Source organism: Budorcas taxicolor, chromosome 20, assembly GCF_023091745.1.
Source record: "Budorcas taxicolor isolate Tak-1 chromosome 20, Takin1.1, whole genome shotgun sequence".
Lineage (NCBI taxonomy): Eukaryota > Metazoa > Chordata > Mammalia > Artiodactyla > Bovidae > Budorcas > Budorcas taxicolor.
In genome coordinates, this window is record NC_068929.1 from 74,572,386 (window position 1) to 74,713,643 (window position 141,258).

The 141,258-nt window shown below is 55.6% G+C and overlaps 3 protein-coding genes across 6 annotated transcripts in view; all 3 read right to left on the minus strand.

Moving 5' to 3' along the window:
• Nucleotides 1-363: 363 nt before the first annotated feature.
• Nucleotides 364-29,703, minus strand: EXOC3 (exocyst complex component 3). Of its 3 annotated transcripts, XM_052659089.1 has the most exons (14): nucleotides 29,647-29,703; nucleotides 29,243-29,413; nucleotides 27,014-27,216; nucleotides 24,385-24,604; nucleotides 14,722-15,403; nucleotides 11,980-12,097; nucleotides 11,551-11,676; nucleotides 8,994-9,094; nucleotides 7,054-7,164; nucleotides 6,825-6,975; nucleotides 5,645-5,767; nucleotides 3,502-3,663; nucleotides 3,162-3,289; nucleotides 364-2,820 (listed from the first exon to the last, which is right to left on the minus strand). In XM_052659089.1, the coding sequence occupies exons 3-14, from the start codon at nucleotides 27,155-27,157 to the stop codon at nucleotides 2,649-2,651; spliced, it is 2,238 nt and encodes a 745-aa protein (XP_052515049.1). In that variant the 5' UTR covers nucleotides 27,158-27,216; nucleotides 29,243-29,413; nucleotides 29,647-29,703; the 3' UTR covers nucleotides 364-2,648. The 3 variants fall into 3 exon arrangements, with proteins under 3 accessions (XP_052515049.1, XP_052515047.1, XP_052515048.1); XM_052659087.1 differs by lacking the exons at nucleotides 29,243-29,413; nucleotides 29,647-29,703 and adding an exon at nucleotides 28,315-28,339; XM_052659088.1 differs by lacking the exons at nucleotides 29,243-29,413; nucleotides 29,647-29,703 and adding an exon at nucleotides 28,007-28,162.
• Nucleotides 29,704-35,910: 6,207 nt separating this feature from the next.
• AHRR (aryl hydrocarbon receptor repressor) lies at nucleotides 35,911-118,226 on the minus strand. The gene is made up of 11 exons (XM_052659281.1): nucleotides 118,136-118,226; nucleotides 108,756-108,828; nucleotides 98,687-98,868; nucleotides 78,690-78,805; nucleotides 57,443-57,532; nucleotides 47,926-48,055; nucleotides 46,981-47,117; nucleotides 42,283-42,482; nucleotides 37,568-37,629; nucleotides 37,257-37,398; nucleotides 35,911-36,886 (listed from the first exon to the last, which is right to left on the minus strand). Exons 1-11 carry the CDS (start codon nucleotides 118,224-118,226, stop codon nucleotides 35,911-35,913), a joined length of 2,199 nt encoding a protein of 732 aa, XP_052515241.1.
• Nucleotides 118,227-132,441: 14,215 nt separating this feature from the next.
• The window catches only part of PDCD6 (programmed cell death 6), a 15,689-nt gene continuing 6,872 nt past the window's right edge, over nucleotides 132,442-141,258 (minus strand). Inside the window, exons 4-6 of one of the 2 annotated variants that reach the window (XM_052659047.1) lie at nucleotides 140,365-140,517; nucleotides 136,121-136,230; nucleotides 132,442-133,103 (exon numbers count right to left, since the gene is read on the minus strand). In XM_052659047.1, the coding sequence (XP_052515007.1) occupies nucleotides 133,005-133,103; nucleotides 136,121-136,230; nucleotides 140,365-140,517 (362 nt within the window). In that variant the 3' untranslated portion in view covers nucleotides 132,442-133,004. Of the gene's footprint in view, nucleotides 133,104-136,120; nucleotides 136,231-140,358; nucleotides 140,518-141,258 lie in introns of both variants that reach the window. The other variant, XM_052659046.1, reaches the window with a different exon arrangement.

A 141,258-nucleotide genomic window follows, 5' to 3' on the forward strand; every position in this document is an offset into this window, starting at 1 on the left:
ATCCGGTTTGAACATCTGGGAGTTAATGGTTCATGTATTGTTGAAGCCTGGCTTGGAGAATTTTGAGCATTACTTTACTAGCGTGCAATTGTGCGGTGGTTTGAGCATTCTTTGGCATTGCCTTTCTTTGGGATTGGAATGAAAACTGACTTTTCCAGTGTTGTGGCCACTGTGGGTAGACCTGGCCCTAAATGTCCCAGTGGATCCCAGCCCCCAGGTGGAGCCGCCCGGGGCTGGCAGTCTTCTCCTGTGGGTCACCCTCCAGGCCTCCCTGTCAGAGACACACCTTTTAATAGTTGAATTTTCTAACATTATTTTAATTGTTTATTTTCTCCTGCATTGAGTCCCAGTTATGGCACACAGGATCTTTTGCTGCTGCGAAGCCTTAGCTGCTCTGTCACTTCCTACCCTGACCAGGGACTGAACCCACATCCCCCGCATTGGAAGGTGGATCCCTAACCACAGGACCACCAGGAAGTCCACTGAAATCTTACCGTATAAAGAAGCTAGCGATGTGCTGCACGGCTCAGGAAACTCAAACAGGGGCTCTGTATCAGCCTAGAGGGATGAGTCGGGGGAAGGAGATGGGAGGGAGTTTCAAAAGGGAGGGGATATACATGTAACTAAGGCTGATTCATGTTGAGGTTTGACAGAAAACAGCAAAATTCTGTAAAGCAATTATCCTTCAATAAAAAAGAAATTAATTAAAAAAAAACGCTATAGCAAGTCAAAATCTAGGCCATAGACATTCTAAGAGAACTCAGTAACTACAGCCCTTTCCATGTTGATGGAAAGCATAGTCTCCAGCAAGCAGGGGGCTTTTTCCTGCAGCTGACCCCCACCCCAAAACACAACACTTATTGCTGGAGTTGGCAATCAGGGCAGGGGGGCCAGGGCTGCGCCCCCTAAGCCCTGTAGGTGAGTCCTCCGGCCTCTGCAGCCTCTGGTGGTCCTAGGCTGGCAGAAGCCTCACCACGACCGTCTTCACTGGGAGTCACCTTGTCAGAACAGTCATGTCTGCTTAGGGACTCACAGCCTCTTCCCATGCAGGAGGGCCTCAGGGCAGCTGGACACCCGTGCTGCCCACTAGCCCTGACTGAGGTCCTCAGCAGAGGAAGAAACCCAGCCCCGTTTCCAGGGTCTGCCTCCGTGTCCTCGTTACGGGAGCGCAGATTGCGTGAGGCAGGTGCACGGGACAGCACCTCAGGCAGTGTGGCGAGCACGTGCGGTCAGGACCCTTCTCCCCGGTGTCTTGGAAACCTGCTAAATAAACCTGAGTCTGAAATTTCCCGACTTGAAAGATGTGCTTCCACTGAACAGCAGTGTTTCTACAAACAATGCCAAGACTCGATGTGTCTGTGAAGTCAGCTCCCACCGTGAGCCCAAGCTGCCCACCGTTGAACCCACTTCCTTCAGCAGGCACATGGGGCCTGAGCAAGGGGCAGATGCTGGCCTTCAGCACAGGTGCCCGCGGGCCTTGCACTGAGTGACCTGGATACGCCCCTTCCCTGGGCGTCAGTGTGGACACCATATCCGCCCACCAGGAGCGGCCCTCCACAGTGGCCCCCACCACGCCACCCAGCACATCGGGATGCCCTCGGAATGTGGTGGTGTCCAGCATTCAGCTCAGGACCCACCATGGTGCAGGCGTGTGGTGGCCACCACAGGGCCGGTCACCTGGGTCAGCCGCCACAATCTGCAGTCACCGTGGGTATTTACTCAAGAAGTAACTCAGAGTGAAAATTCTCCCATTAAGTGGAAAAACAAACGTATTTTCATTATCACGAGGAGCAACCACTAATGACTGCTAACACTCAACTTCACTAACCCAGAACCCTTGCACGACTGAATCCTAGACTCTCAGTCTGATTGAGAAGGAGCTGGACTGGACTGACGTGCTAGCAGAGAGCAGCTGGCAGGAAGCCTGGGAGACAGCCAGGCCTCTCCTGTGCCAGGGTCAGCTGTGAGAACCGCCTCTCACGTCTCCATCTAGGCTGCGAGTCCTCCAGAGAGACAGTCCTCCCACCAGGATCGGCTGTGGGAACCGCCTCTCCCATCTCCAAGGTTGTGTGTAACTCCTCTGAGCAGAGAGCCCTCCATGCGAATTTTCTGCCTCTCCTGAGGAGGAAACAGCATGGCATGCGCTCTGGTTCTAGACGGGTGAGGAAGGACAGGGTCCTCAGAGCCGCCCAGCACCCACACACTGTCTGTGAGGAGGAGCGGGGCGAGTGCCGGAGCCATCCCGCAGCTCCCTCGGAGTGCGGGCCAAGAGCCGTGTCCAGCAGGGCGGCGTCAGAGGCAAGACTTCACCCAGGGCTCCCTGTTCCTTCAGGTGCAGGCCTGTAATCCGCTGGGTGTGCCTCCTGGCATCGTCCACCTGCCTGCGGGTTCACCTACCACACCCACCGCATTGCCTGCTGGCAGGTCTGCTTCCGCCTGACCTTGACCTCAGGCATCTGAAACCCCAAAGTGGCTTCTGGGCGGGTCTGCAAGGTCATCACTGGTGAGGTGGTGGCAAAAAGCTGTCAGTCCCTGATAGCAGTTCAGCGTTTTTGTCCAGTAATAGTTTGGAAGTGTGCACACAGGGTTGGGGGTGGGGAGGGGAGTGCTTTCTGACGCGCGGCAGTCTGAGGCCAGGGTCACACCGGCTACTTGAGGAGCTTGGCCACGTTGAGGCTGGGAACCACGATATCCTTGAAAATGGGCACGTAGTCGGGGCTGGCCTGGGCCGGCCCCTGCTCCAATGTCTCGATGATGGTCTGCTTCATGTCCCGGCTGGCGTCCCCCCGCATGGCCAGCAGTGCCCCGATGTGGTCGTCCCTGGGGGCGAGAGGGCATCAGGGTGCAGCCGCAGGGCAGCCCCTACCTCCCTCCCCCGCTAGCACAGAGGAGGGCCCGGAGATAGCACAGGATGAGATCCAGAAAGCTGTCTGCTTGGCTACCTTCCCCTGGCACACCACCCCCAGGGACGCCCAGCACGGTGACTCGAGCGCCTCACTACCGTCTCTGAAGCACACTCTGCCCACGTTGCCATCTGCAGGCCTCAGGGTCCTCACAGAGGCCCAGAGCCGCTGCACTCCCCCCACCGCGGGGGCTCCCACCTAACGAACGTCTGGGACCCTCGCCCTCCCCAGCGACTTCAGGAGAGACTCTGCTGGCACCTGATGTCCGGGTACTTGCTGACCAGAGTCGAGACCTCCAGGTAGAGCAGAGAGGGGTCCGTGAGCTTGATGACCTCCGCGACAGCGATGATGGTGTCACAGTAGCTGTCCATCTCCTCGCCAAAGCCCTGCGGGACGGCAGGGCGCTGAGTGGCGCGTGTGCCCGGGGCTCTGCCCAGCACCCGCCTCTTTCACGGCAACCCCTCAGGACTTGCTCCCCAGAGAGGGCTCAGGAAGGGGTAGCGGGGCAGCCCGAGCCCTCTGACGGACGGGGACACTAAGCACCCGCCCCCCGCCCCCAGGCCTGGCAGGTCCCAGCCGGAAGAGGCGGAGCACTCACGGAAGCCAGCTTGCGGAAGAGGAAGCGCAGCTGCTCGGCCTCGCGCACCATGCGCTCCGCGCCGTCCTTGCGCTCCTCGGCGCCGCGGAAGGAGATGCGCTTCTGCATGACGGCCCGCAGGTACTCCTGCACCGCGCGCCGATGCGCCTCAGCGATCATCCGCTGCGGACGGGGCGCGGTCAGCCTTCCCGTCTCAGTGACACAATTTCAGTGTCTACAAACTGAGCTCTTCTGAGGCTTTCTTACGAACTTGCATTTAGCAGGGCAGCAAGCTCACCTTGTTTCACGTCTGGGAAAAGGGCAGGCGCAGCAGCCACGGGGCCGAAGCCAGAAGCTGGCGCCGCCGGGCGCCCTGCGGCTCAGGCCTGTCCTAGAATAAAGCGCCCGCGGGGGCACCTGCCTGCAGCCTCGCCCGACATGTTCTGGGCACAAACCCGCTGCCGAGTGCTTCCTGCGGGGGCAAGGCGGTGGGCGGCAGCTGGGCCTGCCAGACTGAGACCCCTTCATGGGCTCGCAGGCCGCCCGGGGGCACTGGGGCTGGTCTCCTTGCCCTGCCGGGCCTGCACACACCTCTGAGCGTCTCAGCTCAGGGGGAGTGTGGAGCTGATGGGAGGACTGGGCTCTGGCCAGGCCCCTGCTCTGCCCCTCCCACCTCACGCCCCTGCTCTGCCCCTCCCACCTCACACCCCTGCTCAGAGGGCTCCTCAACACCGGTCTCTGCAGACAGTACGACTCTGGGAGCATTTTGGAGAAGGCTGTGGTTCTCTGCGGAGCCCACCCTCAGTGACACAAAGACCTCAGGCAAGTCACCTGTGGACATGTGAGCACAAAAGTGCTGACACGACACAGCATCAGGGCCCCGAGACATGAGAAGCCCCTTCTACCAGGGACGCCGGGAAGCCCCTGCCCCGCACGGACGCGAGGGGGACCCCAAGGGCCCCAAACAAGACAAAGTAAGACGGCGCCCAGCCCCTCAGGGACCCGGGTGAGGCCAGGCTCTCGGCAGAGCAGACGATCCCATAGAGAGGGCGAGCCACAAGCCCAGGCTGAGCACGTTACACGTCACTGTCAGATCAAAGCACAGAAGGTTCAAAAAAACAAAAGGTGGAACCAAAAACTACAAGCAACAAGAAATCCAAAACTGAACGAAATGGTCCCACCTCGAACCACCAGAAGCTCCCGACACTGAGACGGGACTGTCAGGGTACGGACTCCTCTAGAGGTCCGGTGGTTAAGACTCCTTGCGCCCAGCGCAGGGGCCCTGGGTTAGACTCCTGGCTGGGGAACTAAGATCCCACATGTTGCGGCTAAACACAGGCAACTACTGAGTCTGCACGTTCTAGAGCCCTCGAGCCACAGTGAGGACCCCAGGGCAGCCTAAATAAACACAAAAAACCAAAACACCAGATACTCCCTGCATTACTCTGATGGCAGACTTGGAATTTAAACTTTCAAATTCAAAACTTTCAGAATTTAAACTTTCAAGGGGCAAAGATGCCCCTCCCTAGGGGTCCCAGCCAGGGCAGCAAGACGAGAAGATACGAAGACACGAGGACCAGACAGGAAACCGCAGGGCGACGCTGTTCACAGACGTGACGAGCATCTCCACGGGGCCCTGAGGGGGCCTGGAGACCGCCTCTGAGTGTCTGGGCCTGAGCTCCCTGTATCGAAGCACTCGTGCTTCCGCAAGGCAGAAATGGAAACCCTGATTTTAAAGCAACAACGGCAAAAACCACCCCAGGCCCTGAAGATTATCCCTGAGCTTCCCCAGCGGCTGCCTGACCCCTGAATGGGGACGGGGGAGTCTCATGGGGCCCGGAGGGACCGGTGAGCCCTGTGCTGATCGCTGCCCGCCGGGCCCAGAGCACAGACGTGCAGCGGCTCCCGGCCTCTCATCAGAGCCGTGGCCGGTACCCCACCCTCGCTCGGGCCCACTGCCACAGGGCTCTGGGCCTGCAGCTGTGCGGTGTAGCCCTGGGCAGCACGGTGGACGCCCCATTGCCTCTGCCTTGAGACACCAGTGTCTCCAACCTGCTTGGGGCACAAAACACCCTTGAGTTCTCACCCTGAGAGTTAATGACACCAGATTCTACAGGAGATGCCTGGGGACTGAGACCACATGGGGCCCCTTGATCTTTCTTACCTTTCTATACGGCTTCTTAATTTTGGCAAAATCATTGAAATAGTCTTCCACAGTGACACAGATGATGTCTACAGCGTTCGACCCTAACAGCCACTTCTTTGTCATCAGTTCATTGAGATGTTGCTGGAAGCAGAAACCACAGGTCACACCCTTGCGCTGGCCCATCATGGGGAGAGGGGAAGGGGAGCCAGGAGTCCACCTTCGCACACCTGCCTGAGGCTGTGATCATGACCGCCACACTCGTGCAGAAACTCTACATACACACACGACCCACACGAGACTTACCCTACACCCGAAGGAGGCGTGTGTGTGAATGTTTCACCTGAACTGACTCCATCTATTTACTGTGCGTATGCTCTGTAACTCATGTGCTCAATTCTGACAGACATTTAAAATGTCTCATTTTTCAATTACAAAGAAGGCTCCCGTGAATGTATTTTTTTTTTTTTGAATCTGTATGTTTCTGCAGGTGAAATCCCCAAACCAGAACTGCTCAGTCAAAAGGTAGCAAATTACAACCCTCATGACTGCTGCCTCCAACACTTATACCAACTGCTCCCCAAACCACAGCAGTTCACAGTGCTACAAAGAATACAAGAGTCTTTTTTTTCCTCAAGCCCTATCACTGTGCGGTACAAATGTTCTTAATCCACGCCATCCCCGTAAGCAACACAAACATCGTCTTAATCTACTTTTCTTAGAAGATCGGCAAGACTGGGCGTCCTGTCTCCTACTCAGGACGTAGGTCACTCCCTTTCCTGTGGCATGTTCCTCGTGTCCTTTGTCTCTCTCTCTACTATGTTGTCTTTTAAACGGTTCGTTTGTTTTCTAACCATTTTTGAGACAGACCTCACGAAACATGCCGCCCATAACCCCACGAGCTCCTCCCTGCAGGACCCAAGGCATCATGACTCTTGCTTTCCAGGACATCCTCGTTCCTGCCATCCCTGTATAACATGAGCCATTTCCATGTAAACTCACGTGCTCGTCACACTCCACGCCTCTCAGGTGACCTGCCTGGGCCTCACTCCTGACTATGCGCCGTGCTCGGCTCAGTCCAGTACTTGCCAGTGACCACCACCAGCTCCCACCCCGAAACCGACGGGACACTTCCTGGAAGCGTGTCTATGCGACATCGTGTCGGGAGGGCCCAGCGCGGGGCGGGGGAGAGGGTGCCCACCTCTAGGTCCAGGAAGACTTCCTCCAGCAGGCTGCTGCAGCCCTCTTTGGCAATGGCATCCAAAACCCCATCCATGCTCGGCTGGCTCAGAGACACGCCTTCTTCCGCTTCGTGCTTCAGATACTTCTTTTTTAAGCTGACTATGGACTCTCTGCAGGAGACAGACAGGGTGCCGTGAGGCGCGCGCCCGCCGCCCCCGCCTGCACACCCGCCCGCGCCCGCGGCTCACTTGAAGGTCTGGCAGTTGTTGACGACGGCCACCATGTACTGCACGTAGCAGTGCGGGCGCTGCCGGTCCCGCAGATGCTCGTCCCTGTACAGCTGCGCCTCCTCCTTGTACCTGCGGAACCGGGCGGTCAGCACGGCCCGGCGCGGCCGGCACCACGCCCAGCAGACAGGCCCACCCCTGGCACCTCAGCGGGGGCTCAGACTGAAAGACTGCGGGGCTGGGGGTGAGGGAGCGACCTATGCCAACAGCAGCTCATCAATTAAAACAGATTATTACAAATTTCATATCAGGCCTTGAACTATGGCTCCATATTCTGATTATACAAATATTCTGAAACGTTTGTAACTGGGAAAGTATTATTTTACCTGACATGTAACTCGCCTAGAAACTCATACAGTAGTGTTGGGAATATGATCCAATGTTAGATAAAACGTCCTTTTCTGAAACTTTCCCCAAAGAAGTCAAACTAAAAATACATCAGACTTTAAGATGTCAGGAGCAGAAACTGAGATGGTGGCACACTTCACTTCTGAACATTTTCTGGAGATTCTCAAGACACAGTAGCAGAAGACCACAGCACACCTGCGTATCTGTGATGCTTCCAGAGGCTCTTCAGGAAGGAGCAAACGGAAAAGGTGACTAAAGGGGAGTAATTAAGCATTAACTCCACGGTTCTGCCCAAAGCACGGCTCAGTTAACCACACAGCTGAGGCTCACGAGCAGAGTGTCAGCTTCACAGAAGAATCCCAACAAGACGCCCAACTCAGGGCACAACTCTTGCGGGTGGAGGCCGACGGGGACGCGTGCAGGGCCGGGCTGTCGGCACCTGAGCCACCAGGGCAGGAGTGCGGAGGACATGGGCCTGCTGCGTTCCGGCCCAGCAGTGAGGAGACACAGAGGGGCCTCAGCCTTTGGAGTCAGTGCCTGGCCCGGGGCAGACAGCAGCCTGAGGCCTGGTGGGAGGGCCCTGGGAGCGGACAGGAGGGCGTGTGGTCTCTACGGGCCAGGGGCCCAGGGGGCAGGCCGTCCACTGACCCAGCCTGGATATACACCTGTGAGCAGGCAGGTCCAACACCAGTGGGGACCCCAAACGTAGCGCGGCGCCGCGGGCGGCCAGCGGCCGCTCGTGGCTGTTGTGTGCGAGTGAACAGCACTGAGGTCAGGGCAGGCAAGCAGGTGAGCCAGGCCACAGGGTCTGGCATCCGCAGTCAAGCACGGCTGACCCCTGAACAACGTGGGTTTGAACTGCACAGGTTCACAGCCACGTGCATTTTTTTTCAGTCGCCATGCCCGCTGCACAACGGGAGCTGAGGCTGGCTGAAGCTGCGGACTCGGGACCACGGGCAGGACGGCCGCTTGGGAGGTGCCCTGTGCACCTGTAGCTGCAGTGGGGTCCGCCCTCCAGGGCCCACATCTTCCTCCGAGTTAAGTGTGCTTCAGCACAATGAGGGGAGAGAACCAGGTGAGGCCCAGAGTGGCTTTAAACGGACGGCTCTGGAGCTGGACAGTGGGTGGAGCAGCCGTTGTGTCACGCTGCTTCTGTCTGTGTCTGAAAATCTCCTTCATGAACAGTTCAGAGGTGCAGGCATCCCTGTGAGGTACTGGTCTTTGAGTACCTTCCTTCCTTCTGAGGGCAGCCCCCCAGGAAATCAGACACCAGGAAGGCAGTCTGGAGGAGACCCCCGCTCCACCCTGGCAGGACCTCCAGCCCCCCTCCCCACGCTCAGCACCCCCCCACCGGGACCCCAGGGGGTGCACCCACAAAAAAGGCAGATAGAAAGGCAGGGTGTGAGTTCTAAATAGCAGAAGAAGCTGACTATGATGAGTGCAGCCTTAAATTCTTTTCAATACTAGCCAGACTAAGATCAACACAGTTTAGCTTTTCATTAAAAGAAAAAAAAAATACACTTTATAATTAGCACACTGGTAAGAATACATACCTACTTAAGAAAGAATTCATTTGCTGAAGACACAAAACTAGTACCTTTGTTTTCAAATCTTCACTTATCTGAGCAGCAACTTGAAGGTTCTGCTCGAACATCTAAAAATTGAAGAACTTATGAACTTTGATATAAAGTCACGAGGATACAAGTTTCCCATATCAGTCCCCAAGAAGTTAACTGGTAGTTAGGACAATCGAAATTCAGAGAAAAAAACGAAGCCACTTGAAAAATAACAAAGTTAATCCAACAAACACACAAAACTTTCTAAGCAGGTTGAAAAAAGAAGCCCAGTGAACCATTTCCTGATCACCTATAGACAAGCTGGCCTCCCCCAGGGGAAACACACATTCTCACAGGAGATGGGGGCCAGGGTAGCTGAGGTCACACGGGGACTGGTCCTGGCACATGGGTTCCTTACGAAGAACTGGGAGAATACACCCTGAAGCTGGGAGAATATACCCTGGAGCGGGGGCGCCAGATGAGGACAGGTGGGGAAGGACCGGAAGGCAGAGCCTGCCCCCCGTCATCACAGGACATCAGTCTCCAAATAAGGAGAGGGTGGGCCTAACACGCCCGGGACCAACAAGGCCACGCAGGGCCCAGCTCCGTGTTTCAGCAGGAGCATGTGTGAACAAGGCCAGCAACTTCTGAAAGGAGACTGGACAGGCCAGGAGGGGGCAGGCAAGCACACTCGAGACACAGCAGGCGTCAAAGTCCAGACTGATCATAAGAGCGCATGATCACCCTAGACCCACAGGACTCCGCCAGAGTACATCACGTGAGAGTCGCCCAGGCCAGTCACCTCGGGAAGTAAGCGCCAGACAGACAGCGCAACTGATGGGCCGGCCACAGCAACTGTCTGCTTTTCCATAAGACGGCTCTAGGAGCACTTGCCTGCCTCTAATTTCACTCAAGCAATCCTGTTAGGCTGCATCCAGACAGCTTCACATCAGCGCGCGCGTCTTCCTTCTTTAATAATCGGTGAATTTTTGTGAAGCCATTTTAACGGTGAAAATGGAAGAGAAAAGTAATTTTTTGGCATATTATGTTTTACTACTTCAAAAGAAGTAAAACCACAACTGAACGGCAGAAAGACTTATGCAGATGTATGGCAAAGGTGCTGTGACTGATGGAATGGGAAGTGGTTTGCGAAGTTTCGTGCTGGAGATTTCTCGCTCCACAGGGGGGCAGACTGGCTGAAGTTAACAGCAGTCATATCAAGACATTAATTGTGTGAACAGTCAATGTTCCACCACATGGGAGACAGCCAACATACTCAAAATATCCAAATCAAGCGCTGAAAATCATTTGCCCCAGACTGGTTATGTTCATCACTTCAATGTTTGGGTGCCATGTAATTTAACTGAAAAAAACCTTCTTGACTATATATCCACATACTACATAACAAAAACGTTTCATTGTTGAAACAAACTGTGGCAGATGGTGAAAAGTGGGTCCTATACGATAACATGCAACAGATGAGAGCCTGTGGCAAAAGCGAAATGAACCACCACCAACCATACCAAAGGCTGGTCTTCATCCAAAGAAGGCAATGTTGTGTATATGGTGGGACTGGAAGGGAGTCTTCTACTATGAGCTCCTTCTGGAAACCAAACAATTCCAACAAGTACTGCTCCCAGTTACACCAACTGAAAGCAACACTCGATGAAAAGTGTCTGGAATTAGTCAACAGAAAATGCGTCATCTTCCACCAGCATGACATAAACCTACATGTTTCTCTGATGATCAGGCAAAAAGAGTTACAGCCTAGATGAGAAGTTCTGATTCATCTGCTGTGTTCACCAGACAATGCACCTTCAGACTGCCATTTATTTCAGTCTGTATAAAACTCTTTTAATGGAAACAATTTCAGTTCTCTGGAAGACTATAAAAGGAACTGGAACAGCTCTTTGCTCAAAAAGATAAAAACTTTTGGGAAGATGGGATTATGAACTTGCCTGGATATATGGCAGAAGGTAGTGGAACAGTGAATATGTTGATTAATAAAGTTCTTGGTGAAAATGAAAAATGTGTCTTTTATTTAAAAGTTGAAGCACTTTTTGGCCAACCCAATCGCTTCGAGTTTGAAATAAAAAACCACTAGGAACACAGAAGACGTAAGGTTTTGTGACCAAGGGCAAAACTACTTGGCGAGCCTGACCCCTGGCTCCCCAGCTCTGGAGAGAAAAAGGCTCTCCCTGAGGCCAGCATGCAGCTGTGTATGTGTGAAGCCCCCGCGGGGGGCGGGGGTAATGTGTGTGTGTGTGTGTGTGTGCGTCTGCGTGTGAGAGGCCCCTAGAAGCCCCATGGGGTTGGGGAGTGGTGTGGTTTGTGTATGAGAGAGACCCCTAGAAACCCCATGCGGGGTGTGGGTGTGTGTGTGGGGGGGGGGGTGTGTGTGTGTGTGTGTGTGTGTCTGTGTGTGTGTGGTGTGTCTGTGTGTGTGTGTGTGAGGCCCTTAGAGGCCCCACGGGGGGCTGGAGGTGGTGTGGGGTGGGTGTGTGTGGGGTGTGGGTGTGGGTGTGGGTGTGTGTGAGGCCCCTTGGCCCCGCACCTGGAACACGATGGCAGGCAGCGTCGTCTGATAGTAGCCGTCCTGGTCGGCCTCGGGCTCTGTCTCCTTCATCCAGTCCTTCCTGTCGGTCTCCAGGGCCTTCCGCAGCCAGGCAATGATGTTGGACTGAGCCGCAGGGAGAACAGGGACGGCCGTGGAGTCGACGCCCCATCTCGGGGGAGCAGCTTCAGAGCAGCCTGCCCGCTGCCCCTCTCCCTGGGCCCTGAGGGCTCAGGAGGTGCCCTGCCCCGCCCGCCCACCCGCCCCTCCGCTCAGCGCTGGAGGCGGGCAGGCCCCCTGCGCGTCCAGGCAGCTGGTCTCAGCCCAGGGGACAGGCAGGTCCATCCTCCAGCGGAGCAGGTTCCGCCCAATCCAGAAGGGGCCGCCCTCCCTCCGCCCCAGCCCCATGTGGGACCAACCGTGACTCACGGTCAGCGTGGACATGTAGGTGTCGAGCAGCGCAGAGACCACGTCTGCAGAGAGCAAAGGCTCCAGGAGGGCCACGTCCACCTCGGGGGCCAGCTCCGCGTTCCCCATCATCTCCACGCTGTGGCAAAGTGGGGCAAGACAGACAGACTGACCACCCAGCAGGCGGGAGAGACAGACAGACGGACTGACCACCAGGGAGGCGGGAGAGACAGACAGACGGACTGACCACCAGGGAGGCAGGAGGATGAGACAGACAGATGGACTGACCACCAGGGAGGCGGGAGGATGAGACAGACAGACGGACTGACCACCAGGGAGGCGGGAGAGACAGACAGACGGACTGACCACCAGGGAGGCAGGAGGATGAGACAGACAGACGGACTGACCACCAGGGAGGCGGGAGGATGAGACAGACAGACGGACTGACCACCAGGGAGGCGGGAGGATGAGACAGACTGACCACCAGGGAGGCGGGAACCCCTCGGCAGGGCTGCTCCTGGGCTGGGGCTCACTCAGCTCCAGGTCTGGAGCGAGGCAGCCCCCTCCCGCCGCCCTATCTGCCCGGAGGCTGGAGGGGAGGTCCGTGTGCCCCTCGTGGCAGCCTGGGGACGCGCAGGGCCCAGCAGGCAGGAGGCCCCGGGAGCTGGGAAATGAGCCCTGGGTTTAGACACGAGGTGCAGGTGCTAACCCTGACGTCTGTACCCGGCCCGGGGGGCCCAGGAGGCTGGAGTGCGGACCGAGTGCTGGGAAAGAGCTTTCACAAAAAAACATGAAAGCGAGGTACAAGGCTGGGTTCCCAGAAGGCCAGGGCTGACTGTTCCGATGACTCCTTAAGCATGGGTCCAGAATGACAGCCCTAGGCATGAACAGCATCCAACACCCGTAAGGAACCCCAGGTCTTCCTGCGTGAAGAAGTACCTCATGACACTCTGCAAACACCCAAAGACCATCTACAGTCTAGACTATTTCTGCCCCAAGAACCTCAATTCTGCAGGAACATGTTTCCAGTGTGGAAACAGCCCAATGTTTCCCCTGAGAAAGTCCAACACAACAGACCACGATGAGCAATAGGAGGCTGTCAAAGAACCGCCACCGACAGGACGGTGCTCACCGCATGGTGCGTGAGAAACAATGCCTGGACCACGCTGGCCACACAGTGCACACACCACAGCTTGGTGGCTCGAGCACGGCGGAGGCCCGGACCCCAGACTCAAGTCCTGCTCCCCACCGGCTGGCCGACTGACGCTAGGCACAGTCCCCCCAGGCCTCAGAGCGAAGGGGACGGTGAGAGGCCTTCCTTGGGGGTGACCCACAGGGCCTGCGCACTGGGGATGGCTGTGGTGGGCGGCTGGCACACAGGGAGCTCGGAGGCCCCAGTCCCGCCCAGCCACTACAAGTACGTCAGCCGCAACCAACAGACGTTTTCTTTCTCTTCACCCTTTCCTGTACTGAAATGTACACACGTACACGTTCTTTACTATAAGCAGCTACCAAACAACAAGCAAAACACAAAGCAAAGAATCCCCAAACCAGGCCTCCATGGTGGCTAAGAATCTCCCGCGCAACGCACGGGACACTGGCTCAACCCCTGATCTGGGAAGATGCCATATGCCGTGGAACAACTAAGTCTGCCCGCCACACCTGCTGAAGTCCGCACCCCTAGACTCCGTGCTCCACAACCGCAGGAGCCGCCACGGTGAGAAGCCTGCTCGCCAGAACTCAAAGGGGCCCCACCCTCTGCACCTGGAGAAAGCTCACACACAGCGAAGACCCAGCACAGTCAAACAAGCAAATGAATAAAAGCAATTAGAATTTAATTTAAAAGGAAATAAATTTTAATAAAATTAAAATGTATCAATTAAAAAATACTTTAAAAAAATCCCCAAACCTTACTACTAAAACAAGAGATTCAATTTCTACACATTAGTGACAAGACAGGCTAGGATAAACTGTGCCTCCCTTTCACTGCTGCTGCTGCTGCTGCTGCTAAGGCGCTTCAGTCTTGTCCGACTCTGTGTGACCCCACAGACTCCCCCGTCCCTGGGATTCTCCAGGCAAGAGCACTGGAGTGGGTTGCCATTTCCTTCTGTAATGCATGAAAGTGAAAAGTGAAAGTGAAGTCGCTCAGTCGTGTCCGACTCTTAGCGACCCCATGGACTGTGGCCCACCAGGCTCCTCTGTCCATGAGATTTTCCAGGCAAGAGTGCTGGAGTGGGCTGCCACTGCCTTTTCCGTCCCTCTCACTAGCTAACCTTACAGACTTTGAGAACACCCCACCACCACCTTGTTCTTCAAGTCCAACCTCAAAGTAATGCTGGCACAAAGGTCATGACCCCTTCATGGAGTGACACAACCTCAAGGCCAAAGAGCAAAAGCATGACCGATTCTCTGCGCACGTAGCGGAGAAGAAATGAGACTCGGGTTGTCGGAAGCCCACGAGAGCGACTGGGGCCCCTTCAGCAGCCACGCTGGGTTAGACGGCCAACACCTCCTGCTCCTGGGGTCACCGCGGGGCACACGCAATGCTGAGCTGCTCACCACTGTCCAGGCACAGGAGCCCCTCAAGCACAGGAGCCTTTGCACAACCCAACCCCGGGTCACAGGCAGCCCAGGAAGGAGACGCGTCCGCCAGAGGCAATGCCTGTGGGTGCCAGGTGCCTGCCCTCGGTCAAGGACCCAGCAGCTGTGCAGACTGCCAGCGGCCTATGGAACAGGAGACGCTGGGTGTGAAGGGGGAGTTACCTGGTGTAAGTGTTCAAAACCCAGGTCAGCAGGCTGACGATCTCATTTGCTTCCAGGTCCTCTGCTGCAAGGTCCTGCATGCGCGCGCTCAGGGCCTGGTGGTAGGTGCGCAGCAGGCTCCGGAAGATCTCATAGTGCGGCGGGAAGCACTGCGCCAGCAGGTTCTTGGCAACAGTGAGGTCGTCCAGCACGTACTTCCGTATGATCTCCAGGTGGCGCACGAGCCACATCCTGTCCGACTCCCTGGTGTCCGCCTGCGTGCCCTCGATCCTGGTGGTAACTGTTCTGTCCAGGATGGTGAACATCTTCTCCTTCCAGTTCTTGGGTCTCCCGGGAGGCACGAAGCCAGTCTGCCTTTTCCGGTCGAGTGTGCGCCGGTCAATCTTCTCTTCCCTCTCGATGATCCTGACGACAGAGACGAGCAAGGTGGGGTCGCGGCGCACGGTGACCAGTGACCTCTGCAGCACCATCCACAGCTGCTTGGCCAACTCGTCGGACAGCACCTGCGTGCTCCCAAAGTAGCTGTGGATGAGGGCCATGTCACGCGTGTTCCCGCTGTCCATGCGGTACTGCTCATACATCAGCCCGTCCCGGGAGCACTCCAGGTCCATCAGCTTCCGGTGGGCCTGCAGCAGCTCCCCGTGCTCGATGAGGTCCTGCGTCTCCCTCACGATCTCGGGCACTGGGGGGAAGGCAAAGACGGCACCGTGAAACGCCCACGCGGGACAGCATGGGGTGCCAGGACGGCGGCAGGCAAGGACAGCCAGGAACCCGCCCCCACTGGACAACCACCACACGCAGAGGACTCGGGTGAGGGGCCACACTGCGGGGCTGTGGAGGCCACTGAAGGCTCCCACCTTCCAGGGAAAGGCATGAGCAGTGTTTCAGCTGTCAGCACAGTCCGAAAGTAGGAGCTGACTGCAAATGACCAGGAGAGGCACAGGCTCAGAAAGACCTGAGAAGACTACGTTTACACGCCAGCCTGGTCCTCAAAAGAGAGCTAGCCTAAGCCAGTCAAAACAGCAAGAATACTGAATAAAATCAGCACACCCTGGCAAAGAGGGGCATCTGACTTCCAGAGCTACGCGCTAATTAGAGTCAAATGCCCACTGCTCCACAACAGCACAAGGCAAACAAAGTCGCAGGAGAGAAGAGGGAGTCAAAAAAACAAACAAACAAGCCATCCCTGAGGACTAGACAGTGGACCAGACAAGGGCCCTAAGACAAGCTCTGCAACACGCTCAAAGGACCGCAGGCAGACGTGGGCAGAAGGGAAGCTGAACGAGAAATCCACTTCAGGCTCTCAAAACAGACTTGAGGGAGCAGAAGAATGAATCAGCAAACTTGAAGATAGGACAAAGAAAATTATCAGTCATGAGGCTCAAAAGGAAAAAAACACTAGAGAACAGGGGACAGAGCCTCCAGGGCTTGTGTTTCTCCGCTGGGCTGACCCGAGGGCACACGCGGGAGCCGAGGCGGCGAGCGGCGGGCACACTTGCCTCCCGGGGGCCGTGTGTCCACCAGCTGGAGGTCTGCAGCGATCCTGCATCAAGCAAGCGTACTGGCGCCACTTTCCCAACGCCATTTGCTCACTTCACGTCTCTGTGTCACATTTTATTCTTTTACTATCTTAAAACATTTCACATTCACAGTGCATTCCATCTGAGCGCAGAACACGCCCTCCTCTCACATGCACACAGGACGCTCTCCAGGACAGGTCACACGTGCCGGCGAAGCCCCCGCATCCATGCCCACTCTCTGTGACCCTATGGCCTGCAGCCCGCCAGGTCCTCCGTCCACGAGATTCTCCAGGCAAGAACACTGGAGTGGGTTGCCATGCCCTCCTCCAGGGGAGCTTCCCGACCAGGGGTCAAGTCTGCACTGGTGGGCGGGTTCTTTACCACTAGTGCCACCTAGTGGGTCACGAACCAAGCCCTGGTGAATTTAAGAAAACTGAAATAGTACCAAGTATCTTTTCTGACCAGAAGGTTATAGATTAGAAATAAATCACAGAAAAAACTGCAAACAACATAAACACATGGTGGCTAAACAACATGTTACTAAATAACTGAGAAATCACTGAGGAAATTAAAAAACACACAGAAACAGATAAAGACAAAAACACAGCCACCCAAACCTAAGGGATGCGGCAAGAGCAGAGCAGTTCTAAGAGGAAGTTTGTAGAAATTCAGCCCTATCTCAGGAGTCAAGAAAAGTCTTAAACAAACAACCTAACCTCACACCGAAAGCAACTGGAGAAAGAATAAACAAAACCCAAAGTTACTAGAGAAAAGAAATTATAAAAATCAAAGAAATAAATGAAATGAAGAAAATAATAGCAAAACTCAATGAAACTAAAAGCTAATTCTTTGAGAAGACAAACAAAATTGATAAACCTTCAGCCAGGCTCATCACGGAAAAAAGGGAGAGGATTCAAATAAAAGAATTAGAAATGAAAATGGAGAAATGATTAATACAACTGACGATGCAGAAATACAAAGATCATGAGACTACTGTCACCAACTATACGTCAATAAAATGCAAAATCTAGAAGTGAACAAATTCTTAGAAAGGTGTAACCTTCTAACACTGAGCCAAGAAGAAGCAAACAATATAACAAACCAGTCATAAGTGATGAAATTGAAACTATAATTAAAAATCTTTCAACAAACAGAAGTCCAGAACCAGATAGCCTCTCAGGCAAATTCTACCAAACATTTAGAGAAGAGCTAACACTCATCCTTCTCAAACCCTTTCAAATAATTGCAGAGGGAGGAACACTTTCAAATTCATTCTACGAAGCCATCATCACCCTGATACCAAAATCAAAGTTTAATAAAAAAAATTACAGACCAATATCACTTATAAACATAGATGCAAAAATCCTTAACAAAATACTAGCAAACAGAATCCCACAATGCATTAGAAGCATCATTCACCATGACCAAGTTGGAGTTATCTCTGGGATGCAAAGATTCTTCATATATGCAAATCAATTAATGTCATGCACCATATTAACAAATTAAAGAATAAAATTCGTATGATCCTCTCAATAGATGCAGAAAAAGGTTCTGATAAAATTCAAAACCCATTTAAGATAAAAACTCTCCAGAAGGCGGGCAAAGAGGGAACCTACCTCAACATGGTACAGGCCACATACAGCACACCCGCAGCAACCCACATTCTCAAAGGTGGAGAAACCGAAAGCATTTCCTCTAGGAACAAGACAAGGGTGCCCACTCTCACCACTATTATTCAACTCAATTTGCAAAGTCCTAGCCAGGGCAATCAGAGAAGAAAAAGAAATAAAAAGAATCCAAATTGGAAAAGAAGATGTAAAACCGTCACTGTCTGCAGATGACATAACACTATTATATTCACAGAAAGTCCTGAAGATGCCATCAATTAGAGCTAATCAATGAATTTGGTAAAGTTGCAGGATACAAAATTAATGACAGAAATCTCTTGAATTATTAAGGAAACAATCTCATTTATCATTTTATCCAAAGAACAAAATACATACGAATAAATCAATCGAAGGAGACAAAAAAAAGAACTGCAACAAGGCAAAGTGGTTGTCTGAGGAGGCCTTACAAATAGCTGAGATGAGAAGAGAAGTGAATGGCAAAGGAGAAATGGAAAGATATACGCAACGGAATGCAGAGTTCCCAAGAAGAGCCAGGAGACAGGAGAAAGCCTTAAGTGAACAATGCAAAAAAAAACAGAAGAAAACAATAGAATGGGATTTAGTAATCTCTTCACAAAAACTGGAGATACCAAGGGAACACTTCATGCAAAGATGGGTACGACAAAGGGCAGAAACAGCAAGCACCTACAGAAGCAAACTAGACTAAGAAGAGGTGGCAAGAATACAAAGAACTGTACAAAAAAGGTCTTAATGACCTGGATAACAACGATGGTGTGGTCACTCACCTAGAGCCAGACATCCTGGAATGTGGAGTCAAATGGGCCTTAGGAAGCATCACTACAAACAAAGCTAGTGGAGGTGATGGAATTCCAGCTGAGCTACTGAAAATCCTAAAAGATGATGCTGTGAAAGTGCTGTCCTCCATATGCCAGCAAATTTGGAAAACTCAGCAGTGGCCACAGGACTGGAAAAGGTCAGTGTTCATTCCAATTCTAAAGGGCAATGCCAAAGAATGTTCAAAATATGAAATAATTGCACTCATTTCACATGCTAGTAAAATAACGCTCAAAATCCTTCAAGCTAGGCTTCAGTAGTACGTAAACCAAGAACTTCCAGATGTTCAAGCTGGATTTAGAAAAGGCAGAGGAACCAGAGATCAAATTGCCAACATTTGTTGGACCACAGAGAAAGCAAGAGAGTTCCAAAAGAACATCTACTTCTTCTCTATGCCAAAGACTTCTGACTGTGGAGCACAACAAACTGTGGAAAATCCTTCAAGAAATGGAAATACCAGAACTCCTTTCCTGTCTCCTGAGAAACCAGTGTGCAGGTCACGAAGCAACAGCTAGAACCAGACATGGAACATCCATCAGTCTAGTTCAAAATTGGGAAAGGAGCACATCGAGGCTGCATATTGTCACCCTGCTTATTTAGCTTCTATGCAGAGTATATCATGCAAAATGCCAGTCTGGATGAAGCACAAGCTGGAATCAAGATTGCCAGGAGAAATATCAATAACCTCAGATATGCAGATGACACCACCCTTATGGCAGAAAGTGAAAAGGAACTGAGAAGCCTCTTGATGAAAGCGAAAGAGGAGAGAGAAAAAGCTGGCTTAAAATGCAACATTCAAAAGACTAAGTTCATAGCACCTGGTCCCATCACTTCATGGCAAATAGATGGGGAAACAGTACAAACAGTGACAAATTTTTTATTTTTCTGGGCTCCAAAATCAAGGCAGATGGTGACTGCAGCCACGAAATTAAAAGACACTTGCTCCTTGGAAGAAAAGCTATGACAAACCTAAACAGCGTATTAAAAAGCAGAGACATCACTTTGCCAACAAAGGTCGTCTAGTCAAAGCTGTGGTTTTCCAGAAGTCACGTGTATGGATGTGAGGGCTGGGCCATAAAGAAGACTGATGCCAGAGAGCTGAGGCTTTCGAACTGTACTGGAAAAGACTCTTGAGCGACCCCTGGAGTGCACGGGGGCTTTCCTGCTGGCTCAGATGGTAAAGCAACTGCAATGCAAGAGACCCAGGTTCGATCCCTGGGCCAGAAAGATCCTCGGGAGGAGGAAATGGCAACCCATTCCAGTATTCTTGGCTGGGAGATTCCATGGACAGAGGAGCCTGGTGGGCTACAGTCCAGGGAGGTCACAAAAAGTTGAACAAGACTGAGTGACTAGTCACGGTGGGTGGACTGCAAGGAGATTGAACCAGTCAATTCTAAAGGAAATCACACGGGGATGGTCCAGAGAGATGATACGGGGTGGGAGGTGGGAGGGGGGTTCAGGATTGGGAACTCATGTACACCTGTGGCAGATTCATGTCAGTGTCTGGCAAAACCAATACAGTATTGAAAAGTAAACTATAGTAAAAATAAAAAATAAAATAAAATAAAGGAAATCAGCTCAGACTATTCACTGGAAGGACTGATGCTAAAGCTCCAATGCTTTGGCCACCTGACAGGAAGAGCCAGCTCACTGGAAAAGACCCTGATTCCAGGAAAAACTGAGGCAGGAGGGGAAGGGGGTGACAGAGGAGATGGCTGGATAGCATGGCTGACTCAGCGGACACGCGTTCGAGCAAACTCCAGAGACAGTGAAGGCCAGGGAAGCCGGCGCGCTCCAATCCAGGGGTGCAAAGAGTCGGACACCACTCACCAACTGAGCAAGGGTGCCAGTAAGGAGACAAACACTCTACGCAGAACACTGTTAAGGCAGTGAGGAAAGACATCAAAGACGACACAGATGTCGAGATGCACCGTGCTCTTGGATAGGAAGAATCAATATTGTGAAAATGACTATACTACCAAGAGCAATGTACAGAGTCAATGCAATCCTATCACGTTACCTGGCACTTTTCACAGAATTACAACAAAAAATTTTGCAGTCTTTATGCAAACACAATAGTGGTACAGAACCCACCTGCCAATGCAGGTTAAATGTAAGAGACACAGGTTCAATACCTGGGCCTGGAAGATGGAAATTACAGCTATATTGGCAAATTACAGCTATAAACACTTACATTAAAAAGGAAGAAAGATTTCATATCAACACCCTAACTTCACAACCTAAGGAACCAGAAAAAGAATAAGGTAAACCCTCACCTATAATAGAAAAGAATACGAAAAAGAACAGAATACACATACGTATATGTGTGTAACTAAACCACTTTGCTGTGTACCAGAAACTAACACAACATGGTAAGTCAGCTATACTTAGCTTTTTTTTTAATATTCTCCCAATCCCAAAGAAAAGCAATGCCAAAGAATGTTCAAACTACCACACAACTGCACTCACCTCACACACTAGCAAAGTAACGCTCAAAATTCTCTAAGCCACACCTCAACAGTATGTGAACCGAGAACTTCCAGATGTTCAAGCTGGATTTAGAAAAGGCAGAGGAACCAGAGATCAAATTGCCAACATCCGCTGGATCACTGAAAATGCAGGAGAGTTCTAGAAAAACATCTACTTCTGCTTTACTGACTACGCCAAAGCCTTTGACTGTGTGGATCACAACAAACGGTGGAAAATTCCAAAAGAGATGGGAATACCAGACCACCTGACCTGCCTCCTGAGAAATCTGTATGCAGGTCAGGAAGCAACAGTTAGAACTGGACATGGAACAACAGACTGGTTCCAAATCGGGAAAGGAGTGCGTCAAGGCTGTATATTGTCACCCTGCTTATTTAACTAATATGCAGAGTACATCATGAGAAACGCTGGGCTGGAAGAAGCACAAGCTGGAATCAAGATTGCTGGGAGAAATATCAATAACCTCAGATAGGCAGATGACACCACACTTATGGCAGAAAGCAAAGAAGAACTAAAGACCCTCTTGATGAAAGTGAAAGAGGAGACTGAAAAAGTTGGCTTAAAACTCAACATTCAAAAAACAGAGATCATGGCATCTGGTCCCATCACTTCATGGGAAATAGATGGGGAAACAATGAAAACAGTGACAGACCTTATTTTCTTGGGCTCCAAAATCACTGCAGATGGTGACTGTAGCCATGAAATTAAAAGACACTTGCTCCTTGGAAGAAACGCTATGACCGACCTAGAGAGCATATTCAAAAGCAGAGACATTACTTTGCAAAGGCCTGTCTAGTCAAGGCTCTGGTTTTCCCAGTGGTCACGTATGGGTGTGAGAGTTAGACCATAAAGCTGAGCACCGAAGAACTGACGCTTCTGAGCTGTGGTTTCGGAGAAGACTCTTAAGAGTCCCTTGGACTGCAAGGAGACCAAACCAGTTAAACCAAAAGGAAATCAGTCCTGAATACTCATTGGAAGGACTGATGCTAAAGCTGAAACTCCAATACTTTGGCCACCTGATGCAAAGAACTAACTCACTGGAAAAGACCCTGATGCTGGGAAAGATTGAAGACAGGAGGACAAGAGAACAACAGAGGATGAGAGGGCTGGCTGGCATCACTGACTCGATGGACGTGAGTCTGAGTGAACTCCGGGAGTTGGTGATGGACAGGGAGGCCTGGAGCGCTGCAGTCCATGGGGTTGCAAAGAGTCGGACACGACTGGGCGACTGAAGTGAACTGAAAGGAAAGAAAGCTAAACCTAAAGCTATCAAAAGAAATGAAATAAGACTAGAGCAGAGATAAACAGATAATTTAAACACAAAACAGAAAAATCAAGAAAAGCAAAGGTGGTTCTTTGAGAAGATTAACAACTGACAAACCCTACCCAGATGAACTAAGGGGAAAAGACGACTCGGGGACTCAACAGTTAAAGCGAGGACACTACGGCCGACTCTACGGGAAAAAAGGGTTAGGAGAGAGCACTGTGAGCGAACGCAACCCAGCTGGGCAACCGGATGAAGCGCACGTCCCGAGAGACACAAAGCCCAAACCACCAAGAAACAGGAAGTCTAAATAACCAGCAAGGGCTTGGCGGAGGGGCCATGGGGAGTATCATTAACGGCTGCAGACTTTCAGGCGTTTTCTTTCAGTTTTACTGAGACATATTTCACACACAGCTCTGTGCAGAGTTCCAGTTGTCAACATGAAGACAGTCCCTGAGATGGACTGTGACGATGCCTTCACAACGATATGAAAGTATCTCATACTACAGAACTGTACACTTAAAAATGATCAAGATGATAGATTTTATATTGTGCATACTTTATAGTTTTTAAGAATGGAAAAGAAGAAAAAACAGGCTTTGTTCATAACACTACAGAATTACAGGCAATGATAAAAGTCTGAAGGAAGACAAGCAAGCACAACATTTTCTCAGTAAAAACACGCTCCTAACAAAAACCACGTCTACATCACAGCCTCGCTTTTCATCAAAAGAAGAACGTTATTTTCAACCTCTGTGGATGAACTGGTAGTTTTTTTGGTCACTTGGGTTATGTGGATCCAAATGCCATGTGGATGAAAAGTTAACTTTTTAGTCTTCTGGTGTTCATTTTATAAAACCAGAAGAAAATGACAGTCAACAAGAAATTGTAAGACGGAAATCAACTAAGAAGGCTCTAAACGTCATGAAGGAGATCCTGGCAGGGGGGCCGGTCCGATTCCAGGCTGCCAAAGGTCACCAGGAGGGACTGCTGCCAGGGGCCAGCAGAGCGGGCAGTGCTGGGCCACTCACAGGGGCAGAGCAGAGCCCTAGGTGTCAGGCCCAGGGTGGCGAGAACGCACAGAGGGACGGCCGAGTACTCAACAACGCTGCCACCAGACACATGCGCCCAGAGGAACAGGGCCACCCGTGCCGTGGTTCACAGCGGTGGGAGGAGGGGAAGAACCGCACCAGGTTACACGCAGGCGCCAAGCAGCATGAACACGCAGAGACCAGATGCCACAGGAGGGACGGGAAGGGGCCAGACCACCCCGAGGTTTCTGGCTGGGATGCTGATGGCTGTGACAAAGGCGCGGGGGGAGGGGGACTCGGACGGGGGTACTTGGGGAGGGACGAGCTCCCGGGGGCAGAGCCCAAGGAGGCTGGCTGGACACAGCAGAGCCCCTGCCCTGGTGACGGCTGGCAGGGCCTGACTGGGCTACGGGGTGCTCTCCTTCATGCCCACGAGGTGCCGGGCAGGGCTCGGAAAGGGCCACTCCTACCTCCGCCACCCCCTCGCCGCCCCAATCGGCCCCAAGGACTCCTGCAGGCCTGACCTCCGTCGGGGCTGCGTCTCCAGGGTGTGCCCACCCCCAGCCTCCGGCCTGTGCACAAGGCCTCCTGTCTGGGAGCTGCTGCTCACGGACCTCTCCCGCGCGCCACACTGTGGCGGAGGGAGAGCGCGCATCTCTCCCCGTGCACGCGTGTTCAGCTCTCCATCTGTCCCTCGGTCCCCACAGACTCAGAACCACACTCTACCAGCCCTCATCCACTCAGCAGACCACCCATCCGCGTTGAAACAAGACCCTGACTATGCAGGCGGAACCACACCTCTCACCCACTCTGGGCGGGCCCACAAAACACGCCGCCCAGGACAGCTGAAAACCCCTGCAACACAAGGAGGCCGAAGACACGCGTCCGCCGGCGGCTACCTGAGAAGATGTTCTTCAGGTTCTCCACGGCGGCAGCGAGCTGGCTGTGCCGCACAACCGCGTCCTTCACGTCCTTGAGGCTCTCGATGGTGTTGATGCTCTGCCTCCAGTCCTTGCTGACATCCGCCAGGGACTGCTGGATGTCCTTGACGTCGTTCAGCGCGTTATGGAGCTGGCTCAGGCCCGTGCGCACGCCATCCAACTGTGACTGGATTGCAGCCTAGGGAAGACACCGGGGTGAGCAGAGCCAGGCCGGACCTGGAGGCTCAGAGAGGAGAAGAGAGGTGCTGCAGGAACAGAGGACAGTCAATGAACAGAACAGTAATGCTTTTAAGCTTTGTTGAGAAAACCTCCCAACACTCCTCATGCAGCCCTTGGCCTGAAAACGCTGGACTCCACTGTGGGAATGCCCTGGGTCCCATGGCCCCCCTTAAATGGTCGCCTAGGACTCTGCACACCATCTCGCAGGCATCCTCAGCTTCCTAACAGGCCTGATCTCAATGGAGAAACAGGCAGGACTCGTCATTAACTTAAGTGAAGAAGGCTTTCCTGCCACTCAGGCAGAACCAGACTCCGCCCCAGGATGGCGGGCCCCAGACACAGAGCTGGCCCATCTGAGGTTCAGACTCACTCTGGGAGCCCGTGGAAGTGCCACCCAGGGAGCTGCACAGTCAGTCAGAGGGAGAGAGCATGAAGGAGCAGCAGCAGGGAGGTGCGGACAGGAAGGGAAGGACAGGGCAGCAAGACGGGAGTCAGGGATACCGTTCACCTATGAGTCGTAAGTAGCACTTGGAAATAACGAATGATTTCAACAGACCACACAACTGTTAGTTTATCCATGAGTTTCCAGAAGAGATTAAAATTCCGGATAAAAATGCAGCAGGTCTAAACTATTTTTTAAATTGATACAAAACTGCTTCAAGTTAGTCCAACAGGTCTTTGGCTGCTTTGCTATTGCAAATGAATGACCCACATCCTGTCTCATCAAACTCGCCATAACCTGGGCACCAATGTTTTAACTGGACAGGCAACCTCACTACCGTATCAGTCCAAGAATTCAGTTCAGTCGCTCAGTCATGTCCAACCCTTTGCGACCCCATGAACCGCAGCACGCCAGGCCTCCGACCATCACCAACTCCCAGAGTTCACCCAAACCCATGTCCATCGAGTCGGTGATGCCATCCAGCCATCTCATCCTCGGTCGTCCCCTTCTCCTCCTGCCCCCAATCCCTCCCAGCATCAGAGTCTTTTCCAATGAGTCAGTTCTTCGCATCAGGTGGCCAAAGGATTGGAGTTTCGGCTTCAACATCCGTCCTTCCAATGAACACCCAGGACTGGTCTCCTTTAGGATGGACTGGTTGGATCTCCTTGCAGTCCAAGGGACTCGCTAGAGTCTTCTCCAACACCACAGTTCAAAAGCATCAATTCTTCATTGCTCAGCTTTCTTCACAGTCCAACTCTCACACCATACATGACACCATAGTCTTGACTAGAAGGACCTTTGTTGACAAAGTAACATCTCTGCTTTTTAATATGCTGTCTAGGTTGGTCATAACTTTCCTTCCAAGGGTCAGCGTCTTTTAATTTCATGGCCGCAGTCACCATCTGCAGTGATTTTGGAGCCCAGAAAAATAAAGTCAGCCACTGTTTCCCCATCTATTTGCCATGAAGTGATGGGACTGGATGCCATGATCTTAGTTTTCTGAATGTTGAGCTTTAAGCCAACTTTGTCACTCTCCTTTTTCACTTGCATCAAGAAGCTCTTTAGTTCTTCACTTTCTGCCATAAGGGTGGTGTCATCTGCATATCTGAGGTTATTGACATTTTTCCTGGCAATCTTGATTCCAGCTTGTGTTTCATCCAGTCTGACATTCTGAATGATGTACTCTGCATGTAAGTTAAATAAGCAGGGTGACACTATACAGCCTTGACGTACTCCTTTTCCTATTTGGAATCAGTCTGCTGTTCCATGTCCATGCGAGAATTAACCTTCCTCAAATGCACTCTCTTAAATCCTCAAGACTGTTGCGCTGCCAGTCAGCAGGCCATGGTCTTAACGTTTTTATAGCTATACCAGGCATGCATTGTTTTAATAAAACCCAATTTCTCCATGTGAATTGTGTTGAAAGCCAATCCAAATCATAAAAGATTGACTTCTTTCTTGTCTCATTTTCACACACACTAATAAATGTGTAGTGTTCTCTTCCTTCCTGCCCACAAGGCCAACAGAATACCTGGTACAGTCAGCATACTACAGCGTGTGCTAGAAGGACCCAAACAAAATGCTCTCCGGACACACTCGGTGGAAGAGCATTTGCTAAAGAAGAAAAACCGTTATTCTGCTAGTATTTTTTAAAAAGGTAAATGGACACTTTTGGATGCTTAAAGGGGTTGTTCCTTTGGTGTTTTCAACATCCCCCTGTCTACTTTGTCAATTTACTAACTGGCAATACATTATTGGAAAAAATGTGCTAAATCAAGGTAATGTTCATGTCTGCCTTCTTCCACATCCTCACAATGTCCAATCTGGCAAAATTATAACTTTGTTAAATGAACCTGAAACTCAAGATAAAAGGCCCTGTCCCGCTGGGGAGTGCAGCGGGTGCTGGTGGCCACTCTGACCTCGTACCTTTAATCTGGCCTCCACAGAGGCCTTCTTCCGGGCCTCTCTTCTGCGATACTGCTCCACTTTGTCCAGCTGGTCAGGGCGCTGCAGCATTCCAGCAACCCTCTGGACCGCTGTTGCGACAGCCTCCCGGTCAGTCTCCTTCATGGTTACAAAGCAGGGAGGATGTCTGCACCTGTCATACTAGAGGCATCCTTTGTCCACAGCTAGATGGGGAACAGGGAGGGGGGATTCGTTAGAAAGGTAGAAATGTTAGTGACAAAACTTACCCCCTCCACCAACAGTCAGCTGTCCACAGCAGAGCTATAAGAAGAGCATCTGAGACCATTAACCCAGCAACCCTGAAATCACAACTAGGGTTATGAGCTCCTCCATAAGAAATAGACACTGTCAGAATTCAATCTTACCTTACAGTGGAGCAGGGGCAATTACAGGCACAAGATATTAGCACATGGAGGAGGCCAGATTACTCACATCAGACGTCAGTCTCCAGGGCACTTCTCTCCCCCAGACAGGTCCCCTTTCCCATTTCAGAGCCTTCACACCGGCTCTGAACTCCCTGGAGAGGCGGCTGTGCCAGGAAGCCCCGGGGAAGATGCGGAGACACAGGGCCAGTACACACCTCACCATCCCCGCGAAAGTTTCAGCACCCACAGTACGATTCCCCTCAAAAATCACTACCTGTAGAGTCTCAAATCCCACGTCTTACTATTTAACAGCCTTAGTAAACAGGTGAGCGGGCAAACGACGCTCTCCTCAGGACAACGCACTCCTGCCTTCGTGCCGGCTCCACCAACATCCAAGCTGGGGAGCTCGGGAGCGTCCGGCACAGGAGGGCGCGGACATCTGCCGTTAGCCGCCCGTTTCCACGCATGTTTTCAGTGCACCAATCTCCAGGACGCCCCCCATTCCCTCCGCAAACGCTCTCGGAGCAACACTCAAGTCCCCGCAGACCCTGAGGGGCGGGACCCGAGTGCGTCTGGCGCCCTCACGGACCTGGGCTGGGGCGCCGTGTCTCCTCGCCCCATTTCCGGGCCCTGGGCTGCGCCGGGGCCGGGGCGCCCGCGGGTCTCCCGGCCGCCGCCCGCGCGCTCAGGTCCGCAACGCCTCCCTCCTCCGGGCCTGACGCGGAGTCGGCCCCGTCAAGGACGCGAGCCTCTTGACGGGACTCAGACGCCCCCGGGACACCCCCCGGCCGCCCGCACCGCCGCCTGGCCGCGCCCGCCCCCGCCGGAGCCGGGGAAAGGGACGGCGGGTGCGGCCCGCCCCCGCCGCGCAGCTGCCACAGCTCGCCGCAGCCTCACCTCGCGGGTCGCCCCCGCCGCCTCCGCTGCCCGGAAGTGAGCGCTCCGCGGGCACTTCCGCTTCCGGCCTCGAGACTGGGAGGGCGGGGCCTGGCGGCTCGGACGCGGGGCCGGGGCCGCGCGGGCTCAGTGACCGTGAAGGCCGGCTGCCGATGGGGCCACGGCACCTAGAGCGGGGCTGCGGCGCGCACACACACCCCCCACACACGTAAACACACACATAGACAGACACACAAACACACCCCAGACACATATCACATACAGACATGCCACACACTCCGCACAGAAATGCAGGCACCGCACCACATGCACACACCGCACACACACAGACTTCCATACCCACACATGCACCATAGACACCACACACGCCCGCGTCAGCATCTGCGTGCAAACGCCTGGGCTCACAGAGGCAGGGGCAGGGAGGAGGAGGTGTGCGAGCCCCCTACCTGTGGCCATGCCAACCAGAACCTACAGTCAGCTGATGGCAGATCACTCAGCAAGGGCCAGGACTTCAGCGCCTGACTGGCCCTGAGGGCTGATCCCTCTGTTATTTCATCTGTCCCTAATAATCTGTGAAAATATAGCACCATGCTGGGTCAGGCAGATCCCCTGGAGAAAGAAATGGCAACCCACTCCAGTATTCCTGCCTGGAGAATCCCCATGGGCAGAGGAGCCCGGCTGGCTACAGCCCATGGGGTCGCAAAGAGTCGGACCGGAGGAGTGACCGAACACTAGAGAAACGAAGAATGTAAACAGATTATAATTGTGTTTGAAATTCTGACTGTGCAGGCATTTTGAAACATCTTCAGTGCACGAGTGGACCAGGGAAAGCAAACAACAGAACCCCAAAAAGCAATGTCTCCCAGGTGCTGGGGTGCCCGGGTCAGGAGAGGATCTCAAGAAGACAGAGCTGGGGGCCTGTGCCTACCTGGGTTTGGTGCCCTCCTCAGTGGAAAAGCTCTCTCTGAAAGTCAGCCCTCAGCAGAAGACACCAGGAGCAGTTCTTGAGAGGCTCTGACCCGGCGGACCAAAGAAGGGAGAGAGGTACATCTCTGAAGCGTCCTGAGAGAGCGGAGATCTTGTTACGCTGTAGCTTACACTGTTAAATATGAGGAGAAAGTGCAAGCAATGCCATAGTGATACTAGGAAAAGCAAAGCAAAGGAGCGTCGGTAGCTGATACACAGAAGGAGGAGTGGAGACATGCTCACATAGACCAATCGTCAGAGCACAAGTTTAAAGCAGCTAGCTACCGTAAGAAAGATACGAGAAACGTGAAGAAACAGGACGGTTAAGTTTGGAGGAGGTTTGTGTTAGGTAAAAAAAAAACCGACCAGGGCACCAAAAGGGTGTCTAACGGCCTTTTTAATGGCGAAGCGCTCCCGGGCGGGGTTCCCGGACCGGAGCGAGGCAGGTCGAGGAAGTCCGCGCCCGGACCGCGTAGCGGTGGCTTATATACGTTCCTTGCGAGGGATGGTCCGGTTAATGAACGGGGGTTCCGATAGGTCGCCAGGCCGAGGCGTCGCGAGCTGATAGGTCCTTCTACGTGGCTGGGGTGGGGCGGCTTTAGCCGGTGAAGTGTGCTGTCATTGGTCCCCGGGATCTGGGAGGCGCCTTCCGTTAGGGACTTCCCCCGCCGGCGGGGGAGAGGAGGGGCGGCCCATAGTGGCCCCGGGGTCCGGCCTTACAGTTTGCACACCAGTCTGGGCCTGAGAAAGCGACTGTGGTGATGTTAATACCAGACAAATGGGCTTTATGTCAGAGGCACTGCCAGAAAGAGTTATTTTAAGATGCAAACACATAAACCACCAGGAAGAAGATAGTTTTCTGTGCCAGGATTTTAAACTCTTGTGTCTATTTTAGTCCTTAAATGAAAAGACAAGCCATAGATTGAGAGAGAAACTTTTAACTGACAAAGCGCAGCTATCCTGAATTTTAAAATAATGCCCACGGTTCAACTAAAAACAGCAAACAAGTGCAGGACAGACAGCAGAGGACCTTCCACCTCGCTGGGGAAGAAATCATGATGAGGGTGCCTCGCGGCACCAGCATGGTCTCTGTGGAGGCTGGGGGCCCTCACCTTCCAACAGGCTATCTGGCCTTCAAACCACTGCCCGGGGGCATTTTCACTGCAGGCCCTCTGGTGGCCCCCTCACCCAGACCTGCCTGTGACCTGCCACTCCTGCCTGGCCTCTTCCCCGCTCTCTCCTCACCCTCCCACTCCAGCTTCCTCCATGCACAATCTGGACGGTTCCTGTCAAGTCTTGGCTTGAGGCCGCCTCGCCCACAAAACCACCACCTGGGTCACCAGACCCCAGCTGACCCGCCTGAGCAGCACCCAGCCCCTCCCCACGCATCACAGAACCTACACAGTACTTTGGCCACTTGTCGGTCCCTGTCCCCTGGACATGTGCACAGGGCCCTCGGCTTCAGCAACCCGACTCTGCGTCTCTTCTTCCCCAGCGCGTCCCCAGCACCAGCACTGCTGCTGCTGCTGAGTCGCTTCAGTCGTGTCCGACTCTGTGTGACCCCATAGATGGCAGCCCACCAGGCTCCTCCGTCCACAGGGTTCTCTAGGCAAGAACACTGGAGTGGTTTGCCATTTCCTTCTCCACATTGCCATCCCAGGACCTGGCATTCAGCAGGGACTCAACAAGCAGCTGAGTGAAGAAAGGAGATGCGCATGAAACAGGTGAGTGCCCCCTCACGCCTCAGAGAGACCCAGCGACCTGGAAGCCGGCCTTCAGCAGACCCTGGCGCCACCCAGGTCTCAGACTCCTAGCCTCCGAAATCGGGAGAAAGAAATGCTTGTTGTCTATAAGCCACCCCGCCTCTGGCGTCTTCATTCCACAGCCTGGAATGGGCTCTGCGGATGCTGCGGCAGGGTCCCTTGGGTGCCGAGGAGGACTCCTGAGCAGTGCCTGGTGAGGGGAGTGCCATCAGCACCTCAGGGGGCATCCTCAGTCCCACGGAAGCACACAGAGGGAGCGGGGCGGCTGCTGGACGAGTGGAAGTCTGGAGACAACCCACACGTCCGCTGGTGGCAGGCTGGGTGGTGGGAGAGTCATGCGACGGGGTGACGCCCGCCTCCACGTCTCCCCATGATGAGACTGAAGAATACAGGGAGACGAGGTGGGTGTGGGGATGGCAGGCTGGGCCGCTGGCCCCCAGGGCCGGGGAGCGGCTGGCTGGGACCCAGCAGGCAGGGGCAGGCTGGCCTGGTCTCCCCAGGACGGACACGGAGCCACGGAGAAGGGACGGGGTGTGGCCTGTAGGGTGCAGGAAGGGGCCGGGCCGGGATGGGCTGGCACCGGGGCAGCTCCGAGTGCCATATGGGGCGCTGGGCGCTCGTTTGGTTTGGAGGTGCTGTGCAACTGAACGAAGGGAATGAAAACACGGCTCCCTTGACCCTGGCGGGGGGGTCTCTGCCTGGGCCCAGATGACCTCCTGGCCCTTCCCACACACTGGGCCCCGGGTCCTGGGCAGAGCAGGGCTCGTGACATTGGGCCAGGCGCCTACTCCTCACAGCGCAGTTTGAGTCTGGGGAGTCCCCCAGCCCTCGGTGCTGGGCAGGAGGTCTGGCAGGGAAGGAGGCGGGCTGACAGCACAGCCGTGCCATGCTCCTCCTGCGACCCCAAGCCCACTCTCGTCGCCCCCGAGCCTGGCGACAAAGGACGGTCTTAGAGTGCAAATTAGCCTGCACACACTTGAAAGGAAATAAGGTATTTCATTTGGAAAATTAAGAAGATGTTTCCATTTACAGTAAACACGTACAACATATGATTTATTTTACGTCAATATCATAAATTTAATACAAACCACAGTATCAGAAATTGAAAGCTCTTTCTAAAGGCACTGAGGAAATAGTACGAAAGGTTGCATTATAGTGCGTCTGTGTTTAAAAATTCAACAAGTCTGTCCAGATATTAAAAACTTTTTTCATCCAATAGAAACTACAAAAATATAAACAATAAGTTGTGTTTATCTCCTCCTTTCCGTCCCATTCTTACATCATCTTTGATTTTAATATTTTTCAGCTATATAGGCAAAAGCTACCAGCAACAGAAAATATAGGCCTGAAATCGGTGCTGTCCCTGACACTTTAAAGCAGGGACGGCCACATCTGCAGAAATGGCCCCATCTGGCATTCCACGTTCCATCATCACCTTCCGCACAGTTTCTCGAGGGGGGGGCGGGGGGCGGGGCAGGACTGTAGAACGACAAAGTGCTGATGGAGGCAGGTTCTGTTGCCACTGTCCCAGCGCGCCAGGACCTGGGCCTCCAGCGTGACAGCGGCTCTGCAGCGTGAGACTGGAGCGCCGATGTCCAGGTGCTGGACTCTGCATCAACAAAGCATGAGTCGCCACACGCCACGCGCCAGCTGGGGCCGACCTGGCACGTGCAGTCCAGGGAGTGGGTGCGTCCGGGCGCTCGGGCCCCATGGCCCTGGGGGCAGACCGCCGCGCCTCCTCACGCTGCAGCTGCCCTTCGCTGGGCTCCAGCTACAGTGTGCAAACACGCAGTGACGCCTCTCCACTCCATCTTTCCGGTCCAGGGTTGCACATGTGCAGGCCGCCGGCTACTGTGCCGAGACAGGAGGGGGTGCCCCCGTGCGGAGGGTGCGCTTGAGGACCCTCGCTTCGCAGAGGGAGCTCCAGAGAGGCTGACAGTCACCTCTGAGAGATGGCACAGTGCTTCTGTGAGGAGCTGGGCACTTGGCGTGAAGAGCAAGGAAGGAGGCAGTTTCTGAAATTCCACGCTGTGTCTTAGGGATGAAATCTGCACAGTGGGCTGGGCTCAGCATGAGAACCAAGCAGAGAGGAGTGCTGAGCCAGCGGGGGTGGGGAGCAGGTGGTCCTGACGGGCAGCTGAGCTGCCATCGGAACGGGGAGGGGGAAACTCCGGCAAAGGCGGGGCAGCACGGCACCATCACTTTCCGCAAGGGCCCTGCAGGGGGTAGGCAGGGAAGAGAAGGCTGCTGGGGATCCCATGAGGCCGTGAACTGACAACGCCCAACCCAGGCTCGTGAACCGTGAACTCCCTGATGTTCAAGCTGGTTTTAGAAAAGGCAGAGGAACCAGAGATCAAATTGCCAACATCCGCTGGATCACGGAAAAAGCAAGAGAGTTCCAGAAAAACATCTATTTCTGCTTTATTGACTATGCCAAAGCCTTTGACTGTGTGGATCACAATAAACTGTGGAAAGAGATGGGAATACCAGACCACCTAACCTGCCTCTTGAGAAATCTGTATGCAGGTCAGGAAGCAACAGTTAGAACTGGACTTGGAACAACAGACTGGTTCCAAATAGGAAAAGGAGTACGTCAAGGCTGTATATTGTCACCCTGCTTATTTAACTTATATGCAGAGTCCATCATGAGAAACGCTGAGCTGGAAGAAACACAAGCTGGAATCAAGATTGCCGGGAGAAATATCAATAACCTCAGATAGGCAGATGACACCACCCTTATGGCAGAAAGTGAAGAGGAACTAAAAAGCCTCTTGATGAAAGTGAAAGAGGAGAGTGAAAAAGTTGGCTTAAAGCTCAACATGCAGAAAACGAAGATCATGGCATCTGGTCCCATCACTTCATGGGAAATAGATGGGGAAACAGTGGAAACACTGTCAGACTTTATTTTCTTGGGCTCCAAAATCACTGCAGATGGTGACTGCAGCCATGAAATTAAAGGACGCTTACTCCTTGGAAGAAAAGTTATGAGCAACCTGGATAGTATAGTCAAAAGCAGAGACATTACTTTGCCGACTAAGGTCCGTCTAGTCAAGGCTATGGTTTTTCCTGTGGTCGTGTATGGATGTGAGAGTTGGACTGTGAAGAAGGCTGAGCTCCGAAGAATTGATGCTTTTGAACTGTGGAGTTGGAGAAGACTCTTGAGAGTCCCTTGGACTGCAAGGAGATCCAACCAGTCCATTCTGAAGGAGATCAACCCTGGGATTTCTTTGGAAGGAATGATGCTAAAGCTGAAACTCCAGTACTTTGGCCACCTCATGGGAAGAGTTGACTCATTGGAAAAGACGCTGATGCTGGGAGAGATTGGGGGCAGGAGGAGAAGGGGACGACCCACGATGAGATGGCTGGATGGCATCATGGACTCGATGGACGTGGGTCTGGGTGAACTCCGGGAGATGGTGATGGACAGGGAGGCCTGGCGTGCTGCGATTCATGGGGTCGCAAAGAGTCGGACACGACTGAGCGACTGAACGGAACTGAACTGAACTGAACCCAGGCTCTGACGGGTAACTTCTGTTACCCCGGGAAGAAACCTTCAACCCGCACCACGCCGCTGGGGAAGCCCTTCCAGGAAGCAGGCCGCTGAGGGTTAGGGCACCCCCAGGTGCGCCTGAGTCCAGCAGACCCAGTCCTGCTGGCCCTGTCCTGAGCTCGACAAGGTGAATGAAGCAAACAGCTTCACCCCCAACTCAGGAGCTGAACGCTGACACCCCGAAGCCACAGATGACAGACAGAAAGACCCCTCGCTGAATCGGTGGGGCTGCAAGTCCCCGCTGGGGCCCCGGCACGTCCTGAGGCTCTTGGGGCCGGGGGTGACTGAGGACAGACGCTCGTGCTGTAAAGAGGAAGGGCCCCCAGCCAGCTTCCTCCTGCCCCGCGGTGGCCCTGTCCCCTGGTGTCACCCCCTGCCCAGACTGCACCTGTGGGGTGAGGTCGCCCGGAAGGTGTGGTGACCTTTGCCCTCAGCCATGAGCTCTCCATGGTGACTGCGGGTGGCCTCCGCTTTCTGATTGCTTCTTTTGCACTTAAATTCCCTACGTTCAGAATGTGTTCCCTTCACGATTTTTTTCTTTTTTTCTGGCCGCACCCTGCGGCTTGTGGAATCTTAGTTCCCTGACCAGGGATCGAACCCACACCCCCTGCAGGCATTTAACCGCAGAACCACAGGGGATGTCCCTACAATTTTTGCCTTTTTATAAAATGCTGCCTGTCTGTCTTGTCTCGACTAGTTCCTTCTGTGATGATGATCAGAGTCATCTGAAGGCCTGCAGTCAGCAAAGCAGCCTGACACCTGGACCAACTCCTTCCTTCCCCTCGTGCTGTGCTTCTGGGCTCCACCCTGTGCACCAGGTGACGTGATGCAGCGGGGTCAGATGAGCAGGTACCCCCGTTGGAGGCCGCTGCAACCCCAGAGAGACTGCAGCAAGAACTGCACAAGACCTGGCCAATCCCCGATCCGGGCCGGCCTCGGCCTAGGCCAGTGTTTGGAGCACACGCTGCACGTTGGAGTGGAGGGCGGCCCGGTGCCATCAGCCTCTTCTGGCTGAAGTTCTAGATTCCTCCCAGGCACCAGCATGTGGCCACCTGCCATTCAGTGAGCCTTACTTCTAGTTAGCTGTCTCGGCAGTGGGCCACCAGGGTGCGGCTGTTCCCCGAGGTCTGCTCCCTGCGAGGCGCTGGGGAGATGACCTGGGGTGGGGTGGGGAGCCATGCTCTTCAGAGGAGAACCCTGCCACTCTTGAGCAGCTGACGACCACCCGGCACTTAGGACCTTTGGTGAACTTGCCATTGCACGTGCTTCCCTTGGGGAAGGCTTGGGCCAGAGAGCTGTCCGTGGGGCCCGGCAGCTCTAGGGCAGGAAGGCGCACTGCGTGTCCCTGGGGGGCATCCCTGCGGCCGGGGCGCTCTTGGAGAACAGCCCAGGTGGCCCGCCCTGGCCGTGAGCTGCCCACAGGGGCGAGTCCAGGGGCTCGAGCTTGACTGTAGGAGCTGGCCCGGGAGCCCGGCAGTTGCAGCCCAGGTTGGGGGGCTGGTGGCTCCGCACACAGAGGCGGGGTGGGGGCGGGGGCTCCAGGCAGGCACAGGACACGGGGTGCAGCGGGGCCAGCCCCCTGCCGGGTCTGGGCGGGGCACCCAGCAGGCCAGGGCCTGGGGGTGGGCTGTACAGGGGCTGCCTGGCGCCTGGCTCCGTCTTCAGGTGCATCTTGGTTGGGAAGGTGGCCAGCTGTCTCTTGGCCGGGTTGCTGGCCCCCAGCCACACCTGGGCTGGGGACACGCAGTAGCCATCCGCTGCATCCTCGGACCCCGAGTCACTCTCCATCTTGATGGGCACGTCGAGTGACAACGTGGGGTGACTCGGGGCTCCCGGGGGCATCAGAAGGCCTCGCAGCTTGTCCTCAGCAGGGTAGCTGCCCACCGGGAGACGCTGGACTGCCGGCAGAGGGACCCTGCTGTCCAGGCCCCCCTGGGGGAAGGGGCCGGGGGTGGGGGGCGGCACTGGGCCCTGGTGCCCGTCCCGCAGGGCTCTGCTGGTCCGGCCGGCGCAGGCCCCCAGGGGCGGCCTGGGCGGGTGCGAGCTGGGTGCACTCTGGAGGGAGTGGACGGCGCCCTGCGCACCCGGGTAGGGCAGGCAGGCGCCACGGGCCGGGGCGGCGGGCAACGGGTCGGCCTTGCCGGGCTCCAGCTTCCGCTTGGTGCTGCCGCTGCCCTGACTGTGCCTCCCAGCCGCCCAGTCTGGGTGCTTCACAGGGCCCAGGGGCTCTAGGCGGCAGCTGTACGGGGGCGCATCCCGCAGGAGCCCCCCGAGCTCCTCTCCTTCCCCGGCCCTGCGGGAAGGGACGCCCGTCAGACAGGACAGGCCGCAAGGGCAACCCTGCATCGGGTGGGTGCCACCTGCAGCCCCGGGACCCCAGGCCAGCCCCGTCCCTCCCCGAGGGGCCCCTCCCACAGTCCCCCAGCCCCCTCCCTCCCCGAAGGGAGGAGCACCTGGTGGTGGGGCGGGGGGCCTGGGTTGGGAGCGAGGGGAGAGGGTGTCTGAGCGAAGGTGAGGACAGAGGCTGGGGAGCCAGTGTCCCCGGCCAGTCCCCACGCAGCGAGGACGACCTCCAGGGCAAGGAGCGGCTGTGGGTGCCCTCTGTGAACCCCGGCCCACCCAGGGAGGCTGAGGGCTGCGGGCCCCGTGACTCAGTCACTTACCCTGCGGTGCCCTCGAGGTCAAGGATGAGGTCAGGGCCTCCCCGGAGGCATAGGCAGGGGCCCCGGGCTGTGAGCCGGCCCCAGCGGCAGGCGTCCTCTGGCGCCCTGAACAAGGAGAGGCCGTTTTCTCCATTGCTTCTCCCTGTCAGGATTCGGAAAAGCGAGGCTGAGCAGAGCCTGGAGCGGGTAGACACTCACCTTCCGCAAGGTGACCGACCCTGAGAGCCGGCTCTGCCCGCCCGCCCCGTGCTCCAGACAGCATCGGGCCCCCACGCGCTTGAAAAGGTGGTCAAGAGAATTGTGAGGAGTACCTGCTGAGTAATTGGGGTTTCCGAGCAATTCTGATTCGCAGAGATGTGAGGCAGCTTTTGCTCTGCAAAGGACAGACAAGACCAAAGCAACAAGCAGATTAAACGTGTGTCGAGGGTAGAAATTACACACGCCGGGCGTTGCTGCCACCCAAGAGCGTAAGAAACAGTGACTCCCCGTGCGAAAGTCTGTGGAGACTGGAAAGCCTTCTCTCAGTTACAGGGCTGCTGGAAATCCCAGTTCACATCACTTTTCCGGCCAGTGAAGCACTGATGGGTTTGCCTCAGAAAGCAGACACGTGTGGCTGCCAGATGGGCGTCGGCACGCTTGCCTTCTTCTGGGTGGTCAGAATGAAGACACAGACCCCTGTGACCTGCGCTAGTTACCTGCAGCGGCTCACAAAGGCACTGTGGGCACTGAGTTAGGGATACTGAACACTCACTGCCCAGGGCCGCGTGTACACACACACAGGCCTGTGTCTCATACGACTTACAATCACAGACCCTGAGGCAACTTGCAACTTACCCCACAGATCGTATTCTGCTCATATTTCCAAAGAAAAAGACGAGGCTCTGAAGTGCTAAATGACTTGCCTGAAGCTGCCCCCACAGCAGGTGCAGGAGTGGGATTCAAACCCTGGCCACCTGGCCGCACAGCCAGAGCTTCCTGCCCTGCAGCGGCCCTGACTCTCCATCTGCAGGAGCAGAGACAGGGCAGAGGTGGAGATGGAGACGCGGGAGACTCGGAGACGGGCCCCGAGGCACAGCCGAGACGGGGCAGAGGGGCAGAGCTCGCGGCTGGCACACAGGACCCACGAACATTCAGGAGCGAGGCTCTTCACAAAGGCCCCTTTCAGGAAGAATCGTAAAGGCGCCGAACTGGGTCCAGCGAGCACGATGCTCCATCCAGAGCCAGCCTCCTGGGCCTCAAACTCCCCGGGTTCACTCCTCACGGTCTGTGAGCTCAGAGGGGAGTGGACGGGAGGAGGTGCTCCAGGAAGGAGTTCAGCTCAGGGCAGAATTCGGCTCCAGAAAACCCAGAAGGCGACACAAGCTTCTTTTCCAAAATGTTGGCGGGCTCTTCCTCTCTTCCAGTTTTTTTCTTTATTTTTAAAATTTTTACAGTGTTGGCTTCTGCCACACAACACTGTGAATCGGCCCTAATTATACATCTATCCCCTCCGCTCCCCCCCGCCGAACCTAGAGCTTGCTGCACAGTGAAGTGAGTCGGACCGAGGAAAACGAATGTCATATACTCGCGCGTGTATGGGGAGTCTAGTGCAACGGCACTGAGGGCCCTACCTGCAGGGCAGGCGTGCAGACGCAGACGCAGTGAGTGCACTTCTGGACACCGTGGGGGAGGGAGGGCGCCCGACGGAGAGGACTGCGTCCACATACATGCACCGCCCCGTGTGGAACCGGGAGCGACGGGGAGCTGCCGTGTTAACACAGGGCGCCCAGCCTGGCACTCTGACAACCTCCCTGAGTTTTAACGATGTTTACAACGTGTGTCTAGTATTCGCTCCACAGTCCCCCTCTGTACAGCATCCTAGCCTCACCGTGAAGACCCTCGCCAGCCCTCCCAGGGACGTCCAGGCGTCCACGCCACCCGGGGCAGCGGCAGGAGGTCCAGGAGTCCACAGCCGCCGCGGAGTCTGGCCCACCTGCGCTTCCCCGCGTGGCCGCCAGGGGACAGCACGCCTCCTGGAGAAGCGATCAGGCAGTTCAGTTCCGTTCAGTCGCTCAGTCCTGTCCGACAGACTCTTTGCAACCCCATGGACTGCAGCACCCCAGGCCTCCGTGTCCATCACCAACTCCCGGAGCTTGCACAAACTTATATCCATTGAGTTGGTGATGCCATCCAGCTATCTCATTCTGTCGTCCCCTTCTCCTCCTGCCTTCAGTCTTTCCCAGCATCAGGGTCTTTTCAAATGAGTCAGTTCTTCACATCAGGTGGCCAAAGTATTGGAGCTTCAGCTTCAGCATCTTTAGAAGGGACTGGTTGGATCTCCTTGCAGTCCAAGGGACTCTCAAGAGTCTTCTCCAACACCACAGTTCAAAAGCATCAATTCTTCAGCGCTCAGCTTTCTTTATGGTCCAACTTCACATCCATACATGACTACTGGAAAAACCGTAACTTTGACTAGCAGACCTTTGTCTGCAAAGTAATGTCTCTGCTTTTTAACATGCTGTCTAGGTTGGCCATAGCTTTTCTTCCAAAAAGCAAGCATCTTTTAATTTCATGGCTATAGTCACCATCTTCAGTGATTTTGGAGCCCCAAGAAATAAACTTTCTCACTGTTTCACTTCCGTGGGGGCTCAGCTGGTAAGGAATCTGCCTGCAGTGCAGGAGACCCTGGTTCAATTCCTGGGTCGGGCAGGTCCACTGGAGAGGGGCTCCCATCCCAGGACTCTTGGGCTTCCCTGGGGGCTCAGCTGGCAAAGCGTCCACTTGCAATGTGGGAGACCTGGGTTCGATCCCTGGGTTGGGAAGACCCCCTGGAGAAGGGAAAGGCTACCCACTCCAGTATTCCCCGCCTGGAGGATTCCATGGACTGTATCATCCGTGCGGTCACAAAGAGTTGAACACAACTGAGCGACTTTCACTGTCACTGTTTCCACTGTTTCCCCATCTTTTTGCCGTGAAGTGATGAGACCGGATGCCATGATCTTAGCTTTCTGAATGTTGAGTTTTAAGCCAGCTTTTTCACTCTCCTCTTTCACGTTCATCAGGAGGCTCCTTACTTCTTCACTTTCTGCCATAAGGGTGGTGTCATCTGCATATCTGAGGTTACTGATACTTCTCCCAGCAATGTTGATTCCAGCTTGTGCTTCATCCAGCCTGGCGTTTCGCATGATGTACTCTGCATGTATGTTAAGTAAGCAGGATGACAAAATACAGCCTTGACGTCCTCCTTCCCGATTTGGAACCAGTCTGTTGTTCCATATCTGGTTCTAACTGTTACTTCTTGACTTGGGTACAGATTTCTCAAAAGGCAGGTCAGGTGGTCTGGTATTCCCAACTCTTGAAGAATTTTCCAGTTTGTTGTGATCCACACAGTCAAAGGCTTTGGCGTAGTCAATAAAGCAGAAGTAGATGTTTTTCTGGAACTCTCTTGCTTTTTAGATGACCAACAGAGATTGACAGTTTGATCTCTGGTTCCTCTGCCTTTTAAAATCCAGCTTGAACATCGGGAAGTTCTTGGTTCACATACTGCTGAAGCCTGGCTTGGAGGATTTTGAGCATTAGTTTGCCATGGAGAAGCGATGGAGGGAGGATTTTCCCTCCCTCTGATCACAGGGTTGGGAATCTGAGAGTGCAGCATATGGGCACCATCGCCAGCCCAGAGTGTGAGCACACAGAGGACTCTGAGAGGCAGAGGCAGGTGGGGAGTGCTCAGGTCTGGGGTGTGGGCAGGGCCATCCCGCCCCCAAGACACGCCCAGGTGTAATGTAGCCTCTGCTTTGTTGCACCTCATGTTTCAGTTGCTTCATCAGTTATTTTTACAGCTTTTTCCCAGGAGTATCCTGTTTTTCCTTTCTCCTATTTTACATTTTCTATCTTAAAAAAAAAGCATATATATTTTTTAAATGCTCCAGAACACTGCTGCCTTAGGGTGTGGGCCCGTGGGACCTGGAGGCTGTGAAGAGGTGCCTGTGCCTGAAGGCAGGGCTCCCCCAGATCCCCACGAACCCCAGGCGGGAACGGGAGGTTTCCCGGGCCTGTGAACTGGTGCTGAGGTCCAAGGGGAACCTGAGTACCAAGGAGCGACAGGGAAGCGGGCTGGGGGCTCAGCCTCCTGAGAGTCTGTCCCTGGGCAGGGCACGGCGGGGGTACTGGGGAAGAAGACAGACGGACTCAGACCCGGCCCTCCCAGGGTCTGCCCCCCAGCAGCAGACACAGAGCACAGACGCACAGAAGCCCGTCCGCCCCAGAGCCCGACCCCACACAGACCCACCCGCTCCAGACAGTGCGGCTGGGAGTCGCCTAGAAAACCCAACTTTCCGAAAGCGAGAGCGTTAGTCGCTCAGTCGTGTCCAGCTCTGCGACCCCATGGACTGCAGCCCGCCAGGCTCCTCTGTCCATGGGGTTCTCCAGGCAGGAATACTGGAGGCGGTGGCTGTTCCCTCCTCCAGGGGATCTTCCCGACCCAGGGATTGGGTGCAGGGAAATGGCAACCCACTCCAGTACTCTTGCCTGGAGAATCCCATGGAGGGAGGAGCCTGGTAGGCTACAGTCCATGGGGTCGCAAAGAGTCGGACACGACTGAGCGACTTCACTTCACTTCTCCTGCTTTGCAGATGGATTCTTCACCCTCTGAGCCGGAAGGCCAGGACACCTGTGGAGTCCCCGTCCCCAGCATGTGCCCCTGTGAGCCTGGAGTCGATGGGGGGGACAAACGGAGGCTGCAGCCTCGCCCCCACGCCCATGGGGACCGGGGCCCCGGCACTGCCTCCGAGGCTCTGAGTGGGAGGGCTGGGGAATGACGAGAGGCAGGTAGACGTGTTCGCTGCCACGGTTGACAAACACTAGTGACAGGCTTTCTTTTTTCTAATAGCTGCTTCTCCCATAATGTAGCAGCTTTAAAAACAGCAAACTTTTTTAGTCCTATTCCCTGCTGGAAATGAAGCGAGAACAGACGGAAAATGCACGTGTGCAGACACAGCGTGTGACCCAGCGGTAACGAGGACGGGTTTGGCGCCAGGCCTCTACTCACTTTGTGTCGGTTGAGGCCGGGACGTCCGCCCTGTGCTTCGCCCTCAGGTACACGGTCTTCATCCTCACCTCCACGCCGGGGGGCAGGGCCAGAGGGGCCGCCACGCAGAACAGGGCCAGCCGTGGGGGCAGGGCCGCGCCCGAGGGTGCCCGCCTGTTCTGTCCGAAGAGGAACTTCAGTCGTCCTTGAAACTGCATCGTCTGCCGTTTCAAAGACAGAAACGAATGCACAATCACAGGGTAAATTAGCCAGGCTAACTGGTCAACAGCCAAAGGCCTCGGAACTCACATTCCCAGGACGGACACCAACACGCCTTCCATGCCGGCCCCTGGGGACAGGCGCTTCCCACTGCTTTTGAATCTTTTGGGGTTTCCCTGTAACTTTCTCTAAACTTCCAGCGTGTTCCCACGTGTGCACTCGTGGGTGGGAGTCCTCATTCAGGTGCGTGAACATCCCTGGACTCGGCCAGAGTCACCAGGCAGCCCCCTGGGGGGACGTGCTGGAGCCAATCACCTCCAAGTACTGGCCCCATGACCCTCCATTCCCCAAACGCCACCCACTCATGGCAATACAACTCAGGGGCAACCGGGCTTTCCTGATTCAGGCACGAGTTCAGTTAGTCAGCTCAGCCGCTCAGTCCCGTCCAACTCTGTGAGCCATGGGCTGCAGCACACCAGGGTTCCCTGTCCACTGTCTCCGGACTTTGCTCAAACTCCTGTCCACTGAGTCAGTGATGCCACCAAGCCATCTCATCCTCTGTTGTCCCCTTCTCTTCCTGCCTTCAATCCTTCCCAACATCAAGGTCTTCTCCAGTGAGTTAGCTCTTTGCATCAGGTGGCCAAAGCATTGAAGCTTCAGCTTCAGCATGAGTCCTTCCAATGAATATTCAGGCTTGATTACCTTTAGGGTTGACTGGTTTGATCTCCTAGCAGTCCAAGGGACTCTCAAGAGTCTTTTCCAACACCACAGTTCAAAAGCATCAATTCTTCAGTGCTCAGCTTTCTTTACAGTCCAACTCTCACATCCATACGTGACTACTGGAAAAACCATAGCTTTGACTAGATGCACCTTTGTTGGCAAAGTAATGTTTCTGCTTTTTAATATGCTGTCTAGGTTGGTCATAGCTTTTATTCCACGGAGCAAGTGTCTTTTAATTTCATGGCTGCAGTCACCATCTGCAGTGATTTTGGAGCCCAGAAAAATAAAGTCTGTCACTGTTTCCACGGATTCCCCATCTATTTGCCATGAAGTGATGGGACCAGATGCCATGATCTCCATTTTTTGAATGTTGACTTTTAAGTCAGTTTTTTCACTCTCCTCTTTCACTTGCATCAAGAGGCTCTTCAGTTCCTCTTCTCCTTCTGCCATAAGGCTGATGTCATCTGCATATCTGAGGTTACTGGTATTTCTCCCAGCAGTCTTGATTCCAGCTTGTGCTTCATCCAGCCCGACATTAGGCATGATGTGCTCTGCATAGAAGTTAAATAAGCAGGGTGACAATATACAGCCTTGTCATACCCCTTTCTCAATTTGGAACCAGTCCATTGTTCCATGTCCAGTTCTAACTGTTGCTTCTTGACCTGCATACAGATTTCTCAGGAGGCAGGTGAGGTGGTCTGGTATTCCCGTCTCTTGAAGAATTTTCCACCATTTGTTGTGATCCACAAAGTCAAAGGCTTTGGCATAGTCAATAAAGCAGAAGTAGATGTTTTCCTGGAACTCTCTTGCTTTTTCGATGATCCAATCCAATTTTGTTGGCAATTTGATCTCTGGTTCCTCTGCCCTTTCTAAATCCAGCTTGAACATCTGGAAGTTCATGGTTCATGTACTGTTGAAGCCTGGTTTGGAGAATTTTGAGCATTACTTTACTAGCGTGTGAGATGAGTGCAATTGTGTGGTAGTTTGAGCATTCTTTGGCAGTGCCTTTCTTTGGGATTGGAATGAAAACGGACCTTTTCCAGTCCTGTGGCCACTGCTGAGTTTTCCAAATTTGCTGGCATATTGAGTGCAGCACTTTCACAGCATCATCTTTCAGGATTTGAAATAGCTCAACTGGAATTCCATCACCTCCACTAGCTTTGTTCATAGTGATGCTTTCTAAGGCCCACTTGACTTCACATTCCAGGATGTCTGGCTCTAGGTGAGTGATCACACCATCGTGATTATCTTGGTCGTGAAGATCTCTTTTGTACAGTTCTTCTGTGTATTCTTGCCACCTCTTCTTAATATCTTCTGCTTCTGTTAGGTCCATATCATTTCTGTCCTTTATTGAGCCCATCTTTGCATGAAATATTCCCTTGGTGTCTCTAATTTTCTTGACGAGATCTCTAGTCTTTCCCATTCTGTTATTTTCCTCTATTTCTTTGCATTGATCACTGAGGAAGGCTTTCTTATCTCTCCTTGCTATTCTTGGGAACTCTGTAATCAGATGCTTACATCTTTCCTTTTCTCCTTGCGTTTTGCTTCTCTTCTTTTCTCAGCTATTTGTGAGGCCTCCTCAGACAACCATTTTGCCTTTTTGCATTTCTTTTTTGGGGGATGGTCTTGATCACTGCCTCTTATACAATGTCATGAACCTCCATCCATAGTTCTTCAGGCACTCTGTCTATCAGATCGAATCCCTGTAATCTATTTGTGACTTCCACTGTATAACTGTAAGGGATTTGATTTAGGTCATACCTGAATGGTCTAGTGGTTTCCCTACTTTCTTCAATTTAAGTCTGAATTTGGCAAGAAGGACTTCATGATCTGAGCCACAGTCAGCTCCTGGTCTTGTTTTTACTGACTGTATAGAGCTTCTCCATCTTTTGCTGCAAAGAATATAATCAATCTGATTTCGGTGTTGGCCATCTGGTGATGTCCATGTGTAGAGTCTTCTCTCGTGTTGTTAGAAGAGGGTGTTTGCTATGACCAGTGCATTCTCTTGGCAAAACTCTGTTAGCCTTTGCCCTGCTTCATTTTATACTCCAAGGCCAAACTTGCCTGTTACTCCAGGTATCTCTTGACTTCTTATTTTTGCATTCCAGCCCCCTGTGATGAAAAGGACATCTCTTTTTGGTGTTAGTTCTAGAAGGCCTTGTAGGTCATCACAGGACCATTTAACTTTAGCTCTTTCAGCATTAGTGGCTAACCCTGTGAGCATTTGGTGTGAGTTAAAAAGGAAGATAGCAACTCTGGAGTGTGTGATAAAGGAAATGAAAGCTCTCTCTATGACGGGAAGTTGATCTGTAACTGAGTAAGTCCGCATGGCTTCAGGGTGCCCTGCCCTGTGTGGACGAGCAACGCCGCACGCTCTTCTTGCCCCTCACTGGTCCGTCAGCCTCTCCCTCCATCCCTCCCTCTGGCCCTCCCTCCATCCACCCACCCATCTTTCCATCTCTCCATCTGTGCATGAAATTATGGGGTGAACAAATGCCTGAAAGCCCCCACGTGTGCTGGCCACAAGCTTGGTATGGAGCGTCCCGGTCATGCTGGGACACCTTACATCCAGCTCTGGGGGAGAAGCCCTGAATTTATGGGGTGAACAAATGCCTGAAAGCCCCCACGTGTGCTGGCCACGAGCTTGGTGTGGAGCATCCTGGTCGTGCTGGGACACCTTACATCCAGCTCTGGGGGAAAAGCCCTGATCTGTGCACCAGACGGTTTCTTTGGTGTGAAAATTCCCACCATGGCTGACTTAGAGCTAAAAACCCAACATCAACTGCATGTCCTGAGGTTTTGACAAGGGCTCTCGGGGGCAGCCCTGCCCGCTGGGTGTGAGCAGGCTGAACGCAGGCAGGGAGCCTGGGGTGAGCCCGGGATCCGAGCTGCCCACCCCCCCCCCGTGCTCAGAGCCTCAGTCCCCACTCCAGAGGCCTTCCCTGCGCGCGCGGCAGCCAGCCTTGCGGTGGAATGTGACGAGACGCTCTAAACTGAGCTCCTTTGCTTGTTTCCTCTACTCTGTGCTTCAGACATGGCTTCACTTCAACCTAGGTTTCGACCTCTGCCTCAGTGTTAGGTGAAACCTATCTACATCCATGTGAAGCAAAAGCCATCTTAGTTTTCCACAAAACTGAAAACCAAGTATGATCAAAACAAAAGGCCTTCTGGACAGCCAGCCAGCCGCCTGAATAAAGGAGGAGCAGGGGTAGGGGCTGTCACCGCCGCTGCATTCTCATCAGCCTGCCGTGGCCCAGCCCTGCCCAACGAGGCCAGACCCCCCGAGGCATCCACACCCCGCCCCTCGCTTCGCCAACTGCTCCCATGGACCTTGGAGCCCCGTGCCAGGCCCAGGCCTGGACTCACGCAGCACTGGCCCTGCAGCCACTCTCTCACCAGGAGCCCCAGGTGCCATCCCCACCCTCTCTCTCACCAGGATGCTCCCAGGTGCCACCCTGCAGCCACTCTCTCACCAGGAGCCCCCAGGTGCCATCCCCACCCACTCTCTCACCAGGAGCCCCGAGGTGCCATCCCCACCCACTCTCTCACCAGGAGCCCCAGGTGCCATCCCCACCCTCTCTCTCACCAGGATGCTCCCAGGTGCCACCCTGCAGCCACTCTCTCACCAGGAGCCCCCAGGTGCCATCCCCACCCACTCTCTCACCAGGAGCCCCGAGGTGCCATCCCCACCCTCTCTCTCACCAGGATGCTCCCAGGTGCCACCCTGCACCCACTCTCTCACCAGGAGCCCCGAGGTGCCATCCCCACCCACTCACTCACCAGGAAGCCCGAGGTGCTGTCCAGCAGGCAGCGCACACGGCAGACGAAGGAGCGCGTCAGGAAGGCCGAGTACTCAGTGGGCGGGTCTGCGCCCCCTTCCTGGGCCCGGAGCAGCCTCCCCAGGACCGCATCCTCTCCTGGGCACAGACGGCGGGGACCAAGGAGAAAGCAGAAACACCCTGGTCAGCAAGTTCGTGGTGCCAACAGCAGCTGTTGGCACGTAACGCACAGGCCTCCCTCCCGGAGCACCCGCCCCCTGCCCCTCGTGAGTGTCTGTTAGCTCGGGCTTTTGCTCTGAGCTTGTAAAGCTGGTCGGCGTCTGGCACTGCGTCTTCTCTACCTGTAGGAGGCGACCCACGCTGCCATGTGAAGGCATGCTGGAAACTCCTTGAGTTCCTGACCACTGTGGGGAACGTGTGGTAGACCCAGGACCCCGTCTCCCTGCACCGCACCCCAGGGGCAGCCACTCGCCCTGCCCCCTGAGCTCTCATCTGCTCTGCCATCTCAGGGACCTGGCGCCTGCCTGGCATGTCCAATGGGCAGGGGCCGCAGATCTGAGACACCTCGGGGGTCCTGCCCACAGGGGACAACGTCCCTGAACAGACAGCAACATCTGGGGGACTGTTTCAGGCAAATCTCAGGCAGGCGGAGAGAATTTCCTAGAAGACATGCATCAGAGGAGGAGTTCGCAAAACTAGAGACAGGGTCCCTGGCTTCTGGGCCTCACGCCCTACAGTGCAGGAGACACGGCGCCCTGGGAGCCGGAGCGCCGCCTGGGGAAGCCTCCTGAGAAGGGGTGGGGGCGCGCGGGAGGAGGTCTCCGAGGAGGAAGGGGCGTCGATGGCACTTCAACGGGAGGAGGGGAAAAGGGGCAACCCCTGCGGAGGCGTCCAAGCGTCTCAGGAGCCTCCGAGTCTGCCTCAGACCAGGGCCCCCAGGACCCACCTGTCTCTGAGAGCAGGGGCTGCCCGCACCCTGCCTGAGGAGGGTCCATGGCCCAGTGCAGCTGCCGGCGGAAGTCCTGGCGGTCATCCACGTGGATGTAGTCATAAATATTCTGGTGCATCACGTCCGTCTGGAACACGAGACAGTCATTTTAGCCTTACCCCGAGGGAATGTCCACACTGTATTCCAGGGTTAATGACCGCAAAAACATCTCCTCCATCTGTCAAAGGCAAGTCACACCCGTGAAAAGAAAGTCCCCCCCAACAGGAGGCAACCAACACTGCCTGGACCCCAGGCGTCCAGCCCACAAAGTGCCCCCCAGGCCAGGCGGTGCCTCCAGGGGCAGATCAGGGGCTCAGAGATGAAACTTCATTTGGGATCAAGATTCCCACTGCTCAAAGCTGACTCCAACCGCATCGAGCTGTGTGCTTAGGTCTGGTCACCTTCCAGCCTCTTTGTGACACTCGGATCCAAAGTTAATTAGGGCAGCACACCTGTATGGTGAGACAGGGCCGGGCTGGGGTCCCCAGGCCTGACTGCTGCCCCGGCAGGATGCTGCAAGGACCCTCCGACCCACAACCCTCTCTCTGGTCCTGGGTCCCCCCACCTGCTCAGGCCCTGAGCGCAGAGGCCGCCCCAGTGCCCAGGTCTACGCTGGGACCCCGCAGCCCGGGGCATCAAGGCCCTGCCTCGGGCTTTGAAGGCAGACCTCAGCGGACTCGATTGTCGGCGAAAACATCCAGAGTGTCGACAAACACCGAGGCTGGTGCACGTCTTCCCATCTGAACTGAACGGCATCGCTCATTCACCCCTGGGACCCCCGTCCCGCAGAAGCCCCTCGGCCCCTTCAGCTGGCCCACTGCTGAGTTTCATTGTTTCTCAACTGGGTCACTGTAAAAACCAGAGGGAGGAAAAGTTCCTGAGGATCAAGGCTTCACAAATGAGGTTACCTTCTTAGGAAGTAATAGGCAACCTCACTCAGAGTGGATGGGGGGGCCACAGGTGAGGGAAGAGCCTCTAAGTGAGGGGGGACTCCATGTGAGGGGGGACTCAGGTGAGGAGGGGCCTCCAGGTGAGGGGGGCCTCCAGGTGAGGGGGGACTCAGGTGAGGGGGCCTCCAGGTGAGGGGGGAGCCTCCAGGTGAGGGGGCCTCCAGGTGAGGGCGCAGCCTCCAGGTGAGGGGGCCTCCAGGTGAGGGCACAGCCTCCAGGTGAGGGGGCCTCCAGGTGCGTGAGAATCAGAAGGTGCCGCAGGTGTCAGCAGGAGGGAAGGCCTGGTGCGTCCCCGTGCCCTGTGAGTGGTCCTCATTCCCACCAGAGCCCTGGGCAACACTGGGCAAGGACCACAGCACTTCTGGCCTCAGCGTCTGCTTCTTTCTGTGAACCCTGTGTCTTAGACTGTGGGGGGCGTGTGCGCACATGATTAGAGTTTAGCCTTCGAGTTAAAATCACACTCATTTTCTACCTTCCTGGGGTTACCTGTTTGACATTCAGGGGCCACAGTTACAGAAGGAGCCTGAGGAGAGATGGTGCCCGCCTGGAGGCTCCCCTCGCCTGGAGGACCCCCCTCACCTGGAGGCTCCCCCTCACCTGGAGGCTCCCCCTCACCTGGAGGCTCCCCTCACCTGAAGGCTGCCCCCTCACCTGGAGGACCCCCCTCACCTGGAGGCTCCCCCCTCACCTGGAGGCTCCCCCCTCGCCTGGAGGCTCCCCTCGCCTGGAGGCACGCCCCTCACCTGAAGCCATCCCTCACCTGGAGGCTCCCCCTCACCTGGAGGACCCCCTCACCTGGAGGCTCCCCTCGCCTGGAGGAACCCCTCACCTGGAGGCTCCCCTCACCTGAAGGCTGCCCCCTCACCTGGAGGACCCCCCCCCTCACCTGGAGGCTCCCCCCTCGCCTGGAGGCTCCCCTCGCCTGGAGGCACGCCCCTCACCTGAAGCCACCCCTCACCTAGAGGCTCCCTCTCACCTGGAGGACCCCCTCACCTGAAGTCACCCCTCACCTGGAGGCCCCCCTCGCCTGGAGCCCCACTCACCTGGAGGCCCCCCTCACCTGGAGCCCTCCTCACCTGGAGGCTCCCCCTCACCTGGAGGCTCCCCTTCACCTGAAGTCACCCCTCACCTGGAGGCCCCCCTCACCTGAAGGCCCCCCTCACCTGAAGGCCCCCCTCGCCTGGAGCCCCCCTCACCTGAAGGCCCCCCTCACCTGGAGGCTCCCCTTCACCTGGAGGCCCCCTCACCTGAAGGCCCCCCTCACCTGGAGGCTCCCCTTCACCTGGAGGCCCCCTCACCTGAAGGCCCCCCTCACCTGGAGGCTCCCCTTCCCCTGGAGGCTCCCCTTCACCTGAAGGCCCCCCCTCACCTGGAGGCTCCCCTTCACCTGAAGTCACCCCTCACCTGAAGGCCCCCCTCACCTGGAGGCTCCCCTTCACCTGGAGGCCCCCTCACCTGAAGGCCCCCCTCACCTGAAGGCCCCCCTCACCTGGAGGCCCCCTCACCTGAAGGCCCCCCTCACCTGAAGGCCCCCCTCACCTGAAGGCCCCCCTCACCTGGAGGCTCCCCTTCACCTGGAGGCCCCCTCACCTGAAGGCCCCCCTCACCTGGAGGCTCCCCCCTCGCCTGGAGGCTCCCGTTCACCTGAAGTCACCCCTCACCTGGAGGCCCCCCTCGCCTGGAGCCCCCCTCACCTGAAGGCCCCCCTCACCTGGAGGACCCCCCCCCTCACCTGGAGGCTCCCCCCTCGCCTGGAGGCTCCCCTCGCCTGGAGGCACGCCCCTCACCTGAAGCCATCCCTCACCTGAAGGCCCCCCTCACCTGGAGCCCCCCCTCACCTGAAGGCCCCCCTCACCTGGAGGCTCCCCTTCACCTGGAGGCTCCCCTTCACCTGGAGGCCCCCTCACCTGAAGGCCCCCCTCACCTGGAGGCTCCCCTTCACCTGGAGGCCCCCTCACCTGAAGGCCCCCCTCACCTGGAGGCTCCCCTTCACCTGGAGGCTCCCCTTCACCTGAAGGCCCCCCTCACCTGGAGGCTCCCCTTCACCTGGAGGCTCCCCTTCACCTGAAGTCACCCCTCACCTGGAGGCTCCCCTTCACCTGAAGTCACCCCTCACCTGGAGGACCCCCCCTCACCTGGAGGCTCCCGTTCACCTGAAGTCACCCCTCACCTGGAGGCCCCCCTCGCCTGGAGCCCCCCTCACCTGAAGGCCCCCCTCACCTGGAGGACCCCCCCCCCTCACCTGGAGGCTCCCCCCTCGCCTGGAGGCTCCCCTCGCCTGGAGGCACGCCCCTCACCTGAAGCCATCCCTCACCTGAAGGCCCCCCTCACCTGGAGCCCCCCTCACCTGAAGGCCCCCCTCACCTGGAGGCTCCCCTTCACCTGGAGGCTCCCCTTCACCTGAAGGCCCCCCTCACCTGGAGGCTCCCCTTCACCTGAAGTCACCCCTCACCTGGAGGACCCCCCCTCACCTGGAGGCTCCCGTTCACCTGAAGTCACCCCTCACCTGGAGGCCCCCCTCGCCTGGAGCCCCCCTCACCTGAAGGCCCCCCTCACCTGGAGGCTCCCCTTCACCTGAAGGCCCCCCTCACCTGAAGGCCCCCCTCACCTGGAGGCCCCCTCACCTGGAGGCTCCCCTTCACCTGGAGGCCCCCTCACCTGAAGGCCCCCCTCACCTGGAGGCTCCCCTTCACCTGGAGGCTCCCCTTCACCTGAAGGCCCCCCTCACCTGGAGGCTCCCCTTCACCTGAAGTCACCCCTCACCTGAAGGCCCCCCTCACCTGGAGGCTCCCCTTCACCTGGAGGCCCCCTCACCTGAAGGCCCCCCTCACCTGGAGGCTCCCCTTCACCTGGAGGCTCCCCTTCACCTGAAGGCCCCCCTCACCTGGAGGCTCCCCTTCACCTGAAGGCCCCCCTCACCTGGAGGCTCCCCTTCACCTGAAGTCACCCCTCACCTGGAGGACCCCCCCTCACCTGGAGGCTCCCGTTCACCTGAAGTCACCCCTCACCTGGAGGCCCCCCTCGCCTGGAGCCCCCCTCACCTGAAGGCCCCCCTCACCTGGAGGCTCCCCTTCACCTGGAGGCCCCCTCACCTGAAGGCCCCCCTCACCTGGAGGCCCCCTCACCTGAAGGCCCCCCTCACCTGGAGGCCCCCTCACCTGAAGGCCCCCCTCACCTGGAGGCTCCCCTTCACCTGAAGGCCCCCTTCACCTGGAGGCCCCCTCACCTGGAGGCCCCCTCACCTGAAGGCCCCCCTCACCTGGAGGCTCCCCTTCACCTGAAGGCCCCCCTCACCTGAAGGCCCCCCTCACCTGGAGGCCCCCTCACCTGGAGGCTCTCGGGTCATGAGGGCATGTCCCAGAGTGAAGCTCTCCTCATGCAGTTTTGTGATGCAGGCGAAACGCAGAATGTGAAATGTGCCCACATGATAGGCCCGCAGCGGCCCCACCCAGTCAGGACTGAGAACCCTCCCCTCCGCCCTCCTCGGAGGCAGCCACGGCACAGAGCCCGCAGCCCCGGCTGGTTCTGTTCGCAAATGGAGCCCCGGGCCCTCTGTGTCGTCTCACGCTGGCGGCGCGGCCCCAGGTGCTGAAGCAGGCAGCCGCTCGGCCCCTCCGCGGCGCGGCTCTCCGCCGTGAGGCACGCCGCCGCGGGGGCGTCCCTCCCTGCCGGCCGGGCCGCTCGCCGGCACGGCTGCCGTGTCTCCCAGGGCGGTTCTGCTCGGCTCGCACCCCGGACTGGCACGTGGGCCACGGGGTGGACAGGGCCTCAGCCCCAGCGGGGCCGCCGCCAGCCGCGCGCGAGCCCGGGCGCTCCGCGGCCTTGCTGAGCCCGCGGCCGCGCGGCGCGGCTCCTGCTTAACGTTGAACCGGCGCATCGCGAGGGCTAGTGAAGCGAGCGCCTTCCCGCAGGCGCGTTCGTCTCCAGGCGGCCGCGCGCGCGCGCGCCCAGCGCCGCCCGGCCGCCCCGGCCCCTTCTGCACCCTCCCGGACGGGCGTCCTGCCTCGGCGGGCTCCTTGGCAGGCAGCCTCCCCGCTCCTGGGCCGGCTGCGCTCCTCACGGGTCTGACACAGCCGGGTCCGTCAGTCCCTCCTCACGGTCAGGCTTTACGGCTTCTGTCCCCTCTGTGTGCTTGTTCCTCAGATACCTCCTGACTCTGTCCTGTCATCTTCTAGAAACGTCCACCATCTCCCATTGACTCCGCGTGGTGTGAGGCAGGTGTCGGGAGTCATTCTTTTCAAGAGGATCCAGTCCCTGAGGCACCATTTACTGACAAGACCAGCGCCTGCCCACCCCTGGCAACATCGGCTTCACTGTGAACCCAAATCTGCTGTGAACCTCGCCTGTCTTTTGAGGCCGTGTGTCCTTCTTTGCACTGACCCCACTGGTCTCAGCCACTGAGCTGGACATGAAGTGTTGTGTCTGGGACTGTATGTCCCAGAGATCATCAATGCCCTCCCTCATGGTGCTGGGTTTGCTCAGGTCTCTGCATTTCCAATCAGCTTGCCCAGTTTCCTCCCAGAAAAGCAGCACCGTATCTGTCCTTTGTTGCTGTTGTTAAGTCGCTAAGCTGTGCCCGACTCTTAGCGACACTATGGACTGCAGCCCACCAGGCTCCTCTGTCCATGGAATCTCTCAAGCAAGAACACTGGACTGGGTTGCCATTTCCTTCTTCAGGGATCTTCCTGACCAGGGATTGGACCTGTGTCTCCCAGCTTGGCAGGTGGATTCTTTTCCACTGAGCCACCAGGGACGCCAGTTATTCTATAACTTGATCAGTCCCCTTTGTGATAATATTAAGTCCTCCAGTTCACAGCGTATCTTTCCATTTTCTTGCAGTTCAGTTGCTAAGCCATGCCCGACTCTTTGCGATCCCATGGACTGTAGCACACCAGGCCTCCCTGTCTTTCCATGACTCCTGGAGCTTGCTCAAACTCATGTCCATTGAGTCGGTGATGCCATCCAACCATCTCATCCTCTGCTGCCCCCTTCTCCTCCTGCCTTCAATCTTTCCCAGCATTAGGGTCTTTTACAATGAGTCAGCTCTTTGCATCTGGTGGCCAAAGTATTGGAGCTTCAGCTTCAGCATCAGTCCTTCCAATGAATATTTGGGACTGATTTCCTTTAGGATTGACTGGTTGGATCTCCTTGCAGTCCAAGGGACTCTGAAGAGTCTTCTCCAATAACACAATTAGAAAGCACCAATTCTTCAATGCTCTGGATCTTTAAATTTCTTTAGATAATGCTTTCTATTTTCTGAGTGGAAGTACTACGTATGACTTGCTTGACTCATTACTAGGAATTTGGTGTTTTTCCATCCTTCTTTGATGGATGGCATTTTCCCCTCCATGGTTTTGATTAAAGGGAAAAAACTGTGCTGATGTCTGAGCGCTGGATATTTCTCACTGTAAACTAATAAGTAGGCACTGTGATCCACATATTCCCTGGTGAGTTTCAGCAGAACCCTAGGGGCACCCTGCTGCCCCATTTGCCTTCTCCGCACACCTCAGATAACCCACGAAAGGGATGCAAAGGGTGGGTCTGCGGCTTAACTGACACAGGAGGAGATCGACTTGGAGGAGGACAAGCAGAGCTGGAGGAGGCATCGCAGATCAGGCTGGGTGTTAGGCAGAGAGGTGTTAGGCTAGAGCAGAAGGTGTTAGACAGAGAAGCCTGGGGGATTACTGTGCATGGAGCCACAAAGAGTTGGACACAAATGAACAGCTAACACACACACACTTAAATGCCGACACTTTCTGGGATGAGAAAACTGAGGTCGTGGCAGTCAGCCTGGCTTCCCTTCATCTTTCCTAATGTCTAGGGTTTGATTCCTACAAACGAAGTCAAGAAGAATAAATGGTGAGGGATCTTAGAAGCAGGGGAGAGTGACGTGTCAGCTGTTCCCAGAGCACAGAACAAGCCCGCTCTGGTCTGGTCAGAGCGTCTCATCTTGGCTCCGAACCACCCTCCGCAGAGTCGAGGATAAAAGCACAGCCGTTTTCACAAACAGCTCATTCCAGCAGTGACCATCTTTGCCTTTTGTGCAGAGAGAGCTCATATCCGCTCTCCATGCCTGTGGGCCCTTAACTGCTTCCTGCCACAGGCCCTCACATCCGTCCTGATTCACCTGGGGATGAGACGCTCCCACTGCTGACCTCGGAGAGAATGGACAACCTCTTATAGCAGCAAAGGCAAGGGCAACTAAAATACACATCTAAAGCCCATTTGTTCATCTCAAAGAGCACTGGAACGCAAGACACTGAACCGAGGCACTCAGGTTGCTGCAGGAAACGGCTGGTTCCTGACTTTTTGTAAAGCATTTTGCCCAAGAAGCTGACAATAATAGCACAGGGCTGGTCTAATATGCTCATGAAATGTTTTACATAAACGAGAGGCACTGCCTGATTTAATGGCATTTGGAAACAATTTCCTTATAATAAAAGGCAAAACTTTTTTTTTTTTTTTTTTTAACTTCTAACACTTCAGAGGAAATAACCGAGTTCCAAGAAAACAAAAGCTCCAATTAGCAAGTTCAGACCTGGAATCAGGTCTCTACAAGGCACCTGCATTTCCCACAGAAACCCAACCCCGGGGGTGGGACCTTCGAATTACACAGCCAAAAGCAGGTGGTCTGGGTGTCCCGAGAATTTACAGAGCAACTCAGGCAACAGCGATTGGGGCAAAAAAAAAAATTCTCAGCGGGCACAGGCGAGCACATCACATTTCTCTAGATCCAGGTGCTGCACACGACGCCCAGGGGCGCGAAGAAGGCTTCATTACTTGGGGCTCGAATCGTCGGGCCCACAGGCTCGCTCCGCCCTGGCGGGCCTGGGAGAGGGGCGCTGCTCGAGAGGGGCCCGGCCCCGTGGCGCGGCCCCTGCGGAGCGACCGTGGAAGGAGGCCCCGCAGGACGCAGGACGCCGGCAGGTGGAGAGGCGCTGAGCGTGCACCTGGAGGCCCGTCTGGCAGCTCGCGGGGGAGGCCGGCGTCTAACGGGCGGAGCCGGAAGCCCCCGCAGGCAGCCCGACCTCCGGGCTTCTCTCCCAACCCCCGGCCGTGGCTTCTGGCCCATCAGGAAGACTGTCGGTATTAACTGCACGTCTTGTCCCCCATTGCCTTGCTCGCTGGGCTCTGACCCGGGTGCTGCGAATGTTTGGCCTGGCCCGCAGAGGTGCCCCCGCTCCGCGGGGTGGTCTCCAGCCTCCAGGCAAGCATGCCAGCGTGGGGGGGGGGGGCCCTTGGTGGACTGTCCACCTCCCAGGGGCCACCGTGGCCTTGCGGGCGAGGGGGTCTCAAATGCGCTCCAGGCCCGGCTCAGCCCCACTGCCCTCCGCCCACTGTGCCCGCGCCTCTCTGGCTCACCCTGTGTCTTGAAGCTGACAGTCCTTCTCTATAGTCAAGTGTTGGAATCACTGCACGTTCTGCCCCCGGATGAGGCCCTGAGCACACACTGTATTCTGGGTTTTTCCAGGTTCTGTCTTATTCTCTCTCAAATCCACCTGTTTTTATCTTGAATTCCTCAGGGAAGGTGCCAGGGCTGGCAGTTGGTGGCTTCCTGGAGTTTATAACCCTGTGCTGTGAGCTCCCTGCAGAGGGGCTGGGGGGGCGGGCAGGTGTTTTCTTTTGGCGGGGGGCGGCCACACTTGTGCCCGGCTTGTCCTCAGACCCCAGCCACCCAAGTTGCAGAGCCAGGAGGTTTCACCAGCGTTTGACTCTGGGCTTGGATTGCTCGTGAGACTTTTCCCTCCCAGAGGCCAAGCCAGGTCCCACTTCCTTTCCTGGGGCTTCTCACTGAGCCACCTCCTTGGACCCGGGGTTGGATGGACTCCATCCCGCTCTGCCCTGAGGTCTGGAATCGTCCAGGCTGTGCTGACCTGGGGCAACATTCCGGGTGAGCCATCTGCACACCAGCAAGAGCGATTCTGGAGCACACTGGATCCTGACTGCACATCGCATCCGGGGTTTGAGGCACTGAGGTGCAGCTCAGGACAGGCCCCTGCCTGGCCCTGACCAGCCTCTCGCTGCGAGGAGGGTAGAGGTAGGGCTGCAGGTGCAGAAGTCGCTGCTGTGGGACCAGGGACACCCAGGATGCCGGCATGCCTCTCACCGTGACCCTGAGCCCCAGACAAAGCCGGGTGTGCAAAACCTCATCTGACAAAAGGTCGGTGATTTAAAAAAAGAAAAAGTTTGATTTTAGAGACGTTTTAAACCTTGAAGTTTGAAAGTTCAAAGTCCTTGGTGGCTCAGACAATAAAGAATCCACCTGCAATGCAGAGACCCGGGTTTGACCCCTGGGTTGGGAAGGAAGGGCAGTCCACTCCAGTATTCTTGCCTGGAGAATTCCACGGACAGAGGAGCCTGATGGCGACAGTCCACAGGGTCGCAGAGTCAGACATGACTGAGCAGCTAAGCACACACACACCTTGAAGACAGCGCATGCCTTCAAGGCAGCGGGACTGAACCGCAGCAGACGGGCCCGGACCGCAGGCGGGGCCGAACCCCAGCAGACGGGGCGCTGTGCTCACCTGGTGGAAGCCCAGGTAGTCCACGATCGTGGCCGACGCGTAGAAGATCATCCCTTCCGCGCTCACCACCAGAGCGAAGCCGTGGAGGGACTGGAACAAAGAGAACGCCGACATCACTCGCATGATCTCACCCCCATGACCTCACCCACAGTGAAGACACCAGGCAGTGGTTCTCTTTGGCTTTTCAACCCTTTCCCCCCTGTTTTGTGGTCTGAATTCATAACCTCCAGAAAGGCCCACTTTTAGTTTTTTTATGACTGTTCACAAAATGTCCTGAGCCAGCAGGTGACAGGAGAACTTGGTCACCGTTTATAAGGCTCATGACTTGGGTTCTTTTTCTAATGATTATCAAATGATGTTGTATAAAATACAAACATCACCACAGTGAGATGAGACACACTGATGCCTGGAACACAACAGGAACGTTTGTGCCACAAGGTGGGTTTTCCCGTCCTCTATACCACGTTCTGGTGTGATAGGAATTCTTATCACGAAAAAATGTTGAGCTCCATCCAACAAGGGCTATTTCTGTATCTGCTGAAACCATCACGTAGGTTTCCTCTAGTATATTAATGCAGTGAGTCTCACTGACAGATTTTCTGATGGCGAATCATTCTTGCCTATGGAGGGTAAAACTTATCTGATCATCATTTCTAGTGTGTTCTTGGAACTGACGCATTTCATTTGGGAAATATTCATCTATATTCAAGGAAATCCACCTATAAGCTTCTCTCTTGATTTTGGTGTTCAAGTGTACCTAATCATCAAACATCCTTTCCCTTTTTTTTTTCATTTTCTATACCCACTTATTTATGATGAGGAAAACGTATTCCTAGAACATCTGGTTCCCCTCACCTCTAAGATCCTCCAGTCTGGGTGCATTCTGGGGAGATGCTGAGTGGGAAGGGGGTGGATTTTAGTGCCATTATTCACAATGTCTTAATGATTGCTAAATCTGTCACTATTGTGGCAGGCACTGTGTTGGGCTCAGTTTAACGTTCCCCTTTTTTTGAGAAGCAGGCCCTCCAGCCCCTCCTACACAGGCTTCCCAGGGCCATGGCGAGTGAGGGTGCACGAGGGACCACAGGCCCGTGAGCACCTGCTCAGTGCCCACCCTGTCAGCCAGCTGTCTGCCTGCCTGTCTGCCTGGCGTCCCCCTCGTCCTGACAAGGAAGACAGCAGCCCAGGCGGCATGGGTCCTGGTGAGTGCAGGCGCCACGTGTGGAGCGGCTCACTGTTTGTGCCACCCCCTGCAGGCGGGCAGGAGCAGTCTGACTCTCCGGGCCCAGGGCAGAGCGGGAGGTTAGGGAGGGTTAGGCAGCTGGACGCTTTAACATGCAGACATTTAGAGACTTTGCATTAACTTCCATGAAGCTTGCAGCTATCAGCAATACATTGTAATATTCATTTCTCTTAATCCTTGACCATTCTGGGTACTTCTTTCTTTTTTCTAATCTTTGCCAGTTTTATGTGATAAATTATAATGATAATTATAATTATTATTCTTTGATTATTAATGAGATCGAAAAACATTTCACACATTCATTGGTAACTTGTATTTCTTTTTTGGTAAAATACCTGTGCGTGTTATGTGCTGATTTTTCTATTAGGATTTATAAATATCAATTTCTAGGAGCTTTCAAAGTACTGGTATTGAAGATTTCTAGGGACCCAGGATAATGTTGTTGTTCAGTCTCCAAGTCATGTCTGACTCTGCGACTCCATAGACTATAGCCCACCAGGCTCTTCTGTCCTCCACTATCTGCTGGAGCTTGCTCAAATTATGTCCATTGAGTCAGTGATGCCATCCAACCACCTCATCCTCTGTCGTCCCCTTCTCCGCTTGCCCTCAGTCTTTCCCAGCATCAGGGTCTTCTCCAATGAGTTGGCTCTTCCCATCAGGTAGCCAGTATTGGAACTTCAGCATCAGTCCTTCCACAAAATATTCAGGACTGATTTCCTTTAGAATGGACTGGTTTGATCTCCTTGTAGTCCAAGGGACTTTCAAGAGTCTTCTCTAGCACTATAATTTGAAAGCATCAATTCTTCAGTGCTCAGCCTTCTTTATGGTCCACCTTTCACGTCCGTACATGACTACCACTAGCAAAACCATAGCTTTGATTAGAAAGACCCTTCTTGGCAAAGTAACATCTCTGCTTTTTAATAGGCTGCCTAGGTTTGCCATAGCTTTTCTTCCAAGGAGCAAGTGTCTTTTAATTTCATGGCTGCAATCAAGGTCCACAGTGATTTTGGAGCCCATGAAAAGCAAATCAGTCACTGCTTCCACTTTTCACCTTCTGTTTGCCATGAAGTGATAGGATAATGGCAGCCACCTAATCCAAAGCCTCACACTTCTAAAACCTGATGGAGAACCACAAGGACAAGTAAAACTACACAACTCTGCACCCCGTCATGAGAGGACACACAGCGGTGATGAACTGCAAGTTACATATAATCAGAACAGGCAACGTAAAGTCTCAGTAAGCTTACGATGACTGCCTCAAAAGAACAAAGTGTGTAATTCCTCCTCAAGAAACTAGAGACAATTAAACACAATGTAAGGAGAAGGATGAAGCACAAGCTGGAATCAAGATTCCAGCATCAACATCAATCACCTCAGACATGCAGATGACGCCACCCTTTCGGCAGAAAGTGAAGAGGAGCTAAAGAGCCTCTTGATGAAAGTGAAAGAGGAGAGTGAAAAAGCTGCTTAAAGCTCAACATTCAGAAAATGAAGATCATGGCATCCGGTCCCATCACTTCAGGGCGAATATGGGGAAACAGTGGAAACAATGACAAACTTTATTTTCTTGGGCTCCAAAATCACTGCGGATGGTGACTGCAGCCATGAAATTCAAAGACGCTTGCTCCTTGCAAGAAAAGCTATGACCAACCTAGACAGCACATTAAAAAGCAGAGACATCACTCTGCTGACAAAGGTCCATTTAGTCAAGGCTATGGTTTTTCCACTAGCCATGTACGGATGTGAGAGTTTGACCATAAAGAAGGCTGAGCACTGAAAAATTGATACTTTCGAACTGTGGTGCTAGAGAAGACTCTTGAGAGTCCCTTGGACTGCAAGGAGATCCAACCAATCCATCCTAAAGGAAATTAATCCTGAATATTTATTGGAAGGGATGATGCTGAAACTGAAGCTCCAATACTTTGACCACCTAATGCAAAGAGCCAACTTATTGGAAAAGACCCTGATGCTGGGAAAGATAGAAGGAAGAGGAAAAGGGGATGACAGAGGATGAGATGGTTGGATGGCATCACCGACTCAATGGACATGAGTTTGAACAAACTCTGGGAGATAGAGATGGACAGAGAAGCCTGGTGTGCTGCAGTCCACGGGGTTGCAAAGAGCTGGACACGACTGAGGACGGAACAAGAAGAAGAAGAAGGAGGGAAAAATTAGAAATAAGAGAAGAAACAGCGAAAACTCTTAAACTAGTTAAATAATAAAGATTGTTACAAAGTGGAAAATTGCTTCTTTAAAAGGATTAACAAACTTGATAAGCTCCTAGAAGATTTATCAAGAAAAATACGACTGACACAAGGAATTTTAAAGAATACATCATTACACACCCTACAGACGTTAAAAATACAGTGAGGAAATATTAAAAGTGATACTCAAAAAATTAAATAATTTACCAGAATTAACCCATTAGAGATGGAAACCCTGAAGCACAATTTCTGTAGAAGAAACAAAGTTATCGAGGCATGAACCCAGGATAATGTGCCTGACCCAGATGCTTTAAAAATCTTTAAAAATAAGATAATAACAATGCCCCCTAAATTGTCTCAGAAATAGAAAGTGAAGAAAATTCTCTAATTCTTAAGAACTATAACATGGACAGTTAATTCTGATAAGGAAATTCAATAAAAATAAAGTTACAGACTTTGACTATTGATGCCAAATATGCTAAATAAAATATTAGCAAACAGATTTCAATTTCACATTATGAAAAGAATACATCATGATCAAATAATTTATTCTAGGAATGCAAGCTTGGCTCAATATTGGGAAATTCATTGATATAATACACCAAGCTTATCGATCCCTGGGTCAGGAAGATCCTCTGGAGAAGGGCATAACCTTCTCCCATTCCAGTATTCTAGCCTGAAAAATCCCATGGGCAGAGAAGCCTGGATGGCTACAGTCTATCTAACTCCAAAGTCAGACATGACTGAGCAACTAACCAGACAAGCAAGTTTATAGTTCTAAGGAGAAAAATCTATAACTTTTGCCGTCTTCATAGATGGCAAAAAAGCTTTCAACAAAATTCAACACTCATTTCTGATTAAAAAACACTCAAGAGAATAGGAATTATGAATACATTTAGGCATGAAAATGCGTGTGGACGTGTGTGTGTGTCCGTGTTATTCCTAAGATAGCAACTTAATTAATGGGGAAAATGCTGGGTGTTTCCAGGAGGATCAGGAAGCCAGGCAAGGACGCCCTGACATCCCTCTCCAGGGGTGTGTGAACCACAGCACCCCTCCAGTCCACCTTACACTGTGGCCAAACCTGTCCATCTACGTACGTGCACCACAAGAGCAAGGCTAGACAGCTCCCAGAGAGACAACATACCCGTGAAGGCTGAAACGCCATCTGCCACGTACAGAAAGGGTTTGCTGACGCCTGTCCTAGAGCTTCTGGGGTGCTAACTGTCACAACTAGAAGGGAGCTCAGTGGGAGGTTTAACACTGAGAAGGGAGAAGGATCACTACCTGCAGAGGACTCCTTCGTTTATTTGGAAAACCCTAGAGAATCAATGATGAAGCAACCCAGATAGAAGAATTCAGTAAACAGGAAGGATATAAAAGTAAATATATAGTCAATAGCTTTTACATACTAGAATAATGACCATGTTAGAGGACATTCTGATGGATAAAATCCTCTTTAGAAGACCCAACACTTGCAAACTCAATCAGAAAAACACAAAATTGATGTGAAGAAAATGTTAAAACATCTCAGGAGACACCAAATTATATGTGAACAATAGAAAGACATCCTTTGGTCTTGGACAGGGTGACTCACCATCATAAAGATGAATTTATCAATGGAGTGCAATGTCCGGCCCAAAAGGAAATCGTGTGTTCTGCCCAGCCTGACATCACACAAGATTCCCACGGAACCCCCAGAAAGGGACACAGCCGCACAGTCGCACACGGGACCTTGCTCTGCTGTGAAGCCACACCTTCGCTGTTAGACTGTAACTCAGAGAAGAAACATCACAGCACTCAGGCTAACATACAGTAAACACTCAACAAAAGATCTTACTCAAGAGGGAAGCACGGACCAGCTCCCTGGAGGTGCAGTGGGTAAGAGTCCGCCTGCCAGCGCAGGTGACGCGGGCTCGACCCTTGGTCCGGGGAGATCCCACGTGCCGAGGGGCAAAGCCCACGGGCCCCAGCTACTGAGCCGGAGCGTCCAGAGCCCATGCTGTGCAGCAAGAGACGCCAGCACGGCGAGAAACCCAGGCGCCACAGCCAGAGCAAACCCACACACAGCACCGAAGACTCAGCACAGTCAACAAGTGAATGAACACACGAAACATTTTTTTAGAAAAAGAGGGAATCGCTAAGATGTTAAAGCAGCCTAAGACATATCAGAGATGCCAGGGGCTCACAGCTGAGGTCAGATTGCGGCCTCAGATGCAGACGCAACATTCCCTCGGAGAATCCTCGCGCAGCCTGTGCCCACATGACTTGAAAAGGAGGTGACGCCCGACGGCTTGCCTTGTTGCACAGTTCTGGATGAGTTTCTGACACACAGGTGCAAACAGCAGGGTGGTGATCTGCAGTCAGATTTAGACTTTGCGCTGAGTCTCCTGTACGACAAACCCAAGCTCACACAGCTCCCCGAGGCACCCCTGCCCCCAGCAGTCTGCCGCCGCCGACCACGTCTCACCAAAAGCCTGTTATTAAAATACCAGCCACAACCCCCGAACTCCAATGAAATGGCAATCAACTGTGCACGCTGTGTCCACCGGAATGTCCGCGTTCCCAGACAGACGGCAGCATTTGTCACGAGTTCCTGTGCAGTCCCACGGAAGCGCCTGTTCCCACTGCCCACACACCTTCGGGCAGTGGGGGGGAAAGTCCAGTGTTTGCCTGCGCTCGTCCTGGTGGAGGGTCACAAGTCTGTGACCAGGTCCGAATCTCCCCCACATGCCTCTGCTAGGAGACCCCGGATTTCTTGGTGGGGGTGGGGAGACCCGTGAAATGTCTGGGCTGCTACATGGTGTAACAGAGGCCAGGTTTTCCTGTGTGCTGACCAGCAGGGTGTGGGTCGATCTCCAGGACAGGAGGCTGGGCATGGAGGGCCCCATCTGTGAGTGGCCCCCACGCAGCCTGAGTGCGCACCCGCTGGGCGGCGACAAGTCTGGGTGGTGCCCCTCATGGTTTCTGCACCACTTCAGACATTCTTCACCCAAAAACACAAAGCCTGTGTGTCCATGTTCACCAGCCCGGAGGATTTTTGGAAGCACCGTCAGCCTCAGAATCTATGATGAGCTGAACCACTGAGGCTTGGACGCCCGTGTCCCTCAGACACCAATATGTACAAGAACCGCACTTCGAAATACCAGCTCTTCTCATATTGTGGTAAAACGTATGCAGCAGAAAGCTCACCATTTTAGCCACACTCATGCACACGGTTCATCCCCACGAGCCCTGTGGTTGTACGGCCGCCAGCGGCATCATCTCCAGAGCCTTCTCATCTTCCCAGGCTGACACTCCGGCCCTCCCCAGTCCCGGCCGCCACCATCTGCTTCCTGTCTCCAGGAGCCCGACTCCTCCAGGGACCTCCTGAGTGGACTCACAGGACTGGCCCTTCCGGGCCAGGCTCGGGCCCTCAGCACGGTATCCTCAAGCCCGTCCGTGCAGAGCCTGTGTTGGAATTCCCTTCCTCTTCAAGGCTGACTAATACTCCACTGCGTGCTCAGGCTGCACTAAGTATGCCCTGTCGCTCAGTGGGCATCTGGGCTGCTCTCAGCTCCTGGTAGGGGCTCCCAGAGACGCTCGCATCTGGGTGGAACACTGCGTGGGTGGAAGACGCCTAAGGCAAGGAGGAAAGGCACCGCCTTCCCTTGCTGCAGCGCTGCTGGGCACCTGCTGGGCACCTGCGTGGTGGGACCTGCTGCCCCCAGAGCTGGGCGTCCCCCGGGACGAGGGTGGCGCTGGTGCTCTCACTGCTGCCCACGGCCCACCTGCGATGGCTTCCAGCGCCTCCCCCGCAAACCCGGCGTCCTGTGACCCAGGGCCTCGGCAGAACACCCGCTCAGGGCGCCTGCCTCCTTCCCCACCCTGCCCCATGGCCGGCAGGTTCTGGTGGCCGAGGCCCTGGGCGCTGGTGCAGCCTGCTGCCTCAGCCACCGTGACCAAGCCCTCTGGCCAGGAAAGCCAGAGCGGAAAGCCATAGGCCTGACCCGGAGCTGGCAGGAACATCCCAGGAAGGGCCTGCAGGCTGCCCATCTAAGTTCCACCCCAGGAATCTGGGCAGGAGCAGGGCAGGCCATGCTAGGGCCACTGCAGGCTTCGGTGGCCTTGTGGTATGGCTCCGTTACTGTGGCGACGGGCTTACTGTCCCTCCTTCTTATAGACTCATTGACCAGTGGCCACGTGGCCCAGGTGGCTGAGCCCAGACGCCACGCGGGGCTGGGCAGTGGTGGCCTGAGAGCCTCGTCCCCCTCCCCCGGGCAAGCTGCAGGCGTGGGGACCCCCACTTGCCCCCAGCGGCGGGAGTGGGCGAAGTGGGCGCCACCAGCTGTCCACACAGCATTTCCCGTCTCAGAGGCAGCCCAGACTCACAACGTCCCACTAATAATAGTCCAAAGACCAAAGAGATGCTCATGGTCTGAGTGCATCAAATGCTGTCTCAAAAAAGATTTTACGAGATTAGTCACAGCCGAAAACAACCTTAATTTTAACTCACCAGGCAGAAATTTTAAAAAGAAAAACGACCGTAAACGCTGTTTGCCGAGTCATATGGATTCAATATCAGATCGACGTTCTGGCCTGGAAGCCTCACGCCAAATACTGCTGCACATGTGGGACCGGCCGGGGCAAATATGCATCGCAAACGTTTGTTTGTTTTCTCTCTCTCTTTTAATCCTGCAAGACTTTTGTGTTTTTTTAAATATGGTACATGGAAAATGAGATCACTTCTCCAAGCGGAGAAAAGAATTTGGCCCCAAGCTGAAGGCTGCGCTTTTTTAAGAGGAGAAACAACCGCGTCCACGTTCAGTGACAGCCAGTCACGGGAGCTGCACCTGCCACCACAGGGCCAGCCACGCGCCCTGCCCCGGACGCCACCGCGGCCCCGTGGCAGGGATTGGGGCGAACGGCCGAGCAAGTGGGACTTCCTCTGGACAGCCCTTGAACACTCTGATGTCTTCCAACACAGGCAGAACAAGACAGCCGGCGAGCGCTTCAAAGACTGCTCGTCAAGGTCACAGCAGAGGAAAAAGAAGGGGGAAAGGGGACAGTTCCAGCAGCCCCTCTCCTCGCCCCGCCTGGAATGAAGGGAAGCTGGGAGCTGGGCCCTCCCCTGAGAGCTGTCGCCATGGCAATGGAGCAACACCACAGGCCGGGCCGCCAGTCACGCGAGCGGGGCACCGGCCGCTGGGCCTGCTGGAGCCAGATCACTCGCTGGGCCTTGCCGCGGGGCCCGTGTGCGTGCAAGGCGCTTCTGCAGGGGACGGCTCGCCGGCTGTTTATAGATCCCACAAACAGTAAACTTGGCTTCGGGCTCCAGCCTCAGAGAGCGACAGCGCTTGCAAACAGTTCTCGAAAGAGGCAGTGGGCTGCCAGGGCAGAGCCACGAGGGTGGAGGCAGGTGCGGACCCCCGGGCCCTGGGAGCTGGCCCCGTGCTAGCCCGGCCCTGCTCCGCCAGCCACGGCCCCGGGTCGTCCTCTCCAGGTGAGCAGCTGGACAGTGCAGGTGTCTGGACGGTGAGGCTGGCCCTGGGCCCTCCTGCGGCCGGGGGGAGGGGAGCCCAGAACCGGACACAGAATGTGGCCGCTGCAGACATAGCTCTTCCTTCCCTGGGCGGACGTGACCATTTCAAAAACACCTCAACCAAGGGCTGCTTTTTCAACAGCTGTGTGACCTTGGACAAACTACTTAACCTCTTTGGGCCTCAGGTTCCTCATCTGAAAAACAAGGATGACAGCAGGGACCGTCTCTGAGCTCAAATAAGCACCCACACAGAGTAAGGGCAGAATCAATACTGGTCCTGTTAATTAGAACTTGGGGTTTTGTGCTGGAATGAGTGATTTACCAAAAGTGTTGGCAGTGTTTTCTAAAGAGAAAACAAAGCCTGTTTAAAGATTGGGGCGACTCTCTGAATGTGAACTTGGGTTAGCTCCTGAGAAGCACTTTATGGAGCTGATAAACAGGTGCTCCTGATGACCCTGAAGGAGCGGCGTGCTCCGTCCGAGAGGCAGGTCCATCCTGCTGGGCTCCTGGGGTGGAGGGGTTGCCCCCACTCACCCCCCTAAATCTCCGAGCGGGAGCCACCAGCCTCAGCCTCATAGCCGAGGGTCACTCCAGACCTGTGGCCAGGTTCTAGACCATTCCTATGCCCCCAGGGAGCCCAAGGGGGCCTGCAGGAGGGCAGGGCGCCACTGGGAGCCGGAGAGAGCCCCCGTGGAAGAGCTGTCACACAGGAAAGCCCAGCCAAGCTGGCCCGACGGCAACGCAGGGTGCTGCCACCACAGCCCTCAGGAAGGAGCTGGCGTGAGCCCCCAGACTGCACGGGGAACAAACCGGGGGTGAACCGGGCTCCATGGGGGTGGACCCGGGCTCCACAGTGGGGGAACCCGGGTTCCACGTGGAACAAACCAGGGGTGAACCGGGCTCCATGGTGGGGGAACCCGGGCTCCATGTGGAACAAACCAGGGGTGAACTGGGCTCCATGGTGTTGGGGGGGACCCGGGCTCTGCTGTGGGGGATCCCGGGCTCCACGGTGTTGGGGGGGACCCGGGTTCCATGGGGGTGGACCCGGGCTCCATGGTGGGGGAACACGAGCTCCGCTGTGGGGGAACCCGAGCTCCACATGGAACAAACCAGGGGTGAACCAGGCTCCACGGTGGGTGGACCTGGGCTCTACAGTGGGGGAACCCAGGCTCCACACGGAACAAACTGGGGGTGAATCGGGTTCCATGGTGGGGGAATCTGGGCTCCATGGTGGGGTAACCGGGCTCCATGGTGGGTGGACCTGGGCTCCACGGTGGGGGAACCCGGGCTCCATGTGGAACAAACTGAGGGTGAACCCAGGCTCTGTGGTGGGTGAACCGGGCTCCACGGGGGGGAACCCAGGCTCCACAGCGGGGGCAGGGGGGCGACCCAGCCTCCATGGTGGGTGGACCTGGGCTCTGTGGTGGGGGAACCCAGGCTCCACATGGAACAAACCAGGCCTCAGCCTTGGCTGTGGGACAGGCAGGTTCTCAGGCCCCACAACATTCAGCTGCTCCACCGTGAACCCAGGGTGACCCAGAGCGAGCCAGGAGCTCTTCGTTAGTGATTAAACCCTGCAGATGCCACAGGCCCGCAGCGTCTCAGTGCCCAGCGGTGAATGGCGAGGCTGACCCTGAGGCCGTGCAGCAGGCGGGCGCAGCCTGGCCCGCAGGTCGTCCTTCAGGGGGCCGGCCTGCGTCCTCACCTCGGCTCAAGTCCCCACTGGGACCCTCCCTATGACCGTGGGCTCAGTGAGGGCAGAGCCTGGGGCACACACGTCCAAGCCTGGGAGAGCCCAGGGCAGAGCAGGGCCTGAGTGGCCACGGGGTAAGCTGACCAGGAAGCCCTGCTCGCTGACTACGGATGCTCAGGGGCTCAAGCTGGACAGCTAAAGTGACTGTGGACGGCCAGGAGGCACACAGCACAGAGCTCTAGGTCTAAAAGCCACAGAGAGGCCCCAAACAGCTGAACTATCTTCAGGGGTGGGGCCAGGAGCTGTGGGCTTCTGACCGCAGGGAGACTGCTAGATGGACAGGACGCTACCGTGTACCACGGTGGACACAGCCTGAGGCCGGGACCGCCCTGGACGCTCAGTGGACGTCAGACAGGCCCCGGGGTGGGGCCCGGGGTCTGCTGGGCAGTGGGGGCAGCCTGCCCTTTGGGGCTGTGCCCACCCAAAGGCCAGCCCCCGGGGAATTTACACTTTTACTTACATCTGTCAAGTCCCTGAAAGAAGAGCCACATCAAAGAAGTTTGGGAACAACAGGGTCACAGCAGAAGGTGAGACAGTACTTCTCGGAGCACAGAGACCAGAGTGGGAGACGGAGCGGCCTCCGCAGCAGCCCGCTCAGCGGATCCAGAAAACGCGTGGGTGCAGGTATGCGGACATCAAGGCGCTCTCCCCAGAGCCGAGGGGTAGAAGGGCCTGGGACGCCCACACCGGGCCTCAGACGCACACCTGTGACATCGCCAACACCACCCTCCAGCAGTCGGGACCCCGGGTGTGTGATGCCCCCTCCTGCAGCCCGGCCCCCCTCCGACGGCGACCCTGAGACCCCTGCCCTAGGCTGCCCATCTCCCACCCCTGCCAGCTGACTCTGCGCCCCACTGTGCGGGCTCTGGGGTTTTGTGCCCCTGTCCCTAGAAGACCCGTGGGCCCAGCACCAAGTGGAGGGAACTGCAGCAGGGAGTCCTCAGACACACCCACCAGGAGCGGGCACTCTTGGCCCCCGCTCACTTCGCCCCACCAGGCAAAGGGGCTTCTAGGTCTTTCTCTAGGAGAGCAACAGCCTGAAGGTGAGAGAGTCTGCACTCTTGTTCTCGGCTCGTCTCTTGTGGTTCCTGAGAACTTCCCGGGAATTGTGCTGGCTTTTCCAGAAACTGCGCCAGCTCGGTTGGCACGGGTCAGCAGCCTGCTGAGTGAGCGTGGTCCTCGGGCCTTCCAGACACGCAAGGCCCTCTCACGGCGCTTCCTCGAGACCCATGGGTGCCACGGGGTCGCGTGAGTCACCTACCTGGGCCCAGGGCCAGCAGCAGGAACAGCAAAACCCCCTCATTTGGGAATCAGCACGCCGGCCCGTTTGCCACCCCTCTCCAGAGGATCTTGACCGCTTTAACCCAAGGACGCTGCTGCGGCCTCAAAGGCAGAAACGCAGCACAACCCAGCAGCCCTGTGCATCCCTGCCCTGCAGCAAGGTTCAGGCTTCTGTGTCTGCACAGGCTCCGCGCCCCCCGCAGTCACCCCCCTTATCCTAGTGGGGGCCCAGGGCTGTCTGGGTCAGGATGAGGAAGGCTGCAGCCCAAGCCCAGGGCAGGCATTCAGGGGAGCAGAGAATAGAAGCAAGAGCCCCTTCCTCCTCTGCTGGGCCCTTTGCGTTGCCTGGTGGGATAAGGGAAGCAGGGCTGCAGGGCACAGCTGAGCCGCACCCCCAGGCACTCACCCCTCCCACCCTGCACACACCCCAGGCCAGCCCTTTCTAGAGGAGACCGTCACCAAGGAGGCAAGTCCACCCGGCCCACCGCCCCCCCGACCCTCCAGACCCCAGCACACATGCGCCAGGACACAGTCTGGGGAATGCCGGCGGGTGGGGCAGCACAGAGCGGAGGATCAGATGAGCACGAGCTTAACAGACAGATTTAAGGAGGCAGACACAGCGAAATGAAATAAGAAGCAGTGTGAGCAAGTCAGGGGGAACCACTTCCTAGGTAAGGAAACGTAGGGAGGAGGAGGAGACTGGCGGGCTACCCTCCACGGGGTTGCAGGGCCGGGCAGGACTAAGCGGTTATCCAGAGCACAGACGGAGGCCCACGGAGGCCCACGTGATGCGCGCAGCCTGGAGGGCTGGCCCTGGGGCAGCAGAGGAGGACAGCAGACAGCACGGGAGAAAGAGCTGCAGGTGGGAGCACCGCCCAGGGGCCCCGGGCGCGGGGCTCCAGAGGGGGAACCAGGAACCGGGAGGGACACGGGCAAAGCATCCAAACTGAAGAAGAAAGGCCTCAGATGGAAAGAACTCAGAGCACCAAGCAGGAAAAACAAGACGAGAGACATATCACAGTGAAATTCAAGAGTATCAGGGCCAAAGACAGGCTCACAAAAGCTCCAGACAGAGCCAGAGCGGACCTGCCGCAGAGAGGAGGTCTCAGAGCCCGGCGGTGGACGGGGCTGCAAAGCGTCGGACAGGACTGATGACGGTTGAGGGAAAACCTTTGAACCTAGAAGTCTACGCTTGGCCAAGTCGTGATCCAAGTGCGAAAGCACGGGTGAGATGCAGAAAGATTTCACAGGAGCCCCACGGGGAAGCGCTCGGGGGCTGTGGAGAAGGGGCCCGCGTGCGGAACCTCAGAGGGGCCTGGAGAACTGAGGACCGCGGCAGAGCCTGTGCCATCCAACTTCTGGACAGTCACTGTGTCCATGCGGGGCCACCAGGTGGTCCCCAAGAACTAAAGCGGAGCGCGCAACCCGTTTAGCACGAGAAAGCACGGCCTGAATGGGGAGCTAGAGAGAAGGACAAGAAACCCAGGAAAGCACAGTCAATAGAAATTACAAAATACAAGGGCAGAAATTAGCCCTCAGCAAGAGTATTACACGGAGGATAAAGAGGCTAGACCCCCAGCCAGGGCCCATGGTGCACGGGCAAGGCCAGTTAGCGAGAGCGGGAGCCTGGCGGTGACAGCAAGGGGCCGTCCCAGCTGCAGGATGCTGGAGAGCGGGGCAACCTGAGCATCTGACCGACACCCAGAGGGACGAGGGGCAGAGTAAAAGCGCAGAGTCTGAGGGCTTCCTGCTCTGGCGGCCGCACGGAGCCGGGCAGCGGAGCGGCTCGCTCGCAGCTCCCTGAGTGGCTGCACCCGGCTTCCCAGGGTTTCAGGTGTCCGCGTGCCCCCGCCCCCTGCCCCACCACCACAGCTCGCTTCTGCTCGATGGAGCTGCATCGCGGCTCTGCTAGAACCTGCGCTGCTCCGTGCTCCGGACGCTTCTCAGCGGGGGTGCGGGGGATGCGCTGTCCTCAGTGACCGCTGGGCGATGTCTTACCCCCGCCCTCCCACAGCGAGCAGCCCACCACCTTCTCCCCACCTCCTGGTGGGCCCCGGGCTCCAGGTCCCCACCTGCCACTTGGTCACGGCCTGCTTCATGTGGAGAAAGTGGAACTGGGAGGCCCTGGAGCGCCCCCACCCCTCCAAGGCAGGCAGGTGCCCCCCTCCCCAGGCACCTCCCCGTGGCCTTCCCGACTTCGCCTCCTTGTCTCAGAGCCAACCCTCTTGGGCTGGGTGTGGAGTTTCACAGAGGTGAAAGCTTGGTATTGGAGCTTCAGCTTTAGCGTCAGTCCTTCCAGTGAATATTCAGGACTAATTTCCTTTAGGATGGACTGGTTTGATCAATACCTGATTCCAATACATTGGCCACCTGATGCAAAGAACTGCCTCATTTGAAAAGACGCTGATGTTGGAAAAGACTGAAGGCTGGAGGAGAAGGGGACGAGAGAGGATGAGATGGTTGGATGGCATCACCGACTCGTTGGATGGAGTTTGAGCAAGCTCCGGGAGTTGGTGATGGACAGGGAGGGCTGGTGTGCTGCAGTCCATGGGACGGGACACGACTGAGTGACTGAGCTGAATTGAACTGAAACACTTGGTCCTTCTCATTCTCTGTACTGGTCACCCATGGGGCCTTTGGGCCGGAAACTCAGTCCTGGGTTCTGGGAATCTTCTGGGTCGCTTCCTTGACCATTTCCTCCCCTCTGATCTTTCTGGAGCTCTGAGTACACAGGTCCCCGGGGCCTGGTAACTTCCCCAACTTTCCTGTTTTTCTCCACCTGTTCCTCAGTTACGTGCGGGAGGACTCAAACTCTGGACCCTTCCACGGATTTCCAGGTTTTGCTCTCATGCCTTTAAGTTTTGAGCGCTGTTAGGGTCTCCAGCTGGCCTTGCCCGGGCACGTGTCCCCGTGTCTGAGGAGCCCGAGGGCCGCATGGCCTGTCTGTGCACCCGCTCCTCTCCGCACGGCCGTCTCCATGCAGCTGCTTTCTCGTGGTTCCTGGGTTTGGCTCCATCAGCCTCTTCCCAGAGACCCACAAACCCTGAGCGTGCCAGACTTGAGGAGCGGGGCGCGAGCCCCGCGGGGAAGCCTGAATGTCCACGCCTTTAGTCCTGCCTTTAGTTTTGTGTAAAGTAACAAGTTCACAGGCTCTGAGAACAGGTCAGGAACCCGCGCCTCACTCAGCCAGCCGCACAGCCACCATTACTGCACATACATAGACCCAGAATGTGCGGGTCACACTCAGGAGACAGGGAGCAGAGGCCGACGACTGGTGGTCAGGGAGGGATGCAGAACGGCCAGCCTCTTCCAGGAGAGAAGGGAAGCACTCAGAAAGGAAAGCACCGGGAAAGACGTGGCATCTCAGATGAGAAACAGATACCATGAAGAAACTGAGAGTTTCAGGTGAGAAATAAAATACATGAAGTAAAATTTTCACTGGATGGGCTGAAGAGCAGGATGGAGGTGACAGAGAAGAGCCAGTAAAGTCTCAATAGGAAGCGACCAGCCTGAGAGAGAAAATACGGGGAAAGTGAGGGGGCCTCAGTCCCTGTGCACAGGATGAGAAAGGCTAACAGCTGGGCAGTGGGGCTTCTGAAGTGAGAGAGACTGGGGCAATGGAAACTATTTGAAGACTACGGCTGAAAACTTCCCAGATTTGGCGAAAGACATGAATTCATAGGCTCAGGTAGCTCTTCATGCGTGCTAAGTTGCTTCAGTTGTGTCTGACTCTTTGCGACCCTATGGACTGTGAAGCCCTGTCCGTGGGATTCTCCAGACAAGAATACTGGAGTGGGTAGCCATGCCCCTGCTCCAGGGCATCTTCAGACCCAGGGATCGTACGGGAGTCTCATTGGCAAGCCGGTTCTTTACCACTAGCTCCGCCTGGGAAGCCCTCAGAAAGCTCAGCAAGCCCGAGATGGGACGATCTAAGAAGCCCAGCATACACCCAGGCCCAAGCATGTCAAAGCTAAGCAGCAAAGGTCAGCAGAGAAGCTGAAATGGAAATCGAAAGGAAGGTAGAAAAGAAACACATATAGAAAAATTGTGAAATGGTAGACTGAAATCCAATAATGTCGTCGATTGCTGCAATATAAATGCCCTAAATACACCAATTAAAAAGACGATGCTGTTGGACAGGACTCAGAAAGACAAAGCCAAAAAAAGCCCAAAATATACCATCAATACATTAAATGCAATAATACAAATGGGTTAAGATGAAAAGATGGAGCAAGGTATGCCCAGGAACATTAACTAGACAGAAGCTGGCACGACTGTATTCAGTGCCTCAGACAAAGCAGACCCCAGGAAGACTACAATAAAGAGGCGCTTGATGACAATGATAGAAAGGTCAGCTCAAGAAGGAAACGTAACCCTGAGTGAGTCTGCAGCACACACAGAACCCCAAGGAACCCAGAGCAAAACCGACAGAACTCAGAAGAGGAGCAAGGAGTCCGCAGCCGTGCTAGAGGCGCCTTTCAGGTGAGAGCAGACGGCGCATCAGCAAGGACACAGACGTCGTCAGCGTCACCGGATGACCTGACGTGGCTGATGTTCCGCGGACACCTTACCCAGGACCAGCAGTCGGGCTCAGACAGAACTGTCCTTCAGGAGGGAGGGGCAGGGCCTCTCTGGGGCCTCTTACAAGCGCACCAACCCAATTCATGACCACCTCACCAAACACCGCCACACTGGAGGGAGGTCTCCAGTCTAGCATGAATCTGAATTTTATTAATTTTGGTGGGGGTCAGGAGGACACAGTATCCAGCCCATAGCAACAATCAGCGAAACTAATAGCTGTGTGTCTTTGAAAAAAATCAATAAAGTGAATATACTTCTAGCCCAAGTGACTAAGAAAAAGGAAAACACAAATTACCAATGAAACAAAAAATGAGACATAGCCGCAGAACCCACAGACATTAAAAGGGCAGCATGCAAAAGCCGTGGACAGCGCTGCGCTCACAGATCAGCAATGTGGATGGAGCAGGCCAACTCCCTGAAAGACGCAGACTACTCAGATTCACACTGGAATAGATAACGTAAACAGTCCTTTATTAATTAAGGAAAACGCACTCACAGCTTAATCTTCTACGATTTAAACTAAAGAAAATCCCCAGATCAGTTGTTTTCTCTGGTGAAGTCTATCATCACTTGAGGAGGGATAACATTAATTCTACACAAACTCTTTCAGGAAAAAGAAAAGGGAACACTCCCACCCAATGCTATGAAGCCTGCATCAGCGTGCCGCCACAAAGACATCAAGAGAAAACAGCAAAGTAGTTCTCATGGACATAAACACAAAATCTCCAAAATATTAGCAAGACTGAATCCAGCAATACATAAATAAGGTCTATCCCGGGCACGTAAGGTTGAGGAAGCATTTGAAAACCAATTAATGTAATTCACAATATTAAATATGACAAGACTCAGGAAGAAAAACCACAATCTCAATAGATGCAGAAAAAGCATCTAACAAAACTTTTAATATCCATTAATAATAAGAACTCTCAGAAATGAAGGAATAGTGGGAAATTTCTTAATCTAAGACATCTATAAAAAGCAAAATGAGCGTAAGAAAAAGCAGACACATTACTTTGCCAACAAAGGCCCACCTAGTCTAAGCTATGGTTTTTCCGGTAGTCATGTATGGATGTGAGAGTTGGATCATAAGGGCTGAGCACTGAAGAATTGATGCTTTTGAACTGTGGCATTGGAGAAGACTCTTAAGAGTCCCTTGGACAACAAGGAGATCAAACCAGTAATTATAAAGAAAATCAACCCTGAATATTCCTTGGAAGGACTGATGCTAAAGCTGAAACTCCAATACTTTGGCCACCTGATGTGAAGAGCTGACTCATCAGGAAAGACCCTGAAGCTGGGGAAGACTGAAGGCAGAAGGGGAGACAGAGGATGAGACAGCTGGATGGCATCACCGACTCAATGGACAGAGTTTGAGCAAGCTCCGGGAGACGGCGAAGGACAGGAAAGTCTGGTGTGCTGCAGTCCACGGGGTGGCAAAGAGCCGGACACAACTGAGCCGCTCAACAACAGCACCAACATGGCAGTTAGGACAGCAAGGTGCTTATCTGTGGAAGGTGAGACATGTAATCAACGAGCCGGGTGAGAGTCCAGAAACAGACTCAGAAACGTGACCAGCTGATTTTTTTATGAAGGTATGAAGGGAATTCAATGGTGAAAGGATCAGCTTTTGAATAAACGGTTCTGAAAAAACTAGAATTCATATGCAAAAATAAAGAAACCTTGCCCTATGTCTCCTACCTAACCCTAAAGTTACCTAAAAATAGACCCCAGACTTGAGTGTAAAACTAGAGCTAGAGGCGGCAGCGTGCAACACTGGACGCAGGCATAGAAGAGCCACCGTGTAACCTGGGGTGAGTGAGGAGCGCCTATATCTGACATCAAAGCCACGGTCTACCATTAAAGACGGGTAGACTGAATCTTGTCAAAGTTAATACTTTCGCTCTGAAAGACCCTGTCAAGAATGAAAAGACAAAAAAAAAAACCAAAAACACACAGCAAAACAAAAGAAAAAGACTGAGAAGACAAGGCAGGCTGGGAGCAAACGCTGCGTAACCTGTGCGCAGGGGGGCTTGCTGGGACGCTGGCGTGAGCTCCGAACGCAGCAGTCAGGAGGGCAAACAACCCGGTCTTTGCTTAATGGACAAAGGCTTGAGCAGACAGCGTACGGAGAGGGTCTGTGGATGGCGGAGACACACGGAAAGACGCTCAGCGTTATCAGTCATGAGGGAAACACAAATTAAACACACATGGGCCCAGCTCCTAAAACGGCTGGGTACACCGTGCAAACCGGGGACTTGGAGCAGCTTAGAGCTCCGTCCCTGTGGCGGGGGCGCACCAGCACAGCCGCCCAGGCAAGCAGCGTGGCCGTCTCTTGCAAAGTTAAGCACACATACGCCCATCATCTGAAGCAAAGGAAAACCTGTGTGCAGAGGAACCTGTGTGTGAATGCTCATCACAGCTCTACTCACAGTCCGCACAGCCTGGAAACAATCTGGAGGCCTCAGCGGCTGGGAGGGCCAGTGCGATGAGACACCCGCACCGCAGGTGCCAGCTGCTCGGACACAGGTGCAGGATGCGGAGCTGGGGGCAGGTGGGGGTCTGGCTGCAAACGGAGAGCAGGAGGGAAGCCTCAGGGGAGGACTTGCTCAGTGCTCTCGCCCTAACCGCCAGAAAGAACACAGTTCAGAAGAGTCCCGTGCAGCCCAGGACACCTCATCTCCAGCCAGGTCAAGGGGTCAGGGTGTCTCCAGCCAGACAGGAGACACCCTCCTTGGTGGGGGTGGCCCAAGGCCCATTGACACAGCCATAAGCACAGAGGCCCAGGACTCTTCCCCCGTGGAGGCAGGACAGCCCGGAGACACCGGCGGAGTGCGGTCCTGGGCGGTAGCCCTGGGTGCGGGACGGCGCCCGGCACTCTAACCGGGACAGCGGGCTGTGTGCGCTGGCTTCCGTGTTTACAGTGCAGAGCGAAAGTTTAAACATGATTTTATGGTTAAGATGTCGTTTTAATCTTGAACATGAACAGGGAAAGAGTGATGCCAGCTATCATCTGGCGAGAATGAAATCCAGGCTGGCAGGACATTCTCCATGTTCACTAGTACTAACAGAAGAAAGCAGCTTCAAAGGAAAAATAACATTTAAGATTTGCTTCCTACAAACCCGATAAGTAATGAATACGGGAACGCTTCCACTTCCGAAAGCACAACATTTCTCAAAGCACGCCACTCTTGGGCCTGCTCTCTGCTCCATGGGGCCCCGGGGTGGGAGGCCCCAGCACCCTGCAAATCAAATGCAAACCCTGTCGCCTGCAAGAACCCCATCTGCCCTCACATGTTTTCACCTCTTTAGGAAAGAGACGGTCTGTAAGCTCCTAGGGCCTCCAAGCATCCACACCCCTCGGCAGGGCCGAGGCCCGGGGACTGTGGGGCGGGAGTGGTGGGGGCCGCGTGGCCTGCACAACAAGGTGCAGGGTGACGCGGGCCGTCAGGGGCCTGATCGGGGGCGGGGGGCCGCTGAGCAGACACAGGCAGAGCAGGGCCGGGAGGCAGACCCCGAGGAGCCAGTCGGCTACCCTCTCTTCCTCGTCCACACCTCTAACAAAACGCTGAGGCAGGAGCCTGGCTGAGATGAAAAGGTGTCTCCTGGGCCCCCCTTCCTCATGGAGGAAGCCGCAGGGGGAGGAGTTGTCGGGGCCATGGGGGAAGGAAGGCCCTGTGGCCACTGCCAAGGTCACTGCGTGTCCCCGCGCAACACTCAGACCCCGAGGGAGCGCTGGCCCAGCAGGCGGGGGACCTGAGCGGGCACAAGCCGGGAGCACTCTCAAGCCCAGCATGACTGGCGGGGAGGGGGATGCAGGCCGTGGAGCGGCCTGGGCTGCAGACCAGCTGCCTGCAGGGATCAAGCTGCTCTCAGAGGCGAGCTGACGGGCGGCTGCCCAGTGGGGCTTCTCCCACCTGAGCAGCACCTGCCCTCCATCCCGTCACCTAACAGACATGCTGAACTGGGGGCCACGGAGGGCACGAGGCTGTGGCTGACTTCATCTGGGGTCAGAACTGCCCGCCAAACAACGCTGGGGGCCCAGAACCAGAGGCTCAGCTCTGGGCCTGCGGGCAGACACGCAGGGGACACGTGGGCCTGGGAGGACGGCCAGGGCAGCCCGGCTGCAAGGCCACCGCGGCCGCCGGTTACAGGGCAGCCTGCTGCGGGCTGCTCCCTGCACCCCAACCCTGCGGGGAGGGACAGCCTGCACCCCCGCCCTCCCGGGTGTGAGCAGTGACTGATCCCACCCGGGGAGCCCCACCTCCCTTTATCTTGTCAGGAAAAGCTGTTCAGAACCGCCCGGCAGCCCCGGCTCTGGTGAGAAGGCCTGCCCCGCCCGTGGCGTCCGGTGTGCAGCGTCAACGACGGGGTCAGCCCGGGACTCACAGTGCATGATTTTCTGTCCTCAGTCTGAGGGGAAAAGCCCACTTGGCATTTTATTAGGTTCTCGCATCGACAAGTAAAACCAGAAAATGCAGAAGGGAAAGCGAGGTTCCCACCTGAAGCCCACGGGCCTGGGGGTCACCCGTGTGTGCTGTGCAGAGGTCCTGGAGCCCACCTGCAACCAAGCCCTCCTGAGACTGAGCTCCCTGGTGGTTGTGAACGGTCACGACTGACGCCGCAATGCGGCCAGGAGACCCAGGGGTGCGGGGTTGGGGGCTCACCTCCAGCAGCAGCCTTCCCTCCAGCACGGCTGAGCCTGCAGACCCTCTGCGTGGACCCCGGTCTCCCGGCGATGGGGCAGCAGCCACCAGCTGCCTTGGGCACCTCTCCTGCAGGGCTGAGGGGGGCACGGTCAGTCACGCTCTTCCTACGTCCCCGGCTCCCACCCTCCGCAGGCACGCCGGCCCAGGTCTGCTCTCCTCCCAGGTACCCAGGGCAGCACCGGGCAGCTGGTGGGGGACATTCAGGGATGGGGCTTCTCAGCTGGCCACACCCCAAGGACCTCGCCCCACCCTGTTCTCCGCCTCCCCCACTGAGCCTCTTAACCACCTTCCCCGCTTCAGCAGCCCTTCAGGGGTCCCAAAGCTCCCCTCTTAAGACCCAAGCCTGGGCAGGTCCCCAAGCTGGACACCACTGTTCGAGTGAACCAGTAGCCAGGAGCCCTGCACACCCCCTCCCGTTCCTCCGTCCCAGAGCCCCGGCCTGACCCAGACTGGAGCGGCCAGTGCCCCGTGGACCTCCACCCCTGCCAGAGCCCCCTGCCGCCCCTACCCCCACTCTGGCCTCATCTGCACTTGAGGTGACGCGCTCAGACAGACAGACGTCCACATCCTAGCCCTGAACTCCACGCTCTGTCATCAGCTCCTGGAATTATGAGGGTCCCGGCCAGGAACCGGCCTGGCGCTGACGCCTCCATGGAGGCCTCCAGGGCTGCGCTTCCATTTCCCCTGATTTGGGGGGTGTTAGTGCCACCAAGGGCCCTGCAGGCCATCACCGCCTCATCCGGTGTTGGGGTAAAATAAAAGCACACCGCAGAGCTCCCCAACATTTCTTCCCAAACCAGAAGTCGTGCTAGACACCCCCTCCAGGGGCCATGGGCTCCCCCAGGAGCTGGTCAGAAATGCAGGGCCCCAGGCCCCCAGAGTGCCCTCCAGGTTGGATGGGGACCACTGCAGACAGAGACCCCTCACACATACATTCTCACACACACACACACACAGACACATAAAGAAACAGACACACACAGAGACACATACACAGATATACAAACACACAGACACACAGAGACACACACACAGACAGAGACACACACAGACACACACACAGACACACAGACACACACAGAAACAGACACACGACACACAGACACACACACAGACATACAAACACATAGACGCATGCACATACACACACACAGAAACAGACACACAGACACATACACATGCAGAGACACACACACAGACACACAGAGACACACAGACACACACACAGAAACAGACACACAGACACACAGACACACATATAGACACAGACACACACAGAAACAGACACATACGCAGATATACAGACACACAGACACACAGACACACACAGACACACAGACACACACAGACAAACACATAGACACATGCACATACACACAGACACACAGACAGACACACATGCAGAGACACACAGACACATACACAGATATACAAACACACAGACACACAGAGACACACACAGAGACACACAAACAGAGACACACAGAGACACACACACATGCAGAGACACACATACAGAAACAGACACATACAGGCACAGTGAGACACACAGACACATACAGAAACAGACACGCAGAGACATATACAGTCACGCACACACGCAAGGGGACACAGAGACAGACACACACACAAGGACACACACAGACACATACAAAGAGACACACACAGTCACGCACATACACAGAGAGACACACATAGACACACAGAGGGACACAGACACACACAGACACAAGCAGACACACACACACAGGGACACACAGGCAGCAGCCAAGCTGACCCCTCTTCCACGCCCCTGGTCCAGACTGAGGGTGTCCACAGGGAGAAAGGGCTCCTCTGGAAGCCCTCAGCCCCGCCCGCGCGCTCCCCTCGGTGGCCCTGCCGTGGCCTCGCCATCCCTCCTCCTCGGAAGCTGTGCTCCATACCCTCCCTCTCCCACAGTAAATGGAACGAGATACGAACCCGTTTCCTCAGCAGAAGGTGCTGAGTTCTGGGAAACAGGACAGTGCCCCGGGGCCCCGGGCAGAGACACAGACGGCCAGCCTCCCTGCCCCACGAAAGGGAAGGTTCTCTCTCCCTCCAGCAGCCGAGCCCCCCTCTCAGTTGCTGGTTTTCAAGGCACCAAAAAAGCTCTGAGCTCAGAAGCCAGAGGTGCTAACACTTGATCCCTTGTGTGTGCCTCTCTGCTCAGAAAGCTGAAAGGTGAGTGCCCAAGACTCCTGGAGCCAGCCCTCCCTGAGCAGAGGCTTCGTGAGACCAGAGCCGTGCTGGGGTCCACAGGAACCTCCTGGGGCCCAGGCGGCCCCCCGCCTCTGACTGAGGACCACACAGCCCGGCTCTGAGGCTGAGAAAGACCCAGGAGGGAGCAGGCTGGGGCCCAGGCCCACTCCCACCCCTTCTGTGGGCTTCCCAGAGGGTCCAGCCCAACAGCCCACCCAGAGGCCACATCTCCCAGGTGGTCTGAGGCCAGGAGCGGGCGGCGTGGGTGGGGGAGGCAGGACCCCACTCCCCCACCCAGCAGGGCCCTCCTCTCCAGGACCCAGACCAGCAAGGCCTCCCAACTGACCAACCGCAAAGCGCACTGTGGGGGTGTCCCCCGCCCCTCCCCAAGGGGAAGGGGAGGTTTGGGGTCGGCTTCCGGGCTCTTCTGCTTCTCAGCCCTGCAGCCCCGAGTGGGGGTGCTGCTGCCCGCAGCTGGAGGTTGGGACATCCCCAGGCGGTGACATCACCAAACAGGGGCTTCGCTGACCCCTGCTGGGACCCTAACCCCCCCAACTCCAGAACACAGGCTTGCAGGGGCCAGAGCCGACACAGGCGGCCACAGGGAGCAGAGGTCGCTTCTGGAGGCAGAAGCGGGGTCCCCTTCCTACTTCCCCCCCTCCTGCCCCCCGACAGCACGGCAGCATCGCGTGCGCCCCCAGCGGGCACCCCCGCTTCCCGCCTCCGCAGCCACATTCCGCGGGGCACGCCCGGCAGGGCCTCCGCGGGCCGCTGTCACGCGATGGGGCGTCAGCGCCGCAGTGACAGCCGCCTGGCCCGCGGCCAGGGCCTCGCGTGCGAGCAGGGCCGCCCGCGCGCCCCACCCCCAGGCCTGCGGCGAGACTGGAAGAAGCCAAATGCGATTCCGAGGCTGTCCCGGAGGCCCCGCCAGGGCGGGGGCGGGGGGGCGCGGCCTTCCAAAAACCCCTCTGAGGCACAGCCCCCCAGGTCGGCGGCCGGAAGTTGCCAGGGCAGCAAACTCTGGTGTGGGTGGGGGTCAGAGCCAGGGCCTGGAGGGCTGGGGGTGCCAGTCCTCTTAATGGGGGGGATGGCACAGCAGTGGGGCAGCAGGGACAGAGAGAGAGTGGGGACCACCCCCGGGGGGGGGTGGGGAGCACTCCCGGGGGGGAGTGGGGAGCACCCCCAGGGGTGCCGCGTGGGGAGGAACAGCCCGCACTCCCCGTGGCCCTGCGGCCAGCATCTGGGTCTGCTCTTTCATCTCAGCATCTCTCTCCAGGGCTGGCCTCTCTCCCTCCCTGCCATGGCGGGCAGTGGGGGGAGGGTCTCACCCACGATGACCTGGGACTGAGCCCAGCTCCGTCTGAGTGGGGCCCACAGGGGAGGCCAGGGCTGCAGGCAGGGTCTCTGCAGACAGCCCTCAGCCCCACTGCTGGCGCCCTCCCCGCCAGGCCTCCTCTTAGACCAAGGGCGAGCCCACCACCATGCTCCCGTCTCCTGCTCCTGGTTGCCCCTGGTAACATGCCCGGGAGAAGAGCTCGTGGAGAGCAGGTGTATGTGGGGTGGGAGGTCCAGGGGGAAGTTTGTGGAAGTTGGAGAGGAGTTGCTGTGGCCTCTGGGCCCCGCAAGGAAGGTCTTGGCTGGGGTGCCCCACGGCCCAGGGTTTCAGGAACCCCCTGGGGTCCAGCCAGAAATGCAAGCCCATGCGTCTAAGGACCTCGTGCCCCCGCTGAGCCGCTGTCCCCCCCCAACCGGCCCCGCATTGTCCCCAAAGAGGGCCAAGCCACGTGACGCAGGTTCCGGCTAGCACTGACGACCCACCTGGCCCACCCAGCAGGCAGGCGGCCTCCTCCCCACAGCCTGCTCTCCGAGGGGTGGTGGGAGGGGCCGCCAAGACCCCCAGCCCCACAGAAGCCATCCTGGCCCAGGGCAGAGCCTGGGATCGCCTTCTGCACCGTCTGCAGACACAGCTGAGGGCCTGCAGGCAGAAGAGGAGGCCAGTCAGGGCTGCCCCATCCCAGGAACGCACGGACTCCCTGAGGCTGGCACAGCCCAGCCTGAGCCCTGAGACTGCCCGCACCCCGGGACTCAGCTGGAGGCCCTGGGTTCCCTCCCCTCCACAGGCCCCAGAGCTCTGGCCACAGCAGAGGTTCTCACTGCCCTGTCTGACCCGTCCACCAGTGGTCCGCAGAACCAACCGGAACCAGCTTCCCTCACTCCACTGCCTCCCTGCATCCCTGAGAGGCTTCCCTAACAGCTCAGCGGTGCACAGTCCGTCTGCAATGCAGGAGGCACAGGAGACGGGGTTGGTCTCTGGCTGGGGAAGATCCCTGGAGGAAATGGCAACCCACTCCAGTATTTTTGCCGAAAACCCCCATGGAGCCTAGCAGCCTGTAGCCAAAGGGTCGCAAAGAGCTGGCCACGACCGAATGTCCAAGCACATCCCTGAGCACCTTGCCTGGAGAAGAGGCATGTGTGTGATTGTGCAAACGGCGGGCGTCCCTGTGTGGGCTGGGCTGCACCCAGCCTAGGGGGTAGGCTGGAGAGGCCACTGCCCTTGGGGGCTCAGCCCTGCCATACCTCAGCTCCTTCCCTGTCCTTCACACAGAGGAGACTCAGGGCAGCTGCCACTCTGGGCCGAGCCACGTGCCACAAGGACCCAGCCCCACCTGTCGCTGCTCAGGGTCCTGTGCTCGGGTCTGGCCACTGAGAGTTGCCAAGTGTCCCTGGTGGAGGAAAAACCCAGAGATGCCCTGTTTCTGCCTCTGGAAGTGCATGATGCCCAGAAGCCAACTTGCTCCCGGCCAGCTCCCCAGGGACAGGGCAGGTGAGTCCAGATTATGGACGCAGGGAATGTGGGGTGGAGGGGACTGTCTGGGCTCGAGGTGCAGGAGTTCCACCACCAGGGTGACGAGAGAGGAGCCGGGGCAGCCCAGGAAGCTGGGCTGGGCCTCAGCTCTGATGAGCGGCAGCTCCTGGAGTGGTCAGGTCCCTGCACACACAGCCTGGCTCTGACCCTCCAGCCCTGGTCCAGTGGCTCACCACCCGGGCCCGTGTGCCCAGGGCCGAGTTCACGCTCGGCCATGTGTCCCTCTGGAGGCAGCTGCTGTGACCACAGCGCAGCCCAGCTCTCTCCGTGCTGTGGAGGGAGGTCAGCGTGGAGGGAGGCAGAGAGCTTGGAGCCCCCGGGACCCCAGGGAGCAGGCCTGCCCCCCACTCCTGCACGCCTCCAGCCCAGATGCACTTCAGGGCCTACTCGGCAGAGGAACACAGGCTCAGAGCAGCTGTTCGGGGACCTCGGCGCCCCCTGAGGTGCGGGTGGGCTGCTGGGGCTCCAGCACGCCACTCGCTTGAGGGGCTTCGAGAGGGGCCTGGGCAGCGGCACCCTGAAGTTCCGTGTCTTGCTGCCACCAGCTCGGCACAGGCCTCCACACGGACGCCTGTGTGCCCACATTCCTGTCCCCTGAGGTCACGGTGTTGGGAGGGGCTCTGGGCCATGAGAGGAGCCCCACGAGCAGGATGAGTGTCCTTTAACAGACCCTGGGGGCACCTCACCCCTTCCCGGGTGAGGACAATTCAGAATTCAGTCCTCACCAGAGCCCAGCCACGGGGCGCCCTGACCTCGGGACTCCGGCCTGCAGGACTGAATGGTGATGTCTGTGTGTCTGTCACAGCAGGAGAGCTGAGACAGGAGTGACCGCAGCCACGTCCGTGGTGGCAGCTCTTGGCCGTTCCCTGTCAGCAGCTGAGACCAGGCCCAGGAAGCAGGCAAACTCGACCCTCCGGTGGGCACCCTGCAACTTCCTGCAGGGACCACATGCCCTCCTTGAGACAGGGGCCCAGGACCTGGAGAACCAACCTTCCTGAGAGATTGGGAGGTTAACTGGCTTCGTTCGCCCCTGCCCCCACCACCAGCCCCTCTGGGTGATCCTGGGGACACCGCTCAGGGGTCCAGAGGCCCCACGAGTCCAAGGGCACGTGTGGGTCCCAGGCAGTGCAGCGCACCTGCCGGGGGAACCAGTGGCCAGGCCTGGGGGGCAGATGGAGAATGCGGGGCCCCACTCTGACCCGAGCTCCCACCCCAGCATGCCTGCAGACCCCGCCGCAACTCTGGCATCAAATTCATGGAGCACCTCAGTTTTCAGACATTCAAACTCTCGCCCACGCCTCGCTTTTCAAGAACTGAAAGATACACTCCGTGTCTTGCCGTTGGAGGATGACCATGAATCACATGGGCTGGCAGCAAGTGCCGTCCTGCGACTCGACAGCAGAGGGGTCCACAGAGGGGCAGCGGTTTCCTGCACCTACGCTGCCGAGAACAGACCTGCTCGCAGGGCTATGTGCTGTCGTGCCAGAGTCTGCCCGCCCAGCCCAGGAAAGGTGACCGGAAGCACGTGGGCATACATGGCCGGGGCTGGACCAGCTCTCATCTTAGCCCCGAGGGAGGGGATCGGGGCGTGGGTGCGTGTCCTTTCGAGCCCCACAGTTAGGCAGGTGTGGAGGAGGGACGCAAAGTGCATTCAGAGCCCCAGGCTCAGTTAGGTGAGAAGAAACATCGTGCGTATGAATAGACGTGCTCATGTTTGGAAAACAAGAGTCCACCCCAGGATGCAGACTGCATCAGCTTGTGAGTTTTCCACAGAAAGAGTGTCCCTGTTTTCCACAATGACCAGGGAAGCCCCAGAGGTTTCACAGCTCAATCTGGCTCCGACGGCACCAGGAAAGCAGAGCCCCCGCCTCCACAGGTGCCCAGCCCACCCCTCTTCACTGGCTTTCTGGGGTCCAGCAGGCAGGAGCCCGGGGCTGCAAGTCCGGCAGAGGAACTGTGCTCTCCCCTTAATCCCCATGCTGCAGTGCAAGACGCAAGCATTTTAGGGAAGTTTTCAACTATTATCTCCTCGACTGTTATCTCCTCAAATATAGCTTTTGCACAGCAAAGGAAACTATAAGCAAGGTGAAAAGACAGCCTCAGAAGAATAGCAAATGAAGCAACTGACAAAGGATTGATCTCCAAAATGTACAAGCAGCTCATGCAGCTCAATGCCAGAAAAATGAACAACCCAATCAAAAAATGGGCAGAAGCCATAAACAGACACTTCTCCAAAGAAGACATACAGATGGCTAATAAACATGAGTACAGATGGCTAATAAACATGAGAAGATGCTTAGCATCGCTTATTATTAGAGACATGCAAATCAAAACTGCATCTCACACCGGTCGGAATGGCCATCCTCAAAAAGTTTACAAATAATAAATGCTGGAGAAAAGGGAACCATCCTACACTGTTGGTGGGAACGCAAACTGATACAGTCACCATAGAGAACAGTATGCACAGTCTTAAAAAAACTGGGAATAAAACTACCATACGATCAGCAGCCCCACTACTGGTCAGATACCCCGAGGACACCAGAATTGAAAGAGACACGTGTACCCCAGTGTTCATCACAGCACTGTTTACAATAGCCAGGACATGGAAGCAGCCTAGATGTCCATCAGCAGACGAACGGATGAGGAGGCTGTCGTTCACACACAGAATGGAGTATTACTCAGCTATAAAAAGGAATGCATTTGAGACAGTTCTAATGAGGTGGACGGATCTAGAGCCTATTAAACAGAGTGAAGTAAGCAGAAAGGGAAAGACAAATACCATATATTAACTCATGTATGTGGAATCTAGAAAGATGGTACCAGTGATTCTACGTGCAGGGCAGCAAAGGAGACCCAAACATAAAGAACAGACTTTTGGACTCAGTGGAAGCAGGAGAGGGGGATGATTCGAGAGAATAGCACTGAAACATGTATATTGCCATATGTAAAGTAGGTGACCGGTTTGAGTTTGATGCTTGAAGCAGGGCACCCAAAGCCAGTGCTCCGGGACAACCTGGAGGGGTGCGGGGTGGCTCAGGATGGAGGGGACACATGTATGCTTCTGACTGATTCATAATGATGTACGGCTTCCCAGGGGCCCAGTCGGTAAAGAACCTGCCTGCAATGCAGGAGATACTGGAGATACGGCCTTGCTCCCTGAGTCGGGAAGACCCTGTGGAGGAGGGCCACTCCAGTACTCTCGCCTGGAAAATCCCATGGACAGAGGAGCCTGGTGGGCTACAGTCCCTAGGTCACAAAGAGTCCGACACAACTGTGCGACTTAGCACGTGGCAAAAACATCACAATATTGTAAAGTAATTATCCTCCAATTAAACTAAATCCATGAATTTAAAGAGAAAAAGGAAAAAAAGACAACGAAAAGGAGCTCTTTGGGAAGAAAAAGAAAAGGGGATTCTATTCACACGCGTTTTTGTTCCACACGCTCTTCGTGGTAGCAGAGGTCAACCATTCGGGTTTCTCACTAAGTTCCAACAGTCTGAAGGGAAGTGTGCAGTGGCAAGCCCAGGGCTCAAGAAACGTTTCGGAAAAGCAGACAAAACCAAAAAGAAAAGAGACAGTGCTATAAAGTCAGGTACTTATTCCATGAGGGACTGCATGCTGTCAAGGTAAGCAGGACGGGGGACTTGCCTCACGGTCGAGGGGTCAGTGTGGGGGATGAGGGTCCCATCCCTAGTGGGGGAACCAAGACCCCACAAGCTGGGGGGCAAACAAGCCCCCCACCACTGAGGCAGGAGGAGGTGCCGCCCCGCGGGGTAAAGCAATTGCAGTCATTCCCTGTGGACCGGGGCTCCGAAATGAGGGCAGCAGGACAGCTAAGACAGGAGGCTGGGCCCTGCCCAGGCCACACCCACCTCATCCCAGAAGTCAGCAGACCTCCCCAACCACATACGCATGTAAAGGCTCCCTGGGGGTCAAAGGGGGAGCTATGTCAAGGGATGTTCTCTACCCATATCCCTTGTAAAATCCATCTTGGCTAAGGGACACATGCAAACACTTGGGAGGATCCTGAGATACATCAAATGTGGGCTGGAAACCAGGGAAATCAAAACGATTGGCCAAAGGAAACCCAGAAGAAATGCCCCATAAAAGTAATTCAGACTGCCACGAGGGCGCAGCTAGAGACGCTCTCTGAGCCCGCCCCTGTGTCTGTCCACATGCACCGTACTCTTCCCCTGCTTCACTACCTTCCGTCTTTGCGGGGATTCTTTTCTGCAAAGCTGAGGGCCAGAGGCCTGGTCACTGACCACTGGTCTGACACGACTTGGCCTCTCTCTGGCTGGGGACCCAAGCCCCACCACAAGCCGTCGCAGGCCAAGGCCAATCACCACCACTAGAGAGCCCTTCACCACAGTCAAAGTGCCCAGAGGATGCAAGGAAGATGCCACTGCTGCAACTCACAGGCAGACAGATGAGAGGGTGCGCAGAGCACTCGCTGCCCTCGCGCAAGGCCTGGCCCCTTCCCCTGAGGGCTCGAGGCGAGCGCTAGGAGCACCAGCTCCTGCCCGCCCCGCCCCACCCTCCCCGCTGCTGCTCCTCCAGCGCCTGCTCATCTACCATGACACCAAGCCAGGGACTCCAGGTCGAAGGGGCTTGAAGGGGCAGACTGTCCTCGGGGCAGCTCCAGCCAAGGACAGGCTGGGTCTGGAGGAGCGGCCAGCCCGGCCGTCACAGTGCCTGATGCATGTGCACAGGATGAGTTTGTGAGTAAAGTTACAAAGAAGCCTCCAAGTACAGAACTTGCACGTCGCCCCACCTGGAGCCCATCGGTCACCACCAGTGACTCCAGGGGTCACTTCTGCCAGAGTCCTGCCCGACTCACCACCCACAGGCAGGGCTGATTGGGCAGGGGGTGTGGGGAGGTCTCTGCCCAGGTGCTTGGGGCCTTCCATGGCTGGGTCAGTCTCCACCCCCATCCGGGGACACAGCCCAGCACGGAAGGTCCCAGTGTGGCTGGAGGAGGCCTCCAGAGGCGGCTCTGAGCAAACGCTTGGAGAAGGGAGACCCCAGCGCCTGGTCATGAAGCGGCTGCAGGCGAGCTGGGCCAGATGCCCCCAGAAGCCCCCTCCACTCCCTCCCAGCACTTGTCCCCTCAGGGGCCCGTGGCTCAGCCTGTGGAACCGCTGGTGGTAACGTGGCTGCAAGAAACCCTGCTGCTCAGAGCACACTCTTCCCTTGCAAAAGGACTGGTTCCTTCCCCTAAAAATTCGAGGCGAGCTCTAGGAACATCAGCTCTTGCCCACCCCCGCCCCACCGTCTCTGCTGCTCCTCCTCCAGCTTCTCCCCTTGGCTCATACCCTCAGCAATATCCCAGGTCCACAGTTTTCTCTATTCCTTCTTTTTGTTTGTGTTTTGAGACAATATCAAGCTTGCAGAAATGTTGTAAGAACGACACCCAATGTCCTCTGCCCAGAGACACCCCCTCAACCCCGGGACTTCACCGACTGCCAGAGCATCCTCTCAGCCAGGCACGGGCTACTCTCCATCCAGATGCCCCTGGTCCTTCTCGACTCAAGATGGGACAAGCTGCTCTGCAGGCTGCCCTGAGGTCCCGTTTGTTGCTGAGTCCTCAGCATGTGCGGCGGGAACATCACGAAACTATGAAGTGTCCTCACACCCCCTGCGGCCTGGCTCACGGGGTCACTTTCTTCCGGGACTGATGAGGCCACATTTGGTCACTGGGACAGTGTGTGCTGGCGTTCCCCACTGTAGGGCTTCCCTCTTTGTAGGTAATTAATACTTTGTTTTTCAAGACTCAAACATTCCATTTCTCACTTTCACCAATTTTAGCATCCACTGACATTTCCAGCCTGAATCATTCCTACAGTGGTTACCAACTGGGCATCTTATAATTCACTTCCACTCAAAAGTCACCCACCTAGAGCTCTCTCTCCTGGCAGTTTGGTCAGGAATTGTGGTGTCTGTTTCGTTGTTCATTTACTTATAACCATGCGGATTTAGAGAATCCCATCTCATTTGCTGGATTATCATCTGTCACTACCCTCGTTCATCTTAATGCTGAGACTGTCCCGATGTGGCCAGGGGAGACCCTTCAGGAGGCCTGGGTCCTGGGGAGCCCCTCAGGAGGCCCGCGTCCCGGGGGAGCCCCCTCAGGAGGCCCAGGTGCCCCTCAGAAAGCCTGGGTCCGGGGGTATGTCCCCTCAGGAGGCCTGGGTCCCGGGGGAGCCCCCTCAGGAGGCCCGGGTGCCCCTCAGAAAGCCTGGGTCCGGGGGTATGTCCCCTCAGGAGGCCTGGGTCCCGGGGGAGCCCCCTCAGGAGGCCCAGGTGCCCCTCAGAAAGCCTGGGTCCGGGGGTATGTCCCCTCAGGAGGCCTGGGTCCCGGGGGAGCCCCCTCAGGAGGCCCGGGTGCCCCTCAGAAAGCCTGGGTCCGGGGGTATGTCCCCTCAGGAGGCCTGGGTCCCGGGGGAGCCCCCTCAGGAGGCCCAGGTGCCCCTCAGAAAGCCTGGGTCTGGGGGTATGTCCCCTCAGGAGGCCTGGGTCCCGGGGGAGCCCCCTCAGGAGGCCCGGGTGCCCCTCAGAAAGCCTGGGTCCGGGGGTATGTCCCCTCAGGAGGCCTGGGTCCCGGGGGAGCCCCCTCAGGAGGCCCGGGTGCCCCTCAGAAAGCCTGGGTCCGGGGGTATGTCCCCTCAGGAGGCCTGGGTCCCGGAGGTATGTCCCCTCGTGCTCTGAACACAGCCCTGCTGTCCAGCATGGACGATCTAGGCTCATCCTTTCTCTGCTCCCGCTCTGGGCAGAGGCCAGAAGGCATGAGTCCCTTTCAGTGGTGAACTGTGTCTGGAAACTGAGGTCTGAAGGCCAGCTGTGTCCCCTGTGCTGGAGTGGCCCCTTCAGCAGGCAGAGCTCAAACACACATAGACGGGCACACATGCGCAGGCACACTTGTGTGTGTCTGTGTGTGTCTGTGTGCATAATGTGAGCTCACATCAGAACCTCCGTTACAATTCTGTACCATGGGCTCAGTATAGGGTGGACTTATTTTTCCTTTGACATTTAGTAGAAATTGCTTTAAAACTGACTAGGCCAAAAAAAAAAAAAAAAAAAAACTGTCTAGGCCTAGATTTTTCTCTGTGGGAAGATTTTAACCACTCATTCAAATAGCCATATGACTATTTGGGTGTTTTATTTTTTCTTGAGTCAATTTTAATAAGCTATATTTCTAAGCACTCACTATATTTTCAAATCTACTGGCATAAACTTGTCCCTAGTAATGTCACGCCATCTGTTAAACGTCTGCAGCATACGTCGCCATGCTTTATGTATGATGTGCCACATAATGTTCCTCTTACTCCCTGATACTATTTGCTATTTTTCCTTGATCAGTCTTACCAGATCTTTACTGCTTTATCATTTTAAAGGAATTCTATTACATGTCACCTTTCTATTTCACAAGTACCCTATGCTTTATTATTTCCTATGACTGTTTTTTATTCATTTCACTTTTTTTTTTTAGCAACACTGAATGCTCAGCTTGTTAATTTCAGCCCTTCTTCTTTCACATTAGACCCTCAAGTTGGTTTATTTCTGAGAATTGCATTAGCTGCAGCCACACACATTGATGGACAGAGGAGCCTGGTGGTGTGCAGCCCATGAGGTCACCAAGAGTCCAACACAACGGAGCACACACACACTCTGACCTGCACACACATTCCCTCAGTTCTGCTGTGTTTCCTTCTTTGATCCATGTTATGACAAATGTGTTTATTTCCAAACGTAAGGCTTTCAAGCCATCTTTTCTGCAGATTTCCAGCTTCACTGGCTCGAGGGCTCACCGTGCATTCTTCATGATTTTGTCTTTTGAAATTTACTGTGACTTGCTTTATTGACCAATATATTTTCAATACGGGCTTCCCCTGTGGCTCAGTGGGTGAAGAATCGCCTGCAGTGCAGGAGACACGGGTTCTATCCCTGGTCGGGAAGGTCCCCTGGAGGAGGGCATGGCGACCCACCCCAGGATTCTTGCCTGGAGAATCCCATGGACAGAGGAGCCTGGTGGGCTGCAGTCCATACAGAGGCAAAGAGCTGGACACGACTGAGCGACTGAGCATGCGCTCGTATTTTCAGAATATTTACAAGTTACAAGTGGGCTTGAAAAGACGTGAGTGTGAGTTTCAGAGCACAGTGTTATGTCTGTCCATGATTAACCGTTTTGTGCACTGCTCAAATCTTCTTTAATTATTACTGATTTTTATTTCTCTGATCTATCAAGTACCGAGAGAACTATCTAAAATCTTTCTCTCTGATGATGAATTCATGTATTTTTCCTTATAGTTCTGTCAATATTGGTTTCATACTTTTGAGGTGATGTTGTTAAAAGCACACAAATTTAAAATTATTCTCTTTGCTTGATAAAATAAAATCTTAATGACTTTTAAATGATAGGCTCTCATGATTTCCAGTAATATTTTTCACCCTGAAATCAATTTTTTGACATTAATATAGCTTTACCAAATGTATTTCAGTTAATGTTTTTCCAATGTATCTTTTCCCATCCTTTTACTTTCAACCTTTCTGTGCCTTTTGTAAACAGAGATATTCACTCTAACAATCCTTATTTCCTCAGTTCAGTTCAGTTCAGTCACTCAGTCGTGTCCAACTCTTTGCGACCCCATGAATCGCAGTACGCCAGGCCTCCCTGTCCATCACCATCTCCCGGCGTTCACTCAAACTCATGTCCATCGACTCAGTGATGCCATCCAGCCATCTCATCCTCTGTCGTTCCCTTCTCCTCCTGCCCCCAATCCCTCCCAGCATCAGAGTCGTTTCCAATGAGTCAACTCTTCGCATGAGGTGGCCAAAGTACTGGAGTTTCAGCTTCAGCATCATTCCTTCCAAAGAAGTCCCAGGGCTGATCTCCTTCAGAATGGACTGGTTGGATCTCCTTGCAGTCCAGGGGACTCTCAAGAGTCTTCTCCAACACCACAGTTCAAAAGCATCAGTTCTTTGGCCCTCAGCCTTCTTCACAGTCCAACTCTCACGTCCATACATGACTACTGGAAAAACCAAAGCCTTGACTAGACGGACCTTAGTCGGTAAAGTAATGTCTCTGCTTTTCAACATGCTATCTAGGTTGATCATAACTTTTCTTCCAAGGAGTAAGTGTCTTTTAATTTCATGGCTGCAGTCACCATCTGCAGTGATTTTGGAACCCCAAAAAATAAAGTCTGACACTGTTTCCAATGTTTCCCCATTTATTTCCCATGAAGTGATGGGACCGGATGCCATGATCTTCGTTTTCTGAATGTTGAGCTTTAAGCCAACGTTTTCACTCTCCTCTTTCACTTTCATCAAGAGGCTCTTTAGTTTCTCTTCACTTTCTGCCATAAGGGTGATGTCATCTGCATATCTGAGGTTATTGATATTTCTCCCGGCAATCTTGATTCAAGCTTGTGTTTCTTCCAGTCCAGCATTTCTCATGATGTACTCTGCATTTACGTTAAATAAGCAGGGTGACAATATACAGCCTTGACGCACTCCTTTTCCTATTTGGAACCAGTCTGTTGTTCCATGTCCAGTTCTAACTGTTGCTTCCTGACCTGCATACAGATTTCTCAAGAGGCAGGTTAGGTGGTCTGGTATTCCCACCTCTCTCAGAATTTTCCACAGTTTATTGTGATCCACACAGTCAAAGGCTTTGGCATAGTCAATAAAGCAGAAATAGATGTTTTTCTGGAACTCTCTTGCTTTTTTGATGATCCAGCAGATGTTGGCAATTTGATCTCTGGTTCCTCTGCCTTTTCTAAATCCAGCTTGAACATCAGGAAGTTCACGGTTCACATATTGCTGAAGCCTGGCTTGGAGAATTTTGAGCATTACTTTACTAGCATGTGAGATGAGTGCAATTGTGCGGTAGTTTGAGCATTCTTTGGCATTGCCTTTCTTTGGGATTGGAATGAAAACTGACCTTTTCCAGTCCTGTGGCCACTGCTGAGTTTTCCAAATTTGCTGGCATATTGAGTGCAGCACTTTGACAGCATCATCTTTCAGGATTTGAAATAGCTCAACTGGAATTCCATCACCTCCACTGGCTTTGTTCATAGTGATGCTTCCCAAGGCCCACTTGACTTCACATTCCAGGATGTCTGGCTCTAGGTGAGTGATCACACCATCATGAAGATCTTTTTTGTACAGTTCTTCTGTATATTCTTGCAACCTCTTCTTAATATCTTCTGCTTCTGTTAGGTCCATACCATTTCTGTCCTTTATCGAGCCCATCTTTGCATGAAATGTTCCCTTGGTATCTCTAATTTTCTTGAAGAGACCTCTAGTCTTTCCCATTCTGTTGTTTTCCTGTATTTCCTATCTCTAATCCTTATCTCTTAGTTGGCCTATTTAGTCCACTTACACTGACTGTAACTAATGACACATTTGGAATTTTACGCTTTCTGTTTGTTACACTCTTTCACATTTCTTTTTTCTTCTTTCCCATGTTTTTCTTTTGATTAATTACATTTTCTCATTCTACTTTTTTTTCTCCGTTATTTTGAAAGTTAAACCTTTCTGTTGTCTTGATAATTATCCTGAAAATTTTATTATGAATTAGTTACTCAACCTCCACATTTAATTAATACAAGAAATGTTGAAAGCTTCACCTCAAATCTCCGTCTCCAGATTTGTACGCTGTCACGGCCAGGGCTTTATCTCCCTCATTTTTGCCCTTTCCGGATGCCAGTCTTACTCTTTCACACATCAGTGTTTGCTCTGATTGACACCCTCTCCGTCCCTCCTTGCAGCCCAAACCTTGCCTTCCTTCTGCGTTTTAAAGGAGGTACATCCTTTAAAAATGGGTTTTAAAAGTTTCTCTTTGGGTTCTCAGCTGCACTGAGGTTTTAGTCCCTTTGAGTATTCCTTGGTGTCCTGCTGACTGGGCGATGCACGTTCAAAGGTTTCAGATGTTTCGTCTCGCATTTCGCGTGTCGCCTGCCTGATGGCTACAGTTACTCGGCACTGCGTCTTCTGGAAGTGCAAGGGTCTGTGTGCTTGGCGGCAGGCCTGCCCACTGGACTGTAGATCCTGGGAGGCGAGAGGCACAGCCGCTGTTTTGCTTCCTGCATTAGAGCTCGCTGTTAATGTGAAACTTTCAGTGTGAATTTGGGCCAAGGCCCCACGACAACATGTGCCAACTGTTGGCCCCAGATGACCTTGGCAAGGCTTCAGAGAGGATGTCAGAGGTGAGAGATGTTCGAGGCTGGAAGGAGGACGTCCTTGGAGGCGGCACTGTCGGTCTCGCCACATGTGCCAGGAGAGGGCTGGGGGCCCTGCCCCTGCTGGCGCCCAGTGAGAGGAGTTTCATGATGGCCCCAGAGGCCCGTGGGGCGGGTGTCTCCATATTCAAGAACTCCAAAGGCGTTTGGGCTGCAAGTGAGAAGCACCATGTGTCAACCAGGCCCGTCAAAGGCATACGTTTCCTATGGAGCAGGTGGGGCCACAATGTCCAAACACTGGCTGAGGGTATCTCAGCTCCTCCCGGGAGGATGCCTGTAGGCATGCAGCTGTCTGACACTTGTGTTAAAGAAGGACGCACAAGGAGGTGACTAGAGAGGATGGGTGACCCATGTCAGCCACTGAGACAGACAGACACCCCAGGCATGTGGTCCTCAGAAGCTGGGAAAACACCAAGGCCACCAGCCTGGGTGCCAGCTCCCAGCAACGCCAGGCAGACTTCTCCCAACCTCACCTCTTCTTCCTGCTGCTGCTTCGACCTGGAAAGGCCAGGAACCACGGCTCTGGTGAGGCAGGACCTCAGGGAGAGGCAGCCAAGCTCACCATCAGGCTCCCCCTGCCCCAGCCCTGCCTGCCAGACCCTCAGACTAGGCAGCGAGAAGGCTCACACTTGAAATTCTTTCAGAGATTTAACGTTCGGCTGGACCGATCACACTAGTACCAGTGACTGAAAGACCCTAACTGACCCAGAAGGGACAGGGAAGGCCCGGGACTGCCCCTGGTCCATCCCACGGCAGTGAGAGGAAAAGCGACGCCGGGGGACACATGCCCTGGGGGGACTCAGGAACCAGGAGAGAGTGAACAGACGCAGCGAGGAACCAGGAGCCTGCTTCTCCTCTGGGCTAGACTCCGCCTCCAGAGGCAACTAAGAGGTGGCAGGAGAAGAAAAACCAGCATAAAACGATCCGGGGTGATCTTTCTGAATGGTGGCTATGCAGGGGACCCGCCTGGGGTAAGAGACAGGTGTGCACACAGCCTGACGTGACCCAGAGCAGCGTACCTTTGCTGGAAAGGCCCCGGGGGCCATCCTCCAGAAGCTGTCCGTGCTGCGGGGAAGGGGCTCCTGCAGCGGAAGGGCTGGAGAGGAGACGCAGCCACAGCCACAGCCACGTCCCCTGGGGAGGAATCCACGGAGCAGCCCCCTGAAGGCAGGAGGTCCTGACCCGGCTCTCAGCATCTCAGGCTTCACATACCTCGCCGCTCAGAGGCGGGAGCGCCTCGCTCGCAGAACACAGTGGGGAGGGCCCGCAGGGGTGCTCATTCTCTGGGATGGGACCCACCTCGCCCCAAGCCCCCCTCGGAGCCCCGCCTCCCCCCCCCCCCCACCGCCCCTGCCCCCACCCAGTGGGGCTAGGCCTCAGGACATGCTCTGCGGGGTCACAGACACTCATTCCCAGCAGAGCTCATCAGGGGAGGATGACTCGTCAGTGAAAGCTGAGAACCTCACAGTTTAGCTCAGCCGCATCCACTGCACTCCTGGGTCACAGGTCCCTAAGTCTTGGGGGGAATTTCATCTCTGACCCGCAGAGGAGCAGAGCATCCTGCGTGTCCCGGACACAGCTCAGGACGCGGGGCCTGTGGACCTGCCACCCAGAGGAGGTGAAGCAGACCTGCCCAGCTCAGGCGAGCCCAGGACCAGGGTCCATCCGGCACAGAGCGTGCAGGTGGGCCGACCCCAGGCCCGGGCCCGGCGGACGGTGAGCGGGGGATGGGTCCTCACAGCTCAGGGATCTCTGGATCAACCCTGGAGGCCGAACCTGTGCTTTCCCCTCCTGGTTCTGTCTGCTGAGTGTCCCTTCCCTCTGTTCATCCCACCCACTGTCCTGCCTGCACGCCACCAGCCAGGCTAGGGTGACAGGGGTCCTTGGTCTTACCACCTGCCAGGCTAGGGTGACCGGGGGTCCTTAGTCTTGCCGCCTACCAGGCTAGGGTGACTGGGGGTCCTTGGTCTGGCACCTGCCAGGCTAGGGTGACCGGGGGTCCTTAGTCTTGCCACCTACCAGGCTAGGTGACAGGGGTCCTTGGTCTTGCACCTGCCAGGCTAGCGTGACTGGGGTCCTCAGTCATCTGCATGCTGGTCCGCATTCTAGGCCCTTGAAGCCGAGGTCCAGCGAGTCTCCTGCCCGGGTCAATACCTCAGTGCTGAGTGCTGGGTCTGAGAAGGGGGTGCCTGGGTGGCTGGGACCACACGTCCTGGAGAGAACCCGGCTCCCACCTCCCTCAGGGTCCTTCACATTCTCCACCCACCCTTCCTCCCTTTTCTGTGATCAGCCCCCAGTTTCCCTTCTTGCAAACAGTGAAACTTGCAAGAGTGGAAAATCCCTCTCTTTGGTACAAGCAAAGGGTTTATAACTAAGAAGCACCAGCCCTCAGTCTACGCAGAACCAAGTTAAGTAATTAAATAAGCTCACTGCCTTTTAAAAATTCATGAAAGTTGACACAAACACAACACTACAAGCCAATTTGCAGGCCATTATTACTCTTGGAGGCTGGAACTTTCCAGTTCATGTCCTTCCCAAAGGTGACTTTTTATGGAAGCTTTAATGAAATTATCCATTTCTGAGTCAGGAAGCAGAGATTAAGATCCAATTTTTAAGCTCGCCTTTTTTCTAACTATGCAGAGGAAATGAATTCAGGAAAATGTTTAGAATTTCCCCTAAAATGTACAGCTTGAGGAAGATCACAAACTTGGGAATCCTTGGGAGAACAGGGTGATACGGAAGTCAAGCTCATTATCTCCCCAAGCTGTGACCAGCAGGGCCTCCCACTGGCAGCGCGCGGGCTCTGCAGACCTGAGCTCCTGGAAACAACAGAATCGAAGTCTTTCCAAGGCCACCAACCCTGGCCTGGCTGCACACAGCTGCACCCGAGGAAGTGACCAGAGAGGGAGTGAAAGCAGCCTGAATCCTCAGGAAATATGCCCGCCCAGGCCGAGAAAGCCGGCAAGGCACAGTGGCTGCCACACCTCAGGCACGTCAGACGCACGCACATCCGCAGCCCCGTGGTGGAGCCAGCACCGCACAGGCCCGGGTCCCATGGTTCTGGGCTGCAGCCTCAGCGGCCAGCCCTCCTAACCACAGCCCGAGGACGGTTTCAGTCACAGGAGGCTGTGCATGCATCGACTCCCAGGGCCTCACGCAGAGCGTGGGCGGGCAGTCAGCTGCCATTCACCACCCACTGGTGTCCACACATGCCCCCTGTGAACACTCGTCTTACCTCTGCCTGAAGACACAGAATAAATGCACAGCTTTGTAAGAAGCTCAGACTTGGCTGAGGGCTGATGGCCATGGTCCGGGCTGCTGAAGCGGGCTGGGGACAACCACATTTCTTCCCCAAGAGCTCAGCCAGGCCACGCGAGGAGTAAGGCTTGGCCAGAGGCACCGGACAGGCCCGATGGGCACACCAGCTGCTCTGTGCTGAGGAGGGCTGCCTCAGGCAGCACAGTGCCCCCAGGGCTGGGCAGGTGAGCCAGATGGGGCAGGCCGGCCCCAGCCCTCCCACCAGAGCTGCTCTCTGCCTCCAAAGGCCTCCAGACAAGAAGTGAAAACAGGCCCATCCCGGGGAAGCCAGGTGGGCCCAGGTGAGGCCCGAGGGGCAGAGGTGAGGGTCCTACCTTGGAAGAAGCTCTTCACCCTGAGATAGCTGACGCTGAGACGCAGGACGGAAAGCTTGTCGAGCTTCGAGATGGTATCGGGCGGCAGTGGCAGCAGGCTGGCCAGGTGGTCCAGCTCAGCATTCAGGCGATCCCGGTGCCGCTTGGAAGGGTTCGACTTCTCAGAGCCCACGGCGGGCCTCCTGCGAGGGGAAAACTGCAGTCAGGCTGGGACTCCCAGGCGGAAAGCGCCCCAGGCAGGGACCTCAGGAGGAGCACTCAGCGTCAAAAGGCAGCTGCCGGCAAACACATGCCTCACGGGATGAAAAGGCACTGGTTCCCGGAGACACACAAGCTAGACTGCGGCCATGCCGGGCACAGAGGCCACGCCGGGCACAGAGGCCACGCCGGGCACATCAGCTACGCCAGTCACAGAGGCCACGCTGGGCACATCAGCTACGCCGGGCACATCAGCTACACCAGCCACAGAGGCCATGCTGGGCACAGAGGCCACGCCAGGCACAGAGGCCACACCGGCCACAGAGGCCATGCTGGGCACATCAGCTACACCAGCCACAGAGGCCATGACAGGCACAGAGGCCACGCCGGGCACAGAGGCCACACCGGCCACAGAGGCCATGCTGGGCACATCAGCTACACCAGCCACAGAGGCCATGCCAGGCACAGAGGCCACACCGGCCACAGAGGCCATGCTGGGCACATCAGCTACACCAGCCACAGAGGCCATGCCGGGCACAGAGGCCACGCCGGGCACAGAGGCCACACCGGCCACAGAGGCCATGCTGGGCACATCAGCTACACCAGCCACAGAGGCCATGCCAGGCACAGAGGCCACACTGGGCACAGAGGCCACATCGGGCACAGAGGCCACACCGGGCACATCAGCTACGCCAGGCACAGAGGCCACACTGGGCACAACAGCTACGCCGGGCACATCAGCTACGCCAGCCACAGAGGCCATGCCGGGAACAGAGGCCATGCCGGGCACAGAGGCCACGCCGGGCACATCAGCTACGCCGGGCACAGAGGCCACGCCGGGCACAGAGGCCACACCGGCCCCAGAGGCCATGCTGGGCACATCAGCTACACCAGCCACAGAGGCCATGCCGGGCACAGAGGCCACACTGGGCACAGAGGCCACATCGGGCACAGAGGCCACACCGGGCACATCAGCTACGCCAGGCACAGAGGCCACGCTGGGCACAGAGGCCATGCCGGGCACAGAGGCCACACTGGGCACAGAGGCCACGCTGGGCACATCAGCTACGCCAGTCACAGAGGCCACGCCGGGCACAGAGGCCACGCCGGGCACAGAGGCCACGCCATGGCAGCTACATCAGCCACACAGGCCACACCAACCATGCCGGCCACTGGTCGCAGCTCTGGAGGGAGGCCCAGAGATGGGGAAGAGCCAGCAGGAGGGCCATGTGGCCTCTCTGTGCTCACACCCGCCAAGGTAGCAGTGGGCACCAGCCCTGGGCACACTGCTCAGCTCTCTCGGGAGCTCCACTGGGCCTTGCCCTCTAGGCCTGCGTGGCCCCTCTGGGCACCGTGGTGCCCCCTCCCTGCCCCTTCACTCAGGAAGGGGAGGCCAGGGCCCCGCCACCTCCCTCCCTCTAAGGGTACGGCCCTACCTAGACGTCCTGCCCGCTGCAGCTGCCCTCACAGGCCCTCTTACCCACCCCCAGCCCTGCCCCCTCCGTGCAGAAACGTCTCCTTAACCTCCTTCCTAGAAAGTGAGGCCAGGCTAGTCGGGCAGGGGCCGCTTCCGCCGGGCCTGCGCTCCCCAGGTCGGGGGCTGCCTTCAGGGGCTCCGGGCTCCTGGGTCCAAAAGGTCCTGTTTTTCTACCGTGCACTCACTTGTAAAAATGTGGAAACCTGTCCCACACATTTCTTTTGGTCAGAAACCCCCGGGCACCCCCCACCCCATGGGGCCGTGGGGGCCAAGACCACACAAAACCACACAAGAGCAGAAGCTCCACCTCGGCTACTGCTTTCTCTTGACGGAGCTGCAATTCATGTAACGTAAAGCTGCTCTAAAGTGAAAGTGTGCTGGCATTTAGGACATTCATGGAGCTGTCAGCCTCCATCAAGCTCCAAAACATTACTTCACCCCCAAGTAACACTCCTACCAAGTGGCTTCTCTCATCTCTCAGGCCCCAGCGGCCACAACCTGTGTCTGTCTCTCTGGATATGCTCGCTCAGACATTTCTGTAAATGGAGTCAGACTTCTCACACCTGGCACCCTTCACTGACCATCACACAGTCAAGCTGCTTCCGTCAGGCAGCCTGTGTGGAGCTTCACTACTTCTCAGGGCTGAGTCATGTTCCATGGCCCTGCGATCTTCCACACCAGCCATACTTCACAGCCTCAGCAACACTTGCTATTGTCCTTTTTAAAATAACATTCCCATCTGTGTGATGGTGTAACGGTGTGATCACTCACCTAGAGCCAGACATCCTGGAGTGTGAAGTCAAGTGGGCCTTGGGAAGCATCACCATGAGCAAAGCTAATGGAGGTGATGGAATTCCAGCTGAGCTATTTCAAATCCTAAAAGATGATGCTGTTAAAGTGCTGCACTCAAAATGCCAGCAAATTTGGAAAACTCAGCGATGGCCACAGGACTGGAAAAGATCAGTTTCATTCCAGTCCCAAAGAAGGGCAAAACTAAAGAATGTTCAAACTACCCGCACAATTGTGCTGATTTCACATGCTAGCAAGGTCATGCTCAAAATCCTCCAAGCCAGGCTTCAGCAGTACATGAACCGAGAACTTTCAGGTGTTCAAGCTGGATTTAGAAAAGGCAGAGGAACCAGAGATCAAATCGCCAACATCTGCTGGATCATAGAATAGGCAAGAGAGTTCCAGAAAAACATCTACTTCTGCTTCATGGACTATGCTAAAGCCTTTGATTGTATGTATCACAACAAACTGTGGGAAATTCATTGAGAGACGGGAATATCAGACCATCTTACCTGCCTCCTAAGAAACCTGTATGTGGGTCAAGAAGCAACAGTTAGAATCGGACATGGAAAAACAAATTGGTTCCAAATTGGGAAAGGAGTATGTCAAGGCTGTATATTGTCACCCTGCTTATTTAACGTAAATGCAGAGTACATCACGAGAAATGCTGGGCTGGATGAAGCACAAGCTGGAATCAAGATTGCCGGGAGAAATATCAATAACCTCAGCTATGCAGATGACACCACCCTTACGGCAGAAAGTGAAGAGAAACTAAAGAGCCTCTTGATGAAAGTGAAAGAGGAGAGCGAAAAAGCTGGCTTAAAGCTCAACATTCAGAAAACGAAGATCATGGCATCCGGTCCCATCACTTTATGGCGAATAGATGGGGGAACAATACAAACAGTGGCTGACTTTATTTTTTTGGGCTCCAAAATCACTGCATATTAAAAAGCAGAGCCATTACTTTGCCAACAAAGGTCCGTCTAGTCTAAGCTATGGTTTTTCCAGCAGTCATGTATGGATGTGAGAGTTGGACCATAAAGAAAACTGAGCACCAAAGAACGAATGCACTTGAACTGTGGTGCTGGAGAAGACTTAAGGGCCCCTTGGACTGCAAGGAGATCAACCAGTCCATCCTAAAGGAAATCAGTCCTGAATATTCACTGGAAGGACTGAGGCTGAAGCTGAAACTCCAATACTTTGGCCACCTGATGGGAAGAACTAACTCATTTGAAAAGACCCTGATGCTGGGAAAGATTGAGGGCAGGAGGAGAAGGGGACGACAGAGGATGAGATGGTTGGATGGCATCACCGACTCAATGGACATGAGTTTGAACAAGCTCTGGGAGTTGGTGATGGACAGGGAGGCCTGGCGGGCTGCGGTCCACGGGGCCACAAAGAATCTGACACGACTGAGCGACCAAACTAACTGAATGAATGAATGGCCAACAGTGTTGGGCATCTTCTCATGTGCTTGTTGGCCATCTTTGTATTTCTTTGGAGGAATGTCTACTCGAGCTTTTGCCCATTTTTAAATTGGGTTGTCTGCTCTTGAGTTGCAGGAAATCTTTATATATTTGGGATACTAGATCCTTAACAGACACACAAATTTTCTCCCATTCTCCGGTTATCTTGTCACTTTCTTTGGTTTCTTTTCTTATTTATTCCTTAATGAGGTGCCTACACCAACCTTGGTCATCTGCTAACAAAATGCAGGGCCAGGAGGTGTGGAGAGACGGAGCAGCCTCGATTTGCCACTCAGAGGGGAGCCCCGCCCGGAAGTGAGAGAACTCGCGGCCTCCCCAGAAAGCAAAGCAGTGCCGAGGGCAGGTACAGGGGCCAGAGGAGGGCAGAGACCTCACTGGGGCAAACCTGTGGGGAGCAGGCCCCCAGCCACACCTGGGATGGACTGAGCAGTGACTGTCCCCACCCCCACCCCGCGGGGCACCGGGGGACACTCTGGATTGAAGATGTGGGTGTTGGGAAGGCTCTGTTCTTTCCAGCTTTCTCAAACCAAGCACCTGGCTGCCCCTGAAACCCAGCCCAACATGCCTCCCCAGGCTTCAGTTCCAGGGGCCGGGGCAGAGACCCTCGCCCCCACCAGGTGGGTCAGGGGGCCACTGGAGGGAAGCGCCCCTCTGAGCTGACCTCGGGTTTGGGCCCAGAGCCATGGCGGGAAGCCCTGACTCTGCAGGGTGGAGACTCGGGAGGAGGTGAGGCACCCAGAAACCTAAAATACCTGGGACAAGTTCAACAGGAGACACTCAGACACCTAAACAGCGCTGAGCAAAGAGACACAAACCATGGAAATACAGCCAGTAATGCTGGGTACTGTTAAGATGGTGTCACCCCCATACTGACCTGTGGGCCCGATGGAGCCTCCATGGAAATCTCAACAGGACTTTTTGCAGAAACAACAAGCAGTCTAGACTTTACGTGGACGTGCGGGGGATCCTCAGTCAGAGGGCAGAGTTGGAGGACTTACCCGACTGACGATAATCCTCTCGGAGTTAAGTGTTCCGTTTTGGTTTGTTTCAGACAAAGATGGGAAAAGATCAGTGGAGCAGAAGAGAGGGCCCAGAGACAGCCAGGTGCTTTTGGTCCATTCACTTGACAAAGACATGACGAAACTCAACAGGAAAAGGAGCTCCTTCCAACAAACGGTGCCAATCAGCCGGACAGCCAGGCAACAGGTGAGCATCCGCCTCACCTCACACCGTACCAGACATTAGACCGGAACAGACAGGAAGAGGAGCTCCTTCCAGCAGAGTGAGCATCTGCCTCACCTCACACCGTACCAAAAAGTAGGTCAGAACAGACTGCAGGCCCAAGTCTAAAATGGCGCGAATCAATCGGACAGCCAGCAAAAGAAGGAAACATCCGCCTCACCTCACACCGTACCAGACATTAGACCAAAACAGACAGGAAAAGGAGCTCTTCCCAACAAACGGCACCAATCAGCAGGACAGCCAGGAAACAAGTGAGCGTCCGCCTCACCTCACACCATACCAGAGATTATATCAGAACAGACTGCAGGCCCAATCTAAAATGTACCATAATACTTTACAAGAAAATGCATTAGAGAATCTTGGAGACCCTGGAAGGAGTCCCAGGACTCTCAGGGCACACACTAAAAATACTGTGAAAGAAAAAAGTGATAAATTGATCTTTCTCAAAGAATTTAAAATGACTTTTGAAAGTCACCATTAAGAAAATTAAAAGGGGAGCCATAGATTGATTGGCTGAAAATATTCACAAGAGCCTATATCCAGAATAGTAAAGAAGTTTCACAATTCAACAAGAAGACAAACAGCCCAATAAGAAGACAGACGAGCTCTTTACCAGAGCAGCTCTGTGGGCAGCAGATAAGCACAGGAAAGGCCACGAGCACCGTTCCTCACTGGAGGAATGCAGTGTAAAGCCACGGTGAGCCTCCACCACGGCCGTCGGGGAGCTGAGACCAGGACAGACACCCAGGCGCCCTGAGAAGGCAGAGGAGCCCCGCGCCCCACCTCCAGCAGCGTGGACAGCAAAGCTGCTCAGAAAACCATCTGCCTGGTGGATTCTCAGAAAGCCGAGCCCTTCTCGACTGCACACGGACCCACAATCCCACCTAAGAGAAATGAAGGCACACACTCGAAGACTCAAACATAAGCGTTCACAGCAGCTTTGCTGGTGACACCTCAACCTGGGACCCCCCCCAGCTGTCACCTGAGATGAGTAACCACACATGGTTCATCCGCACGACGGCACACAAATCGCGGAGGAAGCTACGTCATCACCACAGGGGACTGAAGCCCCCACTCGGAGAAGGTCCCCTGCGTGGAAAGTCCCAGGAAGTGCAGACCAGCCTGCAGGACGGGGGTGCAGGCAAGGTGCCCGTGAGGCCGCAGGAGGGGTGTCAGGCACAAGGAGCCTCAGAGCCGCTAACCTCAGTTTCAGGAGGGCCTTCCCAAGCCGCCCCGTGTCCCCACACGGATCAGACCATGTGCAGTGAGCACTCTTAGCCCAGGGTGCTCTGGTCACAGCCAGTCACACGAAGACAGAGGCGGAGACGAGGGGGAGCCCCGTCGCTCACACAGCTCTGAGCTCAGAGTGCAAGGTGCCACCCCCAGAGCACGGGACTATCACCGCCACGGTCACCCCCCACGGTGGGGGCAGGGGCCGGTCACCCCCCAAGGCAGGGCAGGGACACGGTCACCCCCCATGGCGAGGGGCGGGGGCCAGTCACCCCCCAAGGCAGGGAGGGGACACGGTCACCCCCCATGGCGAGGGGCGGGGGGGCCAGTCACCCCCCAAGGCAGGGCGGGGACACAGTCACCCCCCACGGCAGGGGAGCAGGGGCCGGTCACCCCCCAAGGCAGGGCGGGGACACAGTCACCCCCCACGGCAGGGGAGCAGGGGCCGGTCACCCCCCAAGGCAGGGCGGGGACACGGTCACCCCCCACGGCAGGGGAGCAGGGGCCGGTCACCCCCCAAGGCAGGGCAGGGACACGGTCACCCCCCACGGCAGGGGAGCAGGGGCCGGTCACCCCCCAAGGCAGGGCGGGGACACGGTCACCCCCCACGGCAGGGGAGCAGGGGCCGGTCACCCCCCAAGGCAGGGCGGGGACACGGTCACCCCCCACGGCAGGGGAGCAGGGGCCGGTCACCCCCCAAGGCAGGGCGGGGACACGGTCACCCCCCACGGCAGGGGAGCAGGGGCCGGTCACCCCCCAAGGCAGGGCGGGGACACAGTCACCCCCCACGGCAGGGGAGCAGGGGCCGGTCACCCCCCAAGGCAGGGCGGGGACACAGTCACCCCCCACGGCAGGGGAGCAGGGGCCGGTCACCCCCCAAGGCAGGGCGGGGACACAGTCACCCCCCACGGCAGGGGAGCAGGGGCCGGTCACCCCCCAAGGCAGGGCGGGGACACAGTCACCCCCCACGGCAGGGGAGCAGGGGCCGGTCACCCCCCAAGGCAGGGCGGGGACACAGTCACCCCCCACGGCAGGGGAGCAGGGGCCGGTCACCCCCCAAGGCAGGGTGGGGACACGGTCATCCCTCACGGTGAGGGGCGGGGACCGGTCACCCCCCAAGGCAGGGTGCGGACACGGTCACCCCCCACAGTGGGTGAGCAGGGGCCGGTCACCCCCCACAGGGGGGGCAGGGACACGGTCACCCCCCACAGCAGGGGCAGGGGCCGGTCACCCGTTGCGGCGGGGGGTGGGGGGCAGGGACCCTGCAGCCCACCTTGCTTGCTCCAGCGTGGGCCCACCCTGGGCCACCGGGGAGCACGTTCTTACCTGGGCTTCTAGCAGATTCCACCTGCAGTCCATTGATGGCAGGCTCCAGACTTTCTTTGCCCACCCACAGCCCACAGCCTGGGCGAGGGGGCAGGACTGCAGCTGGCACGTGGGGCTCACACTCCCAGGAGAGCCCAAGGGCTCTGGCCCAGGCACCTAGCACACATCCTAGCAGCCTCCCCAGCCTTTGCAACCCACAGACACTGGTGCCCAGACAGGCCAGCAGGGCCATGTCCACAGGCACAGCTGAGTGAGTGTGTCCAGGTGTCCTTCACTGTCCCTGAACCACAGACCTAAAAACCCAGCACCATGACAGATCGGTGAGGAGAACACTGCTCACCCAACAGAGATCCTGGGAACAACCAGCAGCCACAGGGAAGAAGAAACAGATTCAGAACACACACCTTCCACCAGGAAATACGCCAAGGGCTCAGAACTTCTAAATGTGTATTCAAGATCTTCTAGGAAAATTCTCATAAACTTGATGCAGGGAAGACCTTTCTAAGTGTGACATAAAATTAGCCACAAAGGAAAAGATTAATAAACTCAACTACATGAAAATTAAGTGCTTTTTGCATGGCAAAGAATACCACAAGTAAAATAAAAACTGACAGAAAGTATGTGAAACACGTTCAAGAATCTGTATCCCCAGTGTACAAAAAGCTCTCACAAATCAAGAAGCACAAAAACATAAACAATCCGATAGAAAAGTGAGCGAAAGCTGTCAACACAGACAGTCACAGAAAAGGAGACAGCGTGTCTGCCAGGCTCGAGCCTGAGAAAAGCACCCACATTCCCCAAGGCCCGAGGAGCACCCTGCGCCTGGCAGGACTCGGCTCTAGTGCCGGCCAGTGCGGTGACACCTGTGAAATCACAGACGCCACACTCCTGGCCTGAGCAGCGCCACTTGTAGGAACACACGTGCCTGTTGTGCCTGGCCTTGATTCACCTGCTTGCAAGCTGATAGCTCGCTGCTGGCTACTGATCCTGGCTGAGGCACCAGCTCCCCAGCTCAGCAGGAAACTCACTGCTCACAGCACAGCAGGCCGCACCCCTCTGTCGGCATCACTGACCCACGTCCCCGAGTCCACGAGGGTGACACAGAGGCGGCCAGGCAGGGGCTGCAGAGCGGGCTCTGAGTCAAAGCCGAGGCATCTACCACTCCCACCGTGAAAGCTCAAAGAGCCTGCTCGGCCCACGAGGAAAGGCCAGCACGTGGCCAGAGCCGCCGCCTCTGCAAAGACGGGCGAGAGCGCAACACGCGGCCCGAAGTCACAGCAGACACCCGTGAGGCAGCCTGAGCAGGCGCTGGCAGAAGGCTGGGGCCTACACAGCGCGGTGCGTCCTGAACTGCTGGACAAGGAACCCTCGAGGAGCAATGTCACAGGCACACTGCCAGGTGTGTGAACACGGCCGGCCCCTCGTGCACAGAGGCAGGGAACTGCCCCGATAAACACTGTTTTGGCTGGTTTGTGCATCACTGCTCTCAGCCCCTAGGTGTGGACATGGCCCCTGGATCCTGGTGGACACACCCCCACCCCTGGATCCCAGGGTAAACAGCTGTGTCTCCAGGTCCTTTCTTTCCCTATCCAAGGAGACAAGTGTTCTCACCAGAGCAGAGGAGCTGAGGACGTTGCCCCGCCTCTCCCTGGGTATACAACTCTGCTGTCCTCCCGCCCCCCTCAGACCAGGCTGCACACTTGCCCCCGGCCCCATCCTAAGGTCACAGAAGCCACACAGCTGACTCAGGTGACAGCCACTTTCCAAGGTCCAGCCTCACCAGGCTTGCAGCCCATCCTTGGGGCTGGAGGGGGCCCCACTCCTGTCAACCTCTCACGGGTCCCACAGCCCCCAGGGGCCAGAGGGTGGCCTGGGCCACAGAAACCTGGATGCCCACATGGCCGCGACTGCAGGGTGCCTGCTGGTGGCCCCGAGCTGCACTGAGCAGCCACAGACAGGACTGGCGGGGTTGCGCCGGGGGCACCCTCCACTCTGCCTCCTGGAGGCTGGAGCACGAGCCCGGTCTTTCACTTGGGGTGAAGCCCAGGGGCACTGGGGCGTATCCAGCTGGAAACAGTCTCATCCAGGCAGGGGCTGCCCCTCGGTCGGACCTCAGCTGCAATCAGGGCTGGGAAGGCGGCCCAGGGTCTTGCCCCCGCACCCCGCAGCCAAGACCCCAGTATCCTGAGGGTGCCTGGCCCTCAGGAAGGCCTGACAGAACCCTTGCCTCACTTGCTTTCTTCCTAAAATTCCCTTTTTCCAATGGAAACACAAGGCCTCCCCTCCATCAGTAGCCGTCAGCAAAGACATGATACTTTACTGTTTCTGCACGGGCTTCCTGCGTTTCCTCCCGGCATACAGGCACTCTCCCGGTGGGATCATCGTCTTGGGCCCTAAAAGAGAGGAAGCATCAAGTCGGTCACGTGAACGGAGCCGGTGCCCACACGTCGCCCCAAACCCCGAGGCAGTGGCCGGGGCGTGCCCCCCCAAGCGAGGCACAAGAGGGCATGATGCCCCCCCGGGTGTGAACCGCGGCCTCCAGGCCCAGGCCCTGAGCGTGGGAGCTGGCTCCTGCCATGCCCCTTCTCCACGGGCAGCCCCTGGGCCCCCAGGGTGGCCCGAGGACCCAGTCCTGTCACCGCGCTCCTGAGAGGACAGCCCTGTGCTAGGAAAGCTCCTGGCAGGCAGAGCCCCTGAAGTGACGGAAAGCAGCAGGACAGCAGGCCGCAGGCACAGAGGGCCGAGTGCTGGGTCAGGCTCCAGGCAGGTGCCCCCTCCTGCTGCCTGTGGCCCGTGTGTCCCTCCCAGCAGCCTGCCTCCCCCGAGGCCTGCACTTCTGGGCACACAGGCTTCCTCTTTTCTACGTAAAATCCCTCTAGACGCCACCACACCGGGCATCCGCTTTGGCCACTAGCTCAGAGCTGCACTGAGCCTGCTGACCACGCCTGGTGGCCACCAGCTGCAGTGTGGACGCAATCACTGGCGGAGGGAGCAGCCCCGTGACCGTGGCCCAAGGCCGGGCAGCCTGCCCATCACCTCAGGACACACGCCAGAACCTCGGTTTCCCGTGCAGTGGGGCTGAGCCTCACGGACACCCTGTAGACCAGCGACCCCTCGGCGTCAGGCTCCGGGCCAGCAGACGCGGAGAGGGGTCCAGCAGCCCCGCCAGGCCTCAAGTGTCCAACCTGGAAGAGGAAGCAGATTCAAACTCACGATTTCCACCCTTTCCTCCACGTTCAGCAAGTGATATGAAAATGCCGGAAACATGACATGAATCCACTCTAAGCATAAGAAACACACTTTGACTACTGGCAAAAGTAGGTAAAGTAAATGGATCGAAAAGGATACACCGATCCAAAGTCCAGCTGGAGTAGCCGTGTGAGTAGCTGAGTGAGTGTCAGACAGAGCTGACTTCAGACGAAGGAGAGTCGCCAGCACAGAAAGGGACGCAGTGCGTGAACGGGCTGTCTTTCTCAATGACAATGCCCCACTCAGAGCTTCAAGATGCATGAAGCAAATAAACAGAAAATCACAAAGGTTGTGGAATATCCAAACAACAGACATAGACTAATTGAAGTATATACAGACCCCGTCACCCAACAACAGCAGAGTCTTCACTCTCTGTAGTTGGAACATTCAAGACAGACCATATTCTGAAATGTAAAGCAATCCTTAACAGACTTAAAAGAATAAAAATCATACAAAGTATGTTCTCTAACAATAATGGAATTAAACTAGAAACATACATGGAAAATTCGCAACTATCTGGTAAGCAAATAACCACAGGTCCAAGAGAAAGTCTCAGAGGAATTTAGAAGTATTTTGAATTGAATGAAAATGCAACACATCAGCCTTTGTGGGGCACAGCTGAGCAGTACTTCGATGGACACTGGTGACATTAAATGTTTATAGTAGGAAAATTAAAGGTTCCAGGTAGGTAACCTAGGCTTCCACTTTAAGTAACTACAAGAAAACAAATCCAAATCAAGCAGAAAGGTGGAAAAAATAAAGAGGAAATATCAATAAAACTTATGTTTCTTCTGTTTGTTTGTTTTGGGGTTTTTTTGACCTGGAGGCATGTGGGATCTTAGCTTCCCAACCACAGATCAAACCTGCACTCCCTGCATCAGAAAGCAACGCCCTGCCCACCGGATTGCCAGAGAAGCCCCTCAGTGAAACTTAAAGCAGAAAAACAGAAAAATAAATGAAGCCAAGAGCTGGTTCTTTGAAAAGACCAACAAAATTGATAAACCTCTTGCCAGGCTGATCAAAAAATAGAGAAGAGACAAAGTACCAATATCATGAATAAAAGAAGGTGAACAGAGCCGGACCCTATGGTCCTTGCCCCCCACCAATTCCTCTGCCTGTCTCCTGTCTGCAGAAAACTTCAGTCAAAGAATCAGTTTAATCGGAGAAGTGAGCAATGAAGAAACAAAGGGAAACAGGGACTAAATGGCAGCGCAGTCGTTAGGCTCAGTCAAGGACCTTCGGCTCTGTCTCAAAGGCTATACGTGATATCCTGAGCCATATCCTGTGAGCTGTCTTATAGGCACTGAAACACCAGGTGGAGAATTTAAACTGCATGATGGCCAGACTGTACCCAGGAACTGGCCTCAAAGAAATGGTGACAAACTGGCCCGGAGCTGAAAATTAACTGCACCTAAAACCACCGAGATGATGCTGGTCAGACCACCGATGCCCAGTTTGAAGACGACTGTCAGAGCTGACTGTGCTATTTCCGCATGTAGAACCCCGCCCCCCCTCTTCTGTCTATAAAAGCTCTTGCCCTGTTGGTTGCCAGTAGGGGGGTGGAAGTCAGCCTTTGGACAGACATCGGCCATCCTCTCTCCGTCCCAGCTGCCAGCATCTGAAATAAAGCAAAGTTTCCACAAACCTGGCCTGTTTGCTGGCTTTTGGGCAGCGAGTAGCCAGACCCCACATACCTTTTGGTAAGAGATTTTGCAGCAAGCAGCCCACCTCACTCTTTTGGAAACAAAGGGACATCACTACAGATCCCACAGCCATCAGAAGAAAAGCAAGAGAACATGGTCATGAACTTAGCTGTGTGCCCTGCAAGCTCATGTGCCAGAGCCCTGGTCCCACATCTGACTGCCCTGGAGACTGGCCTTCAAGGAGGCGATTAGGGCTAAACGGGGTCTTCCAGGCGGAACCCTGCCCTGCCAGAACTGCTGGCCTCACAAGAAGAGGGAGAGAGCACAACACTCTTCACTGCGTGTGAGCTAAAAAGCCCCTTCTCACCAGAAGTCAGGTCAGCAGGCACCCTGATCTTGGACTTCACAGCTGCTGGAACTGTGAGGAATGAATCTTCACTTTTCACAGGTGTTGTTTAAGCCCCCGAGCCTGTGTGTTTTGTTATGGCAGTCCAAGGAGACTAAGGGGCTTCCCTGGTGGCTCAGATGGTAAAGAATTTAGCCCATTTAACCCGATTCAATCCCTGGGTTGGGAAGATCCCCTGGAGAAGGGAATGGCAACCCCCTCTTGCCTGGAGAATTCCATGGACAGAGGAGCCTGGCGGGCTATGGTCCCTGGGGTCACACAGAGTCAGACACCACTGAGCAATAACACTTTCACTAAAGGGACTAAGAAAAACACTCTGGCCACAGATTCAACAGTTTAGATGAAATGGACCAGTTTCCTGAAGGACATAAACTAACAAACTCACTCAAGAAAAATAACCTGCTTAGCCTGTATCTACTCCTACGACAAACAAAAGCAAGAGCCCAGGTGAAGTCACTGGCAAATTCTACCAGCTGAAGGGAGAAACCATACAATTCTCTGCAAAAACTAAAACCAAATTTAAACCTGACAACCAGCTTAGTTAAGTTCAGCATTCCCGATACTAAAACCAAAGATGTTTAGAGTAAACTATAGACAAAAGTCATCCCTCACAAACACAGGCACGGAAATCTTCAATTAAATGTTAGCAAAGAGGAACCAGAAATATACAGAGAGCACAACATATCACAAGTGAGGTTTGCTCAAGGAATTCAAGAAATTGAGTATAATTCACTTTGTTTATGAACAAGAGAAAAACACATATGGTCACCTCAACATATATAAAATGCATTAGGCCAAATCCATGTAGAATAATTTTTAAAACTCTCATTAAACTAGGAATAGAAGGAAGTTAATTAACCTGATAAAGTGTTAGTCACTCATGTGTGTCCAACTCTTTGTGACCCCATGAAGTGTAACTCACCAGGCTCCTCTGTCCATGGAATTCTCCAGGCAAGAGGACTGGAGTGGGTTGCCATTCCCTGCTCCAGGAGATCTTCCCGACCCAGGAATCGTACCCAGGTCTCCTGCACTGCAGATGGATTCTTTACCACCTGAGCCACCAGGGAAGCTCAGCCTGGTAAAAGGCATCTACGGAAAGATGTGCAGCGGACGTCACACCTAGGAGGGAAAGGCTGAGCACATCCCCGAGACGTGAACGAGACAAAGGTGTCCTCGCCATCATCCCCCAGTGTCCACAGGCAACATGATGGTACACAGGGCAAGTGACAGAATTTGGCTATGACAAACCTCGTATAATAACTGAGTTCAGCGAGGTCACAGAGAAAAAGGACAATATAGAAAAGTCAACTGTGTTTCCATGCACTAGCAATGAACAACTGAATACAGATATTGAAAAAAAACATACCATTTATAATAGCATCAAAATAAAAATTAAATATTTAGATATTTCAAGAGGCTTAATATGTGTAACTGGGGCCCTAAAGAATAGGAGGGCAAAGGAGGTGACAGAAGTAAGCAAGAATAGCAGAAATTTGTCCAAACAATGAAAACTACAAACCTACAGATTCAGGAAGTCAGTGTATCCCAAGCGTAAGAAAGAGGGAAAAAACTATACAAGGCACATCAAAATCAACTCGCTCACAACCAGCAATAACGAGGATAATCTTAGCAGCTGCCAGAGACCACAGTGTTGGGCACAGAGGGGCACAGGTAAGTGTGACCACAGACGCCTCCTGAGAAACACGGGCGCGGAGGACACAGGAGCCGCACCCTTAAAGCACCAAAGGAAAAGGCACAGGAGTGGAATTCCTGACTCTGAACCTCACTGAGCAAAATTAAGGCTAAATAAAGACTTTTTCAGACATGAGAAAGCCGAAAGCGTTCGTTGCCAGCTGACCCACACTACAAGAAATGTGAAAGAGTGTCTTCAGGCCAAAGGAAAGTGATACCAGATGGAAACGTGGGTCCACAAGCGAACAGAAAGCACAGAAAGTGGTCGCTGTGCGGCAAAAATGCGGGACCCCTTCTTCCCGTTTAAATGTCTTTAAGAGAGATTCACTGTTTAAGCAACGACAACAGTGTGTAGTGAGGTTTATGACCCACGCAGACGAACACGGCAGCCACAGCACACAGAAGCCAGGAGGGGGATGAGGCGGCGCCCCAGCAGCAACGGGACACGAGTGCTGTGGGACACTGGCCACCACCAGGGGCTTCCGGCTCCCACGCATCCCGCCATCTGCGTGCTCCTGCCCACCCGTGCTGGGGGCCGGGAAGCGGGGCGACCACCCCTACTCTCCTGGAGCCTGAACCCCCACACCCAAACGAGCCCTCTGGGCACCTTCCTCAGTCCTAAATACCCTTTTGAGCTCTCTTTTCACTGTTGCTGATACTTCTTTCGATTAACCAAAGTCTCTCAATTTTAAAAAATTAAGTAAAAAAAACCATCAAAGGCTAATTTTTAAAGTCTACACATTTTAGAGATACATATACGCTAACACCTGTGGAAAAATGACATGTTGGCGATTGTTTCTACGCAATCTGGGGAGTAGGGTGGGGTTCATGCTGCCTGATGAATAGATCGGGCTTGTTATAAAACTCTCTCCACTTTTGTAGAAGGTTTGAAAACTTTCATAATAAAAGGGTTTAAAAGGCTTTGAAGAGAGATGTGGCATAAGAATAAACATGCGTGGTCTATGGATTTTCAACAACGAGGCCCTTCGATGGGGAAGAAGGGCCCCCTGACCAAAAGATTCTGGACAGCTGGACACGCACACACCGAAGGGTGGGGGACCCATCAACCACCGACAAAAGTCAACCAGTTAGTTAAAGACCTGAGGGTACGAGCTAAAACTGTAAAACCTGGAGGAAACAGAATGCTATGTTTCTTTCAGCCTTAAATTTGGCAATGGATTCTCAGATATGTCACCAAAAGCATAAGTAAGGAAAGAAAAATGAGATAAATTGAACTTCACCAAGATTTAAAATGTGGACTTCAAAGGACACTATCAAGAAAGTGAAGGGACACTCACACAGAGAATATTAAATACAAATCACATATCTGATAAAGTCTAGTATCCAGGCTATAAAAAGAACTCTTCAAACGCAAAAACAAAAAGACAAACAACCTAATTAAAAATGAGCAAAGGACCTGAACAGATATTTCTCCCTCGAAAGCATAGAAACGGTCCACAGGTACGTAAAAAGACGGTCACATCATGAGCCTCTAGGGAAATGCAAACCAAACCCACAACGAGACACCACTCTGTACCCACGGTGACGACTGCAATATTTTTAAAAAGGAAAACGACAAATGTCGGTGAGGATGTAGGGAAAATGGGTCCCAAGTGCCTTGCTGGTGGGGATGGAAAACGGCACAGCTCCTGTAGGAAGTGTTTGAGAATTTCCTCAAAAAGGGCAACACAGAGTCACTATACGACCCAGCAATTCCACTCCTCTCCCAAGAGGGCTGAAAGCGCACGCTCAGAGCACACAAACACTCGGAGCACCATCACTCACAACAGCCAGAAAGCAGAGACCACCCAGATGCCCACGAGTCGATGAGCAGGTCAGCGAAACGTGGCCCACACACACTGTGGCCTGCCACTCGCCGCAAGAAGGGGTGAAGCCCTGGCGTCCTGCAGCACGGATGGAGCTTGGAGACGCGACTCATTGGGACGGAAGGCAGGCCCCAAGGATGCACCCCAATTCCATGGGGAGGAAACGTCCAGAAAGTAGGTGAATGCCAGGGGCCAGAGGAAAAAAGAAGGGTATGGCGTTTCCATTTGGGATGAAGAAAATGTTTTGGAATTAGAGGTGGTAGTTGCACAGCTTTGGCAATATATCAATAAATACCACGGTACTGTAAATCCTTTAATGGTCAATTTTATGTAATTGAATGTTACCATCCTGAAAACAAAGAACACAAATTTCTATGTAAATGGAAATAAAGTGTCTGGAGTGGCCAGGGAAACGGGAGTGGCAGAAAAGGACCAAGCGGTGGCGGCGCTGGTGGGGTGTTCCCGGCGGGGGCAGGGCGGCTGGGCTGGGGTGTTCCTGGCAGTGCTGGGGCGGCTTCTGGGCAGGGGGGCAGCTGCAGGGCTTGGGGGGCAACAGCTGGCTTTGAAGCTGCGGGGTGACGAGTCTGAGGAAACGAGAGCTCTGGAGACGGGCTGGGGCGGGTGAGTGAGGCCTGGTGGCCACAGGCCGGAGCAGGGATGGGTGGGCAGATGCTTGGGAAGGGTCCAGCCTTCTCAGCTCACCCGGAGCCACAGGTACCAGGCCTGCCCTTCTCTGGGAAGCCAGGTCAGAACCTCGGGGCCTGGAACCCAGAGGGCGAGGTCATGTCATCCGAATTGCAAGGCCTCTCAATGACGGCAGGAGAGGACTGAGCCGCACCCAGAACCAGCCCAGCCTTAGGGGACACTGGCCAGGGACGTTCCCCCTCACCCGAGAGGGGCCGGGCACCCAGAGACCCGCTGAGCCCCATCAGGACCCAAAGCGGTGGGGGGCTGACCTGCACCGGCCCCAGGAGACCCCTCCCCAGCGCCACCATTCCCTAAACGAGCCCACGGCTTGGATCAGGGGTGGCGCGGGGTGGGGGTGACAGGGAAGATGAGCCGGGGGGGACACATCGAGGGGGTGGTGCTGACCCCTCACTTCCCTCCGTACAAACCCCCTCCAGCAGCAGGACTTGAGATGGATCCAGGCTCCCCAGTGCAGGCCTCCCCCAGCGTGCCCACAGCCAGCCCACAAAGGCCCAGGACGGTAAGGTCCTAAAAACGCAAGTTGTGGCACAAAGCACCAGCGCAAACAAATACACTCCAGGCACCCCGTGAAGGGTGGGAGAGGAGCCCCGGGATGCCGCTGTTCCCTGGAAGACGCTCGTCGGGCCTCAGTGCGGGCTCCATTTTCCTGACCACTTGCAGACTGTCCTCAAACAGATGCAGCCCTGGCAGGCCTGAACCATCCTCCCCAGAAACGCACCGCCGGGCAGTGTGGGGCCAGCCTCCCGGAGCTCGGAGCTGCCTCGGCTGCTCGGAGGGATCTGGGCTTTCCCAAGACCCTTTCATGGTAAAAATAATATTTGTCCACTTCATAAAATACACATAAGCAGAAAACAAAAATAAAAGAGCCTCCCACACCACAGAGTGGTGCCCACAGCTCCCGCCCAGCGTGTGTGCCCCTGTCCACGCGGCCGCCCCACTCTGGGGCCAAATCAAGAAGTGGACAATGCCCAAGGTCCAAGTCCAAGCTCTGCCCAGGACCACCCCGAAGTCCTCACGGGCACACAGACCACAGGCGTGGTCTGCTGGCCCTGGCGGCTGGAGCCGGCACAGACTGCGCCCTCCCCCCCCCGGGGGACAGAAGGCCGCTCACCTGCCCACGAGTGGGTCCTGAGACCACCGGGACGGGGCTTGGGCCCAACAGGCTGCAGAAGTCAGGCTGGAGGCCCTGATGGCGGACGCTGGGCGGAGACCCGCCAGGCTCAGGAGCCCGCCTCCACCAGAGGCCCCTGGAGACAGCCCGGGTGGGCCGGGCTGCTGACCAGGCCAGGAGAGGTCCAGTCACGACTGTCGAGTACCCGGAGTGAGAGGGCAAGTGCCCAGGGTGCGCTCTCATGCCTCCCGTCTGCACCCGGCCCCTTGAGGGTCAGAGCCTGTGGCCGGTCACACACAGGCCCCACGTGAGTCACCGGGCAGGCACAGCTGGAGACCCGCTGGACACTTCCAAGGGGGCAGCCTCTGGCCCCAGCCCCTCAGACCAACCGGGAGACAGACAGAGGAACCCCAGGGCCAACCTCCCAAGGCCTCTGGCCTTGGACCTCTGACTGGTCACCTGCCCTGTGGGCAGCCCAGTGCCTTTCACAAAGTGCCCACAAGCTGGGGATTTTCCACCACTCAAAATAAGACTTTAGGGAGAAAAATTTTCTTGGTGCCACTAACTGAAGCCCAGCGAATTCCTGGAACACATGCCTTCAGCCTTCTCCAGTGTGAGAAGGAAGGCTGGCGCTCCCTGCCGGGAAGGAGGGGGCTGAGCTGCACACCCCCAGCTCTGGGGCCCCCCCCCCCACCCTCACCAGCTGCCTTGGGGAGGGCTCAGGGGTTCAGTTCCAAGTCTCCCCCCAACCCCTAGCATCTGCCCGAAACATTTCCTAGGGAAACCGGGCCAGGAGCTGAGGGCAATTGGCCCAGCTCTCCCAAAGCCGGGGGAGGGGGCTGTCCCACGCACCCAGGTCGGGAAGCTGAGTGACCACAAGCAATGGAAGTGCACTGGCGCCCCTCGAAAGTTCCTGTTTTATTTTTGGGTAAGCAGCTGCCGCTTGGACCCCCGGGCCTGGAGACTTGAGGATGGGGTGAGTGGAGGGGGACCCTTGGGGCGACGGCTCTGCGCGCGGGTCTCCACCGCCGAGCCGGAGCGGCGGAGCGCGCCCGGGGCACTTACCCGGCCGGCGGGGCGCGGAGGCTCGGCAGCGCGCGCGGGAGGCGTCCGCCGGGGCCGGGAGCTGTGTCGGCACGGCTGCCGGCGCTCGCATCTCAGGGACCAGGCGGCGGCGGCGGCGGCCGCGAAAGGACAGCTCCACCCCGGCACGCGCGCCGCCCCGCCCCGAGACGACCGAGCCCCGGCGGCGGCAGGGGGCGCGCGCGTGCACCCCGCGCGGTCCGGGGCCCCGGGGCGGCCCGCGCGTCCCCGCCCGGGGCGGCCTGCCCCGCGCCCCTCTCTCCCCGCGGTCCCCGAGTCCGAGCGAGCCACGGTGGGCTCGTGCCCTGCGCCTCCCGCGTCCTCGCGGAGCGCTCGACGCCCTGCCGCCTCCAGGCTGCGCTGTGCCCCTCGGGGCCCGCATGCTCCCCGCGGGAGCCCCGGACTCTAGTCCTCGCCTCCAGTCGCGGCCCCCTTCCGCCCCGCCAGCTGAGGCCGGTGGGCACCTCACCGCGGTGCGGAGGTGCAGGGCCCGAACTCCCCTAGCCGCTGGGTCCCGGCATCCGGATCAGAATGTGTAACGTAGCATATCCTGCTCTACCTGCTTCAGTGGGGTTATTGCTAAAACCAAAGGGTCTTACAGTTTAAAATATTAATATCGTACTTTTAACCTCGCACCTTCCAGGAGGAAGTCTTGATCCGGACTTTTCTGGTTCAGGGGATCTAAGGCCTCCAGCCGACCCTTCCCATCTTTCCCGCGCTCCTTCCCTCTCTTCCACCCTGACCCTCCTACCCTCCCTCCGTCTTGGTGGACATGTCCGGACTTTGGAAGGCCCGCTTTCCCTCACTGGGTTGGAGCTGCATATCTGGCCCAGAGCCTCCCAGACATCCACGAACCTCACCTCACACCCTGGGTTCTCCACAAAGTCTGAAGGGTCCCTGGAGACCTCGGCCCAGGGGCCTCCTTGTGTTGCTCGGCAATCCGGACCCTCCCCGGTCCCCGGGGAACCGCGCATTGTCTTCATGCAAGCCTGCAGCCAGCCCTGATCCCACCCCCACCCAGAGCCCCGGTCCCATCCTGACCTCACAGACCACAGGCCTCAGGACCTTGGCACTTGCTCCTGCTCCAGGAAATCTCTTCTGCAGATACTGGCAGGACTGGCGCTCTGATCCTCTGTCTTCAGAGAGAACATCCACCCCAGATCAAACCCTGCTGTCCATCTCCTCTGCCTTTTACAGGGCTTATTCTTGCCTGAAATCACACAGATGTTTCTTTGCTCCAGTGTCTAATAGGCAAACTCACCAGGTCTATTCACTTCTACCTGAGGAAAAGCAGAGCCCCCACTGCAGAACAAGGGCTCAGAGTGTCAGCTTTTGTCATTACTGCTTTATGTTACCTTTTGACATGGAGCAACATGCAGCTATGCGGCTGTATTTTTTAAGCAGTTAAAATCAGCTGCTGTGTCTTGATCCAAGTTTTGTAAAGTGCGTTGTGCGCAGAAAGACTCTGGGTGCGTAACTCAGATCACAGGCGAACTTTCATTTCTTCCCCTTGTAAAAAGCCCACAATTGCTGATTATTTTGCAGAAGCACGGAGTGCTTTGGAACTACTTTCATTGTTTCCCTTTTGGTTAAAAAGAAAGAGCAAGCACGCGTAAGACGTTGGGAGGGTGCATCTCGGATGGCAGGGGCAACAGGCTCCCCTCTGTGAAGGCCAGGCCTGTAGGGGGCCCTCAGAGCAGGATGGAGGGTGGAGACCCGTGGGTGGGTGACAGAAGGACACGGAGCTTTGTTTACAGAGCCCGGCATCCACTGTGTCCCCTCGAGCTTGCTGTCCCGGCATCATTCCTACGCCCCCACCAGCCCCCTGGGGAGCCCGCCTGCGTGAGACACCTCAGCGCTTCTTGCTGCCTCTTCCCGGGGCCGCCCTAGGACGAGTACAGCAGAAGCCAGTGTCCACGCACCCCCCCCCCCCCCCCGCCCCGCCACTCCAGCCTCCCGTCGGCTGTGCCTGCCCCAGAGCCCACGGCCTCTGCAGACCTGGGGGCGTCACTGGGACTGAACACAAACAGGGCAGCCCTCCCAGGGCGGTGCCTCCTCTGAAGCCCCAGGGACCCAGGGTGGCCCCTTTATGAGAGCCCCCGGGTGCATTCCCACCGTGAGCGTGACTCCGGGCCTGCCGGGCAGTGTTCCCAGGAGGCCAGCAGGACACAGTCCACACAGACCGTGGAGACACACGGCAGCTTGTGGGTGCCCTGTTTTATTTACCACCATGTGGAGAAGGAAATGGCAACCCACTCCAGTGTTCTCTCCTGGAGAATCCCATGTACAGGGGAGCCTGGCAGGCTGTAGTCCTTGGGGTCGCTGAGAGTCGGACACAACCGAGCGACTGAGCAACGTGCCCACCCTGCCCACTGCCCCCCGCACTGTGCCCCTCTGGGGCTGTGACTCGGGTGGGGTTCTCTTCAGAACCTCCCCTCCCTCCACACTCAGGAACCCCAACTGCAAATAGGCTCCAGGTTGCTGAGTCTGCCCTCTCTCCCCGCCCTCCTTGCCCCGGCAACGAAGGTCCAACCAGCCAGGGACAGACTCCTCTTCCTTGGATCATTTGTCCTCCTAGGGTGGGAGGGTAGCCACCACCTGGCAGGGAAGAGGCTTGGGGAAGAGACCACCCCCAGGTGCCTTCGCTGCTCACTGGGTGTCTGCGTCCGCGCCCCAGACTTGCCGTCCTGGGAGGTGGGTGACGTGACCGCTACGCGAGCCCGAGCGCCATCCCTGCTATGCGGCCTGGTCCAACCACCCCACCTCCCCAGACAGCCAAGGCCTCCTCGAGGGCGGACGGGGTGTGCAGTTACTCTGCAGGTGCCCAGCACAGGAGCCAGGCCCCCCGGCCCCGGGGGACAGTGTGTTGCCCAAGCAGCCCTCGTCCAGGGCTGCGCTTTCTCTGTCCCCCCGTGAGGGGGGCGCCTGTAGTGCCGCAGTGCCCCCTCCCTGCCTGAGGGCCATCCCTGAGTGTGCCTAACTGAGTGTGCCTCCCTGAGTGTGCCTGAGTGTGTCCCATGCATGTCCCTGAGTGTGTCCAGTGTCCAGTGCACGGCCAAGCAGAGCTTCCTGCTCCAGGGCACAGAGCAGACGAGGGACTGTGCCCTCCAGCCTGGCGGGGGGTCAGGATCCCCAGGAGCCCTGCTTGTGAAGAGGGTGCAGCCAAGACCCCCAGGCTCTGCCCTCCCCTCCTCTTGCTCCAGGATCCTTCTGACTGGAATGCTGTCCGGTGTATCCTTCAGCTTCAGGCAGAGGCCACCCCTGCCTCCCTCACTCCTGACCTTTGGGTTTTTTGTTGAGGGGGGCCAGGCAGCAGGAACTTTCATCTAGTCACTTCATCCCTAACCCTAACCTGCTACAGCCTCACAGCCCAGAACCAGCCACTGAGGGGACAGAAGGGAGGGGGAGGGGGAAGGAAGAGGCAGGGGGAGGGTGGGGAAGGGGGAGGGGAGGGGAGGGGAGGGGAGAGAGAAGGGAAGGGGAGGGGGAGAGGGAGGAGGGCAGGGGAGGGGAGGGAAGGGGGGAGGGAAGGGGGGGAGGGAAGGGGGGAGAGAGAAGGGAAGGGGGGAGAGGGAGGAGGGCAGGGGAGGGGAGGGAAGGGGGGAGGGAAGGGGGGAGGGAAGGGGGGGAGAGAGAAGGGAAGGGGAGGGGGAGAGGGAGGAGGGCAGGGGAGGGGAGGGAAGGGGGGAGGGAAGGGGGGAGGGAAGGGGGGAGAGAGAAGGGAAGGGGGGAGAGGGAGGAGGGCAGGGGAGGGGAGGGAAGGGGGGAGGAAAGGAGGGAGGGAAGGGGGGAGAGAGAAGGGAAGGGGAGGGGGAGAGGGAGGAGGGCAGGGGAGGGGAGGGAAGGGGGAGGGAAGGGGGGGGAGGGGAAGGGGGAGGGGAGGGGGGAGGGGAAGGGGGGAGAGAGAAGGGAAGGGGAGGGGGGAGAGGGAGGAGGGCAGGGGAGGGGAGGGAAGGGGGGAGGGAAGGGGGGAGGGAAGGGGGGAGAGAGAAGGGAAGGGGGGAGAGGGAGGAGGGCAGGGGAGGGGAGGGAAGGGGGGAGGAAAGGAGGGAGGGAAGGGGGGGAGAGAGAAGGGAAGGGGAGGGGGGAGAGGGAGGAGGGCAGGGGAGGGGAGGGAAGGGGGAGGGAAGGGGGGGAGGGAAGGGGGAGGGGAGGGGGAGGGAAGGGGGAGGGGGAGGGGGGAGGGAAGGGGGGAGAGAGAAGGGAAGGGGAGGGGGGAGAGGGAGGAGGGCAGGGGAGGGAGGGAAGGGGGAGGGAAGGGGGGGAGGGAAGGGGGAGGGGAGGGGGGAGGGAAGGGGGAGGGGAGGGGGGAGGGGAGGGGGGAGAGAGAAGGGAAGGGGAGGGGGAGAGGGAGGAGGGCAGGGGAGGGGAGGGGCGGGCCGGGAGGGGGAGGGTGGGCAGCTCACTGCAGCTACTTCCTTTCTTGCACAACCCGCTCCCCATGAGCGGTGACTCACTTGGTTTTCTTTGAACCTGCCTTGTCCCCCACATCCTTTGGTGTCTGAGAAGCGAGCCTTCCGCAGCTCCGTGAGTCAGGCCGCCTCAGCCCCCGCCCCGACCCCTCAGGCCCCGCTGCAGGCTCTGTCCGCCGGGGACCGGCCCCTCCTCCTGCAGGAGCTCCCCGGTTCCAGGGACGTGGGGGGCCTTCTCAGAAACTGCCCTGTCGGGCTGCGGGCGGCTCCGCAGAGCTCCCTGCTCCTGTCTGCGCCCGCGCTCCCCTCCAGTCCCCCCGGACGCACCTTAGCTCTGGAAAAGGCTCTCTTCTGTTCCGAATTTCTATTCCCCACAGTTCGCTCTGTTCTCTGGCTTTTCCCTTCCAGATGCTCTGCGTCCATTCTGTCATTCCTTTGACTGGAAGTGGCTCTTTTCTAACTGATGCGGTGTCTCCGGCCGTCTCTGAGACTGTGGCCGTCAGGAGTTCTGAGCTGCTCCTCTGGTCCTTGCTCTGCCCTCTTACAGGTGCCGAGGGAACCGTCCCGCGCTTCTCACAGAGGGAGGCACTGCTGGGGTGGACAGAGCGCTGGGCCTGTTGGGCAGTGCCTGCCTGTGGGTGCTGTCTCAGGGGGTGGCTCCTGCTCAAGGGCGGAGGGGCTCCCTGTTCAGGGAGCCCTGAGCCCCCCCAGGCTCTGGGGACACGGACTGCCAGCTTTCCCCTGGAATTTGCCCTTCCTGGGTTCTGGGGGCAGACGTTCACCTCTCTGTTTCTGCGCGTTGCCGGAAGACGGTTTCAATGAGAGAGACCTCATTGCTGGAAGCTAGTCTGCACCTCTGTGAACCAGGTGCGGGCGCAGCACAGCCGGGCTGGGTGGGGCCTGGGTGGGAGGAGTGGCTGGGTCCGACGGGCCCCCTGTGCACCCACCTCTGCATGAATACAGCAGGGCCAGGGCACCCTTCCGCCAAACCCTGGCCTAAGCACCACTTACCACACGACCTTGGCCAAATTATGGGTCCTCTCTGAGCCTTCACTTTCTCATCTATAACAAAACAGCCCAGAAATAAACCCTCACACTATAGTCAGGGATGCTTGACAAGGGTGATGTCTTCGCTTTTTAATACACTGTCTAGGTTTGTCACAACTTTCCTGCCAAGAAGCAAGTGTCTTCTAATTTCATGCCTGCAGTCACCGTCCACAGCGATTTTAGAGCCAAGAGGAAGAAACCTGTCACTGCTCCCACCTTTTCCCCTTCTATTTGTCATGAAGTGATGGGGCCGGATGCCATGATCTTACTGTTTTAAATATTGAGTTTAGGTTGGCTTTTTCACAGATTATTAAGGAAATGCAAATAAAAACCACAAATAAGATACGACCTCACACTTATTAGGATGGCTACTGTCAAACATTGTTCAATTGCTTCAGGTCAGTTCAGTCCAGTCGCTCAGTCGTGTCCGACTCTTTGCGACCCCGTGGACTGCAGCACACCAGGCTTCCCTGTCCATCACCAACTCCCAGAGTTTACTCAAACTCATGCCCATTGAGTCGGTGATGCCATCCAACCATCTCATCCTCTGTCATCCCCTTCTCCTCCTGCCTTCAATATTTCCCAGCATCACAGGCTTTTCCAATAAGTCAGTTCTTTCCATGAGGTGGCCAAAGTATTGGAGTATCAGCGTCAGCATCAGTCCTTCCAAAGAACACCCACGACTGATCTCCTTTAGGATGGACTGGTTGGATCTCTTTGCAGTCCAAGGGACTCTCAAGAGTCTTCTCCAACACCACAGTTCAGAAGCATCAATTCTTTGGCGCTCAGCTCTCTTTAGAGTCCAACTCTCACATCCATACATGACTATTGGAAAAACCATAGCCTTGACTAGACGGACCGTTGTTGTAGTAACGCCAAAGTAATGTCTCTGCTTTTGAATATGCTATCTAGGTTGGTCATAACTTTTCTTCTTACATTAAAAGTAAGCGTCTTTTAATGTCAAGGCTGCAGTCACCATCTGCAGTGACTTTGGAACCCAAAAAATAAAGTCTGACACTGTTTCCACTGTTTCTCCATCTATTTCCCATGAAGTGATGGGACCAGATGCCATGATCTTTGTTTTCTGAATGTTGAGTTTTAAGCCAACTTTTTCACTCTCTTCTTTCACTTTCATCAAGAGGCTCTTCAGTTCCTCTTTGCTTTCTGCCATAAGGGTGGTGTCATCTGCCTATCTGAGGTTATTGATATTTTTCCCAGCAATCTTGATTCCAGCTTGTGCTTCATCCAGCCCTGCATTTCCCATGATGTACTCTGCATATAATTTGAATAAGTAGGGTGACAATATACAGCCTTGATGTACTCCTTACCCTATTTGGAATCAGTCTGTTGTTCCTTGTCCAGTTCTAACTGTTGCTTCTTCTTGACCTGCATACAGGTTTCTCAGGAGGCAGGTCAGGTGGTCTGGTATTCCCATCTCTTTCAGAATTTTTCACAGTTTATTGTGATCCACAAAGTCAAAGGGTTGGCATAGTCAATAAAGCAGAAGTAGATGTTTTTCTGGAACTCTCTTGCTTTTTTGATGATCCAGCAGATGTTGGCAATTTGACCTCTGGTTCCTCTGCCTTTTCTAAAACCAGCTTGAACATCTGGAAGTTCATGGTTCACGTATTGCTGAAGCCTGTCTTGGAGAATTTTGAGCATTACTTTACTAGCGTGTGAGATGAGTGCAATTGTGCGGTAGTTTGAGCATTCTTTGGCATTGCCTTTCTTTGGGATTGGAATGAAAACTGACCTTTTCCAGTCCTGTGGCCACTGCTGAGTTTTCCAAATTTGCTGGCATATTGAGTGCAGCACTTTCAAGGCATCATCCTTTATGAGGATTTGAAACAGCTCAACTGGAATTCCATCACCTCCACTAGCTTTGTTCGTAGTGATGCTTCCCAAGGCCCACTTGACTTCTTCACATTCCAAGATGTCTGGCTCTAGGTAAGTGATCACACCATCGTGATTATCTGGGTCGTGAAGATCTTTTTTTTGTACAGTTCTTCTGTGTATTCTTGCAACCTCTTCTTAATATCTTCTGCTTCTGTTAGGTCCATACAATTTCTGTCCTTTATTGTGCCCATCTTTGCATGAAAAGTTCCCTTGCTATCTCTAATTTTCTTGAGGAGATCTCTAGTCTTTGCCATTCTATTGTTTTCCTCTATTTCTTTGCACTGATCACTAAGGAAGGCTTTCTTATCTCTCCTTGCTATTCTTTGGAACGCTGCATTCAAATGGGTATATCTTTCCTTTTCTCCTTTGCCTTTAGTTTCTCTTCTTTTCATAGCTGTTTGTAAGGCCTCCTCAGACAGCCATTTTGCTTTTTTGTGTTTCTTTTTCTTGGGGATGGTCTTCATCACTGCCTCCTATACAATGTCACGAACCTCCATGCACAGTTCTTCAGGCACTCTATCAGCTCTAATCCCTTGAATTTATTTGTCACTTCCACTGTATAGTCATAAGGGATTTGATTTAGGTCATACCTGAATGGTCTAGTGGTTTTCCCTATTTTCTTCAATTTACGTCTGAATTTCGCAAGAAGGAGTTAATGATCTGAGTCACAGTCAGCTCTCGGTCTTGTTTTTACTAACTGTATAGAGCTTCTCCATCTTTGAAGAAGATGCTTAGTCGTGTCCAAGTCTTTGTGACCCCATGAACTGCAGCACACCAAGCTTCCCTGTCCTTCATCATCTCCTGAAGTTTGCTTAAACTCATGTCCATTGAGTCGGTGATGCCATCCAATCGTCTCATCCTCTGTCACCCCCTTCTCCTTCTGCTTTCAATCTTTCCCAGCATCAGGGTCTTCCCCAATGAGTTGGCTCTTTGCGTCAGGTAGCCAAAGTATTGGAGCTTCAGCATCAGTCCTTTCAATGAATATTCCAATGACTATTCAGGGTTGATTTCCTTTATGAATGACATCATGGTAATTGAAGTAGATGCCCCGACCACTAATGCCAAAGAAGCTGAAATTGAACAGTTTTATGAAGACCTAAACTGTGGGAAATTCTTCAAGAGATGGGGACACCAGACCCCCTGACCTGCCTCTTGAGAAACCTGTACACAGGTCAGGAAGCCACAGTTAGAATAGGACATGGAACAACAGACTGGTTCCAAATAGGAAAAGGAGTGTGTCAAGGCTGTATATTGACACCTTGCTTATTTAACTTATATGCAGAGTACATCATGAGAAACGCTGGGCTGGATGAAGCACAGGCTGGAATCAAGATTGCCGGGAGAAATATCAACAACCTCAGATATGCAGATGACACCACCCTTATGGCAGAAAGTGAAGAGAAACTAAAGAGCCTCTTGATGAAAGTGAAAGAGGAGAGTGAAAACGTTGGCTTAAAGCTCAACATTCAGAAAACGAAGATCATGGCATCCGGTCCCATCACTTCATGGGAAATAGATGGGGAAACAGTGGAAACAGTGTCAAACTTTATTTTTCTGGGCTCCAAAATCACTGCAGATGGTGATTGCAGCCATGCAATTAAAATACGCTTACTCCTTGGAAGGAAAGTTATGACCAACCTAGATAGCATATTGAAAAGCAGAGACATTACTTTGCCGAATAAGGTCCGTCTAGTCAAGGCTATGGTTTTTCCAGTGGTCATGTATGGATGTGAGAGTTGGACTGTGAAGAAAGCTGAGCACCGAAGAATTGATGCTTTTGAACTGTGGTGTTGGAGAAGACTCTTGAGAGTCCCTTGGACTGCAAGGAGATCCAACCAGTCCATTCTAAAGGAGGTCAGTCTTGGGTGTTCTTTGGAAGGAATGATGCTAAAGCTGAAACTCCAATACTTTGGCCACCTCATGCGAAGAGTTGACTCATTGGAAAAGACTCTGATGCTGGGAGGGATTGGGGGCAGGAGAAGGGGACGACAGAGGATGAGATGGCTGGATGGCATCACTGACTTGACGGACGCGAGTCTGAGTGAACTCCGGGAGTTGGTGATGGACAGGGAGGCCTGGCGTGCTGCGGTTCATGTGGTCGCAAAGAGTCGGACACGACTGAGCGACTGAACTGAACTGACTGGTGAAGACCTATAAGATCTTCTAGAACTAACACCAAAAACTAGTCAAAACATAAAAATTGGCAAAACATAAATGTTGCAAGGTATGGAGAAAGTGGAGCTCTTGGCCACTGTGGGTGGGAATGCAAAATAGTGCAGTCAAGTGGAAAACAGAATGGAAGTCCCTCAAAAACTTAAACATAGATCTGTCACATAATCCACCACCTCTGGGGATATGACTGAAAGAAGGTGTTGAGGAGGAACCTGCTCACCCAGGTTCACAGCAGCATGCTCGCGACAGCCAAGGACTAGAAGCAGCCTGAGTGTCCACCAACAGGTGAGGAGTGAACGCACGGTGCTCCATTCACACGTCTTAAACAGGAAGGAGAGTCCAAGACAGGCTCCAGCGTGGGTGAGATCTGGGGACTCCGTGTTCAGTGACAGGCACGAGTCCCGGGAGGGCAGACCCTGCAGGACTTGCTCACACAGGGGCCCAGAGGGGTCGGGCTCCTGGAGAACGGGGGGTGGCAGGCTGGGGCGGGGACTCAGTGCTCACGGGGACGGCGCTCCAGCCTCACAGGACGAGGGGTCACAAGGAGGGTGGTGTGAGGCTGCAAAACACTGAGTGCACTTCATGCCTGTCCAGTCCAGTCCAGTCCAGTCCAGTCACTCAGTCGTGTCCGACTTTTTGCGACCCCATGAACTGCAGCATGCCAGGCCTCCCTGTCCATCACCATCTCCTGGAGTTCACCCAAACTCATGTCCATTGGGTCGGTGATGCCATCCAGCCATCTCATCCTCTGTTGTCCCCTTCTCCTCCTGCCCCCAATCCCTCCTAGCATCAGGGTCTTTTCCAATGAGTCAACTCTTCTCATGAGGTGGCCAAAGTATTGGAGTTTCAGCTTTAGCATCATTCCTTCCAAAGAACACCCAGGGCTGATCTCCTTCAGAATGGACTGGTTGGATCTCCTTGCAGTCCAAGGGACTCTCAAGAGTCTTCTCCAACACCACAGTTCAAAAGCATCAATTCTTCGGTGCTCAGCTTTCTTCACAGTCCAACTCTCACATCCATACATGACCACTGGAAAAACCATAGCCTTGACTAGACGGACCTTTGTTGGCAAAGTAATATCTCTGCTTTTAGCTGTGCACTTAAAACTGGTTAAAATGGTAAACTTTTCATTATGCATATTTTCACCATCATACAACAGGTGAGAGTCTCTGCCTTTACCCATCTTCCCAAGAGGTCCATTCAGCCTCTCACACAGGCTGGCTTCCTGGAGCCTGCAGCCTGGACACCGATGACATCCTCACGCGTGCCCTGGCACACTTTCACGCTCACAGTCACCCTCACACTCGCCCTTAAGGGGAGATGCAGTGATGCGGCCATGCCACACACTGCTCCTCACATCAGCTCTGCTGCAGCCCCCGCACCCCCCCGGGCCCCCGCCCGCTCCCCCTTTGACCAGGCTCGCCTGGACCTCACAGGTGGCTCCCCTAGCTGGCTGTGGTGATGGGCGGTGACTGGAGTGGTGACCGGGCGACCATCCTCTTCGTGGAGAATTGGGCTAGGAAGCTGGATGAGAACAGTGGCGTCTCGGGCACATCCTCATGTTCCTGGGAGACAGATAGGGAGCTGGGTCATCAGCTCATGATGCCCGTGGAGGAGGAGTGTGAGAGCAGGCAGCCAGGGGCAGGGGCTGAGTGACCAGGCTCGAGGCAGCAGATGGCCTGGCCCCCTGCACGGCCCCACCCTGAGCCCCCCGAGGCTGGGTCGGCTTCCCGGTAGCCCTTCCTCTGCCCCATCCCCGAACCGACTCTCAAGGGCTCCAGGCTGGCCTGAGTGTGGAGAATCCTGACAAAGGAAAAGCCCCAGAGCTGTTTCCATCCTCACAACCGGTGACCCGATCCCTCGGGTTTCTCCGCTGCTTCTGGAAATTCCACGCCTGTGGTCAGGGCTCGGGTCTGGGTGAGACCCAGGGTCAGGCGGCCCTCCAGGCGGCACAGCACCGCCCCCGTGTGGCCAACTGGCGCTGAGACCAGTCGGGTGTGGCCCTGGAGGGAAGGGGTCCCCATCTTCCTGTGTGCATGCCTGGGCAGGGCTTGGGGACCCCCAGCCCTTAACCCACCTGCCTCTCCCGCGGCAGCCGCACTCCCAGCCCACACACCCCCACCTGTACGTGCACTGGTACAAACCCGAGTCCACTGAGAGGGTCCGTGCAGAGTGTATGCCAGCCCACCGCACCTGTGCACCTGAACTGCCCGTGTGAGCCCCTCCCGCCCACCCGTGTGTCTCCACCACCCACATGTGTGCCTGCACCAGCTGTGAACTGTGCCACCCGAGCACATCTGTGTCACATCAGACCTCTTTGCAGTTCTGCTGCTTTCCTCCCCCTCATGTCCCTGAATCAGGGGACATCCCCAATCACACGAGCACAGGTGCCTGCCTACGGCCGACCTGCACTGACAGCAAGCAACTCAATGTCTGCTCTGTCTGAGCACAGGCCCCAGGGATCTCCAGAAATTAAAGTCAGGCTGTGCACTGGGCAGGGTCCTCAGTGAAGCTGGGAATTGCTGTCACCCCAGACCAGCTTCAGAGATCCCGGATCCTGGGGTCCAGGGGGGAATCCAGGGCCTAAGGTCCTGCAGGGGTGGGGGTGGGGAGGACAGAGAGGCCAACATGAGATGGTGAGGGGCCCACGCCACAGGGGCCCCAAGCGCGAATGTGGGGTGCCTGCCCTCGCTCTGAGCGTGCGGTCTGTGCTGGCCAGAGCTCACGGGGTAAGCAAGCATGGCGCCTCCCAGGGCAGAGGGACTGTGCTGTCCACACTTCCATCCACTGGGAACCAACTATCCACACCTGGGGACCCTCAGGGGAAGCGGGCCCCACTGTCTCCACCTCCATCTACTGGAAAAGCTCCAGGGGAAGTGGGCCCCACTGTCTCCACCTCCATCTACAGGGGAACCTTCAGGGGAAGTGGACCCACTGCCTACACTTCCGTCTACTGGGGAACCTCCGGGGAAAGTGGGCCTCACTGTCTACACCTCCATCTACTGGGGAACCTCCAGGGGAAGTGGGCCTCACTGTCTCCACCTCCATCTACTGGGGAATCACCAGGGGAGGAGGGGCCCACTGTCCACACTCCGTCTACTCTGGAATCTCCAGGGGAGGAGGGAGGCCACTGTCTCCTCCTCCATCTACAGGGGAACCTTCAGGGGAAGTGGACCCACTGCCTACACTTCCGTCTACTGGGGAACCTCCGGGGAAAGTGGGCCTCGCTGTCTACACCTCCATCTACTGGGGAACCTCCAGGGGAAGTGGGCCTCACTGTCTCCACCTCCATCTACTGGGGAATCACCAGGGGAGGAGGGGCCCACTGTCCACACTCCGTCTACTCTGGAATCTCCAGGGGAGGAGGGAGGCCACTGTCTCCACCTCCATCTACAGGGGAACCTTCAGAAGTGGACCCACTGCCTACACTTCCGTCTACTGGGGAACCTCCAGGGGAGTAGGGAGGCCACTGTCTACACTCCATCTACTAGGGAACCTCCAGGGGAGGAGGGGCCCACTGTCTACACTCCACCTACTCTGGAACCTCCAGGGGAAGTGGGCCCCACTGTCTCCACCTCCATCTACAGGGAATCTCCCAGGGCAAGTGGGCCCACTGTCTACACCTCCATATACTGGGGAACCTCCAGGGGAAGTGGGCACACTGTCTACACTGCCATATACTGGGGAACCTCCAGGGGAAGTGGGTTTCACTGTCTACACCTCCATCTATTGGGGAAACTCCAGGGTAGGAGGGGCCAACTGTCTACACCTCCATCCACTGCGGAACCTCCAGGGGAGGAGGGGCCCACTGTCTACACCTCCGTCTACTGGGGAGCCTCTAGGGGAAGTGGGCCCACTGTCTACACTTCCATCTACTGGGGAGTCTCTAGAAGTGGGCCCACTGTCTACATCTCCGCTACTGGGGAACCTCCAGGGGAAGTGGGCCTACTGTCTACACCTCTCTCTAGTGTGGAACCTCCAGAGGGGAAGTGGGCCCCACTGTCTCCACCTCCGTCTCCTGGGAGACAGGGAGGTAGACGAGGGGCGGTTTTGGCTGGGGCAGTGGGCACCAGGTACAAGATGAGCCCAGCTGCACACCTAGATGTCCCAGGTCTCAAGGGTCAGGAATTTGAGAGCCGACCTCTGGAGGACAACTTGTGATTGTGGGCTGGGGTCCTCAGCAGTGTTTCGAAGTGCAGAGATCCATGAAGTGTAAAGGCGTGGAGCCCTCAGAGAACCCCTTGGACCTTTGTCCATGAGCTCACAAGGCCAGCTGGAGCCCCATAGATTCTTTATCTCAACCCCAGGTACTGTGCTCGATGACATTCCTCGTAATCACACTGCAGATAAAACCCACAGCTCCCCGAGGCTCCGATCTCCCACCAGCACAGGTCCCCAAAATGGACCCCCCGTTTCTGGCACCCCAGATCCATTTATGGGTCGCTGACACCTGCCCAGAGGCTCACCCCGAGTCCTGGTTTAGGGAGGCGCGTTTAAAGGGGGCGGGCACAGAAGGAGCCCGAGGCGCGTCTGAGGGAAGCGCAGGGAGCCTGGGCCTTCTGGGCACCAAGCACACAGAGGGGGGCTGGCGCACTCCCTGCACACCTTCACGCGTGACAAGCTCTGATCAAGCCCATCAGAGGGCAGAAGTGCATCATTAGTAAGTGAAAGAAAAACCACTCCTTTCCAAATCAAATTTGGATCTGTATTTCCAAAGAAGTTTTACCAAATGTAAACTGACTCCTGTCACAGAGGGTGGACAAATCTTGGGATTCCCATGACCAGGGCCAGGGGACAGCCCAGGTTGCCGAACCCCTTGGGGCTCCAGGTGAGCGCATCTGAGACGGACAGGCACAAGGATACGTGTGCTTTATTGCTTACGCTGCACATTCAAGTGAATACAGTAAACCCCCTTTAAAAAGTAAGGCACGTGAGTGGCCTTCTGTGCAAGTTCCATATTATTTGAAGTCCCTATTGGCTAATGAAGCATTTCCACTCCAGAACTAGAGCTGTCTGAAAAAGCACATGATAAGTTTTTTGCAAGCAGAATACCTGAAACATTATTATATGTTACCTCATGGCACAATTAAACAGCCTCATATCAAATGTCTGTATCTGAGAAAAGATATAACTATTGTTACAACTGGGAAACGTTAACCAGCTTATCCACATATATACAGTTGGGTCCCCAAATAGTAGTTATACAAAGTCTAAAGAAAGAGCAGTGTCTAACTGCACTGGTGCTTGTTTCATTAAAGGGAGGAGATTTGGCATTTTCAGTCTTTTTTCCCATAAGTCATGCTGGTGTTTGCAGAAAGGCAGGGTCATACGATGCTGAAGACCATGGACAGATACTGTTCATATGACACCTGGATCCAGCCGTCCTGGTCTGTATCGTAGCGTCTGAATATATCTGTCAACCTCTGAGGAAAAACGGCAGGTATTTAGACTTGACACTTCCTGACAGAAGGAACACAATGTATTGGTGAATAGACATTCAGGAGCCCAACTTCAGAAGAGTCCCTGTCTCCACACCCCACACCCCCAGCGCAGGGACGCAGGGCAGGTGTCCCTGACTGCCCGCAGGGCAGGCCGGTCTGCTCAGGAGATGGGGCGTCGGGCAGGACAGTGGATGACGAGGGGGTGCCCAGTGTGTGGGCCACAGCCCCAGGTCCTGGCAGGGCCTCTGGCCCCAGAACAAGGTTTCCCCACAGCGGGTGATGTGCCTGGGGCCTCCTTTGCCACCACAAGACCATTCTCCCGGGGCCCTCCCTGAAGGCTCACCTCTGTTCTGTCAACAGGCTGCTCAGGACAAAGGGAAACCAGCCCCCACTGGGCACCCCTGGGGGGAGCCTGGCTGCAGAGCCAGAAGGGTGGGGTCTCCTGTGCCAGCCCAGGCCCTCACCTTGATGCCCCAGAAGCGTGGGGTCTCCTGTGCCAGCCCAGGCCCTCGTCTTGATGCCCACCCTCCCCATCCCCTCCTGGCTGACCAGCCCCCAGGGCTCCCTGTTTGTTCACAAGTCCAGCCACCGGACAGCAGAGACTGGGGCAGCTAGGTCAGTGCTGCGCTGAAGGACAGAAGCTGGAAACCACCACGGGTTCGGAAGAGCCCAGACTGGAGAGGACAGTGCCCAGGCTCATTGAGACCCTGGCGGCCACCTGTCCACCTGCCCCAGGGCCAAGCAAGGCTGCAGCCTGGCCCGTGAGCCAAGCCTCCCACTCCCGGCTCCAGTTCCAGCCCTCTCTGCCCCGAGCTGGGCAGGTTGATGGCCAACAATCAACAGGCTGACACAGGAGACGGTCCACGCGGGAGTGAGCTGGAGCTTCCTGAGTGGCCAACCCTGGCGCAACACAGAGCCCAGACACCGCAGCAGCAGTCCCCTCTGCTGGGAGGGCACGGCGCAGTTTCCCTTTCTTTGCGCTTGAAGATTTCTGCCACTTTTCACATTGCTTCATAAAACCAACTTTCAACAAGGCCTTTTCTTTCTCGAAAGAGGCAGATGGAAGACGACCTCTGAGGGCTTCTGAAGACTTTCTGCAGGTGGCCTGCAGCTGAGCCTTTCCTTTCTGACCCCCGTGTCTGCACAGTTCGGGTTCCTTCTCCAGGGGTGGTGGCAGGGACACCAGGCCCAGACAGGCCACGGGCGGCCCACGGTCTGTGCTCATTCTACAGGCAGCGGGGACTCAGATCCTGTTACTCCAGGGGCTGAAAGTGACGCAGGGTGACCTTTGCTTATGCAGACATAAGGACCAGCTGGTTACTTAGGGGACATAACCTCAAATGAAAATCCCAACCCCACAGATCCTGGTGAAATTTCTACATCACCTCTATTCCTAATGTATTCCGACAGCATAAAAGTGAAAAGTGTTAGTCACTCAGTCGTATCTGATCCCTTGTGAACCCATGGACTGCAGCCTGCCAGTCTCCTCTGTCCACAGGATTCTCTAGGCAAGAATACTGGCATGGGTTGCCATGCCTTCCTCCAGGGGATCTTCCCAACCCAGGGATCGAACCTGGGTCTCCAGCATTGCAGGCGGATTCTTCATTGTCTGAGCCACCAGGGACACCCTGTAACCTCACCTCACCGGACCCTGAGAGCGAGACACCTGGCACTCCAATGAGTCACTGAAGCACAGGGCCTGGCGGGCCCAGATTCCCCAGGAAGGGAATCATGATAGCAGGTCAGGGAGAGAAACCTCAGTCATCCAACTATCACTGCGACAAGGAGAGCCCTGAGAATGGGCCCCAAGTTACCAGTTACACTGACAACCTCGTGCCCTGCACACCTCTCTGCAGATTCTGCTGCTGCCGCTAAGTCGCTTCAGTCATGTCCGACTCTGTGCGACCCCCCAGACGGCAGCCCACAAGCTCCGCCGTCCCTGGGATTCTCTAGGCAAGAACACTGGAGTGGGTTGCCATCTCCTTTTCCAATGTGAAAAGGGAAAGTGAAGTCACTTAGTCGTGTCTGACTCTTCGAGACCCCATGGACTGCAGCCTACCAGGCTCTTCTGCCCTTGGGATTTTCCAGGCCAGAGCACTGGAGTGGGTGCCACTGCCTTCTCCATTTCTGTATTATTTCTATGCCTTATTTTAGAATCTTTTCTGCAGATTCTAAAGACAACAAAATTTGACAACAAAATGGTTCGGATATAAATGGCAAGGGTGTCTTTCAGGGCCGGGTTCTGCTCAAATACTTCTGGAAAACACACTTGCTTCCCATAAATGGAACTGTGTCAGAATTATGAGCGAGTGGAGTATTATATGGACTTGGCTGTGAGTTGGTAACGGCTGACTCTAATGGGCACAGGGGTTGTCTTCTAAAGATTTTTCACAATAAAGAAAAGGTTTACACCAATTCACCGCATTTTCTAAAGCTGAAATCTAAGGAACTTGGCCTCCCACCTGGAGACAGGAGCAGGGCCTGTGTGGGAACAGCCAGGCAGGTCAAGTGTGGCCGCCTCCACCCTCGGAGGGCATGCCCGCACCTGGTTCCTCCTGGGTGAAGCCGAGGGACCGCAGGAGGAGCCAGCTCGGAGGGGCCTGCGAGGCAGCGGGCACTGCAATCAGCAGCCCGCCAGGCACTGCTCCTGAGTCTCGCTGGGGAGGGAGCCTCCCGTGCAGGGCACAGAGCGAGCTTCACGCCAGAACCTTCTCCAATCCTCGGGAAGAAACACAACACGAACCACCACCAGGTCTTCATGTGAACCTCCCGCTGGATCCCTTCCAAATGGACGGCTCTCAGGGTTTCCAGGGGAGGAGGGACACGCTGTCTACACCTCCTTTTATCAGGAGAACTAGTTACTTCTCCAAAAAGCACACTCACTTCTGTAGCTTCTAGAGCCAGTCTTATGCGTCTGACTCGCTTCAACTGCCCAAGCGCAGGGCCTCGGGCGCCCACCGCCCCCCCCCCCCCCCCCCCGGGCCTTCCGATGGCGGTACCTGCAGCACGATGCAGCCCTGGATGAAGTCGTCAAAGGCGATCTGCCCCCGGCCTTGTCGGTCGAACTTCCGAATGAGAATGTCGTGAAACTGATCAGAGAGCCGGTACCCTGCAGAGGGGCGGGCACAGTCAACCCCATACCCGCCCTGGAACCCAGTCTCCCCCACCCAACCCCCAGGAACACAACGTGGGCCCCCCAGGCAGGCCCAGGGGCAGGCACACGGCAAGACACCGAGAGCTAAGCAGAGTCTCTGCACTGTGCCCTCGGCCCCACGGAGGCACCCTCCTGGAGGGACCACGGAGTCACTCATTCACACCAACTCCAGCGGTAGAGGCGCCCTGCAGGGCTTCTGGAATATCAGCCTTCTCAAAAGCCCTTATTGGTAAACTTTACTTCATTCTTAACAAGCTAGTGGTGAAGTTGTGACTAACTCAGCTGTCCTGGATTATTCCCTGCTAAAGAATGCTTTGCAAAATAAAAGGTCACTAAGGCTCCCAAGGAGACAAAGTGTAAACTTAAGGACAGGAAGTTAACTGATGGCCCCTCCCCTGCATCAGCCGCTCACTGGCATCAAGACATCAGGGCTTCGAGGGTGCAGCAGCTGCACTCTGACGGAGCTTTGGAAGGGCCATCCTGGTGCCTTGACCCCCCTCCAATGCCCCAGCGGCCCGGCCTCCAGCAGGGCAGCAGGGATGCCCTTGCTTTCTCAGCCCTGCCCTCGCCGCCCCCGTCTCACCACCTGTGTGACCGTGGCTTCCTTACTTATTCAGGAGACGACATCCAGGTGCAGAACATTTTTACCCCTTTTCAGTCTCGCTGGAATCTTTGCAAGGCTATGTGCACCTATTACCTGAGTGAGTGTCTCGGTTAATTCCCTCTATAAGCACTTCATCACTCTACTGAAAAAGTCAAACGTGCACACATGTGACAGTACCTTCCAGAGTGGTCAGCGAGCTCCTCACATCCCGCGAACTAATCCAGGCCCCCGCCCTGCAGCTGAGCAGCAGACAGGACCCTCCTACACCTGGCACAGCCTGTGGCCGGACAGAGGCCAGGCCGGGGAAGGACGGCACGATGGCAACAGCGACACAGCATCACGGAGACCAGGGCTCGAGGGACCAGACAGGCGCCACTGGCCCGATGCACCGCTCGGCCCGCTCCGCCCCCAAGTCCCAGATGTGGGCCCGCCTCAGCAGCCTGTTCTAGGCCAGTGAGGCAGGCGGAAACCCTGCTGGCCAGCTCACTGTGTGTCACGCACGTCCTAGAACGCCCCTTCCCCCAAGGCTGCACTTCCAGCGGAGGGGACAAGCCCTTCTTCCCCAAGAGCTAGCGAGGCGGCCTGCTGCCTCCACTGGCCACCCAGGGCCCACTCGCGGTGCTAGGAAGAAAAGCAGGTGCCAGTCAGAGACTACAGCAGAGGACAGATGGGGCCAACGGCACAGACGGGGGTGGGGGCTGCCGTGGCCCCGTCAGGGCCGAAACTTGGTCAACCTGACTGTAAAGACACCGTTGACCTGGGCAGGGTGGCTGACGGCTGATGGCGCGGGCTCCAGGACGCAGAGTGGGCGTGTGGGTGGCAGGGCTTGGACTCTGCTGCATTAAAAGGGGCAGAGCAGGCGCAGCACAAGACGGAAAGCAGCCGACGAGGGCGATGAGTGAGCGGAGGCTCACTGCACCTGTGCGACGTCCCCTCAAACCACGCTGGCTTCAGGCTGCCAGGGGCTGGGTGCAGGGCTGGGGCAGGAGCGCTTGTGGTGGGGAGCCTGCCTTTGTTAGGGACGGCAGGACTGTCTGTCCCCGACAAGTGGCGTGTGTGGCCTTGCCTTACACACCTTCTTACTTTCCGGTCTCTGCACCTGGCACACAAAACATGCTGTTCAGCCACTCAGTCGTGTCCGACTCTTTACAACCCCGTGGACTGCAGCACGCCAGGCCTCCCTGTCCATTACCAACTCCCAGAGTTTGCTCAAACTCATGTCCATTGAGTCGGTGATGCCATCCAACCATCTCATTCTCTGTCGTCCCCTTCTCCTCCAGCCTTCAATCTTTCCCAGCATCAAGGTCTTTTCCAATGAGTCAGCTCTTTGTATCAGGTGGCTAAAGCATTGGAGTTTCACCTTCAACATCAGTCCTTACAATGAAGACTCAGGACTGATCTCCTTTAGAATGGACTGGTTGGATCTCCTTGCAGTCCAAGGGACTCTCAAGAGTCTTCTCCAACACCACAGTTCAAAAGCACCAATTCCTGGGAACTCAGCTTTCTTTATGGTCCAACTCTCACATCCATGCATGACTACTGGAAAAACCAGAGCTTTAACTAGACGGACCTTTGTTGGTAAAGTGATGTCTCTGCTTTTAAACACACTGTCTAGGTTGCTCAAGCGGCTTTTAATTTCATGGTTGCAGTCACCATCTAGAGTGATTTTGGAGCCCAAGGAAATAGTCTGCCCCCGTTTCTACAGTCCCCATCTATTTGCCGTGAAGTGACGGGACTGGATGCCACGACCTTCGCTCTTGAATGTCGAGCTTTAAGTCGGCTCTCTCATTCTCCTCTTTCACCTTTGTCAAAAGGCTCTTCCTTCCATTACAGGGCACATAATGGGAATGAAAGCCTAAAAGACTAACAGAGGGGCCCTCAAATCCAGCAGGTGAGCCGTTCAGGGTCACACAGCCCTGCCAGGGTCGGCCTGAGACTCCATGTAGGGGGGTGAGAGGTCAGAGGGCCCTTAGGGCTTCAGCCACCCTGACCCCCTCATGCGTCTGCTGAGCTGCAATGCAGCTCCAGCTTGACTGACAGACGCTTGTTCTTAGAAACCAAAGAGGAGATTCCACTCCCAGGGCAATTTCTTTACCAGTCTCCAACAGGGAACCGGCAAAAGGCTGACAGCCACCCTGGGTGGGAGACGAGGGGCCAGAGGAGTCTGAGAAGCGGAGGACCAAGGGCAGGAGGGAACCCCGCGGCACAGCTGAAGAAACGCTGCAGCAGAGTATGTCCTTTCTCCAGGAAAAGCTGAAGGTCAGGGAGGCTCTCGGCTCTGCCCCGCACCGTGAGCCTACCAGCGTCCGACCTCCCGGATCTGACTGGGACTCGCAGGCCCGAGCCAGGGACCGGCTGGTCGACCTCAGCGTTTCCAACCCGAGCCCAGAGCGTGACGGTTGCTGGGCCTGAGCAAAAGCGGGCTCCAGGCCTGACAAGGTCAGAAACACTGCGGTCGGTGCTGAGATCATCAGCCTGGAAACTAATCCAGAGGGTCCAGGTTCCAGTCAGCCAGGCCTCCAGCTTCCTCCTGCCCAGGACTGCTCTGTGAGGGACGCCTCTAATGCTCAGCTCCCCCACCTACGGGCATAGCAAGGTCAGCCGCATTCCAAGTTCCAATCCAGAGAACCCGGGGCCAACGTCCTGCCCAAATCCTGACCTGCGCCTGGTGGCGATACAAAGTTCTGGGGGGTCCCACAGCCTCTAAAGCAAGAGACAAACAGGAGAAGACAGCCGTAAATGACAAACGCAGAGGAAGAGGGGTGGGGAAGAAGCACAGCAATAACCACAAGGACCAAAGTGTATTTCGTTATTAAAACCAGAAACAGGCAGAATAAAGTGCACTGGACTCTGACAGAAGGGCCCCGCTGAAACAGGGCTGGGGGATTCACGCCGTCAGACCAGGATCCTGGTGCGACGCCTGCGCCCTCCTCACCAGCCCCGAGCTCCCCGCAGGCCCAGGTGGGCCCCGGGACCAGGCCTGCTGACCGCTCTGGAAGGCACCACGGGGACACTGCTCGCGGCACGGCACACACACAGGCTGCACACACCTGAGAATGCGGGCTTCCGTGCTCACGCCTGCACGCCATGCAACCCACGGGCTCGTCTCTTGTGGGCATTTTATCATTGGTCCGTGTATTCTCATGTCAGGGAACGGAAGCTGCTTTATATATGGAAGCTGTTTTATCTTGACTCGTTCACCCTAACTTTTTGAAAGCCACATTCTCAGTGCGCCTGCGACATCACTGCACAAAAGAAAACTGCTGCGTAGCCCTTATCTCATTTTGGATGGAAAACCGCATAAAAGCCCCCAAGTCAAATATAACCCTGTGTGATAAAGAAACATCAAAAATGTAAAACTGCAATGTAAACAAAAAGTTCACGTAGGCGACTTTCAAATCATCAAGCTGAGCAAAGCAACAAGATACACCATATGGCTCCAAAATGAAAGAGCTACGCAGTCAAGACAAGCGTTTTACCGAAACCTGAGAGGGCTTGCTTGAGCTCACTCTTGTCGATCATGCCCGAGTTGTCCCTGTCGTATGTACGGAAGACGTTCTGCCAGTCCGTGATGTACTTCCAGACGCCAGTGAACTCACTGAAGTTCACGCCGGCCTTGTTCTCTCTGTCAAACATGGCTGAAGCGAAAGGGCACGGCTCAGCAGGAACCAGGGCAGAGGCACACCCACAGCTCTGCAGCCTGGGCTCCTCCAGGACCAGCCAGGAGCTCGGCCGGCAGGTCCCCAGGGGCTGTGGTGACACCAGCCCTCAATCAGCCAGGTGGGCGTGAGGGGCTGTGGAGAGGGACGTGCAAGCCGAACACCCTGACAGATCCACAGTAAGAGCGATTTACACCGAAGGATGTTCCTCAAAAGCTGGGCACACCCGCTCTCGGGGTGCAGAGGGGTCAAGGGGCCCACCCCAACCCTCCAGGCTCAGGTCTGGTTCCTGGAGCTGCCCATCCGTCCCCCAGAGGATCCGCGTCCCCAAGGAGAAGCTCCTTAAAGGGCTTGGTCAAGGAGGCTGGTTACAATGAGCAAAAGACTATTGGCTTTTGGGGTTTTTTTAAGCAAGACCGACTTTTCATTAAAAAAAAAAATCAGCCTCATTCCAGGTCCAAGTAAGAACTTGTAACTACATTTACATACAAAATGGATGGAGACGCATGTATGAAATCTCAGTCTGAGACACTCTTAACAAAACGCAGTGCGCCACCTGCCTCTCCAGGAAACCGAAGTGCTCCTGATGTGCACAGAAGTCACTCCAGCTGAGTGAGTCGTCACGTGAGAACTCAGCTGCTTCTGCCCGTCACAGCCACGCAACCCGGGGGGAACAGAAGCGTGTGCGGAAATGAGGGTGGGGCGCACAGCGAACGCTGA

Bases quoted from the DNA above. Each gene is read 5' to 3' on its own strand.
- EXOC3 (XM_052659089.1), bottom strand. From the start codon at position 27,157: ATGAAGGAGACTGACCGGGAGGCTGTCGCAACAGCGGTCCAGAGGGTT. The intron at 5,768-6,824 runs GTGGGCACCCTC...TTCTGCTTCCAG, and splicing joins AAGTCTTCCTGGACCTAGAG to CAACATCTCAATGAACTGAT. The intron at 3,290-3,501 runs GTGAGTGCTCCG...GCCGTCCCGCAG, and splicing joins TCTTCCGCAAGCTGGCTTCC to GGCTTTGGCGAGGAGATGGA.
- AHRR (XM_052659281.1), bottom strand. From the start codon at position 118,226: ATGCGAGCGCCGGCAGCCGTGCCGACACAGCTCCCGGCCCCGGCGGAC. The intron at 57,533-78,689 runs GTGAGCCCCCAA...TCTTTGTTCCAG, and splicing joins AGGGAAGGCTGCTGCTGGAG to TCCCTCCACGGCTTCGCTCT. The intron at 36,887-37,256 runs GTAAGTGACTGA...CCCTTCCCGCAG, and splicing joins GACCTCGAGGGCACCGCAGG to GGCCGGGGAAGGAGAGGAGC.